The following is a 144,179-nucleotide window of genomic DNA, read 5'->3' on the forward strand; positions in this document are numbered from 1 at the left end:
CTACTATCTAGGTTAGTTTGTTTCTTGCTAATTTATCATTTTATGTAATGGTTTATAAAGACTTTTATAAAGATAGACTTTATCCCAGGTATAGAAGTCACCGATATTCAAACCAGTAATTACAAGCATTAATTCTAAAAATAGTTTGCCTCTGAATGAACAATTATAGCAAGAATATTTTTTAAATGCATAAAATGTTGGTAAAACAGCAGAGCAGTGATAAACAAATACAAATAAATTTTATGAAATGTCAGAATATGGATAGAATTATAAACATGCATATACAAACATACACACAAGTGCACAACTGCTCCATGTCCTGAACATTACTAATATACACATGTTTTGGTAAAGACAAAAATGAATAATTGCTCATAAAATGTTGTAAAACTGTTCAATGGTAAACAATGATCAATATGCAAAAACTTTATTCTCTCACTAGCTGGTTGTCACGGAGGTTTATTTCAAAAAATTCATTTTCAGTCACTATTTACCCCCAGACCATGATGGCTAGCTAACATTGCCAACTTATCTTCAAGCTGAATGTATGAATCTGTGAATTCAGTAAGATCTCACCATCTTAAGTGCAGGATATTTAATCATAAAAGTCACAGGAGACTATCCTGGAGCTGTGCCCACAGGAAGTGTAATTCCATGGGAACCCTGGGCTGGTGATCTGGACTTGGTAGTGCATTGATATTTGACTTAGAGTCTTGCCTCTCTGAAAGACAGTGCTGGCAGTGTTCCAGGAGAGAACATGTAGAACCTCTATACACAGTTGAAGAGGGCTACATATGAACAATGGCCCTCTACCTTCTCCATTAAAGGTCTAAATACTCTGGGCAGGATTCTATAGAACATTTCAAGGAAGGATGAACTTTGAACAAGATTTATGAGCATAAAATTATGAAGACTTCCCTGTCTTCTGTCAATTAGAGAGCAAGGCGACCACCACATCTACTCTTGTCCCTTGGGGTCAGGTAAGTGGGTCAAAGCAATGGCAAAGAGACTATGGGAATCTTCATAGTTTTTCATCAACATAAGTATCTCTAGGCTAAAGGGTGCATGGTCTCAATGAAGTATTCCCTTGAACAGAGTATGGTAGGACCATTGTGAATACTGTTCATAGGGACCAAACTGAGGGTGGGGACTGAGAAGCCAGGCTAGATCAGCCTGGGTTGGTACACAAGAGACTGTGATTAGTGCATTGCCAATTTTCCAAAAGGAAACTTTTCTGAAGGAGGAAAATAATGAGGGAAGAAGACAAAGATGGAAATATCAGAGACAGGTAAGAAAATGGAGTTTAAGATATAGTTAAATAAGAAGGTTCAACTGTGGATCAAAATCAAAGCAGGGGTCAAAGAAGCTCTTTTGTATTTGATATAGAACAAGAAGTGTGGGAACCAACTATCTGGCTTAAGAACACAGACCCAGGATTAAACCTTGTTAAACCATCTGGCCCTCCACAGATTCCCAGTCAGAAAAAGTAAATAGAACACACTAAAACATGAAAATACATAATTCATTTGCAAGATGGTGGAGAATTGAATGGAAGTCACACTGACCTCTTTCCAGGACAAATCTGGAATTACAACTAAATTGTGGAGAAATCTCCCAGAACAAACAACTGAACAATAGCAAGAGAGAAGTCTTATAACCTTGGATAGAGAGAAGAATCAGCTTTAGCATAACATGGCTAGTAAGGAGTGCAGTGGAGACTTGAGAAGGGTGGCTGGGTTTCCATGGGCACCAGCACCAGAGAATGCCCAGTTAGATGCCCCTGAGAAGAGTGGAATCTAAACCATAAGTGGGGATCTCCAGCCTACAGCGCCAGAGCCCAAAAAAGTACACGGATAACAGCCCGCTGTGAAAAGAGGCAGAGTTGCTCTCTGCCCGAGATGGATGGCTGGAGATACAAAGAGCTGTGTAAAGGTCCAACATAAATTTTTATTTGCAGCCACTTACCCTTGGCTCTGGTAAAAGTAGGGGCAGAGTGGGCTAGAGATGCCTGAGAAGATCCTGGGAAAAGAGGCTTTGGGGAGAGAACTGAGGGAATAGCGAGTGGGATTCTAGTGCTGACTCATCCCACATACAGAAGGAGCTATCTTGCTCAGGCAGACCACTCCCCCTGAGCTGCAGCAGTGTGAGAGGAAGCAATAGCTCTGCACCATCAGGAGGTACTCTGCCCTGCCCTATAGTGCTTAAGCCTGACTGCTGAGTTCAGAGTGGCAGCCACAGATAGTAGAAGCCTGGTTAAAGGGGGCACAAAATAGACTAGAGGCACTTGAGGAGAGACAGGAGATTGAGGCTTTGGGGAGAGAAGTGAGAGAGTAGCTGGCGGGACCCTGGTGCTGACTCATCCTCGATACAGTACCAGCCATCCTGTTCAAGCTGGCCACTCTTCCTGAGCAGTGGCAGCGTGAGAAGAAACAATAGCCCTACACACAGGAGGGACTCTGCCTTGGCCCTGTGGTGCTTAAGCCTGACTGCTAAGTGCAGAGTGACTAGATTAGCAATTGAAGGGGATGGCCATAGATAGTAGATTCATGGAAGTCTTAAGAAGACTGCCTAAGGTCAGATGGCAGCAACATCTGACATCATCAGAGGCAGATCCAGAAAGAAAAAACAGCATAAATACTGGAGGCTTCCAAGATGAAATCCACTGTGGTCTTCTCCATGATTTGCAATATCTTCTTTACTATGTAACTTTTTAATGTTTATTTTGGGTCCATCTAGTTTGTGCATATTAGGTCATTAGATTTTATACTAATACTTTCTTTCATTTTGTATAATATTAATCTCTTTAAGCATTATTAATACTGACTCATTTGCTGTTGATAGTGGGATTGCAGGGAATAGTATTTTTGCAGATATGTGTGTTTGTTCCCTGGGCTTTGTGGTTCTGATCTGGCAGCACCTGGATAAAAAGACATAAGATGTGGTGGGCAGAGTGACCCACAGTCAATCAGCTACAGGGTAAAATCCAACAATGAATGGCCAAACAACGATCAAAACCCAATTACTTCCAGATAGCCAACATAAATGGCATAAAAGGCATCCAAACAGCAGCAAGTTCAGGAGACCAAGGAGACTGCACCACTGAATCTTACAGGTCTCCTACCATAGACATAAACACAACAAAGTCAGGTGGTCAAAATAGATCAATTTAAGAAGCAGAAGCAAACTAGAAGAGTCTCATACATAATAGGAAGACAAGGAAACACCCTCTAATCGAAGGGAGATGAAGATACCTCAGAAAGAGTGCTAAACGATACAGAGACAAGTCAACTAACAGATACTGAGTTCAAAACAATGGTTATAAGGAAACTCAATAAGCTCAGTGAGCTCAGAAAAAATGACCAAAACCACTGGGAATCTATGAGGAACTTCCTACTAACTATATCAGCATGAAAAAGAACAGAGAAACTATTAAAAAAAAGGCAAGAGGAAATGAAGAATACAATTTCTGAATTAAAGAACACAGTAGAAGGAATCAAAAGCAGGCTAGATGAAGCAGAGGATCAAATCAGCAAGGAGGAGTACAAGGTACAACAAAGCTCCCAGAAAGAGCAAGAAAAGAAAAACACAAAAGAGAGAAGAGATGTTTAGGGAAATCCAAGGAAACTAGAAACATAATATCCATATAATAGATATACCAGAAGGAGAAGATGAGAATGAAGGATAGAGAATCTGTTTGAAAAAGTAATGATAGAAAATGTGCCTAATTGGAGGAGAGAAAAAGTCACACAAGTCAAGGAAGCACAAATGGCCCCATTCAAGAGGAACCCAATGAGGCCCACTCCAAGACACATCATCATTAAAATGGCAAATATCAAAGACAAACAGAGAATCCTAAAGGCAGCAAGGGAAAAACAGATAGTAACATACAAGGAAGCCCCAATATGCCTAGCAGCTGACTTCTCAACAGAAACATTACAAGCCAGAAGGGAATGGCAAGATATATTCCAAGTCATAAGAAGCAAAGGCTGGCAACCAAGACTTCACTACACAACAAGGCTCTCAATTAAAATGGAAGGCAAAATAAGGAGTTTCCCAGACAAAGAAGGCTAAAAGAATACACTTTCATCAACAAGCATTGCAAGATATGCTAAAGGGACTGCTTTAAGAAAATGAAGAAAAAGACTAAGAAAGAGTAACACAAGTACACAAAGGAAAAAAATGTATAAGTACCTATAATAATAACTTTAAGTGTAAATGAATTAATACTCCAATCAAAAGGCATAGGGTAGCTGAATGGATTAGAAAACATGACCTGCAAATATGCTGTCTACAAGAGAGCCGCCTCAGGACAAAGGACCTACACAGACTGAAAGGGAAGGAAAAAAAATATTCCAAGCAAATGGACAGGAAAAAAACAAACAAACAAGGTAGCAATATAGCAGACAAAATACTTTTAAAAACAAAGGCCACGAAAAGAAACAGGATAATTCATTATACTCAAAGGAATAATCCATCCAGAAGATATAAACATTGTAAACCTATATGCACCCAGCATAGGAATACCCAAATATATAAGGGAAATCTTGGAGGATTTCAAGAACGATATTGACAGTAACACACTGATAGTAGGGGATTTTTAACACCCCACTGTTAAAAATTGATAGATCTTCCAAACAAAACATCAACAAGGATATTATGGAATTGAATGATGCATTAGATCAAATGTATTTGATATATATGTGACTTTTATCACAAAGAAACAAAATACACATTCTTTTCAAATGCACACTGAACATTTTCAAGGATAGACCACATGATAGGACACAAAACAAGCCTCAACAAATTCAAGAAAACTGAAATCATAAAGTGGTGGGGGGAAGGCAGAGACAAATGTATTTGAAAAAAATAATAAAACAAATTAAACATGACAAAACAGAAAACTGAAATCATATCGAGTGCTTTCTTGGACAACAAGGGCTTGAAACTAGAAAGCAATCACAAGGAAAAACCTCAAAAACATTTAAACTCATGGAGACTGAATAACATGCTATTAAACAGTGAATGGGTCAATAATGAGTTCAAAGAAGAAATCAAAAAGTTTCCGGAAGCAAATGAAAATGAACACAAAACAGTCCAAAACCTGTGGGACACAGCAAAGGCAGTTCTGATATGGAGTTCATATCAATACAGGCCTACCTAAAAATGATAGAAACATTTCAAATAAGTGACCTAACCTTACATCTTCAAGAACTGTAAAAACAACAATAAACAAAGCCCAGAACGAATAGAAGGGAGGAAATAATATTTCAGAGCAGAATTGAATGTCATAGAGACTAAAAGAACAATTCAAAAGATTAATAAATCTAGGAGCTGGTTCTTTGCAAAGATAATCAAAATTGACAAGCCTTTAAGCAGACTCATCAAGAATAAAAGGGTGAGGACCCAAATAAATAATATCAGAAATGAAAAAGGAGAAATCACAGCTATACCGCAGAATTACAAATAAGAAATTACAATGAACAATTTTATGTCAAGTTATTTGCAATCCTGGGTGAAATGGATACATTTCTAGAGAAATATAACCTCACAACACTGAACAAAGAACCAAAAAGCCTGAACACACTGATAACAGCTGGTGAAACTGAAGCAGTCATCAAAAAACTCCTGGCACCCAAAAGACTTGAACTGGATGGATTCACAGGAGAATTTTACAAAACATTTAAGGAAGAGCTAACCAGTCCTTCTCAGACTATATCGAAAAAATCCAAGAAGAGAGAAGACTCCCAAACTATTTTCATGAGGCCAGCATCATCCTAATCCCAAAACCAGAAAAAGACATAGCAAAGAAAGAAAACAACAGGCCAATATCGCTGATGAACATAGACCCTAAAATCCTCAACAAAATATTGGCCAACCACATCCAGCAACACATTAAAAAGATCATCCACCATGATAAAGTACGATTAATCCCATGGATGCAAGTATGGTTCAATATTCACAAATCCATTCTTGTAATACATCACATAAAAAAAAGAAAGACAAAAAACACTTGATCATATCAATAGATGTAGAAAAAGCATTTGATAAGGTACACAAGCCATTTATGATAAAAACGCTCAGCAAAGTGGGAGTAAAGGGGGCAAACCTCAACATAATAAAGGCCATATATGAAAAACCTACAACCAATGTCATACTCAATGGGCAAAAACAAAGCTTTCCCTCTTAGCTCAGGCACAAACCAAGATTGTCCATTTTCATCACTTTGATTCAACATAGTATTGGAAGTCCTAGCCAATGTGATCAGACAAGAAAAAGAAATAGAAGATATGCAAATTGAATAGGATGAAGTAAAAGTGTCATTGTTTGTAGATAAAATGATAGTGCACCTAGAAAATCCTATAGATTCCACCAAAAAAAACAAAACAACAAAACTACTTGACCTAATGAGAGAAATGCAGATCAAAACCACCAGGAGGTACCACCACACACCAGTCAGAATGGCCATCATAAACAGATCAACAAACAACAGGTGCTGGCGAGGCTGTGGTGAAAAGGGAACCCTAGTTCACTGTTGGTGGGAATGCAGACTGGTGCAGCCACTGTGAAAAGCAGTGTGGAATTTCCTCAAAAAGCTGAAAATGGAACTGCCTTTCGATCCAGTGTTTCCCCTGCTGGGACTATACCCTAAGAACACCAAAACAGCAATACAAAAGAACCTATGCACCCCAATGTTCATAGCAGCGCAATTTACAATAGCCAAGTGTTGGAAGCAACCTAAATGTCCATCAGTAGATGACTGGATCAAAAAATAATGGTACATATACACAATGGAATACTACGCAGCAGAAAGAAAAAAAGAACTACTAAACTTCGCGACAGCATGGATGGATCTGGAGAGCATCATGCTAAGTGAAATAAGCCAGGGGGCAAAAGAGAAATACCATATGATCTCACCTATAAGCGGAACCTAACCAACAATACAAAGATGCAAGGAAAATAAGACCAGCAACACTGAAAGGGAAAGAAATCGACAGAGACAAGAGGGAAGGAGGGAGGGGGGCAGGGACAAGGAAAGGAAGGGGCATGTCAAGGAACATATAGCAAGGACTCATGGACAAAACCAAAGAGGAAGAGCTGAGGGAGGGAAGGTGGGAGGGGGCAAGGGAAAGTGGTGGGGGGTAGGCAGAGACAAATGTATTTGAAAAAATAAATTAAAATAAAATTTAAAAAAAGAAAGTCTTAGAAACAATTTAAATTTATAGATTAGTAGGAACTTTATTTTTTTTTAGACTGAAAGATATTCCTTATTAATGACATCACAAAAAAAGGTTCACATAAGAAAACTTTATAAAAAATAAAATTACTTACATAATAAAATTATTTTCAATTTATATTGACATGAATGTTCTCATCCCAAGAATTCTATTCCCATGTCCTGCAAAGCACCACTTAGTCTTTTTGGCTTTCTCCTATAGAAAAATATAATCAAATAAACGAAGACATGTCTACAAAAATTATTCTATTTGAAAGGCTACGTATTAACCACTTCTCATAATTTTTACTTCTAGATTTGGAACATGGTTATTTTTGTTGTTTTTACATATTATAAGAAATGTATTCACATGAATGTTTCAAAAGAAAACATTTTATTTGTAGGAATCCATACCCATGTGTGGAATAGAATTTAAACATTTTTCAATAGAAAGTGAACATGCCCCACCTTTGACCCTTATCTTGTAAGTTACGCTGAGATCAATCCAAGAATTTAAGAAAACAGATTTAAACAGTTGTTTTCTTTTACAATCATACTTCAGGCAAACCTACAAGAACCGGTCTGCATTAACTATATTAAATTAGAACACTGTCAATGATGTCAGCAGTATTCACTTATGCTATCATCATTTATAAATAAAATGCTGAAAGATGATATAAAATAGTGAGATTTAGAATAATATATGCAATACTAGATATACTACAATATATAGTTAGTATAATAATAATATTGTTAGTACATAAAGGTAAAATTTAATTGTGTTGCTAATATCTATCCATTATTCACTTTATATAACTTACAGATAAGAAATTAGGTTGGTAACTAAGTTTCAAATAATTTCTTTTTTTAATTTATTTTTAATTTTTAAATCATGTTTATTCTATCACAGTTGTCTCCATTTTTGCCCTCTTTGCCCTCCTCCACCCATCCCACCACAACCCCTGCTCCCACAGTCAATTCCCACTCTGTTGTCCATGTCCATGGGTCATTCATACATGTTCTTTGTCCAGTCCCTTCTTCTTCTTTCCACCATTGTCCTCTTTCCCCATCCCCTCTGGTCACTTTCAGTCTGCTCCGTGTTTCCATGCCTGTGGTTTGTTTTGTTCCTTAAGTTATTTTTTTGAATAAATTCCACTTATAGGTGAGGTCATATGGTATTTGTCTTTCACCAGCTGGCATATTTCACTTAGCCTAATAGTCTCCAGTTCTGTCCATGTTGTCCCAAAAGGTAAGAGTTCCCCTTTCTTCTTTTTCTTAATGCAGATTGATTTTATTTATTTTTTTAAATGCTAAAATCCATTATAAAATATTAAAAATTTAAATCCGTTTTAAAGTCTCAGCAATTAAATCAACATGACACCAGCACAGAAATAATCAAGTAGGTCAATGAGATACAATGAGAATTCTAGAAACAAATGTATAGATATCTAACTATGTAATATACGATTCAAAAGATGGCGGAGGAGTGAATGGGAGTCACGCTGACCTCCTCCCAAGACCAAACTGGATTTGCGACTAAATAGTGGAGTAATCACCTGGAGAACAATGGAACGATAGTGGGAGAGGAGCCTTGGAGCCGCGGACAGACAGTGGATTCAACTCTCATACATCCCAAGGGGTGAGAAGTGCGGTGGAGGCTCGAGAGGGTGGGCTGGGTGCCCACGGGCACTAGCACCAGAGGGACATTGAAAAGGCCAGTTAGCTTCCCCCGAGAAGAACGGGGTCTGAATCATAAGCAGGGACCCCTAAACTACAGCAGCTAAAACCAAGAAAATACAGACAAAACGCAACCCCGAAAAGCTTAGGGGCGCTCTCTGCCAGAAACAGGTGGCTGGGGATGCAAAGAGACATTTAAAGGGCCAACACAAAAAATTGCAGTGGCAGCCACCCTCCTTGATCTCTCGGCAGAGGCAGCAGAAGGGTAGGCTGGTGCCTGGGAAAAGACTGGTGAAGAAAACTTTGTGAAGAGAACTGACATGGCGGCAGGTGGAGCCCGGTGATAACGCACCTCCCACTCTGCAGCTACCATCTCGCTCAGGCATAAGGGAATCAATTAACCTGCCTTTTGTGCACTCCGCACACAGCTTGTGAGCTGCAGGACTGAGTGCAGACTGGCTGGGAGAGCCTTGAGGAGAGACTGGAGACGGAGGCGTTGGGGAAAGAATGGGAGGAGGAACTGGGGAGTCCCGACTCCCTCCCCATTCTGTAGTCTCCGATTGTGGGCTGGAAAGGCGTGACCCCAAAGAAGCAGAAGAGGGGCGCGCAGGAACCAGACTGCCTGCGATTGAAACACAGGCCACAGAGGGGGTGGATCTTTGGCCAAAGGGGACACAGAACTGCCCAGAGACCCCTGAGGAGAGACCCGAAAGGGAGGCGTTGGGGAAAGAACGGGAGGAGGAACCGGGGAGTCCCAACTCCTTCTCCTTGCCGTAGTCTCCATTGCACGGGAAGAGGCCACACCCCCAAAGAGCCAAAAGCCGAAAAGCACACATAGGCACGCCAAAAACACCCAGTGCAGGCGCGCACACTTGCGCCCAGTGACCGGCGAGGGTTGGCGAGCGTGTGTGTGACCCGAGCAGGCTGGCAAACGCTTGGACTGGCAGGCAAGGCCTCCCACAGATTGGCATCAATATGGCCTGCGAGGGAGTGCACAGAGTGGCAAGGGCAGACGTAAATTGACCCGCCAGCCCGGGATTGCGGATAGGCCCACAAAATTAGTAGAGCTGCCCGGAACCCCTGGAGTCCGGGAGCTGACTTCCTCCCATTTCCGTAGTCCCCATTTGGCAAGGGCAAGCAACGCACCCAAAGAGCCAAAAGCAGGGAAAACACACAACAGAAGACCCTAAACTAACCAGTGCCAGGGAGCTCGCCGGCCAGGGGGCCAGATGAGTACGCGAGGTTGCGAATAAGCCCCCTGGTCTGGGGCAAGCAGATGCGATGCCAGGCAGGCGGGGGATCCTGCCACGCCAGGAGCGTGCTCAAGGAGCCGGTGTGAGAGTGCAGAGAGATCCCAAAAAATAGCCCAGCCCTGACCAAAGGGGACACAGAGCTACCCCAAGCAGGTGTCAGACAGGAGAATCCTGGAAGGCTCAAACAAACAACCCAAGGTCTTGTAGGGTCAACAACTGACATCATCTGAGGCAGGCCCAGAAAGAAAAGTAAAGGACAAAAGTACTTAACAGACTCTCACAAAAATGGGAAGAAAAAGAAGTTCCCCCCAAATGAGTGGAAAAAGGGACTCCCCACAGAGAGAGCTAAATGAAATAGAGGCAAGGGAACTATCAGATACTGAATTCAAAACAACGGTTCTAAGGAAGCTCAATGAGCTCAGCCAGCTCAAAGCTAACTATGAGAAACTGCAGAGAAACTATCAGGATCTTACAGAGAACTATATCAGCCAGGAAAAGGACATAGAAACTATCAAGAAGACACAAGAGGATAAGAATAATACCATTTCTGAATTGAAGAACACATTAGAAGGAGTCCAAAGCAGGCTGGATGAGGCCGAGGATCGAATCAGTGAGATGGAGGATAAGGTAGAGAGAAGCTCCCAGAAGGAACAAGAAATGGAAAGACGACTCAGGAAGAATGAAGAGGCATTTAGGAAAATGCAAGGCAACCTGAAACGCAATAATATCAGTATCATAGGGATACCAGAAGGAGAAGAAGAGGAGAAAGGGATAGAGAACCTCCTCGAAAAAGTAATGATGGAAAATTTCCCTAATTTGAGGAGAGAAAGGCTCTCATGGATCCAGGAGGCACAGAGAACCCCACTCAAGAGGGACTCAAAGAGGTCCACTCCAAGACACATCATCATTAAAATGGCAAATGTCAAAGACAAAGAGAGAATCCTCAAGGCAGCAAAGGAGAAGGAGAAAGTCACATACAAGGGGGGCCCCGATACGCCTAGGAGATGACTTCTCAACAGAAACACTACAAGCCAGAAGGGAATGGCAACAAATATTCCAAGCCATGAAAAGCAAAGGCCTACAGCCAAGGCTGCTCTACCCAGCTAGGCTCTCCATTAAAACAGAAGGGGAAATACGGAGTTTCCCAGACAAGAGAAGACTAAAAGAATACATCTCTACCAAACCAGCACTCCAAGATATGCTAAGGGGACTGGTTTAAGCAGGTGAAGGAAAAGAATGAGAGAGAGGAATACAGGTACAAAGAGAAAAGATGAGTAAGTTTCTATCAGTAATATCTCTCAATGTGAATGGACTAAATGCCCCAATCAAAAGACACAGGGTAGCTGAATGGATAAGAAAACATGACCCACACATATGCTGCCTACAAGAGACCCACCTCAGAGCAAGAGACCTACACAGATTGAAAGTAAAGGGATGGAAAAAAATATTCCAAGCAAATGGACATGAGAAAAAGGCCGGGGTTGCCATACTTGTCTCAGACAAAGTAGATTTCAAAACAAAGGCCATAAAGAGAGACCCAGAAGGGCACGTTATAATACTTAAAGGAAGAATCTATCAAGAAGACATCAACATTGTAAACTTATATGCTCCCAATACAGGAGCCCCCAAGTTTATAAGGAAATTGTGGGATGACTTCAAAAAAAGATATAGACAGCAACACACTGATAGTAGGGGATTTCAACACCCCACTGTCAAAAATAGACGGATCTTCCAAACAAAACATTAATAAACATATTGTGGCAATGAATAACACACTGAATCAAAGAGACTTAACTGACATATATAGAACCTTACATCCCAAAGAAGAAAAATACACATTCTTTTCAAATGCTCACGGCAGTTTTTCAAAGATAGACCACATGATAGGACACAAAGGAAACCTCAGCAAATTCAGGAAAATTGAAATAATACCACACTTTTTCTCAGACCACAAGGCCTTGAAACTGGAAATCAATCTCAAAGAGAAACTTCAAAAACTTGCAAACTCATGGAGACTCAACAGTAGGCTAGTAAAGAATGAATGGTCCAATAATGAGATAAGAGAAGAAATCAAAAAATTTCTGGAAACAAATGATAATGAACAGACAACAGTCCAAAACCTATGGGACACAACGAAGGCAGTCCTGAGAGGGAAGTTCATAGCAATACAGGCTTACCTAAAAAAGATAGAAACATTTCAAATAAAAGACCTAACACTACAACTTCAAGAACTGGAGAAACAACAACAAATAAATCCCAGAGCAAGTAGAAAGAAGGAAGTAGTCAAGATTAGAGCAGAACTGAATGACATAGAGATGAAAAGAACAATTCAGAGGATCAACCAATCCAGAAGCTGGTTCTTTGAAAAGATAAATAAAATTGACAAGCCTTTAAGCAGACTCATCAAGAATAGAAGGGAGAGGACCCAAATTAATAATATCAGAAATGAAAGAGGAGAAATAACAACTGATACCACAGAAACACAAAGGATCGTCAGAAACTACTATGAACAATTCTATGCCAAGAAATTTGAAAATCTGGATGAAACGGACAAATTTTTTGAAAAATTTGAAGAAAAATTTGAAGAAAAGTATAACCTTCCAACACTGAACGAGGAAGAAACAGAAAGCTTGAACAGACCACAAACAGCTGGGGAAATTGAAGCAGTCATCAAGAAACTCCCAGCACACAAAAGCCCAGGGCTGGACGGTTTCCCAGGAGAATTTTAAAAATCATTTAAGGAAGAGCTAACCCCTGTCCTTCTCAGACTATTCCAAAAAATCCAAGAGGAGGGAAGACTCCCAGACTCTTTCTATGAGGCAAGCATCACCCTGATCCCAAAACCGGATAAAGACCCTACAAAGAAAGAAAACTACAGGCCGATTTCGTTGATGAACATAGATGCTAAAATCCTCAACAAAATATTGGCAAACCGCGTCCAGCAATACATTCAAAAGATTATCCACCACGATCAAGTGAGATTCATCCCAGGCATGCAGGGATGATTCAATATACACAAATCAATAAACGTAATACATCACATAAATAAAAGACAAAAACCACATGATCATCTCGATAGATACAGAGAAAGCATTCGATAAGGTTCAGCTCCCATTTATGATCAAAACATTGAGCAAAATGGGAATAAATGGGGCATTCCTCAATGTAATAAAGGCCATATATGAAAAACCTACAGCCAACATCATACTAAACAGGCAAAAACTGAAAGCTTTCCCACTAAGATTGGGAACACGACAAGGATGTCCGCTCTCACCGCTTCTTTTCAACATCGTATTGGAAGTCCTAGCCACAGCAGTCAGACAAGAGAAAGAGATAAAATGCATCCAAATAGGAAAGGAGGAAGTAAAGCTATCATTGTTTGCAGATGACATGATAGTGTACATACAGAACCCTGTAGACTCTACCAAAAAACTCCTCAACCTAATAAGTGAATTTGGCAAAACTGCAGGATACAAAGTCAACATCAGAAATCAAAGGCATTTTTGTACACCAGCAATGCAATAGAAGAAGGAGAAATCAGAAAAAAAAAATACCATTCAATATAGCAAGAAGAAAAATAAAGTACCTAGGCATAAATTTAACCAAAGACGTAAAAGACTCGTACACAGAAAACTATAGAACATTGAAAAAAGAAATTAAGGAAGACACAAATAAATGGAAGCATATACCATGCTCATGGATTGGAAGAATTAATATCCTCAAAATGTCCATACTCCCCAAAGTAATTTATAGATTCAACGCAATCCCTATTCAGATACCAATGACATATTTCACAGAAAGAGAACAGACACTTCAAAAAATTTTATGGAACCATAAACGACCCCAAAGAGCCGCAGCAATTTTGAGAAAGAAACACAAAGTGGGAGGGATCACAATACCAGACATCAAACTCTACTACAAAGCCAGCATACTCAAAACAATCTGGTACTGGCACAAGAACAGACCCATAGACCAGTGGAACAGAATAGAAAGCCCAGAAATAAGCCCAGGTCTCTATGGGCATCTAATATTTGACAAAGGGGGCAGAAGCATAAAATGGAGGAATAATAAATAGCCTCTTCAACAAATGGCGTTGGGAGAGCTGGACGGCTTACATGGAAAAAATTGAAATTGGATCATCAGCTGACACCATACACAAAAATAAACTCAAGATGGATAAAAGACTTAAATATAAGTCGCAACACCATCAAAGCCCTAGAGGAGAACATTGGCAGGAAACTCTCAGATATCCCACGCAGCAATTTTTTCACTGATATGTCTCCTAAAACAAGGGACGTAAAGGAAAGAATAAACAAGTGGGACCTCATCAAAATAAGAAGCTTCAGCATGGCTAAAGAAAACATCAGCAAAATGAAAAGGGAGCCAACCATATGGGATAATATATTCTCTAGTGATACATCGTATAGAGGTTTGATCTCCAAGATATATAAAGAACTCACTCGACTCTACTCCAAGAAGACAAACGATCCAATCAAAAAATGGGCAAAGGACCTGGGCAGACACGTTTCCAAGGAGGAGATACAGAGGGCCCAGAGGCATTAGAAAGGATGCTCAGCATCACTAGCCATCAGAGAAATGCAGATCAAAACCACCATGAGGTACCACCTCACACCGGTCAGAAATGCCATCAAAAGCAGATCAACAAACAACAGGTGCTGGCGAGGCTGTGGAGAGAAGGGAACCCTATTACACTGTTGGTGGGAATGCAGACTGGTGCAGCCACTGTGGAAAGCAGTGTGGAATTTCCTCAAAAAGTTGAAAATGGAACTTCCTTTTGATCCAGTGATTCCCCTGCTGGGACTATACCCTAAGAATCCCAAAACTCCTATACAAAAGAACCTATGCACCCAATTGTTCATAGCAGCACAATTTACAATAGCCACGTGTTGGAAGCAACCTAAATGTCCATCAGTAGATGACTGGATCAAAAAATAATGGTACATATACACAATGGAATACTATGCAGCAGAACGAAAAAAGGAACTACTAAACTTTGCAACAGCATCGATGGAACTGGAGAGCATTATGCTAAGCGAAATAAGCCAGGGGGCGAAAGAGAAATACCATATGATCTCACCTATGCGCGGAACCTAACCAACAATACAAAGATGCAAGGATAATAAGACCAGCAACACTGAAAGGAAAAGAGATCAACAGAGACAAGAGGGAAGGAGAGGGGGGCGGGGACAAGGAAGGGAAGGGGAAAGTCGGCGTAGCAAGGACTCATGGACAAAACCAAAGGGGAAGAGCTGAGGGAGGGAAGGATGGAGGGGGCAAGGGAAAGTGGTGGGGGGTTGGCAGAGACAAATGTATTTGAAAAAATAAATTAAAATAAAATTTTAAAAAAAGAGTTTTTTAAAAAAAATATGATTCAATTGATAGTTCAAATCAATGGGGAAAATAAGGCTTATTCAACAAAGAAGGTGCATGGACCACTCTTACTTGAAATAGAACAAACATAGAGCCCTATTTCACACATTATACAAAAAATATTCAGGTGAGTTAAAAATCAATATGTAAAATCTAAAGAGATTTCAAAGAAAATACAAAGTAATATTTTTCTTAGCCTGAAGTAACATATTCAAACCCAGAAGTTATGAAGTAAAATATTGACAATATTACTATATTAAACATGTAAGATATGTAGTAGTATACAGATAAAAAAATTAAAGGACAAGTAATAGAATAGGAAAGTACTTGTAACACAGCTAAAAAAGGGTCAATAGTTCTTTTTTTATTTTGGGGAAAAAATTGTGCAAACATTTAGTCAAAAAATGAATGAAAAATACCAAAAAGCCACTTAAAGCTTTTTAAAAATAATAGAAATAGGCAAGAAATATACAAAAACAGGTTTAGTTTCAACAAATAGTAAAGTAACAATTAAAATAACACATCAGTATCACAATCAGATTAATAAGTATTAAAAATATTGCTAGTATCGAGTATTGGTGACTGTGTGTCAAAGGAATGGGGTATTCATAGACCCTTTTTCATCTTTTTTAAGCAGTCCCTTTAGCATTTTTTTCAATGCTGATTTTGTTGAGGTATATTCCTTTGGCGACCTTTTGTCTGGGAAACTCATTTGGCCTTCCATTTTAAATGAGAGCTTTGTTGGGTAGAGCAGTCTTGATTGCAGGCCTTTGCTTTCCATGACGTGGGATATTTCTTGCCATGCCCTTCTGGTTTGTAGTGTATCTGTTGATAAGTCAGCTGCTGGCCATATCGGGGCTCCCTTGTATGTTACTACCTGTTTCTCCCTTGCTTCCTTTAGGATTCTCTGTTTGTCTTTGATATTTTCCATTTTAACGATGATGTGTCTTGGAGTGGGCCTCATTGGGTTCCTCTTGAATGGAACCCGCTGTGCTTCCTGGACTGGTGTGATTTTTTTCTCTCCTCCAATTAGGGAAGTTTTCCATCATGACTTTTTCAAACAGGTTCTCTATCCCTTTGTCCTCTTCTTTTCCTTCTGATTTCCCTATTATGTGGATATTATTACGTTTCAGTTGTACTGCATTTCCCTAAATGCCTCATCATTCTTTTTGAGTCTTTTTTTCATTTTCTTGCTCTTTCTGAAAGCTTCTGTCTATTTTATCCTCCAGCTCTCTGCTGATCCTCAGCTTCATCAAGCCAGCTTTTGATTCCTTCTACTGCATTCTTCAATTCAGAAAGTGTACTCTTCATTTCCTCTTGCCTCCAGTTGATAGTTCCTATGTCCTTTTTCATACGGATATAGTTTGCAGTTAGTTCTAGTAATTTCCCTGCAGTTTTTGGTAATTCTCTCTGAGCTCACTGAGCTTCTTTAGAACCATTGTTTTGAACTCGATATCTGATATTTTACTTGCCACTGTTTCATTTAGTTCTCTTTCTGAGGATTCCTCCTTTCCCTTTGACTGGGGGTGTTTTCTTGTTTTCCAATTATTTGTAAGACTCTTCTTTTTTGCATTTGCTTCTTAAATTGATCTCTCTTTATTTCTTGACTTTATGGTGTGAACTTCTATGATAGGAGACCACTGTTATTTCTTTCTAGATCTGCCTCTGATGATGTGAGATGTTGACCCTGTCTGACCTTAGGCAGTCTGTTCAAGACTTCTAGGAATCTGCTGTCTGTGGCTGTCTCCTTCAGCTGTTATTCTAGTCACTCTGCACTCAGCAGGCTGGCTTAGACACCACAGGGCAGAGCAGAGTCCCTCCTTGGGACATGGCTATTGTGTTTTCTCATGCTGCTGCCACTCAGGGGAGTGTTCTGCCTGAGCCAGGGCCTGCTGCAATATGGGGGAGGAATCAGCACTGGGATCCCATCAGCTATTCTCTCAGTTTTCTCCCCAAATCCTCCTTCCCCAGTCTTTCCTCAGGTGTCTCTAGCCCACTCTGCCCTCGCCTCCCAGAGATCAGGGTAAATGGCTGCAAATAAAAATTTATGTATTGTTCCTTTAAATGGCTCTTTGTGTCTCCAGCCACCAGTCTCTGGCAGAGAGCAACCCTGCCGCTTTTCACAGTTGGCTTTTATCTGTGTACTTTTTGGGCTCTTTTGCTGTAGACTGGAGATCCCCGCTTATGGTTTGGACCCTGCTCTTCTCAAGGGGATCCAACTGACATTTCAATATTCTTCTGGTGCTGCTGCCCATGGGTGCCCTACCTGCCTTCTCAAGTCTCTACTGCACTCCTTACCAGTTAGGTTGTGCTAAAGCTGATCCTTCTGTCTGTCCAAGGTAATAAGGCTCCTTTCTTGCTATCGTTCAGTTTTTTGTTCAAGGTGGTTTCTCCACAATTTAGTTGTAATTCCAGATTTGTCCTGGGAGGAGGTCAGTGTGACTTCCACTCACTCCTCTGACATCTTGATTAGTCTAGATTTGTATAAATCTTATTTGCAATAGCCAAACTTCTTTTTATTCACCTTAAGTGCAATTTCTTTTCCTTAAAATAAATAAATCATACTTGCTTTTATAAAATTTTATTTAAAATTTTTCATTTGAGTATCTGTGTCTAAATTGTGTATATGTTGTGTAGTCTCTTTGTTACAAAGATAGAGTAATACATGAGTCTCAGCAAATTGTTTGTGGAAGTTTCTAGTCTCCCAACTATTTCCCAATTGACTTATTTTTTTCCATTGATATCTGGAAAAATGACACATTTTTAATTGATTTTTTAGTGTTTTTTATATTGTTATTCATTTACAGTTGTCCTCATCTTCCCCCCAACCACTCTCCCCTGTCCTACCCACACCCTGCCCTGCACCCTCTGCCCTCTGTCTTCTGCCCCTCCCCATTGGCTTTGTCTATGGGTCCTTATACATGTTCCTTAACTTGACCCTCCTCCTTCTTACCCTGATTATTCCCATACTTCCTTCCCTCTGGTCACTGCCACTTTTTTCTTTATTTCAATGTCTCTGGTTCTGTTTTGCTCACTTGTTTGTTTTGTTGACTAGGTTCCACTTATAGGTGCAATCATATGGTATTTGTCTTTTACCCCCTGGCTTGTTTCACTTAGCATAATACTCTCCAGTTCCATACATGCTGTCACAAAGGGTAGGAGTTCCTTCTTTCTTTCATACTACACAATGGATTCCATTGTGTAAATGTACCATAGGTTTCTGATCCACTCATTTACTGATGGGCACTTAGGCTGTTTCCAGCCCTTGGCTATTATAAATTGTGCTGCTGTGAACATTGGGGTGCATAGGTTCTTTTGAATTGGTGTTGCAAGATTCTTAGGGTATAATCCCAGCAGTGGAATTGCCAAGTCAAAAGACCCTTCCACTTTTAGATTTCTAAAGAATTTCCATACTGTTTTCCACAGTAGGTCATCAGTTTGCATTCCCACCAACAGTGTAAAGGGGTTCCCTTTTCTCCACAACCTCACCAGCGCTTGTTTATTGAATTGTTTATGTTGGCCATTGTGAATGGTGTGAAGTGGTATTTCATTCTAGTTTTCATTTGCGTGTCTCTGATGGCTAGTGATGCTAAGCCATCCTTTCATATGTCCCTGGATCCTCTGTATGTCCTTTAAGAAGTGTCTGTTCAGGTTCTTCGCCCATTTTTTAATTGGATTGCTTGTCTTCCTGGTGTGAAGTTGTGTCAGTTCTCTATATATCTTGGAGTTTGAACACTTGTCTGAAGTATCATTGGCAAATATACTTTCCCATACAGTTGGTTTCTTTTAATTTTGCTGATGTTTCCTTTAGCTATGCAGAAGCTTTTTAATTTAATGTAGACTCACTTATTCTTTCCCTTGCTCTAGGGGACATAATGGTGAAAATGTTGCTGTGTGGAATATCTGAAATTTTCCTGCCTAAGTTCTCCTCTAGGAAGTTTATGGTATTTTGACTTATATTTAAGTCTTTTTTCCATCTTCAGGTTTTTTTTTTTTTTTTTTTTGTATATGGTGTAATATTGCTTTTTTTTTTTCTTGAGTGGAGACATTGACTTTTTTGTTTCACTAATTCATTCATTCATTGGTTGATACTTGTATGTGTTGTGACCCTGGATCAATCCCACAACCTTGGAGTAACTGAGTGATGCTCTAAACAATTGAGCTACCCATCCAAGGCCAATACCACACTTTTAATTTATTAATTAATTAATTTATTTTTTTAAGATTTTATTAATTTTTGGAGGGGAAGGGAAGGAGAAAGAGGGGGAGAGGAGCATCATAGTGTGGTTGCCTCTCATGCGCCCCCTACTGAGGATCTGGCCACAACCCAGGCCTGTGCCTTAACTGGGAATTGAACTGACAACCTTTTCATTCTCAGGCTGGCACTCAATCTGCTGAGCTACACCAGCCAGCGTCAAACTCTTTAATATGTCATAATCTTATGCTTGGTTGGTTTCAAAATTGCCTTCAAATTATTTTTGGCTCTATATACCCTTCCATGTATTTAAAAATTTTTCCATTAAAAACTTACCGGGATTTTGGTTGGGATCACATTGAAATTGTATACTAATTTTGAGGAAATTGGTATCTTTTCAAATGTGAGTCCTACTATCCATGGATTTGGTATTTCTCTCATGTCAATCAATAGAAATGAATAGAAATTTATTCATTTTGATTATTTTATTTCTACTTTTTACAGTTTTACTGAGATATAAATAACGCGCAATAACTTCACATATATAAAGTGTACAAATTGATGATACTTAATATATATTATATAAACCCATGAAATCACCGCTACATCCAAGATAGCAAACATTTTCATCACCAATAAAACTCTTCCTTCTTCCACTTTGTAAAATGTTCCTTTCTCTAAACCCATCTACAAGGAAACACAAAACTGTTTTCTGGCCCTATACATTAAATTTAAACTTTTAGGTTTTTATGTAAATTAAATCAATCAGTGTGTGCTCCTTTTTCTTCTCATTTCTTTTTCACTCAGCATAATTTTGAGATTCACCCATGTTGTTGAACTTATCAATAGTTTTCTTTTTATCGATGAGTAATATTCCATTTTATAGCTATGCTATAATTTGTTACTCATTTTTCTACAGATAGACAGTTGGATTTTTTCCAGTTTTGGAACTGTTGAAAATAAAACTGCTATTCTCATTTATGTATGAATCTTAATTAGCTATGTTTTAATTTTAATTGTATAAATATTAAATGTAGAATAACTAGGTTGTATGAAAAGAATGTATTCCCCTCTTATGAAACTGGTGAACTATTTTCCAAAGAGATTTTAACATCATATATTCTCATTGGCAGTATATGACAGTTATAATTTCTTTGCATTCTTGCCAATATTTGGTATGCTCAATGTAATTTTACCCATTTTACTGATGTGCACTGGTTTCTCATTGCGATGCTTTCAAAGCATGTGTAGTGATATTTCTTTGGAATTTTATTTGTATTTCCCTAATGACTAATGATGTCCAATGTTTTAAAATGTGTTTATATGCAGTCCATTTATCTTCATTGGTGAAGTGTCTGTCAAATTACTTTCCCATTGCATTATATTATTAATGAGTCATAAAACTTATTTTTGAACTCTAGATACAAGTCCTTTGTTGGATATGTGTTTTGCCAATATTCCCTCTCAGTTGTGTCTTGCCTTTTCATTTTTTAAATTGTACCTTGAGAAGACAAACACTTTTAATTGTGATGAAATCCAATATTGTTGGGGTTTTTTTTTTCATTGTTTAGTTTCTTATCTAAGAAATCTTTGCCTACCCTATGTCACTGTAAATTTTCTTCTTTTTGGAAGCTGTTAAATTTTGCTTTTAACATATAAGTCCATTTCAAAGTTGATGTTTGTATATAGTTAAGGGTCAGGGTACATGTTTTTCATATGAATATTTAATTGTTCTGGCACCACTGGTTGAAGAGATCATCGTTTTGCATTTTTAATTTCTTTGACATCTTTACCTTTGTCCAAAATGAATTGATTATACATGTGGTCTGCAATCATGTGTCAATGATGATGATATATTCTGAGAAATGCATCATTAGATGATTCTGTCATAGTGCGAACAACTTAGAGTACATTTACACAAACTTAGATGGTATACCCTACTATACACCCGGGCTATATGGTATATCCTATTGCTCCTAGGTTAAAAACCTGTATGACATGTTACTATACTAAATAATGTAGGCAACTGTAACACAGTGGTAAGTATTTGTATATCTAAACATAGAAAAGGTATAATAAAATTATGGTGTAAAAGATAAAAATATTTAGGGCACTTACCATACATTACTTAGGTCTTGTTTAAATTATCTCAAATTTGCAGATTTCAGTGTACAGAGCTATCACTTCTTTGGTCAAATTTATCCCTGATTCATATTTTTATGCCATTGTAAATATCTTAAATTTCATTTTCTGATTTTTTAATACTATAATATATAAACACACTTTTGTATATTAACCTTTATCTTAAAACCTTGCTAAACTCGCTTATTAGTTCTTGTAGTGTTTTGTCAATTCCTTAGGATGTTTCTACATATGATCAATTATTTAGAAAATCTGTGAATAACCACAGTTTAAGTTCTTCTTTTCTAATCTGTACCTGATATTTTCTTTTCATGTATGATTATACCAAGTAGTACATCCAGAACAATGTTGAATAGAAATGGCAACAGCAAATATTCTTGACTTTTTTTTTTTTTTCATTTTAGGGGAAGAGGATACAAGAAAGAATTCAGTCTTTCATTATTGAATATGATGTTAGCAGATCACTTTTTGTCTATACACCTCATTGGGTAGAACAAGGTTCCTCTATTCAAAACAGCTGGTAGTTTTAACACTGTATATTAAATTTTGCCAAATGCTTTTTCTGCAACAATTGAGATGATCATATGATTGTTCTCATCTAATCTTTAATACTGAAAAATACACTGATTGATTTTCAAATGTCAAATCAACCTTACATCCTGGGACAACATCGTTGAGTAATAATATACTATATTTTTTATATTATCAAAAATTGTAATATACTAATATTTTGGGGGGCCACTTTGTGTGGTATAGGGAATTGTAGCCCCGCACAAGCCAGGCCTTGAAAAAGGGCCCATAAGTCTCGACCAGAAAACTGGGAATGCTGGGAGGCAGACATAATATGATGCTAACACCAAGGGTTCCCTGGGAAATCTGGCTTAAAGAATGCATTTGTATCCACAAAGCTTGCTCTGCTTTGCACTGCCCTGATAAGGAAAAACCATATGGTTAAGCTCCAAACAGGAGTGAATTCCTAAATTCAGAAGCGGAAAGACCATCTGAGGTCAGCATGTCTAACAGACCCTGACCTGAGGCAAATCTCTGTGTTCTTTCAATTGTTATCTGTGATCTCTGTCTGTTTTCTGTAAATATAGCCTTTAGGCATTGATTGAAAAGTTTTGCATGCAGGCTGTATGCCCCTGCGCATATCGCATATCGTTCTCAAGAAAAGCCACCTCAGAGGAGGGCTTGGAGCATCTTCACTAAAGAGAATCATCTTCCCCTTTTCTTGACAGCACTTGGTGGTCGAATGACCTGTTATGTCATCTGCGGTGAATTGGAAGATGCCACCACACTAATATACTAAATACTAAACTTAGGTTAATAATTTTTGCACCTATTGTATAAGGAATATTAGTTTCAAATTTTATTGTCTTATAATATCTTTACCTAGCTTTGGTCTCAAAGTAATTAATCCTTGCACCATAAAATTATTTGGACTTGCTCCTCTCCTCTTCTATTTTCTGGAATTGTGTGTACAGAATTGTTTTTTGTTTTTGTTTTTGTTTTTTTTTACTTATGCGATTGATAGAAATCACTGGTGAGACTATTTAACCTAGATTTTTAATGGAAGTTTTATTTGCTTTTTAAATAAGCTTTGTTAGTTTGTATCTTTTAAGAAATTGATTTTTTTAATGTTTGTGAATCTGTAGTGGGGTCCTTTCTTTCATTCCCTGTGGTAACTTGTATCTCCCATTTGTTTTTCTGGTTAGTCATACTAGAAGTTTGCAAATTTTATCGACCTTCACAATGAAGTAGCTTTTGACTTTATTGATTTTCCTGTTTGTTTTCTGTTGTTAATTTCATTGATTTCTCTTTTTATGTTTATTCTTTTCTTCAGCTTTTTGGGGGCTTTATAGGTTTTTCTTTCTCCAGTTTTGTTTTAAGGCAGAAGATCATATTACTGATTTGAGACCTATTTGTTTATTTTTATTACTCTAGCTTATTAATTATTTACTAATTTTCTTCACCTTAATTATCATTTACCAGTCTTATTCTACCAAATTTCCTGTTTTAAATGGTTTGAGTATGACTGGGAAAGTTTTTGAACATAATTTATATTGGCTTAATCGCTTCTTTATTGTAAAATGTGCTATTAACTTTGTAATGGATTTGCATTTAATTTCAAATGTTTAGGACATAAGTTACATTGATTGAATGGGCAGTCAGAGATGCTAGTGGTACATGTTGTCTCTTTTCAACTTAAATTTGGATTATTTAATAGGTTTTAAAAGCCAAATTTACTCATATAATTAAATGTTCTACTTTTCCACATGTGGTTTTACATATTTTCCAGGAAAAAATGTATTATTATAAAAATCAACTCCACAATAACATGCATAGGCTAAACCTTAGCTTAATGTGTTTATAAACAGCCAGTGCCATTGGAGTACCCTTGACTGGATCTTACAACATTGTTTAACATCTTATGGCTTCAGAATATATGTAGAGGTTTGATTAGGCCACTTTGTAAAAACTTCTCAAATCTAATTTTATGACCCTATGAATGTATCTTTAATTTACACAATTTTCTATTTTACATTTATCTTCAATTGTAGGCAAGGTTAAAAATGTTCACCCTTAACCCTGGCCAGGGTGGCTCAGTTGGTCAGAGCATGGGCCCACAAACTGAAAGATCCTGGGTTCAATTCCCATTAAGGACATACCTAGGTTGCAGGTTAGGTCAGTAGCGGGATTGTAAAAAAAGGCATCCAACTGATGTTTCTCTCTCATGTCATGTTTCTCTCCCTGACTCCCTCTCTTCCTTTATAAAATCAATATTAAAAAAAAAAGTGTTCACCCTCAGCTAATTGATTTGCTTCTCTCTTAACCAACCTCATCCCATGTGCACAGGTACAAATAGCTCATATTTTTCCTCCCACAAATGTCTCTCTCTCTCTCTCACTCACACATGCTACTCTTAAATTGTAAATAAATATTAAATAAATATATGAGCAGAAAACATGTTTAAGAAAAGTAATAAGAACAGTATAAACAATATCAGCAAGCACTATATTTAGCACATTATAGTAATTATTTAGCCCTTATAATAAGCTTATATAATTGGCTCTATATAATTGGCATTGTATGAATGATAAAATCATGTATAGAGCGATTCAGTAAATTAGCAAAACTAGTAAGCATAAAGTAAGGGCTCCTTTATACTCTAAATTGAAAATAGTTTCTATCTTCTTTGATTTTCATATTATAAAGTTTTTCACCAGCAAATGAACAAAATGTAACTTCTATATAAATTAGGTTGTTTAGAACAGTATAGTGTTTATCCACTACTTTCTCAATATCAGATTCTAAGAATATGTAAACTGGAATATGTAAACTGTGCAATGACCCTGGGTTTCAGATGAAATATGGAAAATTTAAGCATGTTGACCCGAGTGACAAAATTCTTAATCTGCTTGTGTGATGCTAGAATGATGAAATACATGAAAGAAAAACAGAAAGAGCAAAGCAAGGAGGCTAAAACAGAGCAAAAAGGAAGTGAAGTGAAGCAACAAGACAAAAAGGCAGAATATGGCAGTTTTCATCAAATTTTTATGCTACCTTCCCTCTTCATTTTAATATCTCTGCACCTTTGGTAATTCCAATGTATTATACTATCTTCATTCAAATCACTTCAAAAATTAAATCTCTCCCTCCCATTTCCCACCAGATACTTTAGGGTTAACATTTTATCTAAGGGTGCTGCTAATGAATAAAGACAATAGGAAGCAAGGAGAACAGGACAAAGAAAAAAGGAATAACCTTCACAACTTTAAGGTAGGTTCACTTTTTTATCTAATGTTTTACATTTTTTTATGGGACTGGCACAAAATATTTCTAGCCAGCACATCACAGCCTGTCAACACTCTAATATTTCATAATTTATAAAGCAGCTTTCTTCCCCTAAAAGCTCGGTATGCTTTACAGATATCTCATTGATGCTCCCAATAGTCATTCAGGGAAATTAGGCGATGAGAACTATTATGTGTTTTACTGGGGGAAGGAAGGGGCAGACTCAAGCAACAAGAATCCATTATTACTAGTGAGTTATAGAGAACTAAGAACTTCAAATCAAATGCTGCTACCTCTCTGACTGCATGGACTATAAAGAAAGATAAAAATGACTGAGTCCTGGCACTCAGGAGATTAGGATTTCATAGAAAAGAATGGTATGTTAATAAGGTTGCTGTCAAATGCCTATCTAGCCTCTCCACTTGTATGTTTAATAGTCAACTCCAAGTGAATATGGTATCCAAAACAAAATCTTTGATTTTCTCCTAAAACCACTTCTTTCTCCAATATTCACATCTCATTATAGGACTGATGATCAAGCAACTGATAGTCACATTATTTTTCTTTCATTTCTCCCACTTCCCTCATACACAAGTTCTTTTGGCTCTACCTCCAAGACTAATCCTAAACAGATTTATTTCTACCCCTCTCTTTGATACTCCTTTATTCTATATTGCCATCATCTATCACAACAGTTTGGAAATCAGACAAAATTGGAAACTTTCCAATGTCTACTACTGCAATGCCCTAGTGTTACTGTGATTAATGGTATTTTTAATCTCCTGATCCCTGCTATGCCCTCCCTTATGCCACTCTAAGTTCTCTCTCTACCACAATCCACTCTTAAAAAAACAGAGAGAATAATTGAAAAGATTACTTTAGTTAAACATGTAAGTGATTAAAAGAAGTCAAATAATTCTACTACCACTTATTTGAAAAGAAGCCTCCTAGTTCATAGACATAGCATGCCCCTCAGAGCTAATCGCTTTCAATTTGTTTGTTATTTTTGGAGGTGTGTGTGCGTGTGTGCGTGCGTGTGCGTGTGCGTGTGCGTGTGCGTGTGTGTGTGTGTGTGTGTGTATGAGAGAGAGAGGAAGGGAGGGAGGGAGAAAGAACCTATAAAACATACTATTTTTACATACTCCTCCATGATTTTTCATTTTGATGTGTTATGGATTCAGTCTGATCTATAGAAGGTGAGGATTTGCCTCTGTTACTATTCCCCTCCAAAAACCACATATTTACTGCCTATAACTTCACCTTTCTGGCATATTTTACCATAATTTTGGTTATGTAACTTTACAGTATTTATATTATCTTGACTGCATAAATGCTACTTATAGCTGAGACATGCATGTTTAGTTATTCTAGATAGCTATAATAAATTTAACCCCCACTATCCCCAGTTGTAAGATTTTCCTTATATACAACCAAACATGTTACATGGTCTCTCATTTTCATCTTCTTTCTAAAATAATGACATTGAAGATTAACTTACATGTACACAAAAAAAGAGTTCTCATTTCTGAATACAATCTACTAAAAAGTTAAAAAAAATTACCCCCGTGTTTTCACCTATTCTACCTGGACTGGTTGAACTTTCACTTTGGTACACAGATGTCATTCTGGCATCCTCCCTTATCATCATGCTCGAGATTCCCTCTGCTGCTCTTCAATGTCTGTAGTCTGTTTCACAGACCCCATGCTTTCTCTTTTTTAATTTACTTTTCATTTTTGTGAAGCACATCCTCTAATAGCTTTCTGAGAAAGAGAGAAGGAGAGGTAAAAACTTTTAACTACTTCCACATCTGAAAATTTCTTTATCTATCCTTACCTTTAATTCATAATTTAGCTGAGTAAAATATTTTAGATTTCAGAATGGACAACATTTCACTCAGAATTTTGAAGGCATCACTTCATTGTCTTCTAGCTTTCAGTTATTGCTTCTAAAATGTTTGAAGCCCCCATGATTCTAATCATTTTTATGTACTTATCATTCAAGTCTCCCAATGTTGTACAATCTTGTGTCTTTTTTATCTCCATCAGTCTTTGATTGTGTAAGTATTATTATTCTTTCAAATATAAGCAAGGGTCCTGATAGCCAAAGGCATTGAGTATTAGAGAAAAATCTTTGTAACAGGTCAATGTATCTTTGATAAAAGAAAGTTCTGAGAACACTCAGATTTTCTACCCCTTATTTTAAAAAAGAGAAGGGCCCAGGTCTTCACATGTGTTCTTCAAATGGCCTAATGCACATCACATTATCAGCTACATTTAAGGTTTGGAATATTGCACAAATTCAAGGTTTTTCTTCTTGATTAAAAGAAAAGAAACTATGTGACAAATAATTCAGTTTTTAGGATTAAATTTGCTATTGGGGCTTTCATCCTTCTCTATGATTTGTTTTCATTCCCTGCTATCCTTCAAGGCATAAATAAAAATACAACTTTCATCTGAATCTCAAACTGAGGTGAAAGCACAAAAATTAACATTTTCATTTTTTTTCTGGCTATCAGTTACTCTCTGTGTGATCGCAAAACGCTGCCTTTCCTCTACAATGAATTTCTCGGAAAGGCAATAAGGAAAGAATAACTGGTTATTAGCACATCTACAATACTTATAATTGTCAGCTCTCCCTATATATTCAGCATTGAAATGGAGTACCTATGCAGCTTGAAAAAAAAAGGAAGACAAAGGGTTTTCTAACTGTGCCAGCTACAATCAAATAGCTAAAATAAAATATGCCTACCCACTTCGACATATAAAGAAAACAACCTCAATTTCCACTAGAATCCGGAGAATTAATTTATGGAAAAATAAGAATTCAATACAAATATAGTCACATAAATATCTATTTTATATGACATAGCTCATCCAAGGGGAAAATGGACCAAAGTAAAAATACTTTTAAAAGATTAATTAAAATCCAATCTATTTCCATGTAAGAAAGTACTCCTTGCCTCATTTGGACATTGCTACCACAATGTGTATATGTATTTCTGTGCTGAGTGGGATATGCTGTTGTAAGTGAGAGGGGTTGTATGTTAGATTTTTTTTGAAATTTAATTTTTTAAAAAAGCAATAAAATCTTGCTGGAAGAATAATGCCTTCTGCTTTCCCAAGTGCACAATGGAATTAGAAAAACAGAATTGGTCCAAATGCTGCATTTATTTAACAAGGTGGTTTACAGAGAGCAAGTGTTTATGAAGTCTCTTATTTTCAAACTTCTGGCTTGATTTACAAGAAAACAAACTCTAAATGCTCCTCCAGGGAAACATATCACAAGTGATATTCCTCCCTGAACTTCCCCAGGCACACACAAACACACCCACACATCTTTATCCTTCTCTCTGCTCTCCTCCTTTCCTCCACAAATGAAATATCTATATCAATTTTTTTTTCATTCAAGGTAGCTGCAAGGAGAGAAAGGCAACTTGCTGAAAAAACAATAGAGTCAATATACAAACACTTGAGAGCAGCCTGATATCACATAGAACCATAGCCTTTATTTTATTTTGTTTTTTAATTTTTATTTTTTGTTCAAATACATTTGTTTCCACCTCCCCAACACTACTTTCCCTTGCACCCCTCCCCCACTTACCTTCCTCAATACTTCCCAACTTAGGCTTGGTCCATTGGTCCTTTACACATGTCCCTTGACTTGACCCTTCTTTTCCCTGTCCCCGCTCCCCCTCCCTCCTTCTCTCTTGACTTTGTTGGTTAGAACTATAGCTGTTAAAAAAAAAAAAGAGACCATGTGATTCAAAACCTGCCTATTTATGAGTAGACCATACTGAGTAATGTTATACTTTGGAGCTTGAGAGGAAGTTACAAATATCATAATTGGAAGACAATGTCCCTAGACTCTAACTGAAAATAGCCTTATAAGTATGTCTTTTGAAAGAGAATGGTTGAAAACACAACACAAATCTCTACAGGATAAGGCAAAAAAATGAAATATATAGAACCAAGATGGCAGAGGAGTGAATGGAACTCACACTGATTTCCTCCGAGCACAATTCTGGAATTACAACTAAACTGTGGAGAAATGACCTGGAACAATAGTGAGAGAGGAGCCTTGTAAACTGGGATAGAAGGAAGAATCATCTTTAACACAACCTAACTGGTAAGGAGTGAGGTACAGACTCGAGAAGACAGGGAGGGCGCCCAAGGGTGACAGCACCACAAGGATACTGAAATGGCCAGTTGGATCTCCCTGAGAAAAGTGGGGTTGAAACCAAAAGCGGGGATCTCTAGCCTACAGCACGACAGACGAAAAGGTACACGGAAAACAGCCAGCTGCAAAAAGTGGCAGGGTTGCTCTCTGCCAGAGACAGGCGGCTGGAGATGCAGAGCCTTCTAAAGGGCCAACGCAAAATTTTTATTTACAGCCACGTACCCCGGCCTCTGGCAAAGGTGGGGGCAGAGTGGGCTAGAGACACCTGAGGAGAGACTGGGGAAGGGGGCTTTGGGGAGAGAACTGAGAGAGTAGCGGGCAAGATCCCGGTGATGACTCATCCCACATTTAGCAGCAGCCATCTTGCTCAGGCAGACACCATGCCCCCGGAGTGACACCAACATCAGAGGACCCAATAGCCCCGCCCCCAGGTGGGATTCCACCCCGCCCTGTGCTGTCTGAGCTGCCTGCTGAGTGCAGAGTGGCAGCCACAGAGAGTAGATCGCTGGCTAAGGGGGGCACACAGAGGTCTGGAGACACCTGAGGAGACAATCGAGATGGAGGCTTTAGGGAGAGAACGGAGAGAGTAGCTGGCGGGATCCCAGTGCTGACTCCTCCCCCATACAGCAGCAGCGTGTGAGGACCCAATAACCCTGCCACCAGGAGGGACTCTACCTCGCCCTGTGGTGTCTCTAAACCAGTCTGCTGAGTGCAGAGGGAGTAGATTAACAGCTGAAAGAGACAGCCACAGACAGTATTCCTGGAAGTCTCGAAAAGACTGCCTAAGTTCAGACAGGGTCAACATCTGACATCATCAGAGGTAGATACAGAGAGGGAAAAAAAGCAACAACAACAACAGTGGTCTCCTGCCATAGAAGTTCACACCACAAAATCAGGAAATCGAGACAGATCAACTTCAGAAGCTGGAGCAAAAGAGAAGAGCCTCACAAATAATGGGGAGACAAAGAAACACCCCCCACTCAAAGGGAAAGGAGGAATCCCCAGAAAGAGAACTAAATGAAATAGAGGCAAGTAAACTATCAGATATTGAGTACAAAACAACGGTTCTAAGGAAGCTCAATGAGCTCAGTGAGCTCAGAGAGAATTACCAAAAACTACAGGGAAACTACGAGGGACTTGCTGCAAACTATACCAGCATGAAAAAGGACATAGAAACTACCAACAAGAGACAAGAGGAAATGAAGAATACAGTTTCTGAGTTGAAGAGCACAGTAGAAGGAATCAAAAGCAGCCTAGATGAAGCTGAGGACTGAATCAGTGAGCTGGAGGACAAGGTAGAAAAAAGCTCCCAGAAAGAGCAAGAAAAGGAAAAAAGACTCACAAAGAATGAAGAGGAATTTAGGGAAATGCAGGGCAATTTGAAAAAAAATAGTATCCATAAAATAGGCATACCAGAAGGCAAAGAGGATGAGGAAGGGACAGAGAACCTGTTTGAAAAAGTCATGATGGAAAACCTCCCTAATTGGAGGAGAGAAAAAGCCACATAAGTCCAGGAAGCACAGAGAGTCCCATTCCAGAGGAACCCAATGAAGCCCACTCCAAGACACATCGTCATTAAAATGGCAAATATCAAAGACATCAGAGAATCCTAAAGGAAGCAAGGGAGAAAGAGGTAGTAACATATAAGGGAGCCTCGATACGGCTAGCAGCTGACTTCTCAACAAACACTACAAGCCAGAAGGGAATGGCAAGAAATATTCCAAGTCATGGAAAGCAAAGGCCTGCAACCAAGACTGCTCTACCCATCAAGGCTCTCAATTAAAATGGAAGGCGAAAGAAGGAGTTTCCCAGACAAAAGAAGGCTAAAAGAATACACCTCCACCAAACCAGCACTGCAAAATATGCTAAAGGGACTGCTTTAAGAACATGAATAAAAGAGTCTATTAATACCCAGTTCCTTTTACAGTTGCCAATACTTGATATTACCAATATTTTTTAGTACATATTAATCTGATTGTGACAATGATGTGTCATTTTAGTTGTTACTTTACTATTTGTTGAAACTAAACCTGTTTTTGGACATTTCTTGCCTTTTAATTTGATAAAGAATATTCTTTATTCTTCATCAAATACCCAGAATATTTGATAAATTATTCATCAAATATATATCAGATACCCAATATTGTTTATTCTTTATCAAATACCCAGAATATTTGATAAATTATTCATCAAATATTTATCAAATACCCAGAATATTCTTTATCAAATTAAAAGCTTTATAAAATTAAAGCTTTTTAAAAATAATAGAAAAAGGCAAGAAATGTCCAAAAACAGGTTTAGTTTCAACAAATAGTAAAGTAACAACTAAAATGACACATCATTGTCACAATCAGATTAATATGTACTAAAAAATATTGGTAATATCAAGTATTGGCAACTGTAAAAGGAACTGGGTATTAATAGACTCTTTTATTCATGTTCTTAAAGCAGTCCCTTTAGCATATTTTGCAGTGCTGGTTTGGTGGAGGTGTATTCTTTTAGCCTTCTTTTGTCTGGGAAACTCCTTCTTTCGCCTTCCATTTTAATTGAGAGCCTTGATGGGTAGAGCAGTCTTGGTTGCAGGCCTTTGCTTTCCATGACTTGGAATATTTCTTGCCATTCCCTTCTGGCTTGTAGTGTTTGTTGAGAAGTCAGCTGCTAGCCGTATCGAGGCTCCCTTATATGTTACTACCTCTTTCTCCCTTGCTTCCTTTAGGATTCTCTGATGTCTTTGATATTTGCCATTTTAATGACGATGTGTCTTGGAGTGGGCCTCATTGGGTTCCTCTGGAATGGGACTCTCTGTGCTTCCTGGACTTACGTGGCTTTTTCTCTCCTCCAATTAGGGAGGTTTTCCATCATGACTTTTTCAAACAGGTTCTCTGTCCCTTCCTCATCCTCTTTGCCTTCTGGTATGCCTATTTTATGGATATTATTTTTTTTTCAAATTGCCCTGCATTTCCCTAAATTCCTCTTCATTCTTTGTGAGTCTTTTTTCCTTTTCTTGCTCTTTCTGGGAGCTTTTTTCTACCTTGTCCTCCAGCTCACTGATTCAGTCCTCAGCTTCATCTAGGCTGCTTTTGATTCCTTCTACTGTGCTCTTCAACTCAGAAACTGTATTCTTCATTTCCTCTTGTCTCTTGTTGGTAGTTTCTATGTCCTTTTTCATGCTGGTATAGTTTGCAGCAAGTCCCTCGTAGTTTCCCTGTAGTTTTTGGTAATTCTCTCTGAGCTCACTGAGCTCATTGAGCTTCCTTAGAACCGTTGTTTTGTACTCAATATCTGATAGTTTACTTGCCTCTATTTCATTTAGTTCTCTTTCTGGGGATTCCTCCTTTCCCTTTGAGTGGGGGGTGTTTCTTTGTCTCCCCATTATTTGTGAGGCTCTTCTCTTTTGCTCCAGCTTCTGAAGTTGATCTGTCTCGATTTCCTGATTTTGTGGTGTGAACTTCTATGGCAGGAGACCACTGTTGTTGTTGTTGCTTTTTTTCCCTCTCTGTATCTACCTCTGATGATGTCAGATGTTGACCCTGTCTGAACTTAGGCAGTCTTTTCGAGACTTCCAGGAATACTGTCTGTGGCTGTCTCTTTCAGCTGTTAATCTACTCCCTCTGCACTCAGCAGACTGGTTTAGAGACACCACAGGGCGAGGTAGAGTCCCTCCTGGTGGCAGGGTTATTGGGTCCTCACACGCTGCTGCTGTATGGGGGAGGAGTCAGCACTGGGATCCCGCCAGCTACTCTCTCCGTTCTCTCCCTAAAGCCTCCATCTCGATTGTCCTCAGGTGTCTCCAGACCTCTGTGTGCCCCCCTTTAGCCAGCGATCTACTCTCTGTGGCTGCCACTCTGCACTCAGCAGGCAGCTCAGACAGCACAGGGCGGGGTGGAATCCCACCTGGGGGCGGGGCTATTGGGTCCTCTGATGTTGGTGTCACTCCGGGGGCATGGTGTCTGCCTGAGCAAGATGGCTGCTGCTAAATGTGGGATGAGTCATCACCGGGATCTTGCCCGCTACTCTCTCAGTTCTCTCCCCAAAGCCCCCTTCCCCAGTCTCTCCTCAGGTGTCTCTAGCCCACTCTGCCCCCACCTTTGCCAGAGGCCGGGGTACGTGGCTGTAAATAAAAATTTTGCGTTGGCCCTTTAGAAGGCTCTGCATCTCCAGCCGCCTGTCTCTGGCAGAGAGCAACCCTGCCACTTTTTGCAGCTGGCTGTTTTCCGTGTACCTTTTCGTCTGTCGTGCTGTAGGCTAGAGATCCCCGCTTTTGGTTTCAACCCCACTTTTCTCAGGGAGATCCAACTGGCCATTTCAGTATCCTTGTGGTGCTGTCACCCTTGGGCGCCCTCCCTGTCTTCTCGAGTCTGTACCTCACTCCTTACCAGTTAGGTTGTGTTAAAGATGATTCTTCCTTCTATCCCAGTTTACAAGGCTCCTCTCTCACTATTGTTCCAGGTCATTTCTCCACAGTTTAGTTGTAATTCCAGAATTGTGCTCGGAGGAAATCAGTGTGAGTTCCATTCACTCCTCTGCCATCTTGGTTCTATATATTTCATTTTTTTGCCTTATCCTGTAGAGATTTGTGTTGTGTTTTCAACCATTCTCTTTCAAAAGACATACTTATAAGGCTATTTTCAGTTAGAGTCTAGGGACATTGTCTTCCAATTATGATATTTGTAACTTCCTCTCAAGCTCCAAAGTATAACATTACTCAGTATGGTCTACTCATAAATAGGCAGGTTTTGAATCACATGGTCTCTTTTTTTTTTTAACAGCTATAGTTCTAACCAACAAAGTCAAGAGAGAAGGAGGGAGGGGGAGCGGGGACAGGGAAAAGAAGGGTCAAGTCAAGGGACATGTGTAAAGGACCAATGGACCAAGCCTAAGTTGGGAAGTATTGAGGAAGGTAAGTGGGGGAGGGGTGCAAGGGAAAGTAGTGTTGGGGAGGTGGAAACAAATGTATTTGAACAAAAAATAAAAATTAAAAAACAAAATAAAATAAAGGCTATGGTTCTATGTGATATCAGGCTGCTCTCAAGTGTTTGTATATTGACTCTATTGTTTTTTCAGCAAGTTGCCTTTCTCTCCTTGCAGCTACCTTGAATGAAAAAAAAATTGATATAGATATTTCATTTGTGGAGGAAAGGAGGAGAGCAGAGAGAAGGATAAAGATGTGTGGGTGTGTTTGTGTGTGCCTGGGGAAGTTCAGGGAGGAATATCACTTGTGATATGTTTCCCTGGAGGAGCATTTAGAGTTTGTTTTCTTGTAAATCAAGCCAGAAGTTTGAAAATAAGAGACTTCATAAACACTTGCTCTCTGTAAACCACCTTGTTAAATAAATGCAGCATTTGGACCAATTCTGTTTTTCTAATTCCATTGTGCACTTGGGAAAGCAGAAGGCATTATTCTTCCAGCAAGATTTTATTGCTTTTTTAAAAAATTAAATTTCAAAAAAAATCTAACATACAACCCCTCTCACTTACAACAGCATATCCCACTCAGCACAGAAATACATATACACATTGTGGTAGCAATGTCCAAATGAGGCAAGGAGTACTTTCTTACATGGAAATAGATTGGATTTTAATTAATCTTTTAAAAGTATTTTTACTTTGGTCCATTTTCCCCTTGGATGAGCTATGTCATATAAAATAGATATTTATGTGACTATATTTGTATTGAATTCTTATTTTTCCATAAATTAATTCTCCGGATTCTAGTGGAAATTGAGGTTGTTTTCTTTATATGTCGAAGTGGGTAGGCATATTTTATTTTAGCTATTTGATTGTAGCTGGCACAGTTAGAAAACCCTTTGTCTTCCTTTTTTTTTCAAGCTGCATAGGTACTCCATTTCAATGCTGAATATATAGGGAGAGCTGACAATTATAAGTATTGTAGATGTGCTAATAACCAGTTATTCTTTCCTTATTGCCTTTCCGAGAAATTCATTGTAGAGGAAAGGCAGCGTTTTGCGATCACACAGAGAGTAACTGATAGCCAGAAAAAAAATGAAAATGTTAATTTTTGTGCTTTCACCTCAGTTTGAGATTCAGATGAAAGTTGTATTTTTATTTATGCCTTGAAGGATAGCAGGGAATGAAAACAAATCATAGAGAAGGATGAAAGCCCCAATAGCAAATTTAATCCTAAAAACTGAATTATTTGTCACATAGTTTCTTTTCTTTTAATCAAGAAGAAAAACCTTGAATTTGTGCAATATTCCAAACCTTAAATGTAGCTGATAATGTGATGTGCATTAGGCCATTTGAAGAACACATGTGAAGACCTGGGCCCTTCTCTTTTTTAAAATAAGGGGTAGAAAATCTGAGTGTTCTCAGAACTTTCTTTTATCAAAGATACATTGACCTGTTACAAAGATTTTTCTCTAATACTCAATGCCTTTGGCTATCAGGACCCTTGCTTATATTTGAAAGAATAATAATACTTACACAATCAAAGACTGATGGAGATAAAAAAGACACAAGATTGTACAACATTGGGAGACTTGAATGATAAGTACATAAAAATGATTAGAATCATGGGGGCTTCAAACATTTTAGAAGCAATAACTGAAAGCTAGAAGACAATGAAGTGATGCCTTCAAAATTCTGAGTGAAATGTTGTCCATTCTGAAATCTAAAATATTTTACTCAGCTAAATTATGAATTAAAGGTAAGGATAGATAAAGAAATTTTCAGATGTGGAAGTAGTTAAAAGTTTTTACCTCTCCTTCTCTCTTTCTCAGAAAGCTATTAGAGGATGTGCTTCACAAAAATGAAAAGTAAATTAAAAAAGAGAAAGCATGGGGTCTGTGAAACAGACTACAGACATTGAAGAGCAGCAGAGGGAATCTCGAGCATGATGATAAGGGAGGATGCCAGAATGACATCTGTGTACCAAAGTGAAAGTTCAACCAGTCCAGGTAGAATAGGTGAAAACACGGGGGTAATTTTTTTAACTTTTTAGTAGATTGTATTCAGAAATGAGAACTCTTTTTTTGTGTACATGTAAGTTAATCTTCAATGTCATTATTTTAGAAAGAAGATGAAAATGAGAGACCATGTAACATGTTTGGTTGTATATAAGGAAAATCTTACAACTGGGGATAGTGGGGGTTAAATTTATTATAGCTATCTAGAATAACTAAACATGCATGTCTCAGCTATAAGTAGCATTTATGCAGTCAAGATAATATAAATACTGTAAAGTTACATAACCAAAATTATGGTAAAATATGCCAGAAAGGTGAAGTTATAGGCAGTAAATATGTGGTTTTTGGAGGGGAATAGTAACAGAGGCAAATCCTCACCTTCTATAGATCAGACTGAATCCATAACACATCAAAATGAAAAATCATGGAGGAGTATGTAAAAATAGTATGTTTTATAGGTTCTTTCTCCCTCCCTCCCCTCCTCTCTCTCTCATACACACACACACACACACACACACACGCACACGCACACGCACACGCACACGCACGCACACACGCACACACACCTCCAAAAATAACAAACAAATTGAAAGCGATTAGCTCTGAGGGGCATGCTATGTCTATGAACTAGGAGGCTTCTTTTCAAATAAGTGGTAGTAGAATTATTTGACTTCTTTTAATCACTTACATGTTTAACTAAAGTAATCTTTTCAATTATTCTCTCTGTTTTTTTAAGAGTGGATTGTGGTAGAGAGAGAACTTAGAGTGGCATAAGGGAGGGCATAGCAGGGATCAGGAGATTAAAAATACCATTAATCACAGTAACACTAGGGCATTGCAGTAGTAGACATTGGAAAGTTTCCAATTTTGTCTGATTTCCAAACTGTTGTGATAGATGATGGCAATATAGAATAAAGGAGTATCAAAGAGAGGGGTAGAAATAAATCTGTTTAGGATTAGTCTTGGAGGTAGAGCCAAAAGAACTTGTGTATGAGGGAAGTGGGAGAAATGAAAGAAAAATAATGTGACTATCAGTTGCTTGATCATCAGTCCTATAATGAGATGTGAATATTGGAGAAAGAAGTGGTTTTAGGAGAAAATCAAAGATTTTGTTTTGGATACCATATTCACTTGGAGTTGACTATTAAACATACAAGTGGAGAGGCTAGATAGGCATTTGACAGCAACCTTATTAACATACCATTCTTTTCTATGAAATCCTAATCTCCTGAGTGCCAGGACTCAGTCATTTTTATCTTTCTTTATAGTCCATGCAGTCAGAGAGGTAGCAGCATTTGATTTGAAGTTCTTAGTTCTCTATAACTCACTAGTAATAATGGATTCTTGTTGCTTGAGTCTGCCCCTTCCTTCCCCCAGTAAAACACATAATAGTTCTCATCGCCTAATTTCCCTGAATGACTATTGGGAGCATCAATGAGATATCTGTAAAGCATACCGAGCTTTTAGGGGAAGAAAGCTGCTTTATAAATTATGAAATATTAGAGTGTTGACAGGCTGTGATGTGCTGGCTAGAAATATTTTGTGCCAGTCCCATAAAAAAATGTAAAACATTAGATAAAAAAGTGAACCTACCTTAAAGTTGTGAAGGTTATTCCTTTTTTCTTTGTCCTGTTCTCCTTGCTTCCTATTGTCTTTATTCATTAGCAGCACCCTTAGATAAAATGTTAACCCTAAAGTATCTGGTGGGAAATGGGAGGGAGAGATTTAATTTTTGAAGTGATTTGAATGAAGATAGTATAATACATTGGAATTACCAAAGGTGCAGAGATATTAAAATGAAGAGGGAAGGTAGCATAAAAATTTGATGAAAACTGCCATATTCTGCCTTTTTGTCTTGTTGCTTCACTTCACTTCCTTTTTGCTCTGTTTTAGCCTCCTTGCTTTGCTCTTTCTGTTTTTCTTTCATGTATTTCATCATTCTAGCATCACACAAGCAGATTAAGAATTTTGTCACTCGGGTCAACATGCTTAAATTTTCCATATTTCATCTGAAACCCAGGGTCATTGCACAGTTTACATATTCCAGTTTACATATTCTTAGAATCTGATATTGAGAAAGTAGTGGATAAACACTATACTGTTCTAAACAACCTAATTTATATAGAAGTTACATTTTGTTCATTTGCTGGTGAAAAACTTTATAATATGAAAATCAAAGAAGATAGAAACTATTTTCAATTTAGAGTATAAAGGAGCCCTTACTTTATGCTTACTAGTTTTGCTAATTTACTGAATCGCTCTATACATGATTTTATCATTCATACAATGCCAATTATATAGAGCCAATTATATAAGCTTATTATAAGGGCTAAATAATTACTATAATGTGCTAAATATAGTGCTTGCTGATATTGTTTATACTGTTCTTATTACTTTTCTTAAACATGTTTTCTGCTCATATATTTATTTAATATTTATTTACAATTTAAGAGTAGCATGTGTGAGTGAGAGAGAGAGAGAGACATTTGTGGGAGGAAAAATATGAGCTATTTGTACCTGTGCACATGGGATGAGGTTGGTTAAGAGAGAAGCAAATCAATTAGCTGAGGGTGAACACTTTTTTTTTTAATATTGATTTTATAAAGGAAGAGAGGGAGTCAGGGAGAGAAACATGACATGAGAGAGAAACATCAGTTGGATGCCTTTTTTACAATCCCGCTACTGACCTAACCTGCAACCTAGGTATGTCCTTAATGGGAATTGAACCCAGGATCTTTCAGTTTGTGGGCCCATGCTCTGACCAACTGAGCCACCCTGGCCAGGGTTAAGGGTGAACATTTTTAACCTTGCCTACAATTGAAGATAAATGTAAAATAGAAAATTGTGTAAATTAAAGATACATTCATAGGGTCATAAAATTAGATTTGAGAAGTTTTTACAAAGTGGCCTAATCAAACCTCTACATATATTCTGAAGCCATAAGATGTTAAACAATGTTGTAAGATCCAGTCAAGGGTACTCCAATGGCACTGGCTGTTTATAAACACATTAAGCTAAGGTTTAGCCTATGCATGTTATTGTGGAGTTGATTTTTATAATAATACATTTTTTCCTGGAAAATATGTAAAACCACATGTGGAAAAGTAGAACATTTAATTATATGAGTAAATTTGGCTTTTAAAACCTATTAAATAATCCAAATTTAAGTTGAAAAGAGACAACATGTACCACTAGCATCTCTGACTGCCCATTCAATCAATGTAACTTATGTCCTAAACATTTGAAATTAAATGCAAATCCATTACAAAGTTAATAGCACATTTTACAATAAAGAAGCGATTAAGCCAATATAAATTATGTTCAAAAACTTTCCCAGTCATACTCAAACCATTTAAAACAGGAAATTTGGTAGAATAAGACTGGTAAATGATAATTAAGGTGAAGAAAATTAGTAAATAATTAATAAGCTAGAGTAATAAAAATAAACAAATAGGTCTCAAATCAGTAATATGATCTTCTGCCTTAAAACAAAACTGGAGAAAGAAAAACCTATAAAGCCCCCAAAAAGCTGAAGAAAAGAATAAACATAAAAAGAGAAATCAATGAAATTAACAACAGAAAACAAACAGGAAAATCAATAAAGTCAAAAGCTACTTCATTGTGAAGGTCGATAAAATTTGCAAACTTCTAGTATGACTAACCAGAAAAACAAATGGGAGATACAAGTTACCACAGGGAATGAAAGAAAGGACCCCACTACAGATTCACAAACATTAAAAAAATCAATTTCTTAAAAGATACAAACTAACAAAGCTTATTTAAAAAGCAAATAAAACTTCCATTAAAAATCTAGGTTAAATAGTCTCACCAGTGATTTCTATCAATCGCATAAGTAAAAAAAAACAAAAACAAAAACAAAAAACAATTCTGTACACACAATTCCAGAAAATAGAAGAGGAGAGGAGCAAGTCCAAATAATTTTATGGTGCAAGGATTAATTACTTTGAGACCAAAGCTAGGTAAAGATATTATAAGACAATAAAATTTGAAACTAATATTCCTTATACAATAGGTGCAAAAATTATTAACCTAAGTTTAGTATTTAGTATATTAGTGTGGTGGCATCTTCCAATTCACCGCAGATGACATAACAGGTCATTCGACCACCAAGTGCTGTCAAGAAAAGGGGAAGATGATTCTCTTTAGTGAAGATGCTCCAAGCCCTCCTCTGAGGTGGCTTTTCTTGAGAACGATATGCGATATGCGCAGGGGCATACAGCCTGCATGCAAAACTTTTCAATCAATGCCTAAAGGCTGTATTTACAGAAAACAGACAGAGATCACAGATAACAATTGAAAGAACACAGAGATTTGCCTCAGGTCAGGGTCTGTTAGACATGCTGACCTCAGATGGTCTTTCCGCTTCTGAATTTAGGAATTCACTCCTGTTTGGAGCTTAACCATATGGTTTTTCCTTATCAGGGCAGTGCAAAGCAGAGCAAGCTTTGTGGATACAAATGCATTCTTTAAGCCAGATTTCCCAGGGAACCCTTGGTGTTAGCATCATATTATGTCTGCCTCCCAGCATTCCCAGTTTTCTGGTCGAGACTTATGGGCCCTTTTTCAAGGCCTGGCTTGTGCGGGGCTACAATTCCCTATACCACACAAAGTGGCCCCCCAAAATATTAGTATATTACAATTTTTGATAATATAAAAAATATAGTATATTATTACTCAACGATGTTGTCCCAGGATGTAAGGTTGATTTGACATTTGAAAATCAATCAGTGTATTTTTCAGTATTAAAGATTAGATGAGAACAATCATATGATCATCTCAATTGTTGCAGAAAAAGCATTTGGCAAAATTTAATATACAGTGTTAAAACTACCAGCTGTTTTGAATAGAGGAACCTTGTTCTACCCAATGAGGTGTATAGACAAAAAGTGATCTGCTAACATCATATTCAATAATGAAAGACTGAATTCTTTCTTGTATCCTCTTCCCCTAAAATGAAAAAAAAAAAAAAGTCAAGAATATTTGCTGTTGCCATTTCTATTCAACATTGTTCTGGATGTACTACTTGGTATAATCATACATGAAAAGAAAATATCAGGTACAGATTAGAAAAGAAGAACTTAAACTGTGGTTATTCACAGATTTTCTAAATAATTGATCATATGTAGAAACATCCTAAGGAATTGACAAAACACTACAAGAACTAATAAGCGAGTTTAGCAAGGTTTTAAGATAAAGGTTAATATACAAAAGTGTGTTTATATATTATAGTATTAAAAAATCAGAAAATGAAATTTAAGATATTTACAATGGCATAAAAATATGAATCAGGGATAAATTTGACCAAAGAAGTGATAGCTCTGTACACTGAAATCTGCAAATTTGAGATAATTTAAACAAGACCTAAGTAATGTATGGTAAGTGCCCTAAATATTTTTATCTTTTACACCATAATTTTATTATACCTTTTCTATGTTTAGATATACAAATACTTACCACTGTGTTACAGTTGCCTACATTATTTAGTATAGTAACATGTCATACAGGTTTTTAACCTAGGAGCAATAGGATATACCATATAGCCCAGGTGTATAGTAGGGTATACCATCTAAGTTTGTGTAAATGTACTCTAAGTTGTTCGCACTATGACAGAATCATCTAATGATGCATTTCTCAGAATATATCATCATCATTGACACATGATTGCAGACCACATGTATAATCAATTCATTTTGGACAAAGGTAAAGATGTCAAAGAAATTAAAAATGCAAAACGATGATCTCTTCAACCAGTGGTGCCAGAACAATTAAATATTCATATGAAAAACATGTACCCTGACCCTTAACTATATACAAACATCAACTTTGAAATGGACTTATATGTTAAAAGCAAAATTTAACAGCTTCCAAAAAGAAGAAAATTTACAGTGACATAGGGTAGGCAAAGATTTCTTAGATAAGAAACTAAACAATGAAAAAAAAAACCCCAACAATATTGGATTTCATCACAATTAAAAGTGTTTGTCTTCTCAAGGTACAATTTAAAAAATGAAAAGGCAAGACACAACTGAGAGGGAATATTGGCAAAACACATATCCAACAAAGGACTTGTATCTAGAGTTCAAAAATAAGTTTTATGACTCATTAATAATATAATGCAATGGGAAAGTAATTTGACAGACACTTCACCAATGAAGATAAATGGACTGCATATAAACACATTTTAAAACATTGGACATCATTAGTCATTAGGGAAATACAAATAAAATTCCAAAGAAATATCACTACACATGCTTTGAAAGCATCGCAATGAGAAACCAGTGCACATCAGTAAAATGGGTAAAATTACATTGAGCATACCAAATATTGGCAAGAATGCAAAGAAATTATAACTGTCATATACTGCCAATGAGAATATATGATGTTAAAATCTCTTTGGAAAATAGTTCACCAGTTTCATAAGAGGGGAATACATTCTTTTCATACAACCTAGTTATTCTACATTTAATATTTATACAATTAAAATTAAAACATAGCTAATTAAGATTCATACATAAATGAGAATAGCAGTTTTATTTTCAACAGTTCCAAAACTGGAAAAAATCCAACTGTCTATCTGTAGAAAAATGAGTAACAAATTATAGCATAGCTATAAAATGGAATATTACTCATCGATAAAAAGAAAACTATTGATAAGTTCAACAACATGGGTGAATCTCAAAATTATGCTGAGTGAAAAAGAAATGAGAAGAAAAAGGAGCACACACTGATTGATTTAATTTACATAAAAACCTAAAAGTTTAAATTTAATGTATAGGGCCAGAAAACAGTTTTGTGTTTCCTTGTAGATGGGTTTAGAGAAAGGAACATTTTACAAAGTGGAAGAAGGAAGAGTTTTATTGGTGATGAAAATGTTTGCTATCTTGGATGTAGCGGTGATTTCATGGGTTTATATAATATATATTAAGTATCATCAATTTGTACACTTTATATATGTGAAGTTATTGCGCGTTATTTATATCTCAGTAAAACTGTAAAAAGTAGAAATAAAATAATCAAAATGAATAAATTTCTATTCATTTCTATTGATTGACATGAGAGAAATACCAAATCCATGGATAGTAGGACTCACATTTGAAAAGATACCAATTTCCTCAAAATTAGTATACAATTTCAATGTGATCCCAACCAAAATCCCGGTAAGTTTTTAATGGAAAAATTTTTAAATACATGGAAGGGTATATAGAGCCAAAAATAATTTGAAGGCAATTTTGAAACCAACCAAGCATAAGATTATGACATATTAAAGAGTTTGACGCTGGCTGGTGTAGCTCAGCAGATTGAGTGCCAGCCTGAGAATGAAAAGGTTGTCAGTTCAATTCCCAGTTAAGGCACAGGCCTGGGTTGTGGCCAGATCCTCAGTAGGGGGCGCATGAGAGGCAACCACACTATGATGCTCCTCTCCCCCTCTTTCTCCTTCCCTTCCCCTCCAAAAATTAATAAAATCTTAAAAAAATAAATTAATTAATTAATAAATTAAAAGTGTGGTATTGGCCTTGGATGGGTAGCTCAATTGTTTAGAGCATCACTCAGTTACTCCAAGGTTGTGGGATTGATCCAGGGTCACAACACATACAAGTATCAACCAATGAATGAATGAATTAGTGAAACAAAAAAGTCAATGTCTCCACTCAAGAAAAAAAAAGCAATATTACACCATATACAAAAAAAAAAAAAAAAAAAACCTGAAGATGGAAAAAAGACTTAAATATAAGTCAAAATACCATAAACTTCCTAGAGGAGAACTTAGGCAGGAAAATTTCAGATATTCCACACAGCAACATTTTCACCATTATGTCCCCTAGAGCAAGGGAAAGAATAAGTGAGTCTACATTAAATTAAAAAGCTTCTGCATAGCTAAAGGAAACATCAGCAAAATTAAAAGAAACCAACTGTATGGGAAAGTATATTTGCCAATGATACTTCAGACAAGTGTTCAAACTCCAAGATATATAGAGAACTGACACAACTTCACACCAGGAAGACAAGCAATCCAATTAAAAAATGGGCGAAGAACCTGAACAGACACTTCTTAAAGGACATACAGAGGATCCAGGGACATATGAAAGGATGGCTTAGCATCACTAGCCATCAGAGACACGCAAATGAAAACTAGAATGAAATACCACTTCACACCATTCACAATGGCCAACATAAACAATTCAATAAACAAGCGCTGGTGAGGTTGTGGAGAAAAGGGAACCCCTTTACACTGTTGGTGGGAATGCAAACTGATGACCTACTGTGGAAAACAGTATGGAAATTCTTTAGAAATCTAAAAGTGGAAGGGTCTTTTGACTTGGCAATTCCACTGCTGGGATTATACCCTAAGAATCTTGCAACACCAATTCAAAAGAACCTATGCACCCCAATGTTCACAGCAGCACAATTTATAATAGCCAAGGGCTGGAAACAGCCTAAGTGCCCATCAGTAAATGAGTGGATCAGAAACCTATGGTACATTTACACAATGGAATCCATTGTGTAGTATGAAAGAAAGAAGGAACTCCTACCCTTTGTGACAGCATGTATGGAACTGGAGAGTATTATGCTAAGTGAAACAAGCCAGGGGGTAAAAGACAAATACCATATGATTGCACCTATAAGTGGAACCTCGTCAACAAAACAAACAAGTGAGCAAAACAGAACCAGAGACATTGAAATAAAGAAAAAAGTGGCAGTGACCAGAGGGAAGGAAGTATGGGAATAATCAGGGTAAGAAGGAGGAGGGTCAAGTTAAGGAACATGTATAAGGACCCATAGACAAAGCCAATGGGGAGGGGCAGAAGACAGAGGGCAGAGGGTGCAGGGCAGGGTGTGGGTAGGACAGGGGAGAGTGGTTGGGGGGAAGGTGAGGACAACTGTAAATGAATAACAATATAAAAAACACTAAAAAATCAATTAAAAATGTGTCATTTTTCCAGATATCAATGGAAAAAAATAAGTCAATTGGGAAATAGTTGGGAGACTAGAAACTTCCACAAACAATTTGCTGAGACTCATGTATTACTCTATCTTTGTAACAAAGAGACTACACAACATATACACAATTTAGACACAGATACTCAAATGAAAAATTTTAAATAAAATTTTATAAAAGCAAGTATGATTTATTTATTTTAAGGAAAAGAAATTGCACTTAAGGTGAATAAAAAGAAGTTTGGCTATTGCAAATAAGATTTATACAAATCTAGACTAATCAAGATGTCAGAGGAGTGAGTGGAAGTCACACTGACCTCCTCCCAGGACAAATCTGGAATTACAACTAAATTGTGGAGAAACCACCTTGAACAAAAAACTGAACGATAGCAAGAAAGGAGCCTTATTACCTTGGACAGACAGAAGGATCAGCTTTAGCACAACCTAACTGGTAAGGAGTGCAGTAGAGACTTGAGAAGGCAGGTAGGGCACCCATGGGCAGCAGCACCAGAAGAATATTGAAATGTCAGTTGGATCCCCTTGAGAAGAGCAGGGTCCAAACCATAAGCGGGGATCTCCAGTCTACAGCAAAAGAGCCCAAAAAGTACACAGATAAAAGCCAACTGTGAAAAGCGGCAGGGTTGCTCTCTGCCAGAGACTGGTGGCTGGAGACACAAAGAGCCATTTAAAGGAACAATACATAAATTTTTATTTGCAGCCATTTACCCTGATCTCTGGGAGGCGAGGGCAGAGTGGGCTAGAGACACCTGAGGAAAGACTGGGGAAGGAGGATTTGGGGAGAAAACTGAGAGAATAGCTGATGGGATCCCAGTGCTGATTCCTCCCCCATATTGCAGCAGGCCCTGGCTCAGGCAGAACACTCCCCTGAGTGGCAGCAGCATGAGAAAACACAATAGCCATGTCCCAAGGAGGGACTCTGCTCTGCCCTGTGGTGTCTAAGCCAGCCTGCTGAGTGCAGAGTGACTAGAATAACAGCTGAAGGAGACAGCCACAGACAGCAGATTCCTAGAAGTCTTGAACAGACTGCCTAAGGTCAGACAGGGTCAACATCTCACATCATCAGAGGCAGATCTAGAAAGAAATAACAGTGGTCTCCTATCATAGAAGTTCACACCATAAAGTCAAGAAATAAAGAGAGATCAATTTAAGAAGCAAATGCAAAAAAGAAGAGTCTTACAAATAATTGGAAAACAAGAAAACACCCCCAGTCAAAGGGAAAGGAGGAATCCTCAGAAAGAGAACTAAATGAAACAGTGGCAAGTAAAATATCAGATATCGAGTTCAAAACAATGGTTCTAAAGAAGCTCAGTGAGCTCAGAGAGAATTACCAAAAACTGCAGGGAAATTACTAGAACTAACTGCAAACTATATCCGTATGAAAAAGGACATAGGAACTATCAACTGGAGGCAAGAGGAAATGAAGAGTACACTTTCTGAATTGAAGAATGCAGTAGAAGGAATCAAAAGCTGGCTTGATGAAGCTGAGGATCAGCAGAGAGCTGGAGGATAAAATAGACAGAAGCTTTCAGAAAGAGCAAGAAAATGAAAAAAAGACTCAAAAAGAATGATGAGGCATTTAGGGAAATGCAGTACAACTGAAACGTAATAATATCCACATAATAGGGAAATCAGAAGGAAAAGAAGAGGACAAAGGGATAGAGAACCTGTTTGAAAAAGTCATGATGGAAAACTTCCCTAATTGGAGGAGAGAAAAAAATCACACCAGTCCAGGAAGCACAGCGGGTTCCATTCAAGAGGAACCCAATGAGGCCCACTCCAAGACACATCATCGTTAAAATGGAAAATATCAAAGACAAACAGAGAATCCTAAAGGAAGCAAGGGAGAAACAGGTAGTAACATACAAGGGAGCCCCGATATGGCCAGCAGCTGACTTATCAACAGATACACTACAAACCAGAAGGGCATGGCAAGAAATATCCCACGTCATGGAAAGCAAAGGCCTGCAATCAAGACTGCTCTACCCAACAAAGCTCTCATTTAAAATGGAAGGCCAAATGAGTTTCCCAGACAAAAGGTCGCCAAAGGAATATACCTCAACAAAATCAGCATTGAAAAAAATGCTAAAGGGACTGCTTAAAAAAGATGAAAAAGGGTCTATGAATACCCCATTCCTTTGACACACAGTCACCAATACTCGATACTAGCAATATTTTTAATACTTATTAATCTGATTGTGATACTGATGTGTTATTTTAATTGTTACTTTACTATTTGTTGAAACTAAACCTGTTTTTGTATATTTCTTGCCTATTTCTATTATTTTTAAAAAGCTTTAAGTGGCTTTTTGGTATTTTTCATTCATTTTTTGACTAAATGTTTGCACAATTTTTTCCCCAAAATAAAAAAAGAACTATTGACCCTTTTTTAGCTGTGTTACAAGTACTTTCCTATTCTATTACTTGTCCTTTAATTTTTTTATCTGTATACTACTACATATCTTACATGTTTAATATAGTAATATTGTCAATATTTTACTTCATAACTTCTGGGTTTGAATATGTTACTTCAGGCTAAGAAAAATATTACTTTGTATTTTCTTTGAAATCTCTTTAGATTTTACATATTGATTTTTAACTCACCTGAATATTTTTTGTATAATGTGTGAAATAGGGCTCTATGTTTGTTCTATTTCAAGTAAGAGTGGTCCATGCACCTTCTTTGTTGAATAAGCCTTATTTTCCCCATTGATTTGAACTATCAATTGAATCATATTTTTTTTAAAAAACTCTTTTTTTAAAATTTTATTTTAATTTATTTTTTCAAATACATTTGTCTCTGCCAACCCCCCACCACTTTCCCTTGCCCCCTCCATCCTTCCCTCCCTCAGCTCTTCCCCTTTGGTTTTGTCCATGAGTCCTTGCTACGCCGACTTTCCCCTTCCCTTCCTTGTCCCCGCCCCCCTCTCCTTCCCTCTTGTCTCTGTTGATCTCTTTTCCTTTCAGTGTTGCTGGTCTTATTATCCTTGCATCTTTGTATTGTTGGTTAGGTTCCGCGCATAGGTGAGATCATATGGTATTTCTCTTTCGCCCCCTGGCTTATTTCGCTTAGCATAATGCTCTCCAGTTCCATCGATGCTGTTGCAAAGTTTAGTAGTTCCTTTTTTCGTTCTGCTGCATAGTATTCCATTGTGTATATGTACCATTATTTTTTGATCCAGTCATCTACTGATGGACATTTAGGTTGCTTCCAACACGTGGCTATTGTAAATTGTGCTGCTATGAACAATTGGGTGCATAGGTTCTTTTGTATAGGAGTTTTGGGATTCTTAGGGTATAGTCCCAGCAGGGGAATCACTGGATCAAAAGGAAGTTCCATTTTCAACTTTTTGAGGAAATTCCACACTGCTTTCCACAGTGGCTGCACCAGTCTGCATTCCCACCAACAGTGTAATAGGGTTCCCTTCTCTCCACAGCCTCGCCAGCACCTGTTGTTTGTTGATCTGCTTTTGATGGCATTTCTGACCGGTGTGAGGTGGTACCTCATGGTGGTTTTGATCTGCATTTCTCTGATGGCTAGTGATGCTGAGCATCCTTTCTAATGCCTCTGGGCCCTCTGTATCTCCTCCTTGGAAACGTGTCTGCCCAGGTCCTTTGCCCATTTTTTGATTGGATCGTTTGTCTTCTTGGAGTAGAGTCGAGTGAGTTCTTTATATATCTTGGAGATCAAACCTCTATACGATGTATCACTAGAGAATATATTATCCCATATGGTTGGCTCCCTTTTCATTTTGCTGATGTTTTCTTTAGCCATGCTGAAGCTTCTTATTTTGATGAGGTCCCACTTGTTTATTCTTTCCTTTACGTCCCTTGTTTTAGGAGACATATCAGTGAAAAAATTGCTGCGTGGGATATCTGAGAGTTTCCTGCCAATGTTCTCCTCTAGGGCTTTGATGGTGTTGCGACTTATATTTAAGTCTTTTATCCATCTTGAGTTTATTTTTGTGTATGGTGTCAGCTGATGATCCAATTTCAATTTTTTCCATGTAAGCCGTCCAGCTCTCCCAACGCCATTTGTTGAAGAGGCTATTTATTATTCCTCCATTTTATGCTTCTGCCCCCTTTGTCAAATATTAGATGCCCATAGAGACCTGGGCTTATTTCTGGGCTTTCTATTCTGTTCCACTGGTCTATGGGTCTGTTCTTGTGCCAGTACCAGATTGTTTTGAGTATGCTGGCTTTGTAGTAGAGTTTGATGTCTGGTACTGTGATCCCTCCCACTTTGTGTTTCTTTCTCAAAATTGCTGCGGCTCTTTGGGGTCGTTTATGGTTCCATAAAATTTTTTGAAGTGTCTGTTCTCTTTCTGTGAAATATGTCATTGGTATCTGAATAGGGATTGCGTTGAATCTATAAATTACTTTGGGGAGTATGGACATTTTGAGGATATTAATTCTTCCAATCCATGAGCATGGTATATGCTTCCATTTATTTGTGTCTTCCTTAATTTCTTTTTTCAATGTTCTATAGTTTTCTGTGTACGAGTCTTTTACGTCTTTGGTTAAATTTATGCCTAGGTACTTTATTTTTCTTCTTGCTATATTGAATGGTATTTTTTTTTTCTGATTTCTCCTTCTTCTATTGCATTGCTGGTGTACAAAAATGCCTTTGATTTCTGATGTTGACTTTGTATCCTGCAGTTTTGCCAAATTCACTTATTAGGTTGAGGAGTTTTTTGGTAGAGTCTACAGGGTTCTGTTTGTACACTATCATGTCATCTGCAAACAATGATAGCTTTACTTCCTCCTTTCCTATTTGGATGCATTTTATCTCTTTCTCTTGTCTGACTGCTGTGGCTAGGACTTCCAATACGATGTTGAAAAGAAGCGGTGAGAGCGGACATCCTTGTCGTGTTCCCAATCTTAGTGGGAAAGCTTTCAGTTTTTGCCTGTTTAGTATGATGTTGGCTGTAGGTTTTTCATATATGGCCTTTATTACATTGAGGAATGCCCCATTTATTCCCATTTTGCTCAATGTTTTGATCATAAATGGGAGCTGAACCTTATCGAATGCTTTCTCTGTATCTATCGAGATGATCATGTGGTTTTTGTCTTTTATTTATGTGATGTATTACGTTTATTGATTTGTGTATATTGAATCATCCCTGCATGCCTGGGATGAATCTCACTTGATCGTGGTGGATAATCTTTTGAATGTATTGCTGGACGCGGTTTGCCAATATTTTGTTGAGGATTTTAGCATCTATGTTCATCAACGAAATCGGCCTGTAGTTTTCTTTCTTTGTAGGGTCTTTATCCGGTTTTGGGATCAGGGTGATGCTTGCCTCATAGAAAGAGTCTGGGAGTCTTCCCTCCTCTTGGATTTTTTGGAATAGTCTGAGAAGGACAGGGGTTAGCTCTTCCTTAAATGATTTTTAAAATTCTCCTGGGAAACCGTCCAGCCCTGGGCTTTTGTGTGCTGGGAGTTTCTTGATGACTGCTTCAATTTCCCCAGCTGTTTGTGGTCTGTTCAAGCTTTCTGTTTCTTCCTCGTTCAGTGTTGGAAGGTTATACTTTTCTTCAAATTTTTCTTCAAATTTTTCAAAAAATTTGTCCGTTTCATCCAGATTTTCAAATTTCTTGGCATAGAATTGTTCATAGTAGTTTCTGACGATCCTTTGTGTTTCTGTGGTATCAGTTGTTATTTCTCCTCTTTCATTTCTGATATTATTAATTTGGGTCCTCTCCCTTCTATTCTTGATGAGTCTGCTTAAAGGCTTGTCAATTTTATTTATCTTTTCAAAGAACCAGCTTCTGGATTGGTTGATCCTCTGAATTGTTCTTTTCATCTCTATGTCATTCAGTTCTGCTCTAATCTTGACTACTTCCTTCTTTCTACTTGCTCTGGGATTTATTTGTTGTTGTTTCTCCAGTTCTTGAAGTTGTAGTGTTAGGTCTTTTATTTGAAATGTTTCTATCTTTTTTAGGTAAGCCTGTATTGCTATGAACTTCCCTCTCAGGACTGCCTTCGTTGTGTCCCATAGGTTTTGGACTGTTGTCTGTTCATTATCATTTGTTTCCAGAAATTTTTTGATTTCTTCTCTTATCTCATTATTGGACCATTCATTCTTTACTAGCCTACTGTTGAGTCTCCATGAGTTTGCAAGTTTTTGAAGTTTCTCTTTGAGATTGATTTCCAGTTTCAAGGCCTTGTGGTCTGAGAAAAAGTGTGGTATTATTTCAATTTTCCTGAATTTGCTGAGGTTTCCTTTGTGTCCTATCATGTGGTCTATCTTTGAAAAACTGCCGTGAGCATTTGAAAAGAATGTGTATTTTTCTTCTTTGGGATGTAAGGTTCTATATATGTCAGTTAAGTCTCTTTGATTCAGTGTGTTATTCATTGCCACAATATGTTTATTAATGTTTTGTTTGGAAGATCCGTCTATTTTTGACAGTGGGGTGTTGAAATCCCCTACTATCAGTGTGTTGCTGTCTATATCTTTTTTGAAGTCATCCCACAATTTCCTTATAAACTTGGGGGCTCCTGTATTGGGAGCATATAAGTTTACAATGTTGATGTCTTCTTGATAGATTCTTCCTTTAAGTATTATAACGTGCCCTTCTGGGTCTCTCTTTATGGCCTTTGTTTTGAAATCTACTTTGTCTGAGACAAGTATGGCAACCCCGGCCTTTTTCTCATGTCCATTTGCTTGGAATATTTTTTTCCATCCCTTTACTTTCAATCTGTGTAGGTCTCTTGCTCTGAGGTGGGTCTCTTGTAGGCAGCATATGTGTGGGTCATGTTTTCTTATCCATTCAGCTACCCTGTGTCTTTTGATTGGGGCATTTAGTCCATTCACATTGAGAGATATTACTGATAGAAACTTACTCATCTTTTCTCTTTGTACCTGTATTCCTCTCTCTCATTCTTTTCCTTCACCTGCTTAAACCAGTCCCCTTAGCATATCTTGGAGTGCTGGTTTGGTAGAGATGTATTCTTTTAGTCTTCTCTTGTCTGGGAAACTCCGTATTTCCCCTTCTGTTTTAATGGAGAGCCTAGCTGGGTAGAGCAGCCTTGGCTGTAGGCCTTTGCTTTTCATGGCTTGGAATATTTGTTGCCATTCCCTTCTGGCTTGTAGTGTTTCTGTTGAGAAGTCATCTCCTAGGCGTATCGGGGCCCCCTTGTATGTGACTTTCTCCTTCTCCTTTGCTGCCTTGAGGATTCTCTCTTTGTCTTTGACATTTGCCATTTTAATGATGATGTGTCTTGGAGTGGACCTCTTTGAGTCCCTCTTGAGTGGGGTTCTCTGTGCCTCCTGGATCCATGAGAGCCTTTCTCTCCTCAAATTAGGGAAATTTTCCATCATTACTTTTTCGAGGAGGTTCTCTATCCCTTTCTCCTCTTCTTCTCCTTCTGGTATCCCTATGATACTGATATTATTGCGTTTCAGGTTGCCTTGCATTTTCCTAAATGCCTCTTCATTCTTCCTGAGTCGTCTTTCCATTTCTTGTTCCTTCTGGGAGCTTCTCTCTACCTTATCCTCCATCTCACTGATTCGATCCTCGGCCTCATCCAGCCTGCTTTGGACTCCTTCTAATGTGTTCTTCAATTCAGAAATGGTATTATTCTTATCCTCTTGTGTCTTCTTGATAGTTTCTATGTCCTTTTCCTGGCTGATATAGTTCTCTGTAAGATCCTGATAGTTTCTCTGCAGTTTCTCATAGTTAGCTTTGAGCTGGCTGAGCTCATTGAGCTTCCTTAGAACCGTTGTTTTGAATTCAGTATCTGATAGTTCCCTTGCCTCTATTTCATTTAGCTCTCTCTGTGGGGAGTCCCTTTTTCCACTCATTTGGGGGGGAACTTCTTTTTCTTCCCATTTTTGTGAGAGTCTGTTAAGTACTTTTGTCCTTTACTTTTCTTTCTGGGCCTGCCTCAGATGATGTCAGTTGTTGACCCTACAAGACCTTGGGTTGTTTGTTTGAGCCTTCCAGGATTCTCCTGTCTGACACCTGCTTGGGGTAGCTCTGTGTCCCCTTTGGTCAGGGCTGGGCTATTTTTTGGGATCTCTCTGCACTCTCACACCGGCTCCTTGAGCACGCTCCTGGCGTGGCAGGATCCCCCCGCCTGCCTGGCATCGCATCTGCTTGCCCCAGACCAGGGGGCTTATTCGCAACCTCGCGTACTCATCTGGCCCCCTGGCCGGCGAGCTCCCTGGCACTGGTTAGTTTAGGGTCTTCTGTTGTGTGTTTTCCCTGCTTTTGGCTCTTTGGGTGCGTTGCTTGCCCTTGCCAAATGGGGACTACGGAAATGGGAGGAAGTCAGCTCCCGGACTCCAGGGGTTCCGGGCAGCTCTACTAATTTTGTGGGCCTATCCGCAATCCCGGGCTGGCGGGTCAATTTACGTCTGCCCTTGCCACTCTGTGCACTCCCTCGCAGGCCATATTGATGCCAATCTGTGGGAGGCCTTGCCTGCCAGTCCAAGCGTTTGCCAGCCTGCTCGGGTCACACACACGCTCGCCAACCCTCGCCGGTCACTGGGCGCAAGTGTGCGCGCCTGCACTGGGTGTTTTTGGCGTGCCTATGTGTGCTTTTCGGCTTTTGGCTCTTTGGGGGTGTGGCCTCTTCCCGTGCAATGGAGACTACGGCAAGGAGAAGGAGTTGGGACTCCCCGGTTCCTCCTCCCGTTCTTTCCCCAACGCCTCCCTTTCGGGTCTCTCCTCAGGGGTCTCTGGGCAGTTCTGTGTCCCCTTTGGCCAAAGATCCACCCCCTCTGTGGCCTGTGTTTCAATCGCAGGCAGTCTGGTTCCTGCGCGCCCCTCTTCTGCTTCTTTGGGGTCACGCCTTTCCAGCCCACAATCGGAGACTACAGAATGGGGAGGGAGTCGGGACTCCCCAGTTCCTCCTCCCATTCTTTCCCCAACGCCTCCGTCTCCAGTCTCTCCTCAAGGCTCTCCCAGCCAGTCTGCACTCAGTCCTGCAGCTCACAAGCTGTGTGCGGAGTGCACAAAAGGCAGGTTAATTGATTCCCTTATGCCTGAGCGAGATGGTAGCTGCAGAGTGGGAGGTGCGTTATCACCGGGCTCCACCTGCCGCCATGTCAGTTCTCTTCACAAAGTTTTCTTCACCAGTCTTTTCCCAGGCACCAGCCTACCCTTCTGCTGCCTCTGCCGAGAGATCAAGGAGGGTGGCTGCCACTGCAATTTTTTGTGTTGGCCCTTTAAATGTCTCTTTGCATCCCCAGCCACCTGTTTCTGGCAGAGAGCGCCCCCTAAGCTTTTCGGGGTTGCGTTTTGTCTGTATTTTCTTGGTTTTAGCTGCTGTAGTTTAGGGGTCCCTGCTTATGATTCAGACCCCGTTCTTCTCGGGGGAAGCTAACTGGCCTTTTCAATGTCCCTCTGGTGCTAGTGCCCGTGGGCACCCAGCCCACCCTCTCGAGCCTCCACCGCACTTCTCACCCCTTGGGATGTATGAGAGTTGAATCCACTGTCTGTCCGCGGCTCCAAGGCTCCTCTCCCACTATCGTTCCATTGTTCTCCAGGTGATTACTCCACTATTTAGTCGCAAATCCAGTTTGGTCTTGGGAGGAGGTCAGCGTGACTCCCATTCACTCCTCCGCCATCTTTTGAATCGTATATTACATAGTTAGATATCTATACATTTGTTTCTAGAATTCTCATTGTATCTCATTGACCTACTTGATTATTTCTGTGCTGGTGTCATGTTGATTTAATTGCTGAGACTTTAAAACGGATTTAAATTTTTAATATTTTATAATGGATTTTAGCATTTAAAAAAATAAATAAAATCAATCTGCATTAAGAAAAAGAAGAAAGGGGAACTCTTACCTTTTGGGACAACATGGACAGAACTGGAGACTATTAGGCTAAGTGAAATATGCCAGCTGGTGAAAGACAAATACCATATGACCTCACCTATAAGTGGAATTTATTCAAAAAAATAACTTAAGGAACAAAACAAACCACAGGCATGGAAACACGGAGCAGACTGAAAGTGACCAGAGGGGATGGGGAAAGAGGACAATGGTGGAAAGAAGAAGAAGGGACTGGACAAAGAACATGTATGAATGACCCATGGACATGGACAACAGAGTGGGAATTGACTGTGGGAGCAGGGGTTGTGGTGGGATGGGTGGAGGAGGGCAAAGAGGGCAAAAATGGAGACAACTGTGATAGAATAAACATGATTTAAAAATTAAAAATAAATTAAAAAAAGAAATTATTTGAAACTTAGTTACCAACCTAATTTCTTATCTGTAAGTTATATAAAGTGAATAATGGATAGATATTAGCAACACAATTAAATTTTACCTTTATGTACTAACAATATTATTATTATACTAACTATATATTGTAGTATATCTAGTATTGCATATATTATTCTAAATCTCACTATTTTATATCATCTTTCAGCATTTTATTTATAAATGATGATAGCATAAGTGAATACTGCTGACATCATTGACAGTGTTCTAATTTAATATAGTTAATGCAGACCGGTTCTTGTAGGTTTGCCTGAAGTATGATTGTAAAAGAAAACAACTGTTTAAATCTGTTTTCTTAAATTCTTGGATTGATCTCAGCGTAACTTACAAGATAAGGGTCAAAGGTGGGGCATGTTCACTTTCTATTGAAAAATGTTTAAATTCTATTCCACACATGGGTATGGATTCCTACAAATAAAATGTTTTCTTTTGAAACATTCATGTGAATACATTTCTTATAATATGTAAAAACAACAAAAATAACCATGTTCCAAATCTAGAAGTAAAAATTATGAGAAGTGGTTAATACGTAGCCTTTCAAATAGAATAATTTTTGTAGACATGTCTTCGTTTATTTGATTATATTTTTCTATAGGAGAAAGCCAAAAAGACTAAGTGGTGCTTTGCAGGACATGGGAATAGAATTCTTGGGATGAGAACATTCATGTCAATATAAATTGAAAATAATTTTATTATGTAAGTAATTTTATTTTTTATAAAGTTTTCTTATGTGAACCTTTTTTTGTGATGTCATTAATAAGGAATATCTTTCAGTCTAAAAAAAAATAAAGTTCCTACTAATCTATAAATTTAAATTGTTTCTAAGACTTTCTTTTTTTAAATTTTATTTTAATTTATTTTTTCAAATACATTTGTCTCTGCCTACCCCCCACCACTTTCCCTTGCCCCCTCCCACCTTCCCTCCCTCAGCTCTTCCTCTTTGGTTTTGTCCATGAGTCCTTGCTATATGTTCCTTGACATGCCCCTTCCTTTCCTTGTCCCTGCCCCCCTCCCTCCTTCCCTCTTGTCTCTGTCGATTTCTTTCCCTTTCAGTGTTGCTGGTCTTATTTTCCTTGCATCTTTGTATTGTTGGTTAGGTTCCGCTTATAGGTGAGATCATATGGTATTTCTCTTTTGCCCCCTGGCTTATTTCACTTAGCATGATGCTCTCCAGATCCATCCATGCTGTCGCGAAGTTTAGTAGTTCTTTTTTTCTTTCTGCTGCGTAGTATTCCATTGTGTATATGTACCATTATTTTTTGATCCAGTCATCTACTGATGGACATTTAGGTTGCTTCCAACACTTGGCTATTGTAAATTGCGCTGCTATGAACATTGGGGTGCATAGGTTCTTTTGTATTGCTGTTTTGGTGTTCTTAGGGTATAGTCCCAGCAGGGGAAACACTGGATCGAAAGGCAGTTCCATTTTCAGCTTTTTGAGGAAATTCCACACTGCTTTTCACAGTGGCTGCACCAGTCTGCATTCCCACCAACAGTGAACTAGGGTTCCCTTTTCACCACAGCCTCGCCAGCACCTGTTGTTTGTTGATCTGTTTATGATGGCCATTCTGACTGGTGTGTGGTGGTACCTCCTGGTGGTTTTGATCTGCATTTCTCTCATTAGGTCAAGTAGTTTTGTTGTTTTGTTTTTTTTGGTGGAATCTATAGGATTTTCTAGGTGCACTATCATTTTATCTACAAACAATGACACTTTTACTTCATCCTATTCAATTTGCATATCTTCTATTTCTTTTTCTTGTCTGATCACATTGGCTAGGACTTCCAATACTATGTTGAATCAAAGTGATGAAAATGGACAATCTTGGTTTGTGCCTGAGCTAAGAGGGAAAGCTTTGTTTTTGCCCATTGAGTATGACATTGGTTGTAGGTTTTTCATATATGGCCTTTATTATGTTGAGGTTTGCCCCCTTTACTCCCACTTTGCTGAGCGTTTTTATCATAAATGGCTTGTGTACCTTATCAAATGCTTTTTCTACATCTATTGATATGATCAAGTGTTTTTTGTCTTTCTTTTTTTTATGTGATGTATTACAAGAATGGATTTGTGAATATTGAACCATACTTGCATCCATGGGATTAATCGTACTTTATCATGGTGGATGATCTTTTTAATGTGTTGCTGGATGTGGTTGGCCAATATTTTGTTGAGGATTTTAGGGTCTATGTTCATCAGCGATATTGGCCTGTTGTTTTCTTTCTTTGCTATGTCTTTTTCTGGTTTTGGGATTAGGATGATGCTGGCCTCATGAAAATAGTTTGGGAGTCTTCTCTCTTCTTGGATTTTTTCGATATAGTCTGAGAAGGACTGGTTAGCTCTTCCTTAAATGTTTTGTAAAATTCTCCTGTGAATCCATCCAGTTCAAGTCTTTTGGGTGCCAGGAGTTTTTTGATGACTGCTTCAGTTTCACCAGCTGTTATCAGTGTGTTCAGGCTTTTTGGTTCTTTGTTCAGTGTTGTGAGGTTATATTTCTCTAGAAATGTATCCATTTCACCCAGGATTGCAAATAACTTGACATAAAATTGTTCATTGTAATTTCTTATTTGTAATTCTGCGGTATAGCTGTGATTTCTCCTTTTTCATTTCTGATATTATTTATTTGGGTCCTCACCCTTTTATTCTTGATGAGTCTGCTTAAAGGCTTGTCAATTTTGATTATCTTTGCAAAGAACCAGCTCCTAGATTTATTAATCTTTTGAATTGTTCTTTTAGTCTCTATGACATTCAATTCTGCTCTGAAATATTATTTCCTCCCTTCTATTCGTTCTGGGCTTTGTTTATTGTTGTTTTTACAGTTCTTGAAGATGTAAGGTTAGGTCACTTATTTGAAATGTTTCTATCATTTTTAGGTAGGCCTGTATTGATATGAACTCCATATCAGAACTGCCTTTGCTGTGTCCCACAGGTTTTGGACTGTTTTGTGTTCATTTTCATTTGCTTCCGGAAACTTTTTGATTTCTTCTTTGAACTCATTATTGACCCATTCACTGTTTAATAGCATGTTATTCAGTCTCCATGAGTTTAAATGTTTTTGAGGTTTTTCCTTGTGATTGCTTTCTAGTTTCAAGCCCTTGTTGTCCAAGAAAGCACTCGATATGATTTCAGTTTTCTGTTTTGTCATGTTTAATTTGTTTTATTATTTTTTTCAAATACATTTGTCTCTGCCTTCCCCCCACCACTTTATGATTTCAGTTTTCTTGAATTTGTTGAGGCTTGTTTTGTGTCCTATCATGTGGTCTATCCTTGAAAATGTTCAGTGTGCATTTGAAAAGAATGTGTATTTTGTTTCTTTGTGATAAAAGTCACATATATATCAAATACATTTGATCTAATGCATCATTCAATTCCATAATATCCTTGTTGATGTTTTGTTTGGAAGATCTATCAATTTTTAACAGTGGGGTGTTAAAAATCCCCTACTATCAGTGTGTTACTGTCAATATCGTTCTTGAAATCCTCCAAGATTTCCCTTATATATTTGGGTATTCCTATGCTGGGTGCATATAGGTTTACAATGTTTATATCTTCTGGATGGATTATTCCTTTGAGTATAATGAATTATCCTGTTTCTTTTCGTGGCCTTTGTTTTTAAAAGTATTTTGTCTGCTATATTGCTACCTTGTTTGTTTGTTTTTTTCCTGTCCATTTGCTTGGAATATTTTTTTTCCTTCCCTTTCAGTCTGTGTAGGTCCTTTGTCCTGAGGCGGCTCTCTTGTAGACAGCATATTTGCAGGTCATGTTTTCTAATCCATTCAGCTACCCTATGCCTTTTGATTGGAGTATTAATTCATTTACACTTAAAGTTATTATTATAGGTACTTATACATTTTTTTCCTTTGTGTACTTGTGTTACTCTTTCTTAGTCTTTTTCTTCATTTTCTTAAAGCAGTCCCTTTAGCATATCTTGCAATGCTTGTTGATGAAAGTGTATTCTTTTAGCCTTCTTTGTCTGGGAAACTCCTTATTTTGCCTTCCATTTTAATTGAGAGCCTTGTTGTGTAGTGAAGTCTTGGTTGCCAGCCTTTGCTTCTTATGACTTGGAATATATCTTGCCATTCCCTTCTGGCTTGTAATGTTTCTGTTGAGAAGTCAGCTGCTAGGCATATTGGGGCTTCCTTGTATGTTACTATCTGTTTTTCCCTTGCTGCCTTTAGGATTCTCTGTTTGTCTTTGATATTTGCCATTTTAATGATGATGTGTCTTGGAGTGGGCCTCATTGGGTTCCTCTTGAATGGGGCCATTTGTGCTTCCTTGACTTGTGTGACTTTTTCTCTCCTCCAATTAGGCACATTTTCTATCATTACTTTTTCAAACAGATTCTCTATCCTTCATTCTCATCTTCTCCTTCTGGTATATCTATTATATGGATATTATGTTTCTAGTTTCCTTGGATTTCCCTAAACATCTCTTCTCTCTTTTGTGTTTTTCTTTTCTTGCTCTTTCTGGGAGCTTTGTTGTACCTTGTACTCCTCCTTGCTGATTTGATCCTCTGCTTCATCTAGCCTGCTTTTGATTCCTTCTACTGTGTTCTTTAATTCAGAAATTGTATTCTTCATTTCCTCTTGCCTTTTTTTTAATAGTTTCTCTGTTCTTTTTCATGCTGATATAGTTAGTAGGAAGTTCCTCATAGATTCCCAGTGGTTTTGGTCATTTTTTCTGAGCTCACTGAGCTTATTGAGTTTCCTTATAACCATTGTTTTGAACTCAGTATCTGTTAGTTGACTTGTCTCTGTATCGTTTAGCACTCTTTCTGAGGTATCTTCATCTCCCTTCGATTAGAGGGTGTTTCCTTGTCTTCCTATTATGTATGAGACTCTTCTAGTTTGCTTCTGCTTCTTAAATTGATCTATTTTGACCACCTGACTTTGTTGTGTTTATGTCTATGGTAGGAGACCTGTAAGATTCAGTGGTGCAGTCTCCTTGGTCTCCTGAACTTGCTGCTGTTTGGATGCCTTTTATGCCATTTATGTTGGCTATCTGGAAGTAATTGGGTTTTGATCGTTGTTTGGCCATTCATTGTTGGATTTTACCCTGTAGCTGATTGACTGTGGGTCACTCTGCCCACCACATCTTATGTCTTTTTATCCAGGTGCTGCCAGATCAGAACCACAAAGCCCAGGGAACAAACACACATATCTGCAAAAATACTATTCCCTGCAATCCCACTATCAACAGCAAATGAGTCAGTATTAATAATGCTTAAAGAGATTAATATTATACAAAATGAAAGAAAGTATTAGTATAAAATCTAATGACCTAATATGCACAAACTAGATGGACCCAAAATAAACATTAAAAAGTTACATAGTAAAGAAGATATTGCAAATCATGGAGAAGACCACAGTGGATTTCATCTTGGAAGCCTCCAGTATTTATGCTGTTTTTTCTTTCTGGATCTGCCTCTGATGATGTCAGATGTTGCTGCCATCTGACCTTAGGCAGTCTTCTTAAGACTTCCATGAATCTACTATCTATGGCCATCCCCTTCAATTGCTAATCTAGTCACTCTGCACTTAGCAGTCAGGCTTAAGCACCACAGGGCCAAGGCAGAGTCCCTCCTGTGTGTAGGGCTATTGTTTCTTCTCACGCTGCCACTGCTCAGGAAGAGTGGCCAGCTTGAACAGGATGGCTGGTACTGTATCGAGGATGAGTCAGCACCAGGGTCCCGCCAGCTACTCTCTCACTTCTCTCCCCAAAGCCTCAATCTCCTGTCTCTCCTCAAGTGCCTCTAGTCTATTTTGTGCCCCCTTTAACCAGGCTTCTACTATCTGTGGCTGCCACTCTGAACTCAGCAGTCAGGCTTAAGCACTATAGGGCAGGGCAGAGTACCTCCTGATGGTGCAGAGCTATTGCTTCCTCTCACACTGCTGCAGCTCAGGGGAGTGGTCTGCCTGAGCAAGATAGCTCCTTCTGTATGTGGGATGAGTCAGCACTAGAATCCCACTCGCTATTCCCTCAGTTCTCTCCCCAAAGCCTCTTTTCCCAGGATCTTCTCAGGCATCTCTAGCCCACTCTGCCCCTACTTTTACCAGAGCCAAGGGTAAGTGGCTGCAAATAAAAATTTATGTTGGACCTTTACACAGCTCTTTGTATCTCCAGCCATCCATCTCGGGCAGAGAGCAACTCTGCCTCTTTTCACAGCGGGCTGTTATCCGTGTACTTTTTTTGGGCTCTGGCGCTGTAGGCTGGAGATCCCCACTTATGGTTTAGATTCCACTCTTCTCAGGGGCATCTAACTGGGCATTCTCTGGTGCTGGTGCCCATGGAAACCCAGCCACCCTTCTCAAGTCTCCACTGCACTCCTTACTAGCCATGTTATGCTAAAGCTGATTCTTCTCTCTATCCAAGGTTATAAGACTTCTCTCTTGCTATTGTTCAGTTGTTTGTTCTGGGAGATTTCTCCACAATTTAGTTGTAATTCCAGATTTGTCCTGGAAAGAGGTCAGTGTGACTTCCATTCAATTCTCCACCATCTTGCAAATGAATTATGTATTTTCATGTTTTAGTGTGTTCTATTTACTTTTTCTGACTGGGAATCTGTGGAGGGCCAGATGGTTTAACAAGGTTTAATCCTGGGTCTGTGTTCTTAAGCCAGATAGTTGGTTCCCACACTTCTTGTTCTATATCAAATACAAAAGAGCTTCTTTGACCCCTGCTTTGATTTTGATCCACAGTTGAACCTTCTTATTTAACTATATCTTAAACTCCATTTTCTTACCTGTCTCTGATATTTCCATCTTTGTCTTCTTCCCTCATTATTTTCCTCCTTCAGAAAAGTTTCCTTTTGGAAAATTGGCAATGCACTAATCACAGTCTCTTGTGTACCAACCCAGGCTGATCTAGCCTGGCTTCTCAGTCCCCACCCTCAGTTTGGTCCCTATGAACAGTATTCACAATGGTCCTACCATACTCTGTTCAAGGGAATACTTCATTGAGACCATGCACCCTTTAGCCTAGAGATACTTATGTTGATGAAAAACTATGAAGATTCCCATAGTCTCTTTGCCATTGCTTTGACCCACTTACCTGACCCCAAGGGACAAGAGTAGATGTGGTGGTCGCCTTGCTCTCTAATTGACAGAAGACAGGGAAGTCTTCATAATTTTATGCTCATAAATCTTGTTCAAAGTTCATCCTTCCTTGAAATGTTCTATAGAATCCTGCCCAGAGTATTTAGACCTTTAATGGAGAAGGTAGAGGGCCATTGTTCATATGTAGCCCTCTTCAACTGTGTATAGAGGTTCTACATGTTCTCTCCTGGAACACTGCCAGCACTGTCTTTCAGAGAGGCAAGACTCTAAGTCAAATATCAATGCACTACCAAGTCCAGATCACCAGCCCAGGGTTCCCATGGAATTACACTTCCTGTGGGCACAGCTCCAGGATAGTCTCCTGTGACTTTTATGATTAAATATCCTGCACTTAAGATGGTGAGATCTTACTGAATTCACAGATTCATACATTCAGCTTGAAGATAAGTTGGCAATGTTAGCTAGCCATCATGGTCTGGGGGTAAATAGTGACTGAAAACGAATTTTTTGAAATAAACCTCCGTGACAACCAGCTAGTGAGAGAATAAAGTTTTTGCATATTGATCATTGTTTACCATTGAACAGTTTTACAACATTTTATGAGCAATTATTCATTTTTGTCTTTACCAAAACATGTGTATATTAGTAATGTTCAGGACATGGAGCAGTTGTGCACTTGTGTGTATGTTTGTATATGCATGTTTATAATTCTATCCATATTCTGACATTTCATAAAATTTATTTGTATTTGTTTATCACTGCTCTGCTGTTTTACCAACATTTTATGCATTTAAAAAATATTCTTGCTATAATTGTTCATTCAGAGGCAAACTATTTTTAGAATTAATGCTTGTAATTACTGGTTTGAATATCGGTGACTTCTATACCTGGGATAAAGTCTATCTTTATAAAAGTCTTTATAAACCATTACATAAAATGATAAATTAGCAAGAAACAAACTAACCTAGATAGTAGCATGAACCTTGAGGTATAACAACCTGAGTTCACATCACATTTTGTTGTATAATCCTGAGCAAGTTAGGATACCTCTCTGTGCCTCAGTTCCCTTCTCTGCAAAAAAGAGGTTGTACGGATTAAGTGAGCATTGGTATAGGGCTCACAACACTATCCGGAACATAATAAGTCCTCAAAAACACTAGGTATTGTAGTAGCAGTAAGAACACAAGATTTTTTTAAAATGTGAATATAGTAAGTGACCTTCAAAGTTTCTCTGAAATGCTATGCAAAAATTTTGTATGTTTATAAGAAGTACTTGTGGTTGTACTATTTAAAATGGTAACCACTAGCTTCATGTAGCTACTTATATTTAATTAAATGGAATAAATAAATTAATTTAATTAAATGGAATAAATTAATTAAAATGGAATAAATGTAACTACTTATAATTAATTAAAATTGAATAAAATTTCCTCAGTCACACTAGCCACATCTCAAGTGCTTAATAGACAAGGTGGCTATTGAATTGGATGGTGCAAATATAGATTTTCATCATTGCATAATTCCAGTGGCCTTCAAATTCCAAAGAGATATGTGATCCAAAAAATCTAGGAACCCAGTGACCTATAAAAATATATCTCAGCTCTTTATTTCACATTTCAATGTTAAAATAGTATTTAAAAATCCAAAATTTTTTTTCATAAGTAACAGCTATAACAAAAGTTATCTATTCTTTTGTCCCCTTTGGAAGTTGTGTCTTTTAAAGAAGTCTTGTAGAAAGGACACAATTTTAAAAATTGTGAAAATGTAGTTAAATAGGTAAATTAAGTCATTAGCTGAAAATAAATTTTTTAAAGCAAAGTAACCACATGGAATTATTAAAATATTAAAATGTGAAAATCAACTGAGAGTGCACAAAACTGTCAATATGAGAATTAAATTATGAGGGAAATACTTATTTTTAAACCCATCTGCTTTTGGACAATTTACCTGAGAAAAACATTAAATAATCATAAGATCATCAAAGTAGTTATTATTAGCAAATAGCATTAGGAATTTTTAAAGCTAAGACATTGCAAAATAGATAACTGTGAAAATGCATACAAGTTGTAGGTAGATAAAAGCTATCAATTTTTTGGATATTGTCCTGAAGTCTTCATTTTATCTGTTTGTAATAAATTCTTGTGGAACTTGCTACTCAATCCCAGGTCTGGCAAGACCTAGCCTGGAGAAAGGCCAAGCCCAGCCAAGACAGGCCTGCTACCAGGAAGAGAGGAGCTGCCTGTGGCAGGAACACAGGGCCACTCTGTGCGTGGAAATTAAATGGATTAATTAATATTTATGAAATGCTTAGAACTATTTTGAATAAAAGTAACTGCTTAAAAAATATTGAATGCTTGCTTCACCAGCACATATACTAAAATTGGAACAAAAAAATGAAGACCAACAAACTAACATTTCTAACCCATTCCTATCTTTCCATGAAATTAAGATACCATGAAATTATCACCCAAACTAAGAATGTAAGGGAAGGAAGAAGTAGGGTGGGTGGTAAACAGATCAAGTTGTTAAATATTCTCCTGGAAGTGTATGTGTAGACCTTAACAATGAAAGCAGGAGAAGGCTTTCCCATTGAGCTAGGCTTAATTTTCATTCACTTAGAGTTTCCACAGATTAGCACCTAGTAAAGGAGAAAGAAGAGAGTACCATTACAAGTAACATAAAACCTACTCATTCATTCACCATACAGTCATTAAACAAATATGAGAACATAGTATGAGCAAGGCTCGAAATAAAACAAATTTTCTGCTCCCATTAAGTATAGACACTGAACAAATTGTAAATAATAAAATTATAACACTCAATACATTTATAATTAGTACAATATCCATATTTATGAAAACATTTGTACTCATATTAGCATGATACTTATGCTGTTTTTACTTGATAAATTTGTCAATTTTAATTTTAATATTGGTATTTTAATTTTTGACAAGGTACTACATTCTTATGGTTTATAAATTGGAGCTTGTAAAAAAACACACTTTCAAAAATTTCTTTCAGCCTTTCCCTTATCTGTTCCATCTTACCCCTCCCTTTCCTACATAATAATCACTTTTGTTATTATTTTATTCATTTTCTGTAGAATTTTTTATTTCTAAAACCTCTTTGAATAATCCTTCTTAGAGTATGCTTGTCAAGGCATTGTCTAACAAACTCAATATTTTAAGCAACAAGAAACTCAGCATTTTTCACTTTTGAGGCAGCCCTAATAAAGTTCCTTATTACATAAGGGGAAATATTTCTGTAGCTCTAGTATTCCTTCATCTACAAAATATATTAATGTCTTTACCTTGATTGGTTATATAGCATTTTTTCTCAGTGAATGGCTATTTCCATTCCACACTTGCAGGATGTGATGTTAGGCTATTCAAACAAGTTTGTCTGTTACAGAGCTTTTTTGCAACTACCTCTCCTCAAGTTTTTTAAAAGCTGTTCTAACCACTCCATTCCATCCCTAACCCTCAATCTTATGGACATGTTAAATTAAAAATTCAGTTCCAGACATAGTTAATTATAGTACTTAATTAATACAGTACATGTTTATTATTCAACTGACTAAATCGAACCCAGCCCTGTCTTTTCAATGAGGTCCCTATACCATTGCAGTTTGTCTGTATCCTTCGTAGATATCCAGACCTGTCCTGTTTCTCCATTGTTCAGTCACATCAGGTTTAATTAGTTCCCCAGCACTCATGCAGTGCTTTAAGCTTTTGAATTTGTAGCTTCCCAGAAGACAGATCACGAATTAAATTCAGAAGAAAAAATGGAAATTGAGATTATATCTAATGAAATTTCAATATTAAGTGTGTTTTAGTTCCCAACTCCCATTTCCAATGCAGAATAAACCATTCTAGGATCATAAAGTGACTCCCCAAATACCAGTTTTTCTTTTCTCACATTTATTGGATAGGGGGTGTGATTTGTTGCAAAGCCCTGATATCCTTAGGAAAGTTACCACATACGTTAATTATATTTAACCAATATGTTAAACAAGTGGTTAAAAGTTTACTACTTGTCTGCTTAAATTGGTATGGAATATTTACACAATGGAATATTATATAGCTGTGAAAAAGAACAAGGAAGTTCCTGGATGGTGCTGTCCAATAGAACTTTCTGTTACAATGAGAATTTCTATAACCTGTGTTAACCACTACAGTATCCTCTAGCCCTGTGTGGCTACTGAGCACTTAAACCATGTCTAGTGCAACCGAGGAACTGAATTTTATTTTGAAGTATAATTGATGTATAACATTAGATTAGTTTCAGGTGTACAACATAATGACTCAATATTGGTATATATTGTGAAATTATCACCAAATAAGTCTAGTTAATATCTGTCACCCTACATAGTTACAAAATTATTTTTTCTTGTAATTAAGATTTGTTCTCTTAGCAACTTTAAACATGTACTGTATTAATTAAGTACTATAATTAATTATGTCTGGAACTGAATTTTTAATTTAACTAAAATTAAGTTTTAAATCCTTACATGTGGCTAGTCATCACCATATTGGACAGCACAGTTTGACATATTGTTAGGCAAACAAATGAAGGTGCAGAACTGTGCGTATGATGTTTCCATTTATATTTATAAAGGAGAGGGAGAGAACATATGCCTATTGGCTTGAGTATGCATAGATTTCAGGAAGAAGGAGAATTGAGACTGAGGAAAAGGTTTGGAGGAAGACTTTCAATGTATATACCTATTGAATTTTATGTCATGGGAATTATTTCCTATTCAAAATTAAATCAACTTAAAAATATTTACCATTCCCCTTTTAAATGGAATCAGTAACAGAGTGAAATACATTCATTGTTTTCCCTATTTTCTGGGATAGGGTTCCAAATAGGGGTGACTTCTATACTTTCTCAGATCAGGGAGCAATCATGGTTGAAAAGATTAAACACCTTCTTAACCATAACCACTGGGTGCTCAGAGCTATACACATGGTTAAGTCCTTCCTTTCCATGCCTTGACTGGGGACCCTGTCCTGGATGTAGTAATTATCATTCACAGAATGTAAGCAAGAGTAGAAGGAGGAGAAGAGATTGCTAAATCCCATACCTACTAGTCTGAAACTATGTTTTTAGGCAGAAAGAACTTCTATTTAATTTTATAACTTCCTTTTTCCTTCCCCTCTCCCCATTAAGTACCTGTTTACCAATCTTTCTTACCTGATCATATCATTCTATACAAGCGTTCGGTATGCAGTTGGCACTGAACAGAAGGCTGTGGCGGGAAACTTGGAGTCTGCAATTTACAAGAATTAAACTGTCTCACTACAACTTTAATAAGTCCCTAAATGTCCATGGGAGGCACAGCACAACTTAAACCTTGATTATTCTAACATAAATGCACTCACACCTTGCCTTAGCATATTTTTACAGGTTTACTGACTTTCCAGACATTTAAAGTCATGTTGCCTAGTCTGATTTCCGCAAGTGACCCTATGCAGCAGCCTTGTCTGTGACACTGCTCATGCATTTCTAAATCCTGGCCTCTTGTGTTCTGCCTTACCTAAAAGATGGAAGTTGGCTCAAACTGCAGCAAATAATGTGCAAATAAATACTCAGGCTCCCTGGATCCATGGTGGAAACACACTGATCCATGTAGAGTTTGCCCAGCCTGTGTCTGAGGTATTCCACATCACATCCAAAGGTGTCAAATCCAGCCAGAACCTGGGAAAACAAATCTAAAAGACTAATAAATGAATCACCATCTTTGCAGGTATTGACACCTCCAGCTGCATGCAGTTCTGTGAAGGTACCTTCCATTTACAGATAATCCTAAACTGAAACTGCTGTCGGTGTGTCCAGTCATTTTAAGAGATCTGCTTGTTCCACTGGTAAAATGGCCATTGTCTCCTCATGGTTTGTCCCCACACAGGTGTGGTTGTCACTGGTATGTCTAAGAAGAAAGAACTGCAGTGACTGCACATTAAACACAGCAGCATAGACTGTTAGCACAAAGATCCATGAAACCGTCTAGTTGGACCTATTTTGTTTTTGATCAGGTCCCAGTGGTTTAGGTTGAATTCCAAGGTGCATGCCATCCCTCCTCCATCTTCTTTAACTGCTTTCTAGAATCAGACTAAACTGCCATCGATAGCCCATTTTTTAACAGCCAATTTCATAGCTTTGTACTGTATGATAAAAGACAGTTAAAGTGTTTTAAAAACTCAAGCATTTTATCATACTTCCAGCAGAATCAGGATTCTGTGATCTTGTAATCATGGATTTGTGAAGAACTGCCCCTTTACCATGGATGCTTTAAAATGTGATTTTTTTTAAAAAAAATATGAGTATATTAATAGAAGTCATGGCTAGTGGTATAGAGTTGGGGTTGGCAAAAAAAACAGCCCAAGGGCCAAATCTGGCCTGCCTCCTGTTTTTGTAAATAAAGTTTTATTGGAACACAGCCATGCTCATTTATTTACATATTATCTGTGGCTGTTTTCATTTACAACAGCAGAGTTCATTGTGACAGAGACTGTGTGAAAAAAGGTCTAAAATATTAATATTTACTGTCCACTTCTTTTGTAGAAAATGTTTGTTGACCCTGAAAGGATTGTTTTTTCTGTTTCTTACAAGAGTCTACATAGTTCTGAATACAGTAAACAATAACACTGAAGATGATCCAAGCATCCATCCAGGGAAGGAAGGTCCCCAGTTAAATAGAAAGAAAACATTCAATTCTGAAGAATAAGTTCTGAGTTCCTTAATGTATGTAAGTCATACATTAGGGCAGCTGACAGTAGGTAAACACTTCACATCCAGGGCTTAAGAAGCATACAGATTTTATCTGGGAGTATTAGGCTGAGAATAAAAGAATCGGAAACATACAGGCCGTGAGAAACATAAAAAAAATCTGTTTTCAAAGCCTAGCAGAAGTAGACCAAGAGTTTAGTCTATAATTCCATAATTATCTTCCTTAAAAATGGGTAGTACCTATTGCTGTGTACCTGCCACTTCTATCACAGATATGGTTTCTTTTGAAACCTATGGCAGACATATCAGTCTCTCACTACCAGAGGCAGTAAACATAGCAGACAAGAATGTGGGCTCAGAAGCCAGACTCCCTGGGTTTGAACCCAGCTCTGTCATATCCTAGCATTTTACTTTATTCATCTGGATAATCATAGTATCTGACCCATAGGTTGTTGTCAGATTTTAATGAGTTAATATATCTCAAGTGCTTAGAACAGTTTTTGGCACACAACCAGAGCCATATAAATGGTAGCTACTATTGATTTTAACATTTTCTTTTAGAACAGTACTCGGCCTTTGGTAAGAAGTTACTACATGTTAGCTATTTTGAAGAAAGTAGGAGGAATAAGTCTATAATTGCAAGTGTGCTCCGAAATCCTTAAGTAAAGCATGCTCATTCTAGACAGGGAATTTGCTGCCAACCTAAAGCTAAGAGATAACCAATACCTGAGAAGAGTTCTAAGAGACCCCTGGAAGTACTCTATAGCAGGGCTTGAACATCAGAATAATTTAGTTTTGTAATTGCATCCGTTAATATTAAGTGTTCCTCTACTTATACCCTGAGAAAACTGTTGCTGTCAGCAAGGGAATTAAATAGCCCACACAGAAGAACTGATTGTAATTAGTTTTCCTGGGAGACACTAATAGATCTGCGGTTGATGTTGTGATGCACCTCCTAAATCCCACTGCAGGATAAAGAACTTAGCTGCCCACGGGTGCTCGGAATCCTTTTTAAAGACTGCCTTGGTTGAAGAAAGCTGCCTTGCCTAAAGTTAGGCCTCCATCTAGGGACTGCCCCCGTCCCATTACGAATCAGTGTGGGCATGTCAAGACCAGGCCCTCTTTAGCTGGAACTAGCTTTGAGGAGCTATCCAAACTCCAAAGGTCTCTGTGGGTCAGCTGAGGGACTTTTTGGGAAGATTAATTTCTTTGGTCAAATCCCACATCTTTCTCCTTCCTGCACAGATGTTGATCCCAAGAGAGGGTCTTAATAAACTTCTTATACAACTAAGTGCTGTCTTAAGGTCTGCTTCATGGAAATTCCAACCTATGAAAAACATACCAAGCGCCTTCCTGCCTCAGAGATTTTCACTATTAGCACAAAAATAGTTACCAATTGTTCCTTTTGTCTATTGTTTTATTTTCATTTTATGATGACATCACTCATGGGTTGACTGTCTTTTCACTGTTGCCTTTCTTTGGCAAATGCTGCCTACAACAATTATGGTTACTCACTTCATCATCTTCTTGAGGTCACCCCACCCCTCTCTGGGGTTTTGAGACACAATTAGATTGGTGTGCAGGTTTTCACATTTGGATGCCACAGTATCTACTGTTGGGGCTACAAATTCAGTGGTAATAATACACTTTGCTTTTGAAGACTGCAGTCTATCGAGGATGCCCTTCTGAATCAGCTGAGTGGTTCCTGGAATGGAAAGTGTACCTAAGGGAACAAAAAAGAAAAAGGGTTTACAAGGAAGGATTTCTTTCATCCTGTCTGTTAGGGTAGTGTAGATAGCTCACGTACATTCTGTATTTTTCAGAATGGGTTCATCAAATTTCCAGGCAATGTATCTATTTGTCTTCCTTTCATTATTCTGTTTTTGCCTTTCATGGGATCTCAAAGCTCTGACTCTTTTGACCTTAACTGAAAGGATGTTAAAGGCTTGATAATTATCTTCTATTTTAAGACCCTAACATTCAGCCTGAAGAGGGTTTTGACTGAAAAGTATATCATTACCTAGCATTAACTGAGTACTTGAGCGCCAGGTGCATGTTTTGACTCATTTAATCCCCACCAAAAAACCCCAAACACAAAAACTATGAATAACTTGCCCAAGATTACTCCAGTAGAAGGTAGCCACACAGGGACTGAACCTTGCAGCATGACCCCAGAGCTGTACAATGGACCACATCATCCAGTGCCTTCTATTTATTTATTTTTTCCCAGCAACCCCTTTGCTTGCAGGCTGGTGCTCAATCCACTGACCCACACCAGCCCGGGCCCAGTACTTTTTAAAATGTACATGATTAGGCTTTTGGAAGATGGTGGTTAGGTGGGTGGGAGCTGAACCATTTGCTCGTGCACCCAACTGAGACGCATAGCCAATCTTCTGAAGAACAGAGTGAACGGCCAACAGAATCCCAGCTAATATGAAGTTTGGAAGCCAAGGGTTGCAGAGGATGCTTAAAAACAGATGGTAAGGAGATTTTGTAGGCTGATGGGAAAGTCCCCGGGCCTGGTGTTGGAGACTGTGGCTGCCGCAGGAGCATTGGAGGAGAGCAACGTAGTGGCTCTCTCCCCTCCCAGAGCAGGGAAGTTCCAGACCTGTGCCAGAAGAGACCTCGGCAGGTAAAGTTACAGGGGGTATAAAAAGGCAGCAAGTGACACAGCCAGTGGTGTACCCCAGCAGGGGTGGTAGTCACTGGCTGAGACAATGTCAGAGAATTTGGGGAGCCAGGTGACATATGGAGCTGGGAGAAGAGGTGGGCCATGACTGGCCATAACTCTGACTCTGGACCAGTCAGAGAGTTGGACTGCGTGGAAAGCCAGGTGATGGGCTAGGAGCAGCAGCAGCACTTAAGCAGACGTTTTTCAAAAGTGGAACTGAGCCTCTGTGCAGGGACTTCATGTGCACAGCAGCCATGCCAGTGAAGAGGGAGTGTGGGCGCAATTCGCTCCCATTCAGGGTGCCTGACAGATTGATCAAAGTAGGGCATTAGGTGCTTGGAGAGGCAGTCGATCCCAAAGACTTTTTTTCAAGAGGGGGAACTGAGCCACTGTGTGGCTCGCTGTGCCTTTGCTCCCACTCAGGCCAACAAAGAGGGAAGTGTGGTGGGCTTGATTTGCTTCCAATCAGTGCACCTCAAGCACTGATCAAAGAGGTGCAAAACAAGGTGGATTATCGGCACTGGCCTGGCACAAATGCATAGAATGGACAGTGCAGGCCACACAGTGCTCTGAGGGTGTGGGCTGGAAAGTGGGCACCTGAGATTATTGTAGCCCAGACTGAAACCCCATCCTTGCAGAACCACAGGGAAGGAGAAAAATGGAGCCCAGCCACACTCTGCCTCCAGGATCCAGGAAGATCTGCAAAACCTGTTGGGCAGGTTTAAAATCATCAGGAGGCTTTGTTTTTGTTGTTTTGTTTTTTGTTTTTTCAAGAATAAGTCAATAAGACCTGGTGCTATAAGAAAAACAGAGACAGATCCAGAAAGAAGTCAGAAGGCAAGCACCAACAGCTGAGACAAATGTAACTTTGCTCTCCTTCAGAACTGGTATTTTTTTAAAAAAATAACTTCTCATCTTTCTATTTAGTTCTTTTTTGTTTTGTTTGTTTTTATTGTTTGCTTTATTTTATTCTCCCTTTCATATTGGAATTTAATTTTTCTTCTTTCACTTCCTTCACTCGTATTCCAAATAACACACAACTCTTGGTATTTTACTTTTTATTCTTTTTATACAGATTATATAATTATTTATTTTTTGGTTTCTATTTTATAATGTATTTTTAAATTAAATTTATTGGGGTGACATTGGTTAATAAGATTATATACACTTCGGTGTGCAAGTCTATGATACATAATCTGTACATTGCATTTTGTGCCCACCACCCAAATTAAAACCATCTTCCGTCACCATATATTTGAGTTCATTTACACTCTACTACTCCCACCCCTTTTCCTCAGGAAACACCATACTGTTCTCTGTGCCTACGAGTTTTTGTTTGTTTGTTCCTTTAAAAAATTTATTTCTTTTAAAAAAATTTTTTCACATACATTTGTCTCCATTTACCCGTCACTGTAATGGGGCACAGCCAGGGCCCCCCCAAAAGTGTATTTGTAACGGGGTCCAGAGATTGGGGTGTCCAAGAAAATATATTCTCCCCACCCCAGGGCAGGCCACCATGGGGGATGGGAGCCTTGAGCAGGGCCATTGAGAGTCATTTTGCATGTCAATAGCAGGATAGCTTCATTCCTCATATGCAAAGAGGGTTATTTTGCTTATCACCAAAGCTAATCAGGAAAGTTTCAAAGACTTGATACAGAATGTAACTGAGAGAGAGGAGAGACAGGGGCCTGCAGGAGAGACAAAGGGACACAGACTCTGGGGAACAGTGTGAAGACCACGCGGGAAGAAAGAGGGGAGAAAGGACTCTTGCTAGTGGGCCATGAGAAGGTGCCACCTGGTTATGGATTAAGAGCTGGAGATCCTGGCGGCCCGGCGATGGTGCTGAGACCCGCGAGAGGCCTGCCTAGCCAAGCCCCAGACTTCTCTTCTTTTTCTTCTGAAGGACGGTACCCCTGACTGGCCTGACTGGCCTAACTGGGCAAAGCGGGGAAGGCAGGACAGTGTGTGTGCTGGTGGTTGTTTTGAAGGGATTTTGAGGTTTAAGAGGGACATTTAGCCATTAATCAAACCTGTATGACTTTTAAATAAATAGTTCCTTTTCCTTTTCACCAAACTCTGCCTTTCAGAGCCATAATTCCAAGGGCGGCGGGCAAAGGACCCACAACCGAGGGGTCCCGGGGAACGAAGGTGTCGTCGTTTCAGTAATAGCTCTGGGCACCTCCCACCACGGGTCCTTTTGTTTGGTAACATCACCACTTTCCCCTGCTCCACCCACCCACTCTTACCGCACCCCCCATCCTTCCCCACCTTGGCTTAATCCAAGGTCTTCATACCTGTTCCTTCATCTGACCCTCCCCCTTCCCTCCCCCTCCCTGCTACACACCAACATCCTCCCTCCCGTCCCTGTCAGTTTCTTCTTTCTTTCAATGTTGCTGGTCATATTTTCCTTGTCTGCTTGCTTTGCTAATTAGGTTCCAATTATAGGTGAGATCATATAGTATTGGCCTTCCCCCTCTGGCTTATTTCACTTAGCATAATACTATCCAGTTCCATACATGATGTCACAAAGGGTAGTAGCTCTTTCTTTCTTTCTGCTGCGTAGTATTCCATTGTGTAAAGGTACCATATTTTTTTGATCCACTCATTTACTGATGGGCACTGAGGTTGTTTCCAGCACTTGGCTATTGTAAATTGTGCTGCTATGAACATTGGGGTGCATAGGTTGTTTTGAACTGGTGTTTTGGGATTCTTAGTGTATAAACCAAGCGATGGAATCACTAGGTAAAAAGGCAGTTCCATTCTTAGCTTTTTCAGGAAATTTCAAACTGTTTTCCACAGTGGCTGCATCAGTCTTCATTCCCCCAACAGTGTACTAGGGTTCCCTTTTCTCAACAACCTCGTCAGCACCTGTTGTTTGTTGATTTTTTAAAGATGGCCATTCTGACCAGTGTGAAGTGGTATCTCGTGGCTTTAATTTGCATTTATCTGATGGTGATTATGAGCATCCTTTCATATGTCTCTGGGCCCTACTGTGTATGTCCTACTTATTCAATTTTTCCCTTTGTATCTGTGATCCTCTCTCACTCTTTTTCATCATCTTCTTGAAGCAGTCCCTTTAGCTTACCTTGTAGTGCTGGTTTGGTGAAGGTGTAATCTTTCAGCTTTCTTTTGTCTGGGAAACTCCTTACTTTGCCTTTCATTTTAACTGAGATCTTTGCTGGGTTGAGTAGTCTTGGCTGCAGGCCCTTGCTTTTCATGACTCGGAATATATCTTGCCATTCCCTTCTGGCTTGTAGTGTTTCTGTTAAGAAGTCAGATGCTATCTGTATCAGGGCTCCCTTGTATGTTACTGCCTGTTTTTCCCTTGCCACCTTTAGGATTCTCTGTTTGTCTTTGATATTTGCCATTTTAATGATGATGTGTCTTGGAGTGGGCCTCACTGGGTTCCTCTTGAATGGGATCCTCTGTGCTTCCTGGACTTATGTGACTTTTTCTCTCCTCCAATTAGGGAAGTTTCCCATCATTACTCTTTCAAACAGGTTTTCTATCCCTTGCTCCTCTTCTCTTTCTGGTTTCCCTCTTATACAGATGCTATTACATTTCAGGTTGGCCTGTATTTCCCTGAACGTCACTTCATTCTTTTTCAGTCTTTTTCCATTTTCTTGCTCTTTCTGAGACCTTTTCTACCTTATCCTCTAGCTCACTGTTTTGATCCTCTGCTTCATCGAGCCTGCTTTTGATCCCTTCTACTGTGTTCTTTAACTCAGAAATTGTATTCTTCATCTCCTCTTGCCTCTTATTGATAGTTTCTATGTCTTTTTTCATGCCGATATAGTTTGCAATAAGTTCCTCATAGTTTCCCTGCAGTTTTTGGTAATTCACTTTGAGCTCACTGAGCTCACTGAAATTCCTTAGAACTGTTGTTTTGAACTCAATATCTGATAGTTTATTTGCCTCTATTTCAGTTAATTCTCTCTGTGGGGATTCCTCCTTTCCCTTCGATTGGGGGCTGTTTCTTTTCCTTCCTATTATTTGTGAGACTCTTCTTCTTTGCTTCTGCTCTTTAAATTGATCTGTCTTGACTTCCTGACCGTGTGGTGTGAACTTTTCTGGTAGGAGACTCCTCTTTTTTTTTTTTTTTTTTCTCTTTCTGGATTTTCCTCTGATGATGTCAGCTATTGATCCCGTCTGACCTTAGGCAGTCTTTAAGAGACTTCCAGGAATCTACTATCTGTGTCTGTCTCCTCCAGTTTTCAATCTAGTCACTCTGCCCTCAGCAGTCAGGGTGGGGCAGAGTCCCTCCTGCCAGCATGGCCATTGTGTCCTTTCATGCTGCTGCCACTCAGGGGAATGGTCTGCCTGAGCAATATGGCTGCTGCCACAGTGGGGAGGAGTCAGCACTGGGATACCCCTGGCTACTCCCTCATTTCTCTCCCCAATGCCTGTATTACCTGACTTTCCTCAAGCGTCTCTAGACCACTCTGTGTCCCCTTTAGCCAGTGATCTACTATGTGTGACTGCTGCTCTGTTTTCAGCAGCCTGGCTTGCCCAACCCTGGGCTGGGCCAGTCCTTCTCGGTGTGGGGCTGTTGTGTCCCCCTCACATTACTGCAGCTCGGGGGGAATGGTCTGCCTGAGCAATATGGCTGGTGCTTTATGGGGGAGGAGTCAGCACTGGGATCTGCCCCCCAGGCTATTCCCTCAGTTCGCTCCCCAACACCTCTGTTGCCAGACTTTCATCAAGCATCTCTAGACCACTCTGCATCTCCTTTTGCCAGGGATCTACTATCTGTGACTTCTGCTCTGTGCTCAGCACCCAGGCCTGAGAACACTGGCCAGGGTTGAGCCTCCTGCGAGTGTGGCTATTGTGTCCTATCCTGCTGCTGCCACTCATGGGAGAGGTCTCCCTGAGCAAGATGGCAGCTGCATAATGGGGGGTGAGTCAGCACCCGGACCCCGCCATCCACTTTCTCAGTTCTCTCCCCCAAACCTCCTTCTCCAGTCTCTCCTTAGTTGGCTCCAGCCCACTCTGCCCCCACCTTTGCCAGAGCCCCGGGAAAGTGGCTGCCAGTACAAATTTTTGCACTGGCCTTTTAAATGGTTCTTTTTGTTTCCAGCCACCTGTCTCAGGCAGAGAGTACACTGCTTCTTTTCACAGCTGGCTGTTATCTATGTGCTTTTTTGGGCTCTGGTACTGTAGGCTGCAGATCCCTGCTTATGGTTTAGATCCCGCTTTTCTCAAGGGGATCCAACTGGCCATTTCAGTATACCTCTTGTGCTGCCACCCGTGGGTGTCCAGTCCACCTTCTCAAGCCTCTACTGCACTCCTTACCAGTTGTTATTCTGAAGCCGATTCCTCTGTCTCTCTGAGGTTTTAAGGCTCCTCTCTTGCTACTGTTCAGTTGTTTTCCAGGTGATTTCTCCACAATTTAGTTGTAATTCCAGATTGTTCCTGGGAGGAGATCACTGTGACTTCCACTTACTCCTCCACCATCTTGAAATCTGTTTCCAGATTGTATATTTCTTATCATATTACTGTTATCCCAAATTTCACACAGCACCCTTCCCTAATCTTAGTACTGAGCTTTACCATCTCCCTGAGCTTTATTAGCTGTGGTAAACATTAGTTTCTGTCACACTATGCCAACTGTCTATCCCTTACTCTATTTCTCCTCCATCTAACCTTGCATAGGCACTCTTCTTTCTTAATTCAGCTTACATTCTTTTTCCCTTCTAATAAGAGTCTTATTTCTTTTCCCCCTTTTATAAAGAGTGGCTAGTTGGGTGGAATACCAGCATTATTGCTGTACTTCTCCAAAGGAACTCCTATTTGTTCATTACTTTTTTGTGCTTTAAATCCCATAGAATACTCTTCCCCTGTCTTACTCCATTTTGCCTTCCCCCTGCCCCTAATCAGTTGAGTGAGCAATTTTATTTCATTGTTTTCTCTCTCTTTTTTTATTTTTACTCCCTCTCTCAACCTAGGTTTTACACCTTACCCTTATTAGTTTGCTTCCCCCATCCTCTCAAAATCATCTTTCTTTACTGTAGACATCTCATATTCACTCTTCACTTTTCTTCAATATTCTCATTCCCATTACACCTTTATTAAAATTCATTCAGCTGTTTTTGATATTGACTCTACTGTGGTTTCTCTACAATTTAGCTCCTGTTTGTCCAGTACCTTTTCAATTTTACTTCCAACCTCATAGTATTCTCTCCCCTCTTCTTATTCCTTTGTTCCCATTGCCCTTCCATGTTTTGCTTACATTCTAAATTTTGTTGTCTCTCTTTCTTTGCCTCTGCTCTATTCCTACTCTTATCACTTCTTCCTCTTTCCAATCAACATTTTCCCATCATTTAGTCATCTCATATTCCCTTTCTCATATCTTATAATTTCTACAATCTCCCTTCACTTTTATTAATCTTAGTTCAATTGAGGTTGAGATTGCTGATGTGGTAGAGGGTTTTTGTTGGCATAGGTATGGTTGTCTGGTAATACTGCTTTGTTAACCAACACCTGCACAACCACATACAAGATGAGGTGGAAGTTGTGAATACCAATATGCGCCCAACATAGGAGCACCCAATTATATAAGGAAAATCTTGGAGGACTCAGTGGGCAAAAACTGAAAGCTTTCCTCCTAAGCTCAGGCACAAGACAAGGGTGTCCTCTTTTACCGCTTCTAGTCAACATAATATTGGAATTCCTAGCCACAGTGATCACACAGGAAAAAGAAATAAAAGGCATCCATTTTGAAAGGAGGAAGTAAAAATGTCATTGTTTGCAGATGCCATGATAGTATATATAGAAAATCCTATAGACTCTACCATCAAACTACTCGACCTAATAAGTGAATTTGGAAAACAGTGGGATATAAAGTCAAGATTCAGAAATTGAAGGCATGTTTTTACACCAACAGTGAAATATCAGAAACAGAAATCAGGAAAAAAAAAATCCCATTTGATATATCAACAAGGAAAATAAAGTACCTAGCAATAAACTTAACCAAGGAGACAAAAGACCTGTACTCAGAAAACTACACAACGTTGAAAAAAGAAGGAAGACACAAATAAATGGAAGCATATACCATGTTCATGGATTGGAAGAATTAACATCATCAAAATGTCCACACTACTCAAAGCAACTTATAGATTCAATACAACCCCTATTAAAATACCAGTGACATATTTCACAGGTACAGGACAAACATTTCAAAAGTTTATATGGAACCATAAATGATGCCAAATAGCTGCAGCAATTTTGAGAAAGAAGAATGAAGTAGGAAGCATCACAGTACTTGATATCAAACTATATTACAAGGCCATTGTAATCAAAACAATCTGGTACTAGCATAACAACAGACACACAGATCAATGGAAGTGAATAGAGAGCCCAGTAATAAATCCATGTTTCTATGGTCATTCAATATTTGACAAAGGGGGAAGAAGCATGAAATGGAGTAAAAATAGCCTCTTCAACAAATGGTGTTGGGCGATCTGGACAGCTACATGCAAAAAATTGAAACTTGACCACCAGCTTACATCATACATAAAAATAACCCATAATGGATAAAAGATTTAAATACAAGTTGCAACACCATAAAAGTGCTAGAGGAGAATATAGGCAGGAAAATTTCATATACTCCACATAGCAATATTTTCACCAATATGTCCCCTAGAGTATGGAACATTAAGGAAAGAATAAACAAATGGGACTATATCAAATTAAAAAGCTTCTGCATGGCTAAAAGAAACATCAGTAAAATGAAAAGGGAGCCAACCACATGGGTAAGTGTATTTGCCAATGATATCTCAGACAGGGTTTGATCTCCAGAATTTTTAAAGAACTCACAGGACTCCACTCCAGGAAGACAAATAATCCAACTAAAAAGTGGGCAATTGACCAGAACAGGCACTTCTCCAAGGGGGAACAGAGGACCCAGAGACATATGAAAGGATGCTAAGCATCACTAGACATTAGAGAGATGCAAATTAAAACTAGAATGAGATACCACTTCACATCTGTCAGAATAACCATCATAAACAAATCAACAATTAACATGTGCTGGCGAGGTTGTGGAGAAAAGAGAACCCTAGTACAGCGTTTGTGGGAATGCAGACAGGTGCAGATATTCTATAAAACAATACGGAAGAGTTCATAAAACTTAAAATGTCACTGCCTTTTGACTTGGCAGTTGTACTTCTGTGGTTGTACCCTAAGGATCCTGAAACACCAATTCAAATGAACCTACGCACTGCAATGTTCATTACAGCACAGTTTACAATAGCTAAGGGCTGGGAACAGCCTAAGTGTGCACCAGTAAATGAGTGGGTCAAAAAACTTAGTAGATTTACACAATGGAATACCACACAGCAGAAAGAGAGAAGGAGCTCCTACCCTGTGCAACAGTGTAGATAGAGCTGGAGAGTATTATGTGATGTGAAATAAGCCAGGCAGTGAAAGATAAATACCATATGATCTCACCTATAAGTGGAACCTAATTAACAAAACAAACAGGTAAGCAAAATATAACCAGAGAGATTGAAATAAAGAACATACTGACAGCAACCAGAGGGGAGGGTGGAGGAAGATAATGGGGAAAAGAGGGGGGAAGGGCTATAAAAGGACATGTATAAAGGACTCTTGGACAAAGACAACAGCAGGAAATGATTGAGTGTGGCAGGTGAGAATGGTAAGGGGGAATATGGGGACAACTGTAGTTGAACAAAAATAGAAAAAAATTAAAAACTAAAAACTGTCATGATGAACAAGGAAAAAAAATAAATAGTGATAGATACAATGGGATATTATTCAGCCATAAAAACGAATGAAATCTTACCATTTACAACTGCATTGGTGGGCTTAGAGGGTATTATGATAAGTGAAATAAGTCAGACAGAAAAAGACAAGCACCATATGATTTCACTTACATGTGGAATCTATAGAACAGAATAAATGAACAAACAAAATACACTCATTGACACAGACTGTGGGCTGGTGGTTGAGCGAAGGGAGAAGGGTTACGGGGCCAAATGAAGGAGGTCAAGGGATTAGGAAGAACAGATTGGCAGTTACAAATTAGTCACAGAGATGTAAAGTACAGAATAGAGAATATCATAGTCAACAATATTGCGATAGCTATGTATAGTGCCAGGTGGGTACTGGAAATATTGAGGGGAACACTTTGTCTACACATTGTCTAACCACTATGACATACACATGGAACTAATACAAAATTATAAGTAAACTATAGTTGAAAATAAGAAAATACAAGCAATAATATTATAATAACTGTGTTTAATGCCAGGTAGGTACTTGAAATATCAGAGTGAACATTTTGTAAAGTATTTAATTGTCTAACCACTATGCCGTACACTTGAAAGTAATACAAAATAATTCTGAATGTAAATTGTAATTGAAAAATAAGATCAGAAAAAATTTAAAAAGAATTATGCTAAATCTAATCTGCCTGTTCTGTATAAATGGAACAATAAAGCACATCTGTTTACAACATGGTTTACTGAATATTTTAAGTTCACTTATGAGAACTCTGTTTACAAAAAAAGGTCCCTCTTATGTGTTACTTACTGCTCACTTACAAGGCACCTGATTACTTAAGAACTCAATGGAGATGTACATTGAAGTAAATATTGTTTTCATGCCTGCTAACACAATATCAATTCTGCAGCCTGTAGATCAAGGAGAGATTCTGACTTTCAAAAATTAAGAAATACATTTTGTGAGACTGAAATGTGGCAGAATAGGTGAAAGCTGAGTCCAGCTGCTCTTGCCCCAGTCTAGATTTGCAGCTGCACTTCCAACAATCAACCTGAACAGTCAATTTAAACTTAACTGATACAAAGTTTTAAAGCCAAGAAGTACAGAAGATGATTCATGGAGACTGGTGAGAGGGGTTTATAAGTAGAAGGGGAAAGACCTCACATGTGGCTGCTGTTACAGCTGAAAGACTGAAGCTCTGGAGCTCCGTCCCCACTAAGAGCCAGGGGCTTTAATTTCATGCAGGGATCCCCAACACACATCAACAAAGACAGGAAGAGGAGACTGTATTTTGTCTGTTTGGGGGAACTTTGTGGGAATCCACTGAGCCCGTGAGACTCAAGTTGCATACTTGCAGCATGCAGTACTTCCATTGTTGCAGCACCAACTGGTAGAGCTCAGGATAGGGGCTCAGACTGCTGGAGGCTTCCTGGTGGATTTTGCAGAGGAACCTACAACCTGCAGCCAGCAGTGACTTTGAGGGGCATTCTGTTTTGGGAGGAGGTTTTATGTGGAGACCCAGACAGTGACTTGGTTGTGTGGTGTGGGTACTGTATAGAGACTGATAAGAGGAACTGAAATGTGATTGGGAAAGGATCCTGTGCACAGCCACTGTACTAGCTGAGAGACCAGATAGAAATTGCAGCTATAGAGCTCCTTCTCCTTAAGATTGTGAGGCCAGCAATCACTAACCCACAGCAATGGGGATGGGAAGAGGAAACTGTGTGGTTCCACCACACCTGTGAAAATCAGAGTGCACATTCAGCATGAAGTTCCCAATATCTCAGCACCAGCTTGAAAAGCTGACTATGTGAGGTCTGTCCCGAAAAAGTCCGGCCATTGTTAATATCATGAAAACAGTTTGTGCAACATTGATGTAACCAGGCAGCCAAGGAGAGTGGACTGGAGTGTGCATGCATGAACAATGACGACTCCACTATACTAGTCAGTGGGGGTGATAGATGCCATTGAGTGAGTAGCTGTTGCATTAAAAATGACTGAGCGAGTACAGCAATGAATCTGCATTAAATCTTGTGTTAAGCTTGAACATCTCTCCACAGAAACTATTTGGATGATTCAGAAGGGGACAGCTATGGGTAGCTGGCACTGGCAGCTTCATCATGACAACGTGTCCACTCATGCATCACATCTTATACAGGGTTTTTGGTGAAATGTGAAATCACCCAGGTGATTCACTCCCCCTACACACCCGATTTGGCACCTTATGACTTCCGGCTTTTCCCAAAACTAAAATCACCTTTGAAGGGGAAGAGATTTCAGACAGTCAATGAGGTTTAGGAAAATAGGACATGGCAGCTGATTGTGATGGGAAGTGTGAGGTCCTACTTTGAAGGGGTTTAGGATGTCACTGTCCTATGTACAACACTTCTTTAATCTTCCTCAATAAATGTCTTTATTTTTTTTATATTACATAGCTAGATACTTTCTGGACAGAACTTGTATGAACTCAGACTATGGGAGAAACCATGCTGCTCCGATAGGGCCTCTGAGGCACACGGTAGAGACCCAAACAGAGAACTTTACTAAGTTGCTTGGGAAAGAGGACCTGTTTCCACCTTCTTAAGTATGCTGGCAGTGCCTTGCCCATCACTGTGGGCTGCTCCTGAGTACTGTGGGCAGAGTTGGAAATTATTTTTTTGCTTGCCCTGAACTTTTTGCAGTCATGTCAAGCCATGCTGGGTCTTCTGGTCCTTTCCTACTAAAATGAGCTGTGTGGAGAGATGAGAAGATTGCACAAGGTGTTTTTAGGCCCTGACCATCTTGGTATGTAAGCAAGCTGAGTGCTGCACTGAGCATAGAGTCTTAGACTGTGTCTCCTGGGGAGGCTTCTGTCAGGAAGTTAGGCTGCCGAGGGTTGAGTTGCTTCGATACTTCACAGGGAGGTAAAGGCAGTCTCAGCCTACACTACCCTAGGAAGGGAAAGAGGGCTTGGCGCTCTTCTACAGGTTTGCAGACATAACTTCCAATGGGGGAAACTCTGCAGATCTGCTCTGCCAGGTCCCAGATTCCTCTGTTGGGTGCATTTCCATGGGAGCAGAAAGAGAAGCTCAAAAAGGGGACTTTCAAAATGTTAGATTCTTGGAGAATATTGTCTAGGAATGAGACAGAGAACTAAACGTCCTAATGAGGTCTTAGAATGAGTCAGAGAGCTTAGCCCCCAGCTGTAGGCTGGTCCAACTCCAGCCCCAATGGGAGATTCTTTTGAGCTGTTGAGTTCACTCCTACAAAAGGGAATGCTGAGCGTACCCATCCTGAATCAGCAGTGAGGACCCTGAGAAAGCAAGTGCTAGAGTCTCTGGTAGACACTGAAGGGGTTGGCTTTGAGCAGGGGCTACTCTCCCCTCACTGGATGCCCTACAGACTATGTGATCCACAAAGTGGGAGACCTGCTAGCCCTATCTCAACAGACTTGGGCTCATCCCATGTTGAATCCAAATCAAGATGAACACAGAGACAGCCAAACCAAGACACATCATAATGAACATGGCAAAGTTTAAAGACAAAAAGGGAATTTTAAAGGCAGCAAGAGTCAGTTACTTACAAGGTAGTTCCCCTTAGAAGTTCATATGATTTCTCAACAGAAACACTGCATGCCAGAAGGCACTGGCGGAAAATATTCAAAATGATGAAAGCTAAGGACATGCAACCTAGATTGATCTACCCAGCAAGGGTATCATTTAGAATTGAAGGCCAAATAAAGAGCTTCCCAGACAATGAAAAGCTAAAGGAGTTCATTACTACCAAACTGGCAGAAATGTTAAAGGACCTTCTTTAATAAGGAGAAGAAATAGAAAAACATAGGTAGAGTAAAAAATGGCAATCAATAAATACCTATTTAAAATAACCTTAACAATGTAAACAGATTAAATGCTCCAGTCAAAAGACATAGAGTAGCTGAATAGGTAAGAAAACATGACCTGTATATAGGCTGTCTACCAGAGACTCACCTTATAACAAAAGATTTTCACAAGCTGAGAATAAAAGGATGGGGGAAAATATACCATGCAAATGGAAACAGACAAAAAGCTGGGGTAGCAATACTTGTATCTGACAAAATAGACTTCAAAACAAAGGCTGTGAAAAGAGACGAAGAGGATCACTACAGAATACTAAAGAGATCAATCTAACAAGAGGACATAACCCTTGTAAACTTATGTGCACCCATACTGGAGCACTTACATATATTAAAAAAATCTTGGTGGACTTCAAGGAAAATATCAACAACAGCACTGTCATAATAGGGGACTTTAACACACCACTGCCGTCAATGGATAGATATTCCAGACAAAAAATCAACAAGGATATAGTGACATTAAGTGACACATTAGAAATAAATGGAAGCATAAATCATGCTTGTAAATAGGAAGAATTAATACATTAAAATGTCCATACTACCAAAGCAATTTATAGATTAAATGCAATTCCTATCAAAATACCAATGGTGTTTTCCACAGTACTAGAAGAAGTAATACAAAAGTTTATATGGAACCACAAAAGACAATGAATAACATCAGCAATCTTGAGGAAAAAAGAACAAAGTTGGAGTACCATGCTACAAGGCCATAGTGATCAAAATAGCATGGTACTGGCACAAAAACAAATATATAGATCAATGGAGTCAAATAGAGAGCCAGGAGTAAACCCATGCCTATATAGATAAAAAAGACAAGAACATACAGTTGGGTAAAGGCAGTAAATTCAATAAATGGGGTTGAGGAAATTGGACAGACACATGCAAAAACAATGCAACTAGACCACCTTCTTACACCATATACAAGAATAAACTCAAAATGGATCAAAGACTTAAATTTTAGACTTGAAACCATAAAACTTGTAGAAGAAAACATAGGCAGTAAAATCTCAGACATCTCTCTCAGCAATATTTTTTCTGATATATCTTCGTGGGCAAGGGAAACAAAAAATAAATAAGACTACAGTAAACTAAAAAATGTTGTGCACAGCAAGGTAAACCAGCAACATGAAGAGGCAACCTACTGAATGGGAGAGCATATTCACTAATGATACATTTGATAAGGGGTTAATATCCAAAATTTATCAAGAAATTATACGGCTCAAACTCCCCCCAAAAAACACTCCAATTAAGAAATGGGCAGAGGCCCTGATCAGGATGCTCAGTTGGTTGAAGTGTTGTCCCATACATTAAAAAGGTTGCAGGTTCAATCCCCAGTCAGGGCACATACAGAGGATGCATGTTTGATCCCCTGCCATGGAACATGTGGGACGTGACTGATCAATGTTCTTTCTCTCTCTCCCTTCTTCCCTCTCTAAAAATCAGTAAAAACATATTCTTGGTGAAGATTAAAAAAAATGGGCATAGCATCTGAATATACACTTGTTTGAAGAGGACATACAGATGGCCAAAAGATACATGAAAAGATGTCTTGTATCACTAATCATCAGAGAGATGCAAGTTTAAACCACAATAATGTATCACTTCACACCTGACAGAATTGCTATCATCAATAAATCAAGAAACAGCAAATGCTGGCAAGGATATGGAGAAAAGTGACCTCATGCACTGTTGGTGGGAATGCATACTGGTGCAGCTACTATGGAAAGCTGAAGGTTCCTCAAAAAATTATAAATGGAACTGCCTTTTGACCCAGCCATCTCACTTTTGGGAATATATCCTAAGAATCCCAAAACACTAATTCAAAAGGATACATGCACTCTTATGTTCACTACAGCATTATTTACAATAGCCAAGATATGGAAGCAACACAAGTGCACAACAGTAAATGAGTGATAAAAAAGCTGTGGTACATTTATACAATGGAATATTACTTGGCCATGAAAAGATGAAATCTTACTTTTTGCAACAGCAGGGATGGACCTGGAGGGTATTTTTTTAAGTGAAATAAATCAGACAGAGAAAGGCAAATACCATATGATTTTACTTATATGTAGAATATTTTAAAATAACAAACAAAACAAACCTGACTCATACACATGGAGAACAGATTGATGGTTGCCAGAGGGGAGGGAGGTTGAAGGGATGGGTTAAAAAGGTGAAGGGATTAAGGAGTACAATTGATAGTTACAAAATAGCCATGGGGATGTAAAGTAAGGCATAGGGAAAATATTCAATAATATTGTACTAACTATGTTTGGTGCCAGATGAGTGATGGGAATATCATGGGAATCACTTCTTAAAGAATATAATTATCTAACAGTTATGCTGTATGCCTGAAACAAATACCAGATAATATTGTCTGTAAACCATAATTGTAAAATTTTAAAAAAAAGGTATACTTGGGGTGCAAACTAAGCATTTTTACTTTTATGTGTACGCTAACCTCTAAGATCCTGGTGCCAGAGGGCAGTGTATGGACAACTGAAACTTAAACAGTAGAAGAGAGATTCTTTCAGAGATCAATGCCCTTTTCTAGCTTCCATGATGTGGTTTAGTGAGATCAGGACTCTTCTTAATCTTTCCTTTTGTTATCATTTTTTGTGTTAGTTTAATTCAAAAACAATTTTGATCAGTTAAAATGGACTAGGCGCTATACTTGACACTGAGGATGTAAGGAAAAATAAAATGTGTTTCAGCCAGCTCTTTCTATACTTCCTGACACCATTACAACGCTGGAGTAATGAGACTATTCTTCACATCCTAGTACCTTCAGAATTCTCTGCTATCCATCTCCACTAGTGACATTCTGCAAAGTAAAGTCTGTGCTCAATATACAGGTAGAAGAAAGAAATTAGCGTTGACATAGTTTTTGTAAAGACTGGTAGATCTGGGGTTGGAACCCAAACCAAAGAAAGCCATTTCTTGTCCAAATCAAGTGAACCTGGAACAATACTTCACCAAAACGTTAATCACTTTTTATAACACCACTGTCAAACAAAAGTACATGAAGAACACAATATTTTTGGTATTAATATAAATACATTTTACAAGTTAAGATGTTCCCTTAGAGACAATTTAATGTTATGAAGTTTGACTACGTTTCCTTGTATTTTATATTTCTCATTTTGATAAACAGCTTTCTGACCTCAATGAGTTCCTTGTACTTTGTGTCCTGATTTTCTTTGTATGTCTGGGGTCCTCCAACAGGAGTATTAAGGAAAGTGTACTGAATACACACATTTCAATAGGAACAAAAAATCAGTAAGATGGTTTGGAAGGCCCCACTGACTTCTAAGATACCCTGACGTATAAGAGCAATGGGAGTGTGAAGTTTGTCTTGCTTTGCTAAGTCTCAACCTCAGTATACCACAATTACTAGCAGATGGGTGCTTAATAAATTAATATTAATTGAATGAATTAATGATTATGAATGAGTAAATGAGACGGGTCTTTGCAAGCGCGGTCTAGATCCAACTAAGAACCAGCGTCTAAGTTTACCCGCGGGTTCCTCCCTCAGACCACGTCTCCAGGGAAACCCCTCTTTCCAGTGGTGAGAAGTGTCTGTCAATCCTCGCGGGGGCGGGGAGGGGCGGGGGCGGGGAGGGGCGGGGAGGGGCGGGGGCGGGGAGGGGCGGGGGCGGGGAGGGGCGGGGAGGGGCGGGGGCGGGAGCGGGCCTTGCTCCACCTCCCCGAGTTTGAAAAAGATGGCCTTTAGGACCCGGCGAAGCCCGGAAATAAGCTTGGAGACGCAACTAGGTGAGACCTTCGCGCACCCCTTACGTAATCAGCCCGCGCCGGCCGGAGTGGGGACGTAGATAGCCGTGGAGAAGTACGTTTCTCGCTACCCTCACCTGTCATCTACTATGGCGAGCCCGGTCCAGCCGCACCCCCAGTCTGGTGGCGGGAAGCGCAAGGGCAAAGCTCAGTACTTGCAGGCCAAGCGTGCTCGGCGCCGCGACGGCGGTGGGCCCCGTCAGCTAGAACCCGGCCTGCAGGGCATTCTTATCACATGCAACATGAACGAGCGCAAGTGCGTAGAGGAGGCCTACATCCTACTCAGCGAATATGGGGACGACTTGTACGGGCCAGAAAAGGTACGGGCCGCCCTGGGGCGGGGTTGCCAGCCTTGAAATATTTGAGGAAGGCCGCCCTCCTTCGGACGGTTGCGCGAGTTCTTCGCTGGCGCTTGGAGGGCGTGGCCTCGCTTACTCACCAGCCCCTCGCTTTGTCTGGTAGCACGCCCGCGCCTAGGCTTGGGCTGGAAATGCTTACACTTCGCAGTTTTTTCCGGTTGTTAAACATGGTGGTTCCTGTTTATAGATTACTTCCTGTGGTCTAGGTTTTGTGCTTCCGAAGCTTTTTCAGAAACATTTACTTACGACAGCTTTGTGAATTAATGTTAAGGAGGACACGAGAGTTGAGTAGTTTAAGTAGGTGGTTCAGGTTCACAAGAAATAAACGTAATTGGTCCTCACGATTTCTGTCATGTTGTTCCACTGCCTGAACACCATGGCCGTAATGATATGTTTGTCCTAAGCTGTATCTCTGAAATAGTAAAAATACATATTCAAAGTAAAAACTTTTATCAGTTACCACGTCAAATCTAATTGACCCATCGCAGTCTGCAATTCTTTGTACGCTCGGTCTGGACGCTTTAAGATCTGGACTAACACGTGTGACACCCCAAGAATTAAATGGAGAAGGGTTAGTACAGAGGGGATTTGAATTTAGGTACTATCATTTATTGGCCCTGGGGCGTGGGCATGGGCATGGGCACGGGCACGGGCACGTTATTTATGTCTGTGGAGCTAGATAAAAAGAATAATGATAGTACGTTTAAAAAAATATTTAATTATATTTAGAGAGAGGGGAAAGGAGGGAGAAAGAGGGAGAGAAACATCAGTGTGTGGTTGCCTCTAGCGCACCACCCTTATTTACCTGCCATGCAACCCAGGCATGTGCCCTGACTGGGAATCAAACTGGCGACTCTTTGGTTCACAAGCTAGCACTCAGTCCACTGAGTCACACCAGCCAGGGCATAATACTTTTTAAACTAAAACGTTGCTTATGTACATGAAGTACATCCTGGTATATAATAAAGCCTTCAAAAATGTGTACAGTTATTAGTGCCAGATTGGGATGGGGCGGAGAACTGGGCAGCAAGTAGTTAACTTTTCTACACTGGTATCTTGAGGACATTCTTGAACTATTTCTGTTCCCTGTTCTTCAGTGGAACAGGAGTAAAGGTTTTTAATTCTGTAACTGTTGGTCTAATCTGTCCAAAATGAGAGTGTCATTGGGCACAAAGATAACTAGTGATAGGATTGAGGTCCACCCTGGAATGATTTATCTGATAAACAAATTTCCCTCTGTCTCAGACTGTCAGAGTGCCTTTGAAGACATTTTCAAGTTATATGCATCACAGTCAGCGGGAACACCCTTCTTCCTCCTCTTTTTGGAGGGAGTGAAGTCTCAGTCTCTTAGTAAAAAACTTTATACAATATAAAGCTGTGTAACACTGGGGGTTTCATGTAAGTAGTTAATTAGAGCTTTCACATGGGCTGTTACAACATTTCTGCTCATTAGTTTTATGCAAACAGTTTATAGACAAGGATCAGCAGCCTTCTGGAAGTGAAGAAGACGATGATGTGGAGGCTGCCTTGAAGAAAGAAGTTGGTGACATTAAGGCATCTATGGAAATGAAGCTAAGAAGATTCCAGTCAGTGGAGAGTGGAGCGAATAATGTAGTCTTCATCAGGACACTTGGAATAGGTTTGTCTGACTAATACATCTTAACATTATTGATCCTGTAATATCTGGACATCTCCCTATCACAGAGAACACTGTCTACAAAATGGCTTTGTGGTTGTGGTTCAGTTAAGTATTTGATTGCATCCTCTCTCTTCACTGTCTTATCAGTAGGCACATAGAGAAGTGAAATGGGGTGGTAGACATAGCATTGACTTAGGAGTGGAAACTTGGTTTTGCCACTTTGTTTATATATAACTTAAGGTAAAACAAGTGCATGTTCTGTCTAAAAAGGAGCAGCTGCTGGTCAGCTCCAGTCAATTTGTAATAATTTGTAATGGCTTCAGACTTTAGGGAATGTAGTCCTGGTAGGGCCAAATCTTCTGGTTTTTCAAAAGAAGTTGGAAATCTGGAGAGGTTTCTAGATTTTTAAAATGGAATTAATTAACTAAGTTTAAAAGCATTGAAAGCACTGAGCAGCCCCAAACAGAGTTGCATGTCAGTAGGATGTGGCCTAAGGACTACCCCATGACCTTGTGCAGTTTGGGCTTTGGGCAATTTTGTGCATGGTTTGGGGTTCCTCCAAAATCTGAGATCCAGATTTCTGTACAGACTTAGCTAAGTGACTTGCAGATTCTTGTTTGTTTTTATAAAAAAAAAAAAAATGTATACTTTGTTAGTTGCCATTGTTACAGGAAAACAACAGTATGGTTTTGTCATTGGATAAAGCAGATATCACAAAAATGTAACTCCACTGTCTTCACGAACAGTTCTTTTTAGTGAAAGCAGTAATAAGCTGAAGAGTTAAAATATTAGATAGTGTATATACATATACACACAGACACACACTCACATATATATGGCACTGAAGAAATATTAGTTGGAAAACATGGTTGGTTAGACTTACTTAAAATTCATTATGATAATTTCTTCTACTCTATTGTCAACTTATGTTACTGACAATGAAAATTTGCTTTATAGAGTTTGGAGAGGCTTTAAAATATCTGAGAACTTACATTCTCAACCTGTTTGTCCTGTGCTGTTTTTTTGTTTTTGTTTTTGTTTTCTTTTAGAACCTGAGAAATTGGTGCATCATATTCTCCAGGATATGTACAAAACCAAGAAGAAGAAGACTCGAGTTATTTTACGAATGTTACCCATCTCAGGCACATGCAAGGCTTTCTTAGAAGATATGAAAAGATATGCAGAAACTTTTTTGGAACCCTGGTTTAAAGCTCCAAATAAAGGGACATTTCAGATTGTGTACAAAGCTCGAAATAACAGTCACATGAATAGAGAAGAAGTTATCAAAGAATTGGCAGGTATGTTTCTCTTAGTGATACTACATTGGTGTGCAGTGGTAAATACTTGTTCTTCTTTTTAAGAATTTTTTTAGGAACTTCCACAGTTTTCTAAAGTGATTGCACCAGTCTGCATTCTCCTCAAGAGTGCACTAGGGTTCCCTTTTCTCCATATCCTCACCAGCACTTGTTGTTTGTTGATTTATTAATGACAGCCATTCTGACAGGTGTGAGGTGGTATCTCATTGCAGCTGTAACTTTGCATTTCTCTGATCGTAAGTGATTTGAGCACCTTTTCACGTATCTATTGGCCATCTGTATGTCCTCTTTGAAGAAATGTCTATTCAGGTCCTATTTTAATTGGGTTCATTTTTCTGGTCTTGAGTTGTCTGAGTTCTTTATACATTTTGGATATTAACCCCTTATCAGATGTGTCATTGGCAAATATGTTCTCCCATTTGGTAGGTTGCCTCTTTGTTTTGTTGATGGCTTCTCTGGCTGTGCAAAAAACTTTTTAGGTTACTGCAGTCCTATTTGTTTATTTTTTTTCTTTTGTTCCCCTTGCCTGAGAAGATATGTCAGAAAAAATATTGATAAGAAAAATGTCCAAGATTTTACAGCCTATGTTTTCTTCTAGTAGTTTTTTGGTTTAAAGTCTTAAATTTAAGTCTTTAATCCATTTTGAGTTTATTCTTGTATATGGTGTAAGAAGATGGTCTAATTAAACTTAAAAGTTTAATTATATTTGTATGTATCTTGTCCAGTTTTCCCAGCACCAGTTATTGAATAGACTGTCTTTGCCCCATTGTATGTTCTTACTTCCTTTATCATAGATTAGTTGACTATATAGGTGTGGGTTCATTTTTGGGCTCTCTGTTTGGTTCCATTGATCTATATGTCTGTTTTTATGCCACTACCATGCTATTTTGATTATTGTGGCCTTGTAGTAATAGTATAGTTTGATATCAGGTAGTATGTAGTATGATACCTCCCACTCTGTTCTTATTTTTCAAGATTTCTGTTGCTATTTGGGGTCTTTTGTATTTCCATTCAAATTTTTGGATTATTCGTTCTAGTTCTGTGAAATACACCATTGGTATTTTGATAGGAATTGTGTTGAATCTACAGATTGCTTTGGGTAGTATGGACATTTTAATGATGCTAATCCTTCCTATCCACAAGCATGGTATATGTTTCCATTTATTAGTATCATCTTTGATTTCTTTCTTTAGTTCTTATAATTTTTCTGAGTATATATCTTTTACCTCCTTGGTTTAATTTATTCCTGGGTATTTTTTTTTTTTAATGCAATCGTAGATGGGAGTGCTTTCTTAGTTTCCCTTTCTGGATAGTTCCTTATTGGTGTATAAAAATGCAACTGATTTCTGGATGTTTATTTTGTATCCAACTACTTTACTGAATTTATTTATCATTTCCAGTAGGTTTTTGGTGGTATCTTGAGGATTCTTTATATATAGTATCTGCAGATAACAGCAGATTTACTTCTTCCTTTCCAATTTGGATGCCTTTTATTTCTTCTTCTTGTCTGATTGCTGTAGCTAGAGCTTCTACTACTACATTGAATGACTGATGAAAGCCAGCATCCCTGTCTTGTTCTTAATCTTAAGGGAAACACCTTTAGTTTTTCTCTATTGAATATGATGCTGGCTCAGGGTTTTTCATGTGGGCTTTATTATGTTGTGGTGTTCCCTCTATTCCCACTTTGCTCAGAGTTTTTATCATGAATCAGTGCTGGATTTTGTCAAACACTTTTTCTGCATTTATTGACATAAAGAATTGCCCTATGACCCAGGAGTTCCGCTTCTGGGAATATGTCCAGAGAAACCCAAAACATTAATTCAAAAGGATATATGTATCATGTTCATTGTAGCATTTTTTACAATAGCCGAGATATGGAAGCAACCAAGTGCCCATCAGTAGGTGAGTATATTAAAAAGCTGTAGTATGTATACACAGTGAATTACTACTTGGCCATAAAAAGGAATGAAATGTTATCTTTTGTGACAGACAACATGGATGGACCTAGACGGGATTATGTTAAGTGAAATAAGTGAGACAGAGAAAGACAAATACAATATAACTATATGTGGAATCTAAAGAATGAGATAAACAAAATCAGATCAGACTCATAAGAACAGAGAACAGACGGACAGTTTTGGTAGGGGGAGGGGATTTGGAGGATTGGGTGAAAAGGCGAAGGGATTAAGAAGTACAAATTGATAGTTAAAGAATAGTCACAGGGATGTAAAGTACCACATAGGGAATATAGTCAATAATATTGTAATAACTATGAATGGAGTCAGGTGAACACTGGAAGTATTATGGGGGACCACTCTGAAAAGTATGTGATTGTCTAACTACTATGCTGTATGCCTGAAACTAATACAGAATAAGATTGAATGTAAAAATTTTTATTTTTATTTTATTTTTCAATATAAATACTCTTCATTTTTTTCCCCACTATGATAGTGTGATTTATTTTTTTAATTGAATTTATTGGGGTGACATTGGTTAATAAAATTATATTGATTTCAGGTATACGGTTCTATAATACATCATCTGTATATTGTGTGTACACCACCCCAAGTCAAGTCTCCTCCTATCACCATTTATCCCCCCTTTACCTCTACTGTCTCCCGCCATCCCCCCCTTTCTCTCTGCACTGTACTAAAATAAAATTTTAAAAAAATAGTTTTCAAAGATTTAAGTGTTACATTTTTGAGTTAGAGCAAATATATTTAAATGTTTTTAAAATAATATCAAACTTAAACTGGTTTTAGTATGTTGGATATGAGATTTTTCTGGTAGTTAGATGTTGTTTTCCAAATCAAGATTGAATTTTTGTTTGGAAAAAAAGTACTTTTATTAAATGTCTCAGAGTTTCATTTGCATTTATCTTTTGAGAGAGTTCAGGGTATTTGACTGAGGTCTGTGTAGAAGAGTGGACTTGCATTTGTTTTGGTTTTACAAGTCCCAGACCAAAAGAGATGAAACAATGTTTTTGTATGTGTCAAGCTTCAAGATATCCTTCTCAGCCTAGGTGTTTTCCTGTCCTTTTTGTTACAGGAATAGTAGGAAGCCTCAATTCGGAAAACAAAGTGGATCTTACCAATCCACAGTACACAGTGGTAGTAGAAATCATTAAAGCTGTCTGTTGCCTGAGTGTTGTGAAAGATTACGTGTTGTTTAGAAAGTATAATCTCCAGGAGGTGGTGAAGAGTGCTGAGGACTCCCCGCAGCTTAACTCCAAGCAGACAGCACAAGCAGGAAATGGAAAAAAAGCTAAATTGGAAGCTGGTGACAGATCAAATCAAAATGACCCAGCAGAAGAAAAAAATAACCATCAGGTGGTACCAGAAAATAGTGAGAAGCTGGGCCAGACAAAACCAGTGTCTGAGACATTGGTGGCAAATGATGGAGGAGCTAAACCTGAACTTGCAAGTCAAATCACAGAAGGATTTGATTCAAGTGAAAATGACCTCTCATAGGAAAAAAAAAATCACTTGGTGTTGGAGGTGGGTTTCTCAACTGGGATTCTGTGAACTGTTGCTGAGATTTCTTATAAAATTTTTACTGAAAATTTTGTTTCTAAACCTCTTGTGCTGCAGAACACTGTGCTCACAGTGCTGAACGATGACTGAGCAGCCCTACTGACAGTTTCATTAGATTGTTTCAGCCCTGTGTGGCAGTGTACAGTCAGCCCATGTTCATTTGAGTGAGCCGGGAGAAGCTGTGAATAACTGGGGAACATTCTTACACATTAGGGGAGTGTGGTAGGAGGATGACATTGGCCTCTCTTTCATGATTATCTCCCCCACCACCTCTGCGTTGCCAACTCACTAGTGGGAGCAAACCAGCTCTGTAAAATATAAACTTCAAGGAAATTTTCATTTTAATGAAGGAATTTTTGTGTGTTGCAACTCAGTTGTCTCCTGCCACTTTTTTGTAAACTTTGCAAAAACAGGGGTCATATAGGTTAGAAGTGAATTGTTTTGTGACGTTTTTGTACTTTTTGTGGTTTCTTGTTTAGCTGTTAGGCCTTTTTTTATATTCTAGTGACATTTGTTGCAAACAAATCTGATGGTCCAGTGTAACAGTTTTTGAAGGCAGGTGTGATATAGAAGAGGACCATGCTAGGCATAGAATACAGACATTTCTGATAAGGTTAGTGATTAAGAATTACAGTCTTCTGGAGTTACTTGAGGACATTGGTGCAATAAGACAGAGATAGATTCTTGCATTACGGTGAAAGCTACTTCTCAATGGTTATATGGACTCATAATCCAAGCTGTCCTATTCCATTGTACATTCTCTATAGAATGGAACTTATAAACCTAGCATTTGTTCCGGCAGTTATAACTATAATTCGTAGCCATTTGATAAGTAAAGATGTTGATTATTTTGTGATTTTTGGAATATCAAAACAGTAAAGCTTTTGTTCATAAAAATCACATTCAGTGAAAAGTTAATTTCACATAGTTGGTAAGAATCTAATAATACCAACATTGAAAAGCCAGGGCAAGAAGTTAAGAAATTGAGATTTTACTCTAATTTAAGAAATTGACATGTCACATGAAGCTAAAAAGTTTTTTTGTCATTAACTGCAAAAAACCAGGTTTTCTATCTGGGATGATAAGTCAACGAATTTCACAAATATTTATTTCTTAATTTATTTTTTAATCTTTCAATTACAGATGACATTCAATATTAGTTTTAGGTATACAGCATAGTGGTTAGACATTTATATAAGAAAGATATTTGAAATGGTATAGCATATGCAAGAATTATAAATGTTGATGAAATTCAAAAAAACTTTTCTGCTACTAGGAGCCTCTCAAAGACCACTACACACTTAATGGGTCTTATCTGAAAACCAAAAGTCTGTCACCTGTACTTGTGGTGGCCCATCAGTGATTACTTCATGACAAGCTTTGCCTCATTTTATTAAAAGAAAAATCCTAATATTGATGTTATAGCACACTTCTTTCTTCACAGAGAGGTACTGATAAAAAAAACTGATTGAAATGAATGTTTTGGATAATGCTACAAAAATGGTTAACTTTGTTAAAGATCCATTCATTCAAGAATGTTTTTAAAAAATCCCCCCCCCCCCAAAAGAAACCCTGAATAAAGAGCGCATAACTCTTTTACATATAGAACCCAGTGGCTTATTAGAGGAAGGTACCTTAGTTGTAAGGTGAATTAGCAGAGTACTTACAAGAAAATACTGGGTCACATTTTGCTGAATGCCATGAAGATGAAGAATGGCTACAGGTACTAGTCTACTTAGCAGACATTTCTCATTGTGTGAACAAATGAACACGTATCTGCAGGGTCCCAGAGAAAATGTTTTTTCTTAAAAGTGACAAGATTCTTAGGTTAAAAAGAAATGGACTCTGGAACATACTTCTTGCTAGAGGAACTCTCGAAATGTTTCCACAGCCACTTGGGCTTGAGAATGAAGGAAAGTAACAAGTCCGAAGCCATTAAAACTCTCCTTGAAGAACTGCAAAACCAAATTAAATAGTACTTTTCCTTTTTTTCCTAATACTTGTATATGTCTGGGAAAGGAACCTCTTTTCTAAGTCTTCAGCCTGTGATTTTTGTCTGAAAGAAGAGAATGAATGAACTAAGTCTTAGCCTGACAGTTCTGAATTTCTGTGACATAGAGTATCCTTACTTGGAAAGTTTTTTTCAAGGGTTCCTCCAAGGCAAAACTACAGAAAAAACCTGGAAGAGACAGACAGCAAAGAGAGTTCTGAAGTTAAATGTCCAGACTGAGAATATCAAAAGGTTGTGAAGTTAGTTTTTGGAGATTTATTCTTAAATTTTAAGAAGTTTGGAAGTATTACAAATGGGAAGTCTTCCCACAAACATAGTGGCTATGTTTGTTTAATGACTAGAGAGCATGGGAATATATTTTTATCCTCCTAGCTAGAAGCTAGACTGGAAGGATTTGGAAGGGGCAAAGAGAATAGACATTGGTAATGCAGATGAAGTCGGAACTTCCCTGTGTATCTTTGCATTACAGGGTCTGTTCAGAAGGTATCCAAACATGTAATATGAAAAATAGAGATACAAGAAACATTGTACATAAGACAATGATGCCTCAGTCCCCTTCGAAGTGGACACCTTGAGACCTCACACAGTTCTTCCAATTGCCATCAGTTGCCCTGTCTTATTTTCCTGAATCTCATTGACTATCTGACATCTCTTCCCCTTCAAAGGTGATTTGAGTTTTAGGAAAGACCAGAAGTCACAGGGCGCCAAATCTGGGCTGTAAGGGCACTGAGTCACCAGGGTGATTTGATGGTTCACCAAAAAACTGCATGAGATGTGATGCATGAGCAGGGCACGTTGTCATGATGAAGCTGCCAGTCACCAGTTGCCCATAGCTGTGCCCTTCTGAATTAATCTGAATAGTCTCCACAGAGGACTGTTTAAGCTTAATGCAAAACATATGATGCAGATTTGTTGCTCTACTTGCTCAGTCATTTTGTATGTGACAGCCATATGGTACACATGCCTACTTAGTGGCATCTACCACCCACACTGACTAGTAGAGTGAAGTCGTCATTGTCCGTACATGCGCATTCCAGTTCACTGTCCTTGGCTGCCAGGTTATATTGATGTCATGCAAACTGTTCTGATATTAACAATGACTGTACTTTTCCTGGGCAGACCTGTACTTGAATTAACTTTTAATAGGTTGAAGTCATCTTAAAAGGATGATAAGAGCATTCTAAGTATCATTTTGGGGAACACAAAATAGGATTTTGATGCCTTATCACATTTGTTCCAAGTCAAAGATTTCTTTTATTTCAATAGTGGAAGACTCTGGGACTATGGGAATAAAATTGGCCTAAAGCACACAGAACATAACAGCTCTGCAGAACTGGGTTCCTTTTAGTGTGAGAAAGCTGCTACTGTGGTGTAGTAGTTAGTTTTAATTCCCTTTTGTATTCATTTGTATTCCATGACCTGAATCTGACAGGAGCTGTGCTTCCCCAGCTATAAAGTGCTGTATTCTGTTGGAATCTGAATTTATTCAGTGAAATACTTGTTTTCAAGTTTACCAACTGTTAATTTTCACTGGCATTTGAGCATGTTATTTTATAAATGATGAGATTTCTGGTTAGAATTGAATGCTTTTCTTTTTCTTTTAAAAAATTATGTCATTTTAAAAAAGTTCACCTTAAGTGTTTTAATTCAGTAAACTTGTTTTGCTTTACGAAGGGAAGAGTGTTAAACTTGCTACTTTAAAACATGTTTCCCTAAGGTTAAACATGCTTTCTAAATGTTATTTTTAGTTGTATTGTTTTTGATACCACAAAATATTGAGCTTATTTTTTATAGTTCCTGATATTTTTAGGAAAAAATCAAAATAAACTTGTTCCACAAAGATTGGTGTTTTGTACTTTTTCTTTCTTCCTGCCTCTTAGTAAATCTCTTGCTTTATAATAAGTAGATACATAATAAAAGATGTTTATATGTCAAATTATGTATCAATAAAAGTCATTATATTGTCCTAAAAAGTAAAGGTACAAAAAGTTTATTAATTGCTCTTGAATAGTTACTTTTAATTCATCCAGGTTTTGGATATTTTATAGTGAATATGCTTCAAAATGAGTTACAGTAATATAACACTTAATTAAATTTACTTATTGGCTTTTGAATTATATATCTCATTTTAACGTTAATATTTTAACCTAAAAGAATTAGTAATATATAAAAGTGTTAAGCAATTCAGATTTGAACATTTCTAGTAGAATACTTCTAATCTTTATTTTAAATTAATCAGGCACAAAATAAATTCATTGTCCACGGTGTATTTCCAAGCAGTCATTTGACCCCTGCAGTTTTAAACACTACAAGACAATCATTGCTTTTGTCAGTTGGTCATCGTAACAATTCTCTTCCCAAATATTTTTAGATTTTTATTTTATTTTTTGGCCAAGTACAAAGCAAAAACTCAGTTGAGTTTTCAACCAGGAAAAATCTGAAACATTTTAGGAGAGTTGTCACTACATTATCAGGAAACAGACTAAAAGAAAGTGACCCCTAAGTTCTTCATGACTCAGTTTTCTATCAGGCTATGTTCGTCCCCATTCATGGTCTCTTAAAACGTTGCGTTTGATTTTCCCAGTGACTGTCTTTGGGAGGTTTTCAACAAATTCCACCTAATTAACAAAAACATATTATGAGACAATTCCATTTTTACTTATTCCACTGTCAGTACAATAGGAGAAAATATTCATGAAACTCTGGCATTAATTTCAGAGTCTGGAGGTTATCTAAGTCTAAGCTCACTGAATTTGAGAGGCACCAGAAACTAATTTGTATAGTGAATATGACAGTGGTGCTTCATTATGTTTTTTAAGTGCCAATTCACCCATACGCTTTGAAAGAAGAATGCAATGTTTACTACATTGCAGCCTTCCAGTGCAAACTAGACCTAGGCCCTTACTTCCACAGGCAAATAGAGGCCACATCTAAAAAAAAAAAAAAAAAAAAAAAAAAAAAAAAAAAAAAAAAAAAAAAAAAAAAAAAAAAAAAAAAATGCACAGATAAATAGTTAATTCTAGGGTTTTGAGCTTTATTTTAAAACGGGGTCCTGAAGGTTCTGTGGGAAATTTAGAGTTAATTTTAAGGATGCGTCATTTTCTCCTTATGCTTTGACTTTCTCTCTCTCAAAATAAGATTTACTATATTTTAAAATATCCTCAAACTTTTCTGAAAGTCAACTGGTCATTGGCTTGGTGAATTTAATGGAGAAAGTGTAACTTGTTCATAGGTTGAAATTAAATATCTTTTTGCGGAAACGATGCCATTTGAAATGGAATTTTCATTATCAGCCAGTAGGATTCCAGGACTACAAGGCCGTTGCAGTGCCATCTCTGTGTCTGTATAGAATTATTCTTAAATCCTCCTTTGAAGAATGTTTCAGGAAAGATTCCACAGTTTGGATATTTTCATGCTGAGCCTTAAATTTGGTCACTTGAAACTTAAAGGCCTGCATTTTGAAGTTATGAGCAAATTATCAAGAGTACTATGCTAGATGAATCAGGTACTGTCTTTAAAAACAGTTCGCCATCATTGTTTTACTTATATGGAATGGGACTGAGTTAGTCCTATGAGGCCTCTTGGTAGTTACTCAGTATTGCAGAGTTGACCAAAACTTCTAGTTTATCAAGCATTTGTAATGTCCTAATATAAAATATTTTAAAGCAAAATTCTTAGGGCTAAACAAATTGAAATACATAATATATAGGAGCTACCCTAAATTCAAAAGCTAGTAAAATCTGTATATTATACTTACTAGCTTAGACCCTGGCTTGGTCACATACATTTACTTTGGGGCAAAATACTTGCCTTTCTTGGATATTTGTAAGGTGCAGTTGATTTTTTCACATGATTCTGAAGTTCAAGTGTTAATTTCTCTCGGTTGGATGATTTAAAGGGTGCAGATAAGACGACAAAAGCTTTCACTACCTGCAGGAGGAGAGTGAATTTATATCAATATGTTTTTCAGACATCAAGAGTTTGGAACCAATGCTGAACACAGGTACTCATCTTTTGGTAATAGGTTAAATGATGAAAGCAAATGCCAGTGATCACCACTGAATATCTGAACAAAGCTTGGGCGGGTACAAGTGAGGTTTTGAGATCTAATTGCAGATAATGGCTTGTGTTAGGAGTACAATGGTTCAATAAAGCTGAAGGTTGAGTTTTATTTACATGTCACATACGTATTTAACATTTCAATCTGACTAATCCTATTTATTACACAGGCAGTCCTTGGTTTGCAGATGACCACTTATTCCATCAAACCTCTACCGTTAGGAGCATGTAGTAGGGTGACAAATGGAGGTGCTAGGGAATGTGTGGTTTGAAGGGTCTGGGAAGACCTAAAGGAGGAATGTGTATGCTGGGAGATGGAATCTCAGGAAGAACTGATCTACTTTTGAAAGGTCTTCGTTTTTCCTTTTTAATCCTTGCCCAAGGATATGTTTATTGATATGAGAGAAAGAAACATCTTGCCTGATATTTTTTGCTTTTCTTTGTAATGCTATCTAAACCCACCAGTTAGATAATTATTGAGGTTAGCAAATATAGTTTAAATTACTAATCATTCATACACTGATTCTAATTTGTGCTGAAATCAATTACATTGAGAGAATGGGAAGATTGGGGCAGGAGAAAAATATTTTGGAGCGTAGACTCCATTGAGCAGGGAAGTGGTATAGGACGTTTTGAGTGTGGAATCCATAGGGTCACTGCAGAGGGTCCCTGGTACATGAGAGGGGAGAGAGAAGGATGTAGGAGGATAGTGATAGGCAAATCACTATCCTTGCAGAGTCTGTAGGGACTTTCATGATGAAAGGGGTCATTTCCCTTTAATACTACATAGCTTCCTCCTAGAGCTACGGTACTGCTGTCATTCACCGAGTTTTCCTTTCATCCATCCTAAGGAGGCTTGTGTGCTTGTCTGGCAACCTGGCCACAGTCTCCTGTTTGCATTGTTTCTGTGAGAAAATGTATTCTTAGTTCATGACAATCATACATATAGTCATACCTGCAGCTTTTGCTTATGCAGTATCTGTTGTCTTTGTTTGTTTGTTTGTTTGTTTGTTTTTGAACATTACTCTGATTTTCTGTGGAGGATTACCCTAACCTCTCTGGATTGACACTAACTCCTACCAATGACCAGCCTATGATCCAGATCTGACCAGTCAGGATATACCATTCTGTAAACAGCGTTGGTTAGAGATGTGATACAAGATAGGCAAATGCTATTCTGGGAATTGCTTGAAGGAAAAATCTGTCTCCTTCACTGGGGCTGTAAAGTTGAGTACATCTGAAGTAGGTTGCTATCAAGTAGGAAGAACCTTCCTAAATGGAGGCAACATTAACAGCAGAGCTACTAAATAGAGAGACTAAGTTTTGCCGACTTTGTGTGCAACAACTTGGATGTAGCTGTACTTGTAGACCTCACGTATGGGTAAACCAGTAAATTCCTTTTTTTTTTTTTAACTTAAGTCAGTTGGAATCGAATTTTTGTCACTTGCGACCAAAACAATCCTAATACATCCCCTTTGGGATACAATTTATGTGTAAAGTTGATTGCCAGTGCATTTTTGCCACATGTATGGTTCATAATGAGAATTACATGACTACTCTTGATTCACTCTTTAGAATGGCCACATGGACAGAACTTGAAAATATAAAATGGCTACTTTCATCCGTGACATTCATGCTACCTCTCCTCTGATTGAGTCTGGACTGCTGACAACAGCTGATTCAACAACTGCTGGGTGCTCAGTCAGTGCACTCTCAACTTCAAATGGCCCAATACGGTAACTAGAAGAAAAGAGATATTAGATTACTACACCACCAAGTCAGAAATCTTTTGTAGCAAGTTGTTACTTTCTAGCAGTGGTTAATGTACAAACCCAGAGGATATGATGACATCATCAGCTCTGCCGACAAACCAGAAATACCCATCGCTGTCCATCACTCCTCTGTCTCCAGTGACATAAAAATTCCCTCTTATTGTGGCTGCAGTTTTTTCTGGGTTGTCCTAGGAGTCAGAAGATGACAATGAAGATTAATTTGGCCAGAACAGAAAAAGGGGTATAGTCTTGGCTGGGTGACTCAGTTGGTTGGAGCATCATCCGTACACCAAAAGGTTACGGATTCGATCCCTGGTCAGGGCACGTACGTAGGTTCTGGGTTTGATCCCCAGTTGGGGTGCTTACAGGAGGCAACCAGTCAATGTTTCTCACATCAGTGTTTCTCTCTCAAGAAAAACAGTAAACATACCCTCAGGTGAGGATTAAAAAAATAAATAAAAGGAGTATGGCACCCATGAAGAGCCTAGTATATTGCACATTCTATTTCTAAAAGAAATTGATTTTTTTTCAAAAGGTAGTTCATAGTATAGAACACAGAAGGCCCAAGAGTATAATAAAAAGTAAATCTCTTTCACTTCTAGGGCCCTAATTAACACCCTCCCCAGAAGCCAGTCCAGGTGTAATACAGACAACCACTGCAACCAGTTTCTGACATAGAATTTAATCTTTACAAAACTCTTAGGAGATGGAAGATATTATCCCTTTTTTACAGTTGAGGAGATAGAGTTGGGTGTTGTGACTTGCCCAAGGTCATAGAGCGAAAAAAGATTGGTACGAAATTTGGACCCAAGCCTGTATGACTCCCTATACCACCTTTTCCATTAAAATATAAATAGCATGTTCTACATTCTTGTACCACATATTCTGAGAAGAAACAGAAGGGCCGTGTAGACTGTAGTTTGAGGGCAATATCTCCTTCTTTGCCAGGTGGTAGGATGTTTCCATTTTCATCTATAATCTAGAATAAAAGGAACAATTTAGGTTCTTTAAGCTTCCTTCTCACAAAATGAGAATGGGTTAGGGATAGTTACATAATAAAGATAGAAGAAAACCATATAAAACATTCATTATTGAGGCCATATATGAAACCTACAGCAACATCATACTCAACGGGCAAAAACTAAAAGCTTTCCCACTAAGATCAGGAACAAGAAAAGGATGTCCGCTTTCACCACTTCTATTCAACATAGTATTGGAAGTCCTAGCCACAGTGGACAGACAAGAAAAAGAAAGAAAAGGCATCCAAATAGGAAAGGAGGAAGTAAAATTATTGTTTGCAGATGACAGTGTACATACAAAACCCTGTAGACTCTACCAAAAAAATCTACTCAACCTAATAAGTGAATTTGGCAAAACAGCAGGATACAAAGTCAATATTCAGAAATCGAAGGCATTTTTGTACACCAGCAATGAAAGAGAAGAAGAAGAAATCAGAAAAAAAAAAATACCATTTGCCATAGCAACAAGAAAAATAAAGTACCTAGGAATAAACTTAACCAAGGAGGAAAAAGACCTGTATGCAGAAAACTGTTGAAGAAAGAAATTAAGGAAGGCACAAATAAATGGAAGCATATACCGTGCTCATGGATTGGAAGAATTAATATTATCAAAATGTCCATACTACCCAAAGCAATTTATAGATTCAACGTAATCCCTATTAAAATACCAATGATGTATTTCACAGACATAGAACAGACATTTCAAAAATTTATATGGAACCATAAACGACCCCGAATAGCTACAGCAATTTTGAGAAAGAAAAACATAGTAGTAGGGATCATAATACCAGACATAAAACTATTACAAAGCCACTGTAATCAAAACAGTCTGGTACTGGCACAGGAGCAGACACATACAGCAGTGGAACAGAATATAAAGGCCAGAAATAAGCCCAGGTCTATATGGTCAATTAATATTTGACAAAGGGGGCAGGAGCATAAAGTGGAGTAAAAATAGCCTCTTCAACAAATGGTGTTGGGAGAGCTGGACAGCTACATGCAAAAAATTGAAATTTGATCACCATACTCAAAAATAAACTCAAGATGGATAAAAGACTTAAATATAAGTTGCGACACCATAAAAGTCCTAGAGGAGAACATTGGAAGGAAACTGTCATATCCCACGCAGCAATATTTTCACCGATATGTCCCCTAAAGCAAGGGACATAAAGGAAAGAATAAAGAAGTGGGACCTCATCCAAATAAGAAGCTGCATGGCTAAAGAAAATAGCAAAATGAAAAGGGAGCCAACTGTATGGAAAAACATATTTGCTAATGATATATCAGATAGAGGTTTGATGTCCAAAATATATAAAGAACTCACAGGACTCCACTCCAGGAAGACAAACGATCCAGTTAAAAACTGGGCAAAGGACCTGGGCAGACACTTTTCCAAGGAAGAGATACAGAGGGGCCAGAGACATTTGAAAGGATGCTTATCATCACTAGCCATCAGAGAAATTCAGATTAAAACCACAATGAGATACCACATCACACTGGTCAGAATGGCCATCATAAACAGATCAACAAACAATAGGTGCTGGCGAGGCTGTGGAGAAAAGGGAACCCTAGTACACTGTTGATGGGAATGCAGACTGGTGCAGCCATTGTGGAAAACAGTGTGGAATTTCCTCAGAACAGCTAAAAATGGAAATTCCTTTTGATCCAGTAACTCCCCTGCTGGGACTATACCCAAAGATCCCCAAAACGCCAATTCAGAAGAACCTATGCCCCCCAATGTTCATAGTAGCACAATTTACTATAGCCAAGTGTTGGAAGCAACCTCAATACCCGTCAGTAGATGAGTGGATCAAAAAACTATGGTACCTTTACACAATGGAATACTACACAGCAGAAAGGAAAAAAGAACTTCTACACTCACGACAGCATGGATGGAACTAGAGATCATTATGCTAAGCGAAATAAGCCAGGGGACAAAAGACAAATACCATATGATCTCACCTATAAGTGGAACCTAACCAACAAAACAGAGATGCAAGGAAAATATGACCAGCAACATTGAAATAAAAAAAAACCAACAGAGACAAGAGGGAAGGAGGGAGGGGTGGGCAGGGAAAGGGAAGGGAAGTGTGAAGTCAAGGAACATATATCAAGGACTGATGACAAAGCCAAAGTGGGCAAGGATTGAGGGAGGGAGGTGAGGGAGGGGGGCAGGGGAAAGTGGTGCTGTGAAGGCGGAGACAAATGTATTTGAACAACAACAAAAAAAGAACAGTAGATTCTAAACAAAGGTAAAGTAAAATTGTTAATGACATTTCAATAATATGTAAATTCTTATGTTAACAAATACTATTAGTCCATAAAAAATAATTTCAACTTTTGTCAATAATAGTATTGTATAAATAATATTTTGTGCCAATATTAGCTTCTGTACTCAAACAAAAAGTTGCAGTTTTACATACTAAAAAAACCAAAAAACAAAAGAAATACATTATTTAACCAGTCAGATGTTACCCACCTGCACATCGTAGGGCAGTCCTCCCTTCCCCATAGAACCTGGTTTAATTTCTTGTCCTTTATGATTGCAACAAATTATTCCCTGTTGGGAGGGCATGTTTCACATAAGTATCTAAAAGTTCATTTTCAGTAGTTCTATCATGACAATGAGACTTAGGATTCAGTTTTGATCAATTTTCCCAGTATGCAAGGTCATATGCTCATATTCTGAAGTATTTTAGACCAGTGGTTTTCAAACTTGAGCGTTTACGGAATCACCTGGAGTATTGCTAAAATAGATTGCTGGGCCCCTCCCAGAGTTTCTAATTTGGTAGGTCTGGGGAGGGCAGTACTGAAAATCTGTATTCCTACGAAATTCCCACAAGCTGCTGATACTGCTGGTTTGAGACCCACACTTTGAGGACCACTCTTTTAGGCCAAGGATACCCTTAAGCACACCTTGGAATAAGCTCTCTGGGGTCCTTTCCAGTGTGGTGGAAAGATGAGCTGTACAATTCTGAGTCCCTCCAATCTCAAACCCCTCTGAAATTCCTCCTGCGTGGGGAGTAGACAGGAAGATTGTAAAGAATAATCATAATTCCCCTCCAGGGAAACCTAATTGTGTAATTCACAGGTTTTGGTAACTACTGGCAGGGTAAGGTATCCTGAAAAGCTCCCGAAAATTTTAGAGTATGATGGAGACTCTTTAGGGGCTCAGTTGACAGTCCTGTGCTTTGCCCATGAAACGTACCACTTCTGTCTGTCCGTAGCCCTCGTACAGTTCCAGCCCAGTTTGTGCCTTCCACTGTTCCCACACCTCTGGGTTGAGTGGCTCCCCTGCTGTCGAGCAGTGCCGTAGCTTCTTGAATTTATATCTTAATTAAGAGACAGAGTTGCATGGAGTCTTTGGGGAAGAAATCTTGAATGGCTTTCATTACAAGGTAATTGGGATGTTGTAGCAACAAGCAAATGAGCTAGGAGAGGCAAATCTCAGGAGGTTTACTAAGGAACATCTGTGGAGCACCTCCAATCTTGTCAGACATTGTTCCAGGCATGGTAGTGATTAAAACAGAGTTTCCTGACAGAACTTTCATTGTACCAGGTTATTAAAGAGGAGAAAAGGTAGGAGAAAATGCTAATAATCATTAAACACTTACAAGTGATATAATAACAGCTAATATTAGTTGAGCATTTACTATGTTGTAAGGGCTTTAGGAGCATTCTCATTAATCCTCATAACCCCTACTTTGCAGGTAAGGAAACTGAGGCTGAGAGAAGTTAAAGAACTTGCCCAAGGCCTCACAGTAAAGGGTTGAGCTGGATACTCTGTGTTGTGTACTTAGCACTTGTCAGGTATCTCACTAAGCATGTGCTTACACTGATTTCTCACCACAGCCCCATGAGGAGTTTTAATCCTCTTATGGATGGGGTTTAGGGAAGCTTATCAAGGTTAACTTGTTGAGGGTCCAAGTTTACACTATTAGTAAGTAACAGAGCCCGGCCTTTTTTACTTTAGAGCTTGAGCTTTTAACCATAGGACTCAGGTGAGAAAGTTTGAAACAGCCTTACTCTGATATAGTAAGGTCCTAATTGGACCAGAGGGTGTGATAAGGCATGAATGGTGCCTATTCAAAATAACCTTTGAGTAGCCCTTGAAATGTGAAATGTGAATTACTCTTGAAATGTGACCAAGGTACTCACATTTGAGGGCCACAAAGGAATTGACACTGACTAGGATGAGAGAAGATTCATATCTGCTCTATCCTGTCTCACACAGCACTCTCCCCATTGGGGCTCCATAGCTTGGGGGAACAGAGGATGAGTGAACTTGCACACACTACTGAAATTGTTTCTCTCTTCTTTCTCTCCTCATGTATTCAATGTGTATTGCTCAAACATACATTGCAACTCCACTGGATGTTCGGGTGATTTGGCCAAATTGAATAGAATCTTCAAATCATAAGACTTCATTAGCTTCTTTTCAAGGCAGTATAAATGCATTATGGTTGTTTTTTTGGTGGGTGGGAGGTGGTGGGAGTTCTGGGACTGTATGACTCTGGTTGTTTTTGGAAAATGTTCAGAGGCTATTCCTGTTATTCTTAAGCTAGGGGGCAATTTTTCCTCCTTCCCCTCTCCTGGAGACTAGGAAATAGCTGGAGACATTTTTGATCATTACACTTGGTGGAGAGGGATGTTGCTGTTCAACATCATACAATGCACAGGACAGCCCCACAGGGCACAGAATTATTTGTTCCAAATATAGCTTTTGCTTGTAGTTCAAATGCATATTTCTTCCCAACTACCTCTTAAGGTCTTTTTGCACAAGCATCCGGTACGCAGTAGGAGCGCTGCACAGGGTCGTAATGGGGTAAGTGGTAAGCGTCTGTATGATGGAAAGACACAGGTGTCAGAAGTGGTTCATTAAAGGCCATTGACTAGAGCTGATGTCAACAACCCCAAATTATCTTTCATTTTAACATGTGCCCATCTCAGGAATAAGCAAATATTTATTAGTTGTCACTAGTGAGTGTATGTCTATTGTGAATTTTCAATATTGGAAGGAATACATATATGTTATAGTAATAGACATACACAGTCAAATTTAACAAAAAGTGAATTGTTGAATTTGAAAACCACCCCAAAGTATGAACTGATTTATTCTACTTTGGGGCTGCAACACTGTTTCTATAAGACTTCAGTCCTTTTGAGTGGATTGATGAAAGGCATTAGTAAGGCATTTTTCAGGCCTTTTATCAATTGTTTAAGATTTGCAAGACTCATTATACTTCTAACTTTAAAATCGAAGGCATGTTAAATCTGGAGAAATACTGTTTTAGAGATCTTTGTAGACAGGTTCCACTATATTACATAATGAATCAACAATATGTGTTAAATTTAAGCATCTGAGAGAACACTCTAAAACTGTATGTCTAGGCTGTCTGGATTATCATAGGTCAAGTGTAACTCTGGACCTGTAAATGAGCATTTCTACTGTGAGTGCTTGTTCCCTAGATTCCAATTGCTCTTAATTAGTGTAGTGTCTATAACTAAGAACTGTGTGAATTCATTAACATTTTTATAGCACTTAAAATACAGACATTATCTTTGTAAAATAAGAATGTTCTTATTTTAATATCTTATGTAATGTTATATTAAATAAGACTAGTAATATAGTAATATATCAGCATTAATATATTAATATTAACAATATAATGTTAATATATTCTAATATAATAGTAAATGTAATATTGTACATTTAAATAAAAATTTAAGTATAAAATATGTAATATTTTATAAAAGTATACTTCTTTTACAAATGTAGGTTTTGAAACTGCAGTGGTAACTCATCCACTTCAAGGAACTTTGCAAACCTGATGTAGAAATTCCAATTCTTATGTTACCTTAAATTTCTGTTAAGATGTCAAGCTTTCTTGTCAGGCCACTTAGCAAAATAACAGGGTAAAGGTAGCTTTTATGCACACACAAGTGCAGTGTTTATTTAATTATATGTATTTGGTTAAAATTAATTGATATTTCATGGTTGAAAATAATTGGGCTGAATCCCATTTTTCTAAAGGCTAAAGAAATTGAAGCCATTTGATGCCTGGTTGTCTCTGGCCGAGAAGGAGGAACATGCCTGGTTTCAAGAAGAACATTGTGTTCTGAGAATTAACAGAGCTTCTCTTGGGGAGAATGGAAAGAGATACTGTGGTAGAAAGGTGACCCCACCTTCAGTATCCTCCATACAGGGGTTCAGATTTATCAGTTATTGTCTTTGTTTCACTAATCATATTTGTTTAGGCCAGAGACTTCTAATTTGTTATTAAGAATTAGACTCTTCAGCAGATACAGATACGGCAACATTAGCAAACCCTGAACAATTTGAAGCACAAGTACATTCAAAAGCCCTGAAGACTCTGTGCCTTAAAAAGGAATGATTTCCCTAAGCCCAAGAAGTCCTGTATCCTGAAGATTCATTTCTCTGCAGTTTGGAGGGAGACAAAGGAGAGATGTAGCCAGAAGTTATGACTTACATCTAGGAAGGTATCAGGGTCAAACTGGGCCATCCGATGCACAAAGACACAGGCTCCCTGAAGCCAGGACGAAAACAGACTGCCAATGGCGGCCTTGATCCAGCCAGTGTCGGACATATTCCATATGATATCTGATGACCTCAGATCTAGCCAATACCTAAATGATATGGAGAAACAACAGACAGACAAAAACAAAACAGCCAGGAACACAAAGAAACTGATGACTTTGAGAACTGTTTGGAACCTCAATGGCTACAGAGAAGGGTCAAAAGCAGACCCAAGGCAGCATGAGTGGTTCTACTCCCCACTTTTCTTAGAACACCTTTTCAGAATCCTAGGTAATCAGAGAGTGGAGTGGGAGGTTGGGTTTGGCATAATTTTATGAGTTCCAATGATGCAACAAATATTTATTGAGCAAATATATGTTGGTCACTATTCTATCTAAGATGGTGAGCAACATAGACCAGAAGATCTCTGCTCTTATTTTAGGAAGCTAGAGAGTGAATAAGCACACAAAGTAAATTAATGTGTAAATTGATGTTGTAATTTCAAATTGTGATAAGTGCTGTGAGGAATCTAAAACAAGGTAATGTGATAGTTTATGGATATCTATAAAGACTTTTCTGAGTGCATAAATTTACCTGATGGTGAAGAGAAGGAGCCAGACATACTCTCGTGGGAATTTTTTTAAGGTTGATTCCTAAGTTCTTGCTTGATCAATTAGTGAGCTGGTGCCAAGTACTGAGCTAAGGCTGGGCAGGGACATTAAGTTCTATTTTGTAGTTGTTGCATAGGGGATGTCTGGTAGCTATGCAAGTAGAGGTATCAACTAGGTGGCTAAATATACATTAAGAGCTCAGGGAAGAGTTTAGCCAAAACAGAGTTTTTTCCCCTACCTTCCGCAGAGGGTATACCCAATTCCAAGGCTGCTCTGAGAGTGCTGGGCCATCTTAGGAGAACCTGTGGTCCCACTAGTGAAATAAATGGCCATCGGCTCTTGACTTTCTGTCTCCACACAGGTGTGCTCTGCAGAGGCAGATCTGTAAAATATGAACCGCCAGATGGTGGCTGAAAATGGAAGATCAGTTCAACTGGTGTTTTGTTTGTCCTGCTATTTATGACCTCTTGATGCCAAAGATAGTTAATAGAACAGAACCTAATCCAAAGCCTCCCTGAGAGGAATTTCTTCATGAAATCTTAGAGGAGCTTTGCAAATCAGTGCTAAAGTTTTAACAGCTCACCTCTCTCCTTCCACCTCTCTCTCAAAATATTTTTTATTTATTTATTTTTAGAGAGAGGAAAAGTGTAGGAGAAAGGGAGAGAAACATTGATGTGAGAGAGAGACACCATTTTTCTCATACACAGCTTGGCTGAAGACAACACCTGCAACCCAGGCATGTGCCCTGACCAGGAATCAAACTGGTGACTTTCTGCTTTGTGGGATGATGCCCAACCAACTGAGCCACACTAGTCAGGGCTCACCTTTCTCTTTTTAAGCTCTATCTCCTCATAGGCCAAAGAGATAGCCAAGATCACTTCAATTTAACAAAAAAAAGTATATTTCATTTATTTAAACATTTTTCCTAAATGCCTTTTTAATCTATGAATTTTTTAAAAATCAGTTTTCTTTGTAAATTGTTATTATATTTCATGAGTTTTTATGATTTAAAGGAAGATGCTTTGACATTTTAATCCATCTTTTTAATACTTTTTATTTAATATCTTCAATATTGCTGGCAGGCACAGTTAGTTACTTACCAAATAGCATCCCTTCTTCCTTGCATTGATAAAATTCTGATTTTGTTCAGATATCTTGTAGCCATGTGCTTCAGGTGGGGAAATTGTTCCCTGTACAGCTCTGGGAGTTTGGGTGTGGGGGTCAAAAATTAACCTTGATTAGTCTAAGCCAGTCTGGTTTACGGGTGGCCACATGATGCAGTTACGGTCAGTAAGAATGAGAAATGTTTCCTTGTTCTAGAAAGAGTCAGGAGGAAGGGATGCTGCCTTCCTCTACCCCATCCATTTTGTCCTCTTGTTTTTGGATATTGTCATGAAAGTGCATGGTGTCTGGAACTACCCTAGCCATGCTGGGATCATAAGAGGGTTTAGCAGACACATCCAAGGTGGCATGATGGAAAGATGAATGAATCTGTATTCTTGTTAAATTCATCGAACCACTCAATTAACCAACTCTCATTCTGCCCCTGTATTTCTTATTTGTGTTATAATGAAATTTTTGTATTGTTTAAGCCACTTTTGCTTGGGTCTTCCATTACTAAATCCAAGAGCATTCTAACTGATAACATTATCTGTGTAACACTGTCTGCATAGAGATCTCCAACAAATCCTTCTATCCTTGTATAAGCATGTCCTCTGTCCCTAAATCTAGGCTGCTTTTGTGACTTAGTTGGACCAGCAGAGTGTAGCAGAAGTTTTGTGACTCCTCAGCTTAGGCTTCAAGAGGTTTTGTCTTCACTTTCACTGGGAGAAACCCATAGCTGTTCAGACTGTCCTGCTGGAGATAGGGGCCATGTGTAGGAGAAGTGAGGTGCTTTAGCCGACACCAAAGCCTCAGACTTGGATCCTTCATTCCCAGGCAAGCGAATGTGAAACAGAGACAAGCTGCATCTGTTGAGGCCTGCATGAACTTCTAACCCACAGAGTCATCAGCAAATAAAATGATCGTTGTTTTATACCACTAAGTTTTGGGATGTTTTGCTACTCAGTGGATAACTGATAAAATGCTCCCAAATTTTTGAGACTCTTGTATCATAGTTTTAATTTTCTGGATTGTAGGAAACAGGGTAAAATACACCAGTTTAGATCATCTTGATGACAAATAAAATTGTTATTGAAACTGTAAAACAGTGAGGATTAATTATATAAACATGCTATATTGTCAAAAGTAGTTTCATGAAATATTTATGTGGTTTTTCTTGCTAACTTACCTCTTCCATTCCATTGTATTGATTCAATATATGTATAGGGTGAAGTTGGTATGTGGTAGGCTGGAGAAAAGGGAATTTATTCACAGTATCTGATACCCATGAAAACCAAAAAACCCTCCTATTTTGAATGCTTCTCAACCTGTATAGAAACCTTTAGATATAAGGCTTTTTATTTTTTCTTTTACTAAAAGAACAGATATTACAATCTGTGAATCACAAGGAGATTTTCAAGCAGTGGCTCCATTATCTGACTTGTCTCTCTTTCTTGGGATATTTGAGTTATGTCTTTCAAGATTTTTCAGAACTGATTAAATGTTTATGATTTCCAGAATTGTATCTTTATCTCCTTAAGTCTGAGACTCATATCTGCCACTTGCTAGGTATTTGGGTGTCTTCAGACCCCTCAATCTCAATGTGTCCAACTTTACACTTTTTCTCCAACTAACGGTAGCCACCCACTCAGTCACCCAAGTTAAAAAGCAGCTCAACTCATCTCCTTCCTTCATCATCAATGTCCAGTCAATGTCCAAGCCTTCCCAATTCTTTAGCGTGCCTCCTTCCATCCACCCCCCTCAACAGAGCCCAGATTTAGACTCTCATTGTCTCTCCTCTACATTAGGCTCCAAGATGGTCTCCCTGATTCCAGTTTGATTCTTCTAAATTTAATTTCCTATACAGCTGCCAGAGAAATCTATTTCAAATCCAGAACTGACCTTGACACTTCGCTTCTTAAGACTCCTCAATGGCTTCCCTTGATTATAGGTTAAGTTAGAGATTTAGCATGCATATGAGGTCTTTATATGAGAGGCCATACCTGGCTTCCACGGTGACTTCATAATTTGTTCTCCAGCCACCCAAAACTGTCCATTCCCTGCACACCCTAGGATATTTTTACTTCCATATCTTTGCTCATGCTCTTCCAATCCCCTCAAGATCAGAATTCAAGGTCTAGGACAGGGGCTGGCAAACTTTTTCTGTAATGGGGCAGATAGTCAATATCTTAGGCTTTGTGGGCCTTGTGGTCTCTGTTGCACCCTACTCAACCCAGCTCTTGTAAGATGAAAGCAGCCATGGACAATATGTAAACAAATGGGTGTGGCTGTGTTCCAATAAAATTTCACTCACAAAGCAGGTGCCTTACCAGAATTGGCCCATGGGCCCTAATTTGCCAATCCCCCTAGTATAGGAGAAAACCAGTAAATAAGGGAACAGGTGACTGGACATGATATTCAGATAGTGTTGGGGGTTATGAATAAAATAACAGCACTCAAAGTCCAGAGTGGCTTGGAATTCTGCTGTAGATAGGGTGGCCAGGGACAGCCTTACTGAGGGGAAACATTCAAACTGAAATCTGACAGGAAGGACTCAGGAAGAGTATTCCAGGCAGAGAAACAGCAGGCGCAGAGGCCCTGAGAAGGGGCATGATTGAGGAATAAAAAGGTGGCCAGAGGGAGTCAAGGCAGGGAGAATGGTCCACAAGTTAGGCAGAAACCACCATGCAGGGTGCTCGCCACAGCCTGAGGTGGGACATAGGACAGTGGAGGCAGAGCTGCACTCCTTCTGTCCTTAAAACCTTTCATTAGGTGATTCTTTTCTGGGAAGATCCCAGATCAGCTCAGTGTTGTTGAGTCCATGAAGGCAAGGGGACTGTGAGATGTAGCTGTGAGTGGTGTTATTGCTGGCTCTGAAGATGAGGCAGGGGAAATACTCACTGAAATAATTCCTGGAAGCTAAGCCACCCCTGACGGCTGTATGGAGACACCAGGAGTTTGGTCTTCAAGTCAGGACACTCTGACACGATGGACTCTACTGCTGGGGCCACCTCCTCACTGGCCACGAGGCACTTGGCCTTGGATGCTCGCAGCCGATAGAGGATGTCTTTTGCTGTCAGCTGCGTTGTTCCTGGCATAAAGACAAGCCCTAGAAAGGAGAGAGGACCCTGTGCTAACAGAACTGTTGTCCACTAGGTAGAACTGAAGACTGTGGATGCTTCCTCTTTGTGCCTGGGCAAGGAGGAGCTGTGCAATCCAGCCTTCAGTTAACCCCTGCTTTGGTTTTCAGGGACAGCCCATGGGACCCTGATCATTGGGAGATCCTTATGGCTGTCCTCAGAGTCTGACAGTCCTTGGGCCTAAAGCCATCCTTATAACTTACTAGCTTTGTGAACTTGAGCATGTTACTTGATCTCTCTGTGCCTTCCTTTCCTTATCTGTAAAATGGGGAAAAATAATAGTGTCTGGCATATAGGAGAAATTATAATGGTAAGCTATTCTTATGTAACATTTTTGTGAAACATTTTAATCATTATTTAACACTTAAGTAGCTCTTTATAGCTTATAACATTTTTATGAAAACTTTTGAACTAGTAGTCTCCAAAGTGAGTTTTGCAATAAAATTCACAGGAAAAAAATTAAAATTTTAAAAAATTGTTAAAATATTAGAATTATTTTTATCTCATTTTTGTACATAATGTTATAACATGCATATTATATTAGTGCAGAACAATATAAACAACTATCCAGATGGGAGGAAGTGTGTCCCGCATATTTTTATTGATAGATTGTGAAGCCAAGAAAGCCTGGAGAGCACTGTTCTAAGTAGTCCTTTGGGTCCGTGCAGTTGCTGTCATTTGATGGACTATGAGATCAGGTCATCGCTAGCGAGTGGCAGAGTCTGTGCTCTAGCCTAGGTCTTCCCAGTGGTCTGGCATTCTCATGGTGTGCCTATACTGCTAACTTAGGCGATTCTGAGTTTATCCCACCTCCTCACTTCATCCTAAATACTGCCCTGAGATTGGCCTGATTTTACAGTGCCAGTTCCTTATGAGAAAAGAAATATGGGAGAGTTAGATGAAAGGCAGAGGGAAGACAGTTGTTCTTTCTAAAGTGAATCAATGGGAAGAGAGTGGAATGTATGTAGAGAGCCACTGGCATTTATGGAACATGTATTATGTGCCTCGTATCTCACTTAAAATTAATCCTAGTGTATAGATAACAACTAGTCCATAGGTCTCAAAGTCAGTAAGTGGCAGAACCAGGATTCAGAGATACATAACTGAGACTCCCAAGGCCTGTATTGTACATCAGATCCTTATTTCTTGGTGAGTTCCCTAAAGTCAGCAAAATAGGAAGATGTGGAGTTGAATTCCTAGGAAGGAGACCTTATTTATAGAATGTATTTTAGAAGCTCTTAATATCATCTTCTCTTGAGAAAACAAATATGTGATGATGAGGAAGTTAAGAAAACACATTAGCAGATATCCGCTTGTTCACTCAATATAAAAATATAAGGTTATTTATTTTGCAAACCACTTGATCTTATCAGCTCAGAAATTATCAGTACTGTTGGTAGATTTGTGACATGAGTGGGTTCAATAGGTAGGCAGATAGCTTGGAGGTAAAAGGGGAGGTTCTATTCTATTGGATTTTAGACTGCATGCACTTTATAACAAAAGCAAAATATTTTGGCATATAGTACAAGCATCTCCATATTCACTCAGAAGCCTTAATAATTTTGAGTTAGAAAACATTCCTTAGCTGCTTGCTTACCATTTAATTAACTGAATAGTTTTGACTATTCAGCTTGTGTGCTTATTTTTGATCTTCACATTTCAGAAATTTCATAAATCATGTTAAGTAGTATTAAATACATATTTATGACAAATAAACTACTTTTAACTCCTTCCAACCCAAAATTCATTTTACATTTGCAAGTTCCTTTTTATAGTGAATGTGAAATAAATTTTATATATTGCTGTTTTGATTTAACATGGGCAGTAAGAATATTTTTTACTACCAGGGTGGCATCCTTATAACGATCTTTTTATAATTTATTTGATCATTTTTATATAGTTGTTTCCAATTTTTTTCTATTTTTGGTCCTATTGCAACAGATACCTTTGTGTTCTCTGTATAAGTATATTCTTACTTATTTTTTACTGATTTATAAACATTTTTGTTGTATTCTAGAGTAGGGATTGCCAGCTTTTTTGTAAGGATCCAGATAGTAAATATCTTGGGCTTTGTGGGCCATACCATCTCTGTCTTGATTAGCAATTCCATTGTTTTAGAACAAAAAGAGTCATAGACAATGTGTAAATGAATACGCATGGCTGTATTCCAGTAACCTTAAAAATTTACTTATAAAAATAGATGGCCAATCTGTAGGCCATGGCTTTTGCTGAACTCTGTCCCAGAGGAGAAAAGAATCCTGTAGAAATTGGGGGTACATTATAAATAACTACTTTGGGAGAAAAATCTGTCATTGAGTATATTCATCTTTTTGTCTGGGAAGAGGCAGAGGTTTTCCAGCTGAGTCCACAATCATATTTTTATAAGTTATTGCATTCCAAAATGCTTTTTCTTCCTTTTGTATTTTCATATAAGGGAGAATTCAAATATATGCAGAGAAGTAACTACTGCATCATCTGGGAAACATGACAATCTAGCATTGCAAAGCCTTGGTACCCATACTTGATTTTACAGAAACTTGTGCTTAAATCCCGACTGCATAGTTTTTGAACTATATGACTTTGGGCAAGTTTCTTAACCTCTCTGAACCTCTGTTTCCTCTTTTGCAAAATGAGCATCACAATAATACCTACATTTTAAGATAGTTTTAAAATTATTATTACATCATGGTTGCCTTTAATTTCAACTCTGATTGAAATAGCTTCTAGTCAGAACTAACAACTAAGAAAACTTCAACTTTCATCTTCTCTCTATTTCTGCCTGATTTACAAAGTTTAAATGTGGACACTGACCTGTTCGTATACAAGCCACGTTGACCAGCCACCACTCTGGGATTCGGGGCAGAAAGATGGCCACTCGGTCTCCTCTCTTTAAGCCACAGGGCTTGGTGAGCACATTTGCAGTCTTTCGGGACAAGGTGCCCAGCTCTCCAAAGCTCCATTTCACTTCGCCCCCTTTGCCATTCACCCACCAAAGGGCTGGGTTGGCTGGTCTCTCTCCTGTCTGGTCACAGACACATGAGAAAGAGAGGGGAAGGTTTATGTGACTTTTCACAAAATAGAATGGACATCCACCATTATTTCCCTTCAGTACCTATGCCTGTAGATTCAAGTAACAGCATCCTAGCTTGTCTTTGAAAGAACTACTCCTCTCCTATTGAATACAGTCTTGGTGAAACATCCCACCACGGTGCTCACCCTTTGCTGATCAGTGGGTGGGCATGTGACCCAAGTCAGGCCAATCAGGTCTCTCCTGGACCTATTGGCTCTTGGTGCTTATGCAGCCCCAAGGAGCTGGCCTGGCTTCTGTCCTTGCTGGAACTGACACTCCCAGCTTCCAGCCCAATTTTTTGAGCTCCCCCACATCCCTCCAATAAACTTCTTCCTTAAGTTAAATTTTATACCATCCGAATAAACCTAATGGATGTCCAAGTTTGATTAGGAACATGACGTCTGTTTATAAACAAAAGACTGACAGTGTGGGTTCATAGGCAACAGAGAGCAGGGTGGAGGGCCATGGGAGTGGGGATGGGCATCAGCATGATTGATTGATTTCTGGAGAAAAAACTTTTCACCCATGATTTTATAAAGCATGTGATCTATGCTGCAAAACCCCTACTTTATACATTGCCTGGGTGGGGGGCAGGATTATTCCTTATTCCTTCTCCTTTCTGGAATGCTCATTTTACCTTCCCTGGTTTGAAAAGACTTTAAAGCCCAATTTCCACATCATCCTCTGTGAAGCCTTTCTTAGTCTCCTTTTTGCTGTCTGACTTCTGTGTTTTGCAGCATTGGGCTCATATTCCCAGGGACTCCACTATACTTTCTTGTATCACAGATGCATCCCTTCCCTACAGACACGAGCACCATAAGATTAGGGGTTGGTTCAGGTGCCTTTGTAAGTAGCTTAGCTAATGCAAGGTCAAGTTCCTTATCTGCAACACCTGGGTGCTGATGGGGATTTGATGAAATAATGTAGGTCAGTATTTCTCAATCTTTAGTCATTTGAGCATCACTAATGTTTGCCAAATCTGTCTACACTTGTGCTATTTCTTGTGTTCTTTGTATTTTTCTTTACATCAACTTTTACTTGTGTACATTTGCTTAAAAAGAAAATGTATTTAATCACCACCATAATTGGAAACCAGTGCCACTTACTAAAAAGAGTTTATTGAAAAATAAGTATATTGAAAACACAGTATGCCATTACATTTTATCTGGAGGTTATCATATTTTACCTTCTCTCTCTGTTCAAAAGAGAGTCTAGCAAGTTTTAGAGAAGTGCTAAAACTCAGTGGATTGAAAAGAAGACTCTTCTTTCTAAAAGGAAGGATTGACTCAGAGTTGTTTAATACCTTGTATATGTAGTACTGAACACCGTTTTCTGAAGCACAGGTCCTTGCAGAGTGTTTGTTAAGTAGGCTAGGTAAAGTGTTCAGCTCACTGTCTGCCATGGGGTGAGGGTCAGGAAGCAGAGACCGTGACCTGAGGTTACACTGCAGGTACCTTGTAAGGATTGTTACTTTGTTCTTCTCAATCTCTAATTGTCTCCCAATTACTCCAAGGAAGACTCCTTATAAAACCAAAGCTCAGATTACTGTTTTTTTGGATAAGGCTGTGACCAGCTCTAACAAATGAGTGGAGAGCAAAGAGCTTGGAGAAATGAAGGAAAAGAGGTATAACTGAGTAAGAGTATTGAAGGGGGCGAAGGAGGCTTCAGAGAAATACACTCATGCATAGCTGAGGCTCAAATATCTTCCCTGGGGAGAGACTAGGGCAGTGGGAAAACAAAGGAAATCAAGAACTGAATTAAAAATGACAAGTGGGTCCCCAAACAAGGAAAGGGAACGGACACCAAGAACCTAGTGGAAGCCGATCATCTTATACCTTCTCTTTTTGGGACCACTGGTCCAGCACATCCCCTGCGAAGTTAAAATTCTTAGGCAATGGTCTCTCACAGCGACTGATGGCTTCAAAGTCAGCAAGAGTCAGTGGCACCTGAAGCTGGTGATGTCTGTGAAAGTGCCGGCTAGCTGGCTTGGTGAGCCAGATGAATCTGAATGCCGGGAAGAGGGAAAACATCTTCATTATTCCCAAAGGGATTTGTCAGCTGGCACAGATGTGGAGGTACCACACAGCCTGTGGGAAGATATGGGTGGGGAGCGTTAGTCTCTCCCAATGCTCTGTGGTGAGACTGGGAAGTAGACTCATGGCTGTGTGCCCCTGGGAAGTTGAGGGACACCTGAAAAACACCCCATCCTTCTTCAGAGCTGCAGCAGTTAGCTACTGACCAGCCTCCCTGCCTCTGGGCTCTCTCTCATCATTCTGTTTGTGAGCAAACTAGCCTTAAAAAATCCCTACAGCTATAGAATTGTCAAGCCCCTGTCTTCTGTCTCTATCTTTTCTCCAACCAAACAATAGACAAACAGAACATTTGCTACCTGGATTGACATTCAGGGCTCCCTTCTGTTTGCCTTCTACTCTGAACAGTTTTTGCTAACTCCTCTGCCTGAATTTCCTCTTCTAGTAAAAGCAGCTCATTCACTTTTCAACAAATCTCAGCTCTTATTTGTTGTCTCCAAAGCCGATGCAAGGAAACACTATCACAGATTTTTGCTATATTTCTACCAATGTTTATAAAGTAGAACAATGCATTTTCCTTTCAAAGGGACATTTATCCAGGGCTTCCGCAGTTATCCAACTATGGCAAGGCAATATGGCTCTCCTTCCACTGTTGCTCTGTAGATTTAAATACACTCTTACAACTTCTCATTCACTAGAATCACTGCCATGTTACCACGTGCATTTTTTTCCTTACCAGAAAATGGTATTATGGATGCAGAAAGACCTTCGGCTTCTTCACAAACACTCAGCTGTGAACTGGCGAGAAAATTTTTTCCATCCTTCCATTCTTTTCCTAGCACCTATGCATCCAGGTCTCTGGTGTGCAGTTAGGAGGATCATAATCCCCATGGCGGTTTGTTGATTCCCTGAACAACCTGTGGTTAAAGGGACAGTTACTTATAAACCACAGCTGCAGGAGGTGGGGTAGGGGAAATTCAGGAGCAACCTCCTCTCATGGTTCAATGTCCAACAATAGCTAAGTCTCAGCATATCAGTGAATGATTGTTGTGCATGGAGCTGATGATATCAAAGTTCATCCTGCTCATGTGGCCTAATATTAAAACCTCCCTGACGTGATTAAAGAGAAGCCCAGGACATTGGCAGGCTTGATTATGATGGCAAAACTGGATCTGGCCTGGCAAATTTGTCAAAAGAATTATATCTGAACTCTCAACATACTGACTAGAAGAGATTACAAGAACTCCTCTGAACTCCTGGCTTTCATTGAGCACTGACTATGTGCCAGCTACTGTTAGGTGTCTGTCATGAACTTCATTTCATTTAGGTATAATGTTGCTGACTGGTTTGAACACAAATTTTGCCTTCCTGTGCCCTTGTGAATGCCAGTTTTTGGTAATAGGAATTGAGTTTCATGAAGTATGTGCCCAACTGTGGCTTGTTGGTGACAATTATGGGGACAAGGGTCAGACACTGGCAATCTTCACTTTAAGAGTTCATTGGCATGTCACATGACATCCAGAAGAGAGCATCTCTTATGTGCTTAGATGTGAAGAGGGCCAAAAGAAATGAAGTCCAAAGCTAAGCCCAGTGTGGTAGACTAAATAATGGACCCTCAAGGATGTCCACATTCTAACTTCCAGGACATGTGATATGTTATCTTGTATGGCAAACAGGACTTTGAAGATGTAATTAAGGATGTTTTTTAAAGTATGTTTTATTGATTGTGCTATTACAGTTGTCCCAATTTTCCCCTTTTTGTCCCCCTTCCACCTGGTAACCCCCTTTCTTCCAGCATAAACCCCTTAGTTCATATCCGTGGGTCATGCATATAAGTTCCTTGCCTTCTCCATTTCCTATGCTATTCTTGACACCCCCCTGTCTATTTTGTACCTATCAATTATTCTTCTTAATCCCTGCACCTTTTCCACCATTTCCCCCTTTCTCACTCCCAGCTGAGAACCCTCCAAATGATGTCCATTTTTGTGATGCTATTCCTGTTCTGGTTGTTTGCTTAGTTTGTTTTTTATAGATTCAGTTGTTCATAGCTGTGAATTTGTTGCCCTTTTCATGTTCATAGATTTGATCTCCTTTTTCTTAAATAAGTCCCTTTAACATTTTATGTCTTAATGGCTTGGTGATGATGACCTCCTTTTAGTTTTATCTGGGAAGCACTTTATCTGCCCTTCCATTATAAATGATAGCTTTGCTGAATAGAGTAATCTAGGTTGTAGGTCCTTGCTTTTCATCATTTGGAATACCACTTGCCAGTCCCTTCTTGCTTGCAAAGTTTCTTTTGAGAAATCAGCTGATAATCTTGTGGGAACTCCTTTGTAGGTAACTCTGCTTTTCTCTTGCTGCTTTTAAGATTCTCTCTTTATCTTTAACCTTTGGCATTTTAATTGTAATGTGTCTTGATGTGGTCCTCTTTGGGTCCAACTTGTCTGGGATTCTCTATGCTTCCAGGACTTTGCCTAATTTGGCAAAGGAAATAGACATAGTTTTCTTTCATTATTTTTTCAAATAAGTTTTCAATTTCTTGCTCTTCCTCTTCTCCTTCTGTCATCCCTATAAGTAGGATGTTGATATGTTTAGAGTTGTCCCAGAGGCTCCTAAGTCTGTCCTTGTTTTTTTTGAATTCTTTTTCCTTCCTGCTGTTCTGATTGAATGCTTTTTCCATCCTTGTGTTCCAAATCATTGATTTGATTCTCAGCTTCATTCTTTCCACTGTTGATTCCCTGTAGATTTGTCTTTATGTCACTTGATATAGCCATAATTTCTGCCCTTATGTTTTTGCCATACTCAGTGAGTTCTCTGAGCATCCTGATAATCAGCATTTTGAACTGTGCATCTGATAGTTTGGCTATCTGCATTTTGTTTAATTGTTTTTCTGGGATTTTGTTCTGTTCTTTCATTTGGGCCATATTTTTTTGTCTCCTCAATTCAGCAGCTTCCCTATGTTTGTTTCTGTGTATCAGGTAGAGCTACTTTGACTCCTTGTAAAAAGCACCTGTAAATTGTGTGAGGTGAAGCCTTAGGTAATTGCCAAGGTGGGGCAACCTGCTTCATTGCTTTGTGCCTCTGCCTGGAGGGATGGCTCAGAGAGGGGACAATGCGACAGCCTGGCTTCTGGAGGCCTTCCTGGTAATTGACCCATTTCTAGTCACTTCACCCACTTTCTGTATGTAACTGGTGCCCTTCCAGCTGCTGCCCTGGTTGTGTGCTCCAGACTGGACGGGTTTTCATACATTTGAAGTCCATGCAGGCCCTTTAAATGAACTCTCTTGAAAATCCAGCAGTTTCTTCTGCCACTCCCACTGATTTTTACTGCCAGAGTTTTGGGGGCTATCTTCCCAGTGCTGGAACCCTGGGCTGTGCATTCTGGTCTGGGGCTGGGATCACTGGCTCCCAAGGTATCCTTCCCAACTTTTATATACCACATATGAATGTAGGGCCACCCATTCTGCTGCCACCTCTCTGCACCACACCCCTCTCTGCGACTCCACCCCTCCCACCTGTCTAGATGAATGTGGCTTTTTTTAAATCCTTGGTTGTCAGACTTCCATACAGCTTGATTTTCTGACAGTTCTGCTTGTTTTTTGCTTTGAGAAATAGTTGTAATTTTCTGTGTGGTTGCATGAGGGGGCGAAGCATACCTACCTATGCCTCCATCTTGACAGGAAGCCTAAATTAAGGGTCTTGAATGGGGAGATTATCCTAGATTATTCGGGTGGGCTTGACCTAATCACAAGCGTCCTTGTAAGAGGAAGGCAGCAGTTGGTACAGCACCTGGTAAATAACACAGGCTTGACCAATGGCATTTTCAGTGCCTCCACCCCCTGCACATTCCCCTACAGGAGCTCAGAAACAACAGAGCTCACTGTGGGCCAAGATGGTGGGGGTGGGGGTTTCTTGAACCAGGTGAAATTGGAATTGGGCTTTGGAGGGTGCCAAGACTATTAGTAGGTGGAAAGAGAGCTATTAAATAACTGAGAAAGGACCAAAGAATGGAGAAGGTCATGAAGGTAGTAATGAATAAGCTTGGTCAGGGATGGTAAATGACCTAGTCTCTAGAGAAGAGCTCTGTGTTGGGGAATAGTAGATGGAAAAGGTTATGGAGGGCCTTAGATGTTAGGTTAGGCAAAGAAGTTCTGATTTTATTCTGTGATTAATAGGGGGACCCTGACGGTTTTGAACTTTCGATCAATTGTTGCTGGTGACAGCAACAATTTGCTAATTTATTTCTAGTCGATCTGAAAAAAATATGATGAAACTGAATGAAATTAAGATAAACAAAGTTAGAAAAAAAACTATATACAGAATTTTATATGTAGTCTTGAGCTAGACTGGACCTGCTGCAGTGTTGATGATGGATCACAGTGACAACTCAGATAAGGCTAAAGTTACTTTCACTTTGTTTCATTAGAGAACCAAGAAACAAACAATACAAAGAATATACCAAGATCAAGGACCCACAGAGGTGCATCACAGCAAGAGTAAGGGATGATGGGATAATGGAGGACATGTCAGCAGTCAGGGCAGTGGAGTGCTGGTAAATGTTTAACAACTGGCTTACTGAGAAAATGAAAGCCTTGGTTTGTAGTATTTCCCAAGTTTGTGGTGTAAATATTCCCATCATTGCTGATTTCACACTGACTTTTCACCTGTTAGGGTATGTCACTGAAAACAGCTGGGAAGAGATATGCACATGTGGCTCTTGTGATAAGGAGACCATTGCCAAAAGTCTCATTTCTTATCATAAAAAGAAATTCTTGGCATGCTGCAGTACATATACTTATGTTTTATGTCTTGCTGTGCCTTTGAGCTGCCTTAAGTTTTGATGTAACAGGATTGGCAATAGTCTGATGCAATAAGATCCCAATTATGTAAAACAACATACAGATGAATAAAAAAACATGGCCAGGCACATGCAATGTCCATAAGGTGAATACAGACCTATTGCCTAGAAAATTCCCAGTTTTTTTTCTGTATTTTAGACCAGAGAGAGACTTCTCTCCTGCACCTTACTTTGACCATCATCTCCAGTAAATTCAGCAGCAAGATTTTCCTTTAATTCATTTCTGTACCCAAGCCAATAACATTTCAGTAATATACAATTTGATGAAAGCAAATTCTATGACGGTTTGGGAGCAGAGAATAAGAGGTGGGAATTGGACTGATATCTTCTTCAAATAGTTGAAGACCCTGATAAGGGCCATATCACCACATAGAGACAGGCTAGGAGAGCACAAAATCATTAGACATTACAACATTTCAGGCCATGCACTAGGAACTGGGGTGTCACAGATAAGCAAGACACAATGCATGTCCTAGAGGGCTTTACATCCTCGTTGGGGAGAGATATGTAAAGAATTTAGTGCACTAAAGTGTTGCATGGGGCATGTGAAAAGATTTAAGGAGGGAGTAGTTGATTATCCCCAAGGTCTGTTGGGGAAGGAGATGTAGGAGCCAGGAAATGTTTTATAAATAAGAAATATTTATCATGGTTAGTTACTCTGGTGATGTTGTAATGGATGTGTGGGAAGTGAAGATTCCAGGGAAACATAAAAGTTTGCAGGTGTTCCAGATGTGAAATAAACTGAAGTCTGTTTCTGGCCCATGTGAAACTGGAAGAACTAATACTACATTGTTCAAGACTTTCAGGAGTACACATGACAGAGTCCCAATCTATAGAGCTTGAGGGGAGAGAAAGAACTTTCTGGTTTGCTGAATCAAGAATGTGTTGATCATCCTGGTTGGTGTGGCTCAGGGGATGGAGCACCAGCCTGCAAACATGCAAATCAGTTTCTCTCCTTCTCTTTTTCCTTCCCTCCCCCCACCTCTCTAAAAATAAATAAATAAAATCTTTTTTAAAAATGAAAGAAAAAAGAATGTTGATCTACCGAACCATAAGATCAGGGTGCACCTGTTCCTTAGGAAAACTAGGGACTCAGACATCATCACTGTGGCCTGTTTTTCTGTATGGGTTGATTGCATTTTCTTTCCCTGGGAATTGGCTTTTTGCACACGGTAGAAAACATGAGTCTGTTAATTCCTAGGTTTTTCATTTTAAAACCCCTGCTACTCAAGAGCTTGACTATTTTACTTCTACCTTGAAAAATTCTGGAGAAGAGCTTTGATTTAGGTTAAGGACCAATCAACAGAAGCCAGAGTGAGGATGGGGGTCGAGAAGAAACATGGAAGCTGTCAGGATAGCCCTTTGGTTGAGGAGAAAGGCTATTCCAAGACATTGGTTTCTGGATAGACAATTCTAGATATCTGTCTCACTTAAATGCTTGTTATACACCTGTCTCGGGTTTAGGGTCTGAAGATGTGAGACAGTACTCAATGTTCCCTTTCAGGGATGTCATGAAAAAGGAAACCCATGAATTCCTGGACAAGCTGAATTATGCTTCTTAGGAGGTCTCTTTCCTCAGTTCTTTCATCCAAAATTTGGGGCAGAATTTTCCAGCCATGTTGACTTGTAATCCATTTGGTTCTTTGAGCATATCTGAGGTCTTTGAATGCTTCATTTCGATTTAAGGGATGAATTGTCCCTTCTACAAGGAACAGTACATATTCTGTGTTTTCTTACTCAGTTCTACAGGTGTCCTGGGGGAGCCTCTTGCTTAAACTAGGAAGGTAAGAGAACACATAGCCACCATTAGATTGCTACCAGCCCTCTAATGGTACTTTTGGAAGGACCAAGATTTCTTCCAATGAAGATAAGCACCAGGGACCTTATTATACAGTAGACACCAGAGGGTATATGGACACATAGCCTGGATGATTAGGTGGGCCTTTAGGGAGCATTCTCCATCCCTGGCAAGTGAGGAAATACAGTAATTATAAACCAGCATAGGTTTCAAGGGGGAGATTGCAAATAATATCAAATAGAGAATCTACACTTAACCCCTTAGATTAGCTGCTTGGATCAGAGGCTGAGAATGTTGAATCACTCCTTAGGGTCTTATAAACACACTGATCCGGAAGCTAGGAGTTTAGGAATCCTCAGAGATATGTTTCACTTGGAAATAGTCCAAATAATAATAACAGGTATCCTTTACATGCATATAGTACTTTGTAATTTACTGGATCCCATATGATATTATTTCATGTAATCCTCACAAAAATCCTATCAAGTAAGCACCATTGGTATCATTATTTTACAAATGAAGCAATTGGAACTCTGGGAGGTTAAGTAGTTTCCTGAGGCTAAGTCTTATTAAATGCTCAATTCTTTCCCATAAATTTTATGTATTAATGTACGCAGTGTTTGTATGCAATCAGGTCATTTTATTTATAGCTCAATTTGTCACAGAATGACTCATTGGAGTCCCTTCTGTGGGCTCCTGTGTCCCAGAAGGAACATACTCACTTCTCTGTCCTTTTGACATGACCCTGTTGTTTTTTGAAAATGAGTTTGCTCTCTGGCACAATACGGTGTCCCAAGTCCATATTGTATGTTTATTTCTTGCCCAGTTTCTTAAATCTTCCTTTGCTCCAAAAAGTCGTGGTTTCTTTTAGTGAGAAATGGTATTTGATGACCAATCAACCATGACTTGCTGTTGCATTTTGCTAACACAAGAATGTTTGAAATAGTGTGCTATTTTGAACAGTGCATTGGATCATATCATGAGGTGAGTTGGTGAGTTGGACTGACCTCCTGCTTTTGGTAATTAGCATTATGAGTATGTATCTGTCTGTATTTGGTTGAAGATTGTGATTACTTAGAGTACATTTACTCCTCAAATATTTACTAATTACCATACTTTGTACCAGGCGCTGTGCATGTCTTGGAGACACAGAAGCTCATATTTATTGGATAAAACAAATGGTGTGGGGCTGTCACTGTTTTTACTTCTTGGAATCAATGGCATAATAGTCAAGAGCTGACCAAGAGTTGCAGTATTTTCTATGTGAATATTCAAGTTAGAGTCAAAGATGGTGTTACCACTAACTTCAAGCTCTACCCCCTGAGCCTTCTGGCCTGAATGGGTAATTGCCCTGGGAAGAAACATAGCTTTAGGGTTTCCCAAGGGAATAAGGAAAGCTTAGACACCAGGTGTATCAAAACATTGACTCCACTGAAAGGAAAAGAAATCAACAGAGAAAAGAGGGAAGGGGGGAGGGGGGACGGGGATAAGGAAGGGAAGGGGAAAGTCAAGGAACATATAGCAAGGACTCATGGACAAAACCAAAGGGGAAGAGCTGAGGGAGCGACGGAGGGAGGGGGCAAGGGAAAGTGGTGGGGGGATGGCAGAGACAAATGTATTTAATAAAATAAAATAAAATAAAAAAAACAACAAACAAATAAACAAATAAATGCATATATTAACAAAAAAACAAAACAAAACAGAAAAAACATCGACTCCACTACTTCCTCTAGGCCAGTGGGCAGGACCCCAGGTGCAGCCAGAAGAAAGAGCTGTTGTTTCCTATGAAAGGAAATAAAAAACCAGTGTTTAAGAGTTTAAGCCAAATTACTGACCTGGATTGCAGGACCTGAATGATGTAGGTTAGGTTACCACACATATTGCTTCAGACTTTACCCTAAATATTGAGGCAAAAGGGAGGTGTTGGCTTTCCACGTCTCATTTATTCAGCCAGATGCTCAGATCATGAGATGAGTTTATACTGGTACAATTAAATGCTTTTGGAGCCATGTCATTATTTTCCTTCATTCCATTGGAATATAAGCTCACAAGAGGATGAATTTTTGTCTGTTCCATTCACTATTCTGTCTCTAGCACTTTGGGTAATGTCTAGGACATAGTAGTTTTCTCATTATTTGTTAAATGAGTTACATATTGCTTCCATACTAACATTAACATGTGTAGGCTTTTCTTTGGGGAACTTCTTTCATCATTGCTTGGCTCACATAGGCATCTTTCTCCCGAGGAGGTATTTGTGGTCTGCATGTGGGTATTCTTCAGGCTTCCATTCATCAACTGCCTTGTCAGACCCTTTAAACTGAAAAAATATGTAGAGAAATTTTTTCCACTGATGAACTTAGAGTTTTAAATTTTTAATAGACTTATTAACAACAAAATAAAACACACACACAGACACACTCACTTTGGGAATGTGTTTTACATGTACAAAACCGGTAATTTGTCATCCCTAGGAAAACTCAGAGAGGAAGGACCCAGTTTGTATCAGGATAAATGATAGACTGTCAGGTTGTATAACAATCCCCTCAGTGTTGGGGACCATTTTGTGTGGTATTGGGAACTGTAGCCCCCTGCAAGCTAGGCCCCCTGCCTGTAAGCCTCAACTGGAAAGCCAGGAATGCTGGGAGGCGCATGGACTGATACTAACACCGAGGGTTCCCTGGGAAATCTGGCCTAAAAAATACAACATAATTACTGAAGCTTGCTCTGCTTCGCACTGCCCTGATGGGGAAAAAAACAGGTATTTTACTTCACCAAAAGGAGATCATTTCTCAGCCCCGAAAACTGTGCCTTAATGAGCACCTGGCACCACTTGTCTGACACACCTTGATTTAAGACAGACCTCTGTATTTCTTTATTATCTGTAGGCTTTTGTTGTAGATTGATAGGCTTTGCATTTTTGCTGTATACCCCTGTGCATATCATTCTCAGTAAATGTCACTTGAAGAGAAGGGCTCAGGGCATTCTCCATTATATGGAATTGCCACCCCCCTCTCCTGACAGGAAACTTGTGTCTGGTACAGTTTATTTCCTCATCCATGGTGACCCAGAGAGACTCTGCAGGACAGAGCCTCCCTCACCTCAGTCCTTCTGATGTATAAAACAACAGGAGTTTGCTTATCTTTTTTTTTTTTAAGAGCATTCTAGAAACATATATATCTAACAACGTAATATATGATTAAATTGATATTTCAGCTCAATGGGGAAACTAAGGCTTATTCAACAAATAAGGTGCGTTGATGACTATTACTTGAAATAAAACAAATACAGAGCCCTATTTCACACATTACACAAACAATATTCAGGTGAGTTAAAAATCAATATGTGAAATCTAAAGAGTTTTAGGAGAATATACAAACTAATATTTTTCTTAACCTGAAGTAAAATATTCAAACCCAGAAGCTATAAAGTAAAATATTGAAAATATGACAATATTAAACATTTAACACTATATAGTAATATACATATTAAAAATTTTAAAGGACAAGTAATAGAATAGGAGAGTATTTGCAACGCATCTAAAAAAGGGTTAATAGTTTTTCTTTTTCTTTTTTTTTTTTTAGGGAAAAATTTTACAAACTTTTAATCAAAAAATGGATAAAGAATACCAAAAAGTCATTTAAAGCTTTTAAAAAAATAATGGAAATAAGCAAGAAATCTACAAAAACAGGTTTAGTTTCAACCAATAATAAAGTAACAAAGTAACACATCATTATCACTATCATATTAATAAGTATTTAAAATATTAGTAATATCAAGTATTGGTGACTATGGAAGGAAATGGGTATTCATAGACTCTTTTTCTTCATTTTATTAAAGCAGTCCCTTTAGCATATTTTGCACTGCTGGTTTGGTGGAGGTGTATTCTTTTAGTCTTCTTTTGTCTGGGAAACTCCTTATATCGCCTTCCATTTTAATTGAGAGCCTTGCTGGGTAAAGCAGTCTTTGTTGCAGACCTTTGCTTTTCATGACTTGGCATATTTCTTGCCATTCCCTTTTGGCTTGTAGTGTTTCTGTTAAGGAGTCAGCTGCTAGCCTTGTTGGGGCTCCCTTGTATGTTATTACCTGTTTCTCCCTAGCTTCCTTTAGGATTTTCTCTTTGTCTTTGATATTTGCCATTTTAATGATGATGTGTCTTGGAGTGGGCCTCATTGGGTTCCTCTTGAATGGGACCCTCTGTGCTTCCTGGACTTGTGTGATTTTTTTCCTCTCCTCCAGTTAGGGAAGTTTTCCATCATGACTTTTTCAAACAGGTTTTCTATCCCTTGCTCCTCTTCTTCTCCCTCTGGTGTCCCTATTATATGGATATTATTATGTTTCAGGTTGTCCTGCATTTCCCTCAATGTCTCTTCATTGTTTCGGAGCCTTTTTCGTTTTCTTGCTCCTTAGGGGAACTTTCTTCTACCTTATCCTCCAGCTTGCTGATTCATCCTTCTGCTTCGTCTAGCCTGCTTTTGATTTCTTCTACTCAATTCAGAAATTGTATTCTTCATTTCCTTTTGCCCCTTATTGATAGTTTCTATGTCCTTTTTCATGCTGATGTAGTTTGCAGTAAGTTCTTCATAGTTTTCCTGTAGCTTTTTTTAATTCTGAGCTCACTGAGCTCTTTGAATTTCCTTAGAGCCATTGTTTTGAACTCAATATCTGATAGTTAACTTGCCTCTATTTCATTTAGTTCTCTTTGTGGGGATTCCTCCTTTCCCTTCACTTAGTGGTGGGGGTGGGAAGGTGTTTCTTTTTCTTCCCATTATTGTGAGACTCTTTTTTGCTTCTGCTTAAGTTGATCTGTCTTGATTTCCTGACTTTGTGGTGTGCTACTTATTTTTTATTCTTAGAACTTGTCCCTCTGTCATAGGTGGGCACAGGTAACCAGGTTCTTGATGATCACAGACAAAAAATTGAAGTGAACACAGAATTTATAGCAGAAAGTGAGAGAAAGCAGATTTATTAAGCCACACAGAACATGGGAGCAGGCCAACTCTGAGCAGAGCAGAGCTGAGAAGAACCTAACAGCCCTGACCTCAGGGCCTAGAAGGCTTTTGTTCTTTTAGGGTGCATCTCTCCTGGCTAGTTTTGGTGGGCTTTTATTGTGCATGTACAAGTAGTTATATTGTTTTAAAGTTACTGCACATGTGGTCTCCCATGATTTCCTTGATTGACTACTGGGAAGAGGGTCCCACTATGCTAATTTATTATAATACTATTATAATGAAGCAGGGGTCGGGTAGCATCTTCTGCACAGGTGCATTCTTGATTCACTAGGACTCAGTGCTTTTCCAGAAAGCAGGAATTACCAGTCTCAGAACAGGGTCTCTGTCCTTTATCCATGTTCTTTATCTTAGCCTTGGGGCACCTCTGGATTTTCCCCCTTCCTGACTATCTCCTGCTTCCACTTCCCCCTTGAGAGACATGGTTCTCAAAAATCTTTTTGGGGTTGTTGAAGGGCGAAGATCATTCTTGTATAACTTATTCCAGGTTAAATGGGGCAGTAGTCCCTGCCTATTGAGAACCACAAACTCTCACCCTATTCTATCAAGACGTTGAAGAGGAACTCTTGAGGCCATCACAGATACGGTATGTTGGTCAGCTTCAATGTCATTCTCAGGGAGTGGTTGGAAACCCTTGAGCATCATCAAGTTGATGTGAAACTGCTAAAGTCTAGAAGATAAAATTTAACAAGTAAATTAAACGAACAAGGTCCTAAAAATAATAAGATCAGCAATGTTATTAAGGGGCTTAGGAGTGGTAGTAGCCACGTTAAGCTAAGGAGCCAAGAGGTCAGAGTATCCCTACTTCCTTGACCATGTTGATTATATTTGTGTAGCGACTCTGTCTGCTCAAAAATTTTCCTTATGTTAGTTTCAACCATTCCAGAATTAGTTACTCAGGTGCAGCAGGTTTTGTTGATGACCCTACCTTGTTGTGCTAGAAGATAGTCAAGGGCGAGGTGGTTATCCATGACTACATTTGCCAGTGAGTCTACCAATCTTGATAGTCCAACTAGAGCATCGGCGGTATCTTCTACAATCTTAGTGAGTTCCCTTAGAGTGGCCTCATGGTAGGTGAAGCCTCCCCAGGGGACTGAAGCGGCTATAGTGGCAACAGCTCCAGCCACTTCTAAACCGAAAGCTCATTTCTTTTCTTCCAAGAGACAGACTTCCAGGACCCTGGGTTATGTTTATTATAGTAAGGTCTCGGGGTGCCAGGGTCCCTAAGGAAGAGCCACCTCCATGTTTAGAGTTGCTGAGATGTGTGTAAGCAGTAGCTTCTTGGAGTTCTGGATGATCTGTTAGCCAGTTACTGGGAGTCCCACACAGCCAGAAAGGCCCGGGGGTGCTGCAATGACTGTGGCACTGGCGGAGTTATATTTGTTAAAGAGGGCGTATGGCAAAGGGGAAAGGCAATCCTTAATGGGGCCTAAATTATATCCCTAATCTTCCCCTCCTACAGGGGGTGGCAGGAATTTTGCTAATACCCCTTGAAGGGTTTGGTTCAATTTCCAACTAGCACATTTTAAAGTATCATTGGTATCTGCATTATGAATTTTGTCAAAGCAGCAAAGGGTACTGTTAGGAATGCAGTTAGAATCATAATTCGGTAGCATACTATATGTGACCAATTCAAAGGTTTAAAAATTTATCCCTCAGAAAGATTCCCTAGAAATCTGGAACTTGAAAGAGAGGCCAGGGCTTCAAATGGGTTAATGGCCCTGGTATGAGCATTATTATAACATGGGGTGCATCCTATAGTACTGTCGCATTTAAGAGAGGTCCTGGAGTAATTAAATGACTTTAATTATAGTGGGGTCATACAGAAGCACAAAGGAGGGTTGCATTCCCACCTGACTCTTAAAGAAAAAGAAGAATGTGTATAATTAGCAGAAGAACTCAAAGCATTGATTAAGGATTCATTGGCTATTAGGTAGGCTTTTATATGAGTGTTATATCTGGAAGGAGTTTCTGGGTTAGGATGACATACTCAACATTGGGCCAGATTTTCTCCTGCTGCTAAGGTGTGAGAAGTATTTACTAAAAAATTTTCTTCCCATCCCCCAATTACAAGATGTAGGTGAGTAAAAAAGAGTTAATAGAAACAACAAAGAGGTTTTCATTATGGACTATTATAGATATGATTCCACCCAGAAGGAAGTAAATAAGCTTTCATACAGAGGGCTAGTACTAATATAAACGTCCCAAGAAAGGTAACTATCTGGAACAATGATGATTTTAGTACATTGTCATCAATCATTACTTATTTTTTAGGGCTTTCTCCTTGTAACTGTAGCTCTCTAAGATCCTTTTCTAATACCCTACCAAAGAGGTGAGGACTGTCCCTGAACCCTTGTGGCAATACTGTCCAAGTTTATTGCTAATGTATCATCATCTTTGGATCAGTCCATTCAAAAGCAAACAAATACTGAGAGCCAGGATGCAAAGGGATGCAGAAGAAGACATCTTTTAAATCTAACACTGAATACCACTGAGCATCATCAGGTACCTGTGAGAGCAATGTATAAAGATTAGCTACTATGGGATGTAAAGGAACTACTGCTTCATTGACTAATCCTAGATCCTGCACTAGCCTATACTCTCCAGTGGATTTTATCACTGGTAAGATGGGAATGTTGCAAGGAAATTGACAAGAAACTATGAGCCCATGCTGTATAAATTTAGTTATGATAGGCTGTAACCCCTCCAAGGCATCTCATTTAACAGGATACTGTTTCCTATGGGGATACCTGATCTGGGCTTTAATTGGATTTTAATTGGTAATGCAGTCTTTGCTCTTCCTGGAATCCCTGACTCCCAAACTACTGGGTTTACTGCATCTAGAACCGAACTTGAGATTTCTTCCTGGTTTCGGCTACTATGACTTATCATGCCCTTGTTTAACTCAGGTGGATCTTCAGGGAACAACAAGATGGCTCCCATTTGGGCTAAAAGGTCCTGGCCTAACAGAGGGATAGGGCACTGAAGAACAATCAAAAAGGAGTGTTTGAATATTTGACTCTCAAATTGACAAGTAGTAGAGAGTGTATAGAAATAAACCTTAAGGTTTCCTTCAGCTCCCATTATCTTAGCTGATTTGGAGGAAAGAGATCTAGAGTAAGAGTTAAGGACAGAGTAAGTGGCCCCAGTGTCAACAAGAAAGTTAATTTTCTTACCTGCTACACCTAGAGTTACCCGGGGCTCCTCGGTAGAGATGGAAATTTGAGTATTCCCTGGGGCCAACATGTTCCCCAGGCACTCTCAGTCCTCAAGAGTAGCCATGGCCTTGGGTGATGACTCCTTTCCACTCTGGAAATGGGGGCAGTCTACCTTCCAGTGACAGGGGTCAGAACTGATATTCTTGCATAGAGGATAGGGTCCCAGAGGTGATCGAGTGCAGTTCTTTGCCCAGTGTCTGGGGTGCCTGCACTTATAACAGGTCTGATCCTTTTCCCCTGATTCTTTGGAGACCTCCCTGAGCTCCCCTGATGGGGCTGGTTTCTGCTAACAGCACTACTAAAGGCAAGTGCAAGGAGTTGAGCTTGCTTTTCCCTTTCCTTCTTTCCTCCAAATTCCTATTATTAAAGACCGAGAAGGCAGTATCCATGAGCTGGCCTCGGGGGTGTCTGCGGGCCCATGTGCAATTTCTGAAGCTTCCTGCGAATATCAGGAGCAGACTGACTTATAAAATGCTGTCCTATCAAGATTTGACCCTCCAGAGAGGACAGATCCAAGTTAGTATATTTCTGGAAGGCTTCTACTAGTCTGTTTCTGAAGAGAGCTGGGTTCTCCTCCTTTCCCTGTGTGATTTCCCTAATATTTTAATAAGTTACAGGTTTCTTGATGCAGTTTCTCATTCTTGCCAGTAGGCAATCCATCATTGTGTCCCTACTCCGGATACCCGCCTGAGTATTGTATCCCCAGTTGGAATCCTGGTCTGGGACAGCTTGGGGAGCATGCTAGTTAGTGCCAGGGTTCTGGGTATGCAGCTGGTCTGAATGTCTATGGGCCTTCTCCCAGAGCCGCTGTTTCTCATCTGGGGAGCAGCAGGTGCTCAGAATTATGTACACGTCTCTCCATGACATATTAAAGGCTAAAGTAAGAGTCTGGAAATTACTAGTGAAATTCGAAGGGTCCTCCGAAAAACTCCCTAGCCTGTCTTTACATTGTAAGTCAGTTATAGAGAAGGGCACTTGTACTCTTACAGCGCCCTCAGCTCCTGCTACTTCCCTCAAGGGTAAGAGTGTGACAGTGGTGAGGAGTTAAGAAGCACCACTCCTAGTATGTCCTGCTGGGCTGAGTTTTTTCTCAGCTGGTGGCTTTAGGTTGTCCATAGAATAGGGTGGTGGAGAGGTTGATCCCTCTAAGGTAGGGGCAGAGGCTCCCGAACTCTGGAGTCCCCTTGATCTCTCTTGAGAGACAGGTGGAGAATTGAGGAGGGTATCTTCTAATTGATCAACACTTGGGCCATTAGGTTCTGTTGGGGTAGGTGTGGGGCAAACGGAGGGATCTCGGTACAGACCCATAAATGCCTGCACGTAAGGAATTTCATACCATTTGCCTTCCCTGCGGCAGAATACATCTAACTGTAGGATAGTATTATAATTCCTGCTCCCATTTTCTGGCCATACTTCTCCATCCCCTAATTTATACTGGGGCCAAACAGTGTTACAAAAGAAAACTAATCTCTTCCTTTTTACATTTTTAGGGTCAAATTTATTCCAATCGCTAAGAATGCAACCCAGTGGTGATTTGGAGGGAATGGAAAGTGTGGTTCCCATCCTGACTGTGGTGATCCTAAAGAGAAAGAAAAAAAAAACCCCACAAAGATACTCCCTTGCAATCTAGAGATGTCCCTTCTTGCTTGCCTCAGGAGCTTTCTTAGCGGGTCACAGGGCATCCCCCAGGATCCCACTGACCTACCAGACGTCTCTAGCTAAAGAAATCCTAGTGAATGTCAACCGACAGAAATCTAAAAGACTTGAGAGGATCACCACAGTCTAGTTTTGTTTCTTTTTCTGTTTGATTCAGGGGTTTTGAATTCCCTGGACACTATTTGCTTACTGAGTGTCCAGGCTGCAAAGAACTATTGGGAGGGAACCACTCCAGCATCCTTGAGCAATTACCTATAATCCTGATGATCCCAGACCCATTACTCTATCTAAGTAACCTGAACATGTTTTGACTCCTGTATTCTCCATCTACCGAGACCCTCATATTATTATAAGCCTTCAGATCTGGGGCAAAGGAGGTATCTTACTAGCATCATAGTTTCTGGCCCCATAAACTACCAAGAGAGGCATCAAGATGACCTTATAAAATTATTCTTTTTCAAATCACAAAGAGCACACTCAGGTATTTTATATAATTTTCTAGAGCTTTAAGAAATTGTACCGGAGTCTGAAATTTCCCTAATAGGGACCTCAAGAGGTATCTAAAGCCCCCTCTCCCTTTGTACTGGTGGTGTATCTCCTAGAGGGATGACGCACTGAGAGGGGACATTAAAATACCCCTGTAGAGGCAAGTAAACCATCTTAGAATTTCAAATTCAATTAATTGGGTAAGAGTGGCTCCACATGGCCATTTCTGGTAACAAATGACCAGTAGGTGCCTGTTAAGTGGCTCTGGCCAATGTTGCTGTTTACCATAATAGTATGTGCATGCCAAAGATGGGAGTGGCTCATTCTTGCAACTATATGTAACATTAGAACTATTAATCACCCCAAAGTAGATATTTTTGTAACAGGGTACAGCTAGGGTGCCCCCAAAAGGGAATTTGCAACAGGGTCCAGAACTTGGGGCATTCAAGAAAAACACAGGATATTTCTCCCCCCTCACAAGGGAGGCTGCCATGGGGGATGGGAGACAAGGAGCAGAACCACTTAGAGTCACCTTGCATATCAGTAACAGGACAACTCTACACCTCCCATGCAAATACAGTTATTTTGCATATCAATAAAACCAATCAGGAAGGTCTGCACAACTCCAACCCAAGATGTAACTAGGAACCAACTCCCCCTGATACAGGGCATGTTCAGGAGAGCTCAGAGATGGCTCACTCCTATGGAGTCATAGGGAGAAGGGGGTGGGGGAGACAAGACGAAGACCAAGCAGGAAGGAAAGGGGAGGAAGGACTCCTGCTAGTGGGCCATGAGAATGCCCCACATGGCTTTGGACTAAGAAATAGAGAGCTCGGTGACACAGCTGATGGCACTGGGAGCTGCGAGAGGCCTGCCTAACTAGGTTCTGGACATCTGTTCCTCTTCCTCTGAAGGAAGGAACCCCAGACTGGTCCAACTGGTCTGACAGGGCAAAATGGGGGAAAGGCAGGACTGTGCATTGGTGAATGTCCCAAAGGGACTCCAAAACCCAATGACAGCGTTCACAACCCAAAACCTACACAACCCTTGAACAAATAGTTCCCTTCCCCTTTCCAAAACTCTGCCACCAAAAGCCATAACTTCTAAGGGCAGTGGGCAAAGAACCTGGAACAGAGGGACCCTGGGGAAATGCCAAATGACAGATGATGCCAGTGCTGTGGGCAGCCTAGAGGACTAGAGGGCCCTGGAATGGGAAGCTACTGTGGCTTCCTTGGAGGATTTGGCAGCAACATCCAGGGCTGGGCAAAGGTCACAGCCAGGGTCAGGATTGGGGCTGAGACCATGGACTTCATAGAGGCAAGGCCAAGGACAAGGAGTGGATTCCCATCACCAAGCTGGGCCGCCTGGTCAAAGACATGAAGATCAAGTCCCTGGAGGAGATCTATCTCTTCTCCCCGGCCGTCAAAGAATATAAGATCATTGACTTTTTCTTGGGGGCATCCCTCACAGGTGAGGTTTTGAAGATTATCCCCATGCAAAAACAGACATGTGCTGGCCAGAGGACTTGGTTCAAGGCATTTGTCATCATTGAGGACTACAATGGACATATTGGTCTGTTAAGTGCTCGAAGGAAGTAACCACTGCTATCTGTGGGGCCATCATCCTGGCCAAGCTCTCTATTGTACCTTTGTGGTGAAGCTACTTGGGGAACAAGATCGGCTAGTCCCACACTGGCCCTTGCAAGGCGATCGCCGCTGTGGCTCTGTGCTGGTGCATCTTGTCCTTGTTCCCAGAGACACTGGCATCATCTCAGCCCCTGTGCCCAGGAAACTGCTGCTGATGGCCAGTAGCAACACCTGCTACACCTCAGCCAGGGGCTGCACTGACACCCTGGGCAACTTCACCAAGGCCACCTTTGATGTCACCTGCAAGAGCTACAGCTATCTCACACCAATCTCTGTAAAGATACCTTGTTCACCAAGTGTCACTATCAGAAATTCACTGACCATCTTGTAAAGATCCACCCCAGAGTGTGCAGATGACCCAGGATCCAGCTGTGGTCACCACATAATTTTGTATAAGAAAAATAAAATGAATTAAGCCTGTCAAAAATATAAATAAATAAACACACACACACACACACACACACACACACACACAACCTACAGATGTTCTGTGTGCTTTTTGCATGAGTTGCTGAGAGAAGGGTGTATAAACCTCTCTCTTATGCTTGTGTGATTCTTCTTGCAGTCCTGTCATCCTTTGCTTTATATGTTTCTAAGCCATTGCCCATGGGAAACCTTGGGAGTGCATAAAGGAAGGAGAGCGCATGCAGAAGTTGGGGACAGGGAGCTGGGGTTGGGAAGGTCCAGAAGGCACAAGCCTGAAAGATTCCAGATAGGACCTGTCAGTTGAGATGACTTGTGATGGGGCATTGGAGGAGGGGAGTTCTACGAATAGGGTCTCCCAGGGAGTCCTCAAGGGATGAGCGGGAGCAGAAAACATCCAGTTGCGAAGGGGGCACCCAAACAGGAGAACCATTGGAGGAAGAGGGAGCCACATCTCCCACTGCTCCTGAGAGTCCACTTCATCTGCTACTAGCACCTTGTTTACCTGTGACTTACTGACCTGCTACCCTATTCACCTGTGCATATCCTCCTCCCTCCTCTCTAGGACTTTATCTGACCCCCAACTCTCCCCCCCTTCCCATACTGTCCGAAGTTTCTCTTCCCCTCCCATCTTCCCTACACCCCTTCCTGTCACACCCCTTCCCTAAGCCCACCCCTTTACTGACTGCCCCTCCCACTCTCCTCCCCTAGCCTCCTCACTGCATATCCTGCCTGGCAGCCTTGGACACCCTGAGAGGACCAGGATATTTTACTGGGTCCTTCTGCTCCAGCTTTCCCCATCACTCAGACATGAATGTAAGTAAAAGTAAGCATGGGGTTATCAATGGTTTGTTCCTTTTTACTGGGCTCTTTCACGCTGTGGTTCAATAATAGCATTTTCATGGGGGCCTTGATGGGAACTCAGTCCTTCCCGTAGACAGAGGGCAGACCCCATGGCAGGTTTCTTGACCAGCCTGAACAGGCTATGGTCAAGAACAGCTGTCCACATCCACTTCTGGGTCCTGTGAGTACTGCCTGGATGAAACACAGCAGGAGTAACAGGTTGGAAACCTGAAAATTGTGACTTTGCAGGGTCAGTAAAGAAAGGTTTATTTTCTTTTTTTTAAAAATTTTAATTGAAGTATAATTGACTTTCAATGTTCCAGGTGTACAACATAGTGATTCGAAATTTATACATATTAAGAGATGATCAACGTGATAGGCCTAGTAACCATCTGTCCCCATACAAAATTATTATATTGTCTTTATTTCATATGCTGTACATTATAACTTGGTGACTTATTTATTTTATAACGGAAAGTTTATACCTTTTAAGCCCCTTCACCTACTTTGCTTATCTTCTCAAATTCCCTCCTCTCTAACAACGTGTTTTCTGTTACTGGGAATCTGTTTCTGTTTTATTTGTATTCTATTTTAGGTTTCACATATAAGTAAAATCACATGTTTTTTTTCTGACTGACTCATTTCATTTAACATAATACCCTCTAGGTCCATCTGTGTTGTCATGAATGGCGAGATTTTATTCTATTTTTTATAAAGATTTTATTTATTTATTTATGATGGCCATTCTGACTGGTGTGAAGTGGTATTTCATTGTGATTTTAATTTGCATTTCTCTGATGGCTAGTGATGCTGAGCATCCTTTTATATGTCTCTGGGCCCTGTCTATATCCTCCTTGGAGAAGTGTCTGCTCAGGTCCTTTGACCATTTTTTAATTGGATTGTTTGTCTTCCTGGAGTGGAGTTGTGTGAGTACTTTATACATTTTGGAGATGAAACCACTGTCTGAGGTATCATTGGAAAATATATTTTCCCATACAGTTGGCTCCCTTTTCATTTTGCTGATGTTTTCTTTAGCCATGCAGAAGCTTCTTATTTTGATGAAGTCCCAATTGTTTATTCTTTCTTTTATGTCCCCTTCTCTAGGGGACATATTGGTGAAAATATTGCTGCATGGGATATCTGAGAGTCCCCTGCCTATGTTCTCCTGTAGGACTTTTATGGTATCATGACTTACATTTAAGGCTTTTATCCATGTTGAGTTTATTTTTGTATATAGTGTCAGTTGGTGGTAGAATTTCAATTTTTTGCATGTAGCTGTCTATGGTACATTTACGCAATGGAATACTACAGAGCAGAAAGAAAGAGCTACTACCCTTTGCAACAGCATGGATGGAACTGGAGAACATTATGCTAAGTGAAATAAGCCAGGAGGTGAAAGAAAAATACCATATGATCTCATCTATAAGTGGAACCTAATCAGCAAAACAAGCAGGCAAGGAAAATATGACTAGCAACATTGAAAGAAAGAAGAATACTACAGGGACGGGAGGGAGGGAGGGACGAGGTAGTGGGAAGGGGAAAGGAAGGGTCAGATCAAGGAACAGGTGTGAAGGACACATGGACGAAGCCAAGGTGGGGAAGGATAGAGGAGGGAAAGTGGGGTGAGTGGGGCAGGGGAGAGTGGTAGCGGGTAAATGGAGACAAATATATTGGATCAATAAAATAATTTTTTAAAAACCTTTAAATAAAAAGGTTTTTCTAATTTATTTTTAGAGAGGGGAAGGGAGGGAGAAAGAGAGGGAGAGAAACGTCAATGTTTGGTTGCCTCTTGTGCACCCCACACAGGGGACCTGGTCTGCAACCGAGGCATGTGCCCTAGAATGGGAATTGAACTAGAAACCCCTTGGTTCGCAGGCTGGCGCTCAATCACTGAGTCACACCAGACAGGGCAAGATTCTTTTTAATGAATTGAATATTTCATGTACATAATAATGTATATATGTATCAGTTCTTCTTTATCCAATCCTATGAATGGGCACTTGGGGCGCTTCCATTTCTCAGCTATTTTAAATAATGCAGCAGTGAACACAGGGTGCATATATCTTTCAAGTTGATGTTTTCAATTTTTTTGAATAAAAATACCCAGACATAGAATTACTGAATTTTATGGTAGTTGTATTTCTAATTTTTTCAAGAATCACCATACTGTTTTTCATCATAGCTGTACAAATTCACATTTCCACCAAGAGTGGAGAAACATTCTCTTTTCTCCACATCCTCACCAACACTTGTTTGTTGTCATTTTGATCTTGCACCATTTTATTCTAGTGTCAGAGTACAGATCTCTTGGCTAGATTTATTCCCGACTATTTTATTATTTTTGATGCAACTGTAAATGAAATTGTTTCCTTAATTTCTTTTCCTGATTTACTGTTATTAGTATATTGAAACACAACAGATTTTCTGTATATTAATTGTGTATCCTGCAACTTACTATATTTATTGATTACTTCTAAGCGTTTTTTGGTGGAATCTTTGGAATTTCCTATCCTGTCATCTACAAATAAGGAGTTTTACTTTTTCCTTTCCAATTTGGATGACTTTCATTTTTTTTTCTTGTCTCATTTCTGTAGCTAGCACATGCAGTATTATGTTGAATAAAAGTGGTGAGAGTGGACATCTTTGCCTTTTTCCTGATCTTAGAGGAACAGATTTTCACTGTTAAGTAAGTGTGTTGTTAGTAGTGGGTTTGTCATTTATGGACTTTATTATGTTGAGGTACATTTTCTCTATATCTACGTAGTTCCGAATTTTTATTATAAATGAATGTTGAGTTTTATCAAATGCTTTTTCCGAATCTATAGAAAGGATATGGACTTTATCCTTCATTTTATTCAGGTGGTATATCACATTGATTGAATTTTGGATTTGAACTATTCTTGCATCCTGGGGATAAATGCCACTTGATCCTGGCATATGATTCTTTTCATGTATTATTGAGTTCAGTTTGCTAATATTTGTTGAGGATTTTTGCATCTATTTCATGAAGGATACTGGCCTGTAATTTTGTTTGTAGCGTCTTCTCCCAGTTTTGGTATCAGGATGATGCTGGCCTGGTAGAATGAGTTTGGAAGCGTTCCTTCCTCTTATTTTTTTTTTTTTTAAATAGTTCTTTCAATGTTTGGTAAAATTCACCTGTCAAGTGATCTAGTTCTGAACTTTTATTTGCTGGGGTTTTT

At 39.1% G+C, this 144,179-nt stretch overlaps 2 protein-coding genes and 3 pseudogenes across 2 annotated transcripts; 3 read left to right on the forward strand and 2 right to left on the reverse strand.

Annotated features, from left to right (window-relative positions):
- LOC129073553 (acyl-coenzyme A synthetase ACSM3, mitochondrial-like) overlaps positions 1-7,454 on the forward strand; it is a 15,992-nt pseudogene extending 8,538 nt beyond the window's left edge.
- A 54,121-nt stretch (positions 7,455-61,575) lies between these two features.
- Positions 61,576-72,550, reverse strand: LOC129073554 (acyl-coenzyme A synthetase ACSM3, mitochondrial-like; annotated as a pseudogene).
- Positions 72,551-88,865: 16,315 nt separating this feature from the next.
- On the forward strand, positions 88,866-99,545 carry THUMPD1 (THUMP domain containing 1). The gene is made up of 4 exons (XM_054577218.1): positions 88,866-89,167; positions 90,674-90,845; positions 91,895-92,143; positions 95,210-99,545. The coding sequence occupies exons 1-4, from the start codon at positions 88,937-88,939 to the stop codon at positions 95,629-95,631; spliced, it is 1,074 nt and encodes a 357-aa protein (XP_054433193.1). The 5' UTR covers positions 88,866-88,936; the 3' UTR covers positions 95,632-99,545.
- Positions 99,546-100,236: 691 nt separating this feature from the next.
- LOC129073548 (acyl-coenzyme A synthetase ACSM4, mitochondrial) lies at positions 100,237-121,059 on the reverse strand. Its single transcript, XM_054577216.1, has 13 exons — positions 120,851-121,059; positions 118,757-118,967; positions 115,707-115,914; positions 111,943-112,086; positions 111,047-111,203; positions 109,316-109,395; positions 107,764-107,887; positions 107,035-107,115; positions 104,414-104,515; positions 103,597-103,724; positions 103,405-103,504; positions 101,516-101,635; positions 100,237-100,323 (listed from the first exon to the last, which is right to left on the reverse strand). The coding sequence occupies exons 1-13, from the start codon at positions 121,049-121,051 to the stop codon at positions 100,237-100,239; spliced, it is 1,743 nt and encodes a 580-aa protein (XP_054433191.1). The 5' UTR covers positions 121,052-121,059.
- An 18,164-nt stretch (positions 121,060-139,223) lies between these two features.
- On the forward strand, positions 139,224-140,099 carry LOC129073551 (40S ribosomal protein S2-like; annotated as a pseudogene).
- The last annotated feature ends 4,080 nt before the right edge of the window (positions 140,100-144,179 follow it).

Source organism: Pteronotus mesoamericanus, unplaced genomic scaffold, assembly GCF_021234165.1.
Source record: "Pteronotus mesoamericanus isolate MK-2021 breed Mesoamerican mustached bat unplaced genomic scaffold, CSHL_Meso_final contig_411, whole genome shotgun sequence".
In the NCBI taxonomy this organism is placed as follows: Eukaryota; Metazoa; Chordata; class Mammalia; order Chiroptera; family Mormoopidae; genus Pteronotus; species Pteronotus mesoamericanus.

Excerpts from the sequence above, each read along its gene's own strand:
- THUMPD1 (XM_054577218.1), top strand. The coding sequence starts at position 88,937 with ATGGCGAGCCCGGTCCAGCCGCACCCCCAGTCTGGTGGCGGGAAGCGC. Across the intron at positions 89,168-90,673 it reads ACTTGTACGGGCCAGAAAAG|TTTATAGACAAGGATCAGCA; the intron begins GTACGGGCCGCC and ends TTATGCAAACAG. Across the intron at positions 90,846-91,894 it reads CATCAGGACACTTGGAATAG|AACCTGAGAAATTGGTGCAT; the intron begins GTTTGTCTGACT and ends GTTTTCTTTTAG.
- LOC129073548 (XM_054577216.1), bottom strand. The coding sequence starts at position 121,051 with ATGAAGATGTTTTCCCTCTTCCCGGCATTCAGATTCATCTGGCTCACC. Across the intron at positions 101,636-103,404 it reads CAGACTCAATCAGAGGAGAG|GTAGTGAAAGCTTTTGTCGT; the intron begins GTAGCATGAATG and ends CTCCTCCTGCAG. Across the intron at positions 100,324-101,515 it reads CTTACAAATATCCAAGAAAG|GTGGAATTTGTTGAAAACCT; the intron begins GCAAGTATTTTG and ends TTTGTTAATTAG.